General features: G+C 39.2%; 7 protein-coding genes across 15 annotated transcripts in view; 4 read left to right on the forward strand and 3 right to left on the reverse strand.

Moving 5' to 3' along the window:
• Positions 1-279: 279 nt before the first annotated feature.
• On the forward strand, positions 280-30,323 carry tulp4b (TUB like protein 4b). 3 transcript variants are annotated; one of them, XM_038299572.1, is made up of 16 exons: positions 280-403; positions 958-1,243; positions 5,458-5,730; positions 8,162-8,290; positions 8,409-8,570; positions 12,316-12,496; positions 12,596-12,703; positions 12,967-13,133; positions 13,588-13,812; positions 13,976-14,210; positions 15,694-15,817; positions 15,969-16,113; positions 25,087-25,180; positions 25,278-25,421; positions 25,532-28,824; positions 28,929-30,323. In XM_038299572.1, exons 2-16 carry the CDS (start codon positions 1,226-1,228, stop codon positions 29,043-29,045), a joined length of 5,415 nt encoding a protein of 1,804 aa, XP_038155500.1. In that variant the 5' UTR covers positions 280-403; positions 958-1,225; the 3' UTR covers positions 29,046-30,323. The 3 variants fall into 3 exon arrangements, with proteins under 3 accessions (XP_038155500.1, XP_038155502.1, XP_038155501.1); XM_038299574.1 differs by having other exon boundaries at positions 13,976-14,201; XM_038299573.1 differs by having other exon boundaries at positions 5,461-5,730.
• A 2,490-nt stretch (positions 30,324-32,813) lies between these two features.
• On the forward strand, positions 32,814-44,148 carry slc18b1 (solute carrier family 18 member B1). Its single transcript, XM_038299541.1, has 14 exons — positions 32,814-33,080; positions 33,254-33,396; positions 37,961-38,056; positions 38,145-38,218; positions 40,492-40,639; positions 41,371-41,527; positions 41,611-41,747; positions 41,833-41,934; positions 42,011-42,102; positions 42,902-42,997; positions 43,084-43,158; positions 43,231-43,324; positions 43,479-43,525; positions 43,634-44,148. The coding sequence occupies exons 1-14, from the start codon at positions 33,050-33,052 to the stop codon at positions 43,686-43,688; spliced, it is 1,347 nt and encodes a 448-aa protein (XP_038155469.1). The 5' UTR covers positions 32,814-33,049; the 3' UTR covers positions 43,689-44,148.
• A 157-nt stretch (positions 44,149-44,305) lies between these two features.
• On the reverse strand, positions 44,306-62,114 carry ahi1 (Abelson helper integration site 1). Its single transcript, XM_038299542.1, has 27 exons — positions 61,992-62,114; positions 61,623-61,662; positions 60,908-61,026; positions 58,661-59,148; positions 58,425-58,522; positions 56,689-56,866; positions 56,382-56,574; positions 56,224-56,307; positions 55,949-56,134; positions 55,700-55,852; positions 52,976-53,108; positions 52,717-52,840; positions 50,762-50,991; positions 49,950-50,059; positions 49,708-49,826; positions 49,453-49,583; positions 49,224-49,364; positions 48,282-48,475; positions 48,114-48,159; positions 47,930-47,982; positions 46,912-47,029; positions 46,373-46,431; positions 46,199-46,261; positions 45,963-46,125; positions 45,815-45,888; positions 44,832-44,920; positions 44,306-44,692 (listed from the first exon to the last, which is right to left on the reverse strand). The coding sequence occupies exons 2-27, from the start codon at positions 61,630-61,632 to the stop codon at positions 44,518-44,520; spliced, it is 3,531 nt and encodes a 1,176-aa protein (XP_038155470.1). The 5' UTR covers positions 61,633-61,662; positions 61,992-62,114; the 3' UTR covers positions 44,306-44,517.
• A 1,545-nt stretch (positions 62,115-63,659) lies between these two features.
• LOC119792767 (vacuolar protein 8-like) lies at positions 63,660-80,362 on the forward strand. The gene is made up of 14 exons (XM_038299540.1): positions 63,660-63,929; positions 64,410-64,529; positions 68,097-68,216; positions 68,375-68,494; positions 69,271-69,390; positions 72,348-72,556; positions 72,636-72,681; positions 72,765-72,898; positions 74,170-74,301; positions 74,387-74,501; positions 74,615-74,749; positions 74,839-74,964; positions 75,493-75,663; positions 80,010-80,362. The coding sequence occupies exons 1-13, from the start codon at positions 63,740-63,742 to the stop codon at positions 75,630-75,632; spliced, it is 1,707 nt and encodes a 568-aa protein (XP_038155468.1). The 5' UTR covers positions 63,660-63,739; the 3' UTR covers positions 75,633-75,663; positions 80,010-80,362.
• Positions 80,085-94,084, reverse strand: map7a (microtubule-associated protein 7a). 3 transcript variants are annotated; one of them, XM_038299538.1, is made up of 15 exons: positions 93,642-94,084; positions 93,105-93,209; positions 89,280-89,351; positions 89,021-89,184; positions 88,556-88,655; positions 88,270-88,386; positions 87,951-88,093; positions 86,081-86,220; positions 85,767-86,005; positions 85,536-85,686; positions 85,310-85,454; positions 85,097-85,201; positions 81,348-81,398; positions 81,004-81,217; positions 80,085-80,883 (listed from the first exon to the last, which is right to left on the reverse strand). In XM_038299538.1, the coding sequence occupies exons 1-15, from the start codon at positions 93,766-93,768 to the stop codon at positions 80,873-80,875; spliced, it is 1,884 nt and encodes a 627-aa protein (XP_038155466.1). In that variant the 5' UTR covers positions 93,769-94,084; the 3' UTR covers positions 80,085-80,872. The 3 variants fall into 3 exon arrangements, with proteins under 3 accessions (XP_038155466.1, XP_038155465.1, XP_038155467.1); XM_038299537.1 differs by having other exon boundaries at positions 87,951-88,117; XM_038299539.1 differs by lacking the exon at positions 88,270-88,386 and having other exon boundaries at positions 80,087-80,883; positions 93,642-94,082.
• Positions 94,085-101,702: 7,618 nt separating this feature from the next.
• LOC119792808 (otoferlin-like) lies at positions 101,703-131,308 on the forward strand. Of its 3 annotated transcripts, XM_038299611.1 has the most exons (43): positions 101,703-101,946; positions 103,322-103,392; positions 103,853-103,976; positions 104,059-104,113; positions 104,650-104,781; positions 104,878-104,940; positions 105,034-105,118; positions 106,283-106,442; positions 106,515-106,701; positions 106,786-106,972; positions 108,306-108,529; positions 108,727-108,835; positions 108,925-109,108; positions 110,646-110,766; positions 110,856-110,956; positions 111,037-111,127; positions 111,210-111,326; positions 111,417-111,569; positions 111,672-111,861; positions 112,637-112,761; positions 112,840-112,974; positions 114,118-114,135; positions 114,588-114,749; positions 114,835-114,954; positions 115,054-115,215; positions 115,435-115,597; positions 119,533-119,606; positions 119,726-119,752; positions 119,853-119,984; positions 120,070-120,142; positions 121,332-121,441; positions 121,541-121,678; positions 121,768-121,899; positions 122,022-122,149; positions 122,265-122,435; positions 122,556-122,716; positions 128,039-128,181; positions 128,294-128,382; positions 128,484-128,582; positions 128,697-128,938; positions 129,085-129,263; positions 130,546-130,646; positions 130,803-131,308. In XM_038299611.1, the coding sequence occupies exons 2-43, from the start codon at positions 103,347-103,349 to the stop codon at positions 130,981-130,983; spliced, it is 5,394 nt and encodes a 1,797-aa protein (XP_038155539.1). In that variant the 5' UTR covers positions 101,703-101,946; positions 103,322-103,346; the 3' UTR covers positions 130,984-131,308. The 3 variants fall into 3 exon arrangements, with proteins under 3 accessions (XP_038155539.1, XP_038155540.1, XP_038155541.1); XM_038299612.1 differs by lacking the exon at positions 114,118-114,135; XM_038299613.1 differs by lacking the exon at positions 114,118-114,135 and having other exon boundaries at positions 112,840-112,971.
• Positions 131,309-133,309: 2,001 nt separating this feature from the next.
• The window catches only part of mapre3a (microtubule-associated protein, RP/EB family, member 3a), a 19,020-nt gene continuing 9,867 nt past the window's right edge, over positions 133,310-142,462 (reverse strand). For all 3 annotated transcript variants that reach the window (XM_038299536.1, XM_038299533.1, XM_038299535.1), the window contains exons 6-7: positions 134,751-134,903; positions 133,310-134,611 (exon numbers count right to left, since the gene is read on the reverse strand). In XM_038299536.1, the coding sequence (XP_038155464.1) occupies positions 134,543-134,611; positions 134,751-134,903 (222 nt within the window). In that variant the 3' untranslated portion in view covers positions 133,310-134,542. The remainder of the gene's footprint in view (positions 134,612-134,750; positions 134,904-142,462) is intronic.

Consider the following 142,462-nt stretch of genomic DNA (forward strand, 5'->3'; position numbering starts at 1 on the left):
ATAAAAAATGCAGATTGTGCAGTTCTGCAAGAAAACAGCTGCAAACTGCGCGACAGGTACGTTGCACAGAGTGGATGCGCCATGAGGGGTTGCCATTAGTAAGGAAGGCCCCATTCGACTCAGCAGGAAACACCAGCAGGGTTCTAGCACACTGGTTAATCTCTTAGGAAAATTATGAAACATGATAATAAGCTATTTTTTAACTACTTAAAAGGTTAAAAGCAATTTGCGTTTAGGACATTTGCTAAATCCGCATTTAAAACTCTTGTTCAACCCTTTCTGCTTAATGGCAACCCCTGTTAAAGTCACACACACCAAGTGCATCACAGAAGAACCGCCTGGCAACACTATAGCGCTCTGCTTTATCTGAGGATCAATGTATGTCTTTTTACTTCGAGGTCAGGTACGAACAGCTATTAACTAACTGATATCTAAATATATGAGAGGCGCATATTTAATTTTCACAGCGCTTGTCTTGGTGTGACTCAGACTAGATGCGGTTACATATGAGGGGAATAAGAAAGCATCAGATGTAACCTGTCATTCTGGAAGATTTCTAAAAGAGATGCTGTGATTTCGAACCTTTATTCACTACAATGCTTTTACAACGTTTTAACAAAAGTTAAATTTTTTTTTTAACAGCTGATTGCTTTTCATATGATATCTCAGTTTAATTGCCTGCTTATACATTGAGGGTCTTATGCAATATTTGCACAGTAGGATGTGTGTGATTTGCTCCCTGGTAGCGGACAGACAGCATCAGTACCCATGGAGACTGCCAAAAGGCTCAGCTCTCCAATGCAGTATGTTCCCGCTGCATAGAGACAGACTATTGACGCTCTGAATGACACCGCTGTTTTCACATCACATCGCTTTACTTGTTAAAAAGCTGCCTTCTTCATGATTTTTTTCCCTTTTTTTAATGACGCCCCCTCTTTTTTTCCTTCACTGCAACAGGATTGCTCAACTGAGCGGGATGGGTGGCTATCATCTGAGGAGGCACGCATCTTCTAATGGATCACTCTGAAGCGCAGATTGGAAGGAGAGATTGGATGAATGCATACATGAATGAATCAGTTGCTGGAAACCCTCTGGCTGTATGATGCGTTTTGCCTCCCTGTTATAGGTTATTTTTACACGCGCCAACAGAAAAGCAACCCTAACCCTTCAGTGGATCATCTGGATGGAAATATGGACACCTTCAGAGCACTAATTTTGACTCAACATGCCCAGGAACTATGAGGTATTTCAAACTGCTGTCAAATTTATAATATAAATGAAGGTTTAGTCTTTTTTCTCCTCGTGACTTACATAACATAATGTCTTTCTTGGAGAGCAGATTAGGTTATTTGAAATATTTAACCTATACGCCTTCTAATGTCGTGCTCTATTATGAAGAAGGCTGTATTGCTGATTTAACCTGGAGACAAATCCTGGAATTGCTTCATGGACAGTGAATATTAGTAAAGCGAGTACATTATGATTAGCTGTAATTTTCACATTTAGTGATTCACTTGTACTTGTAGAAATCTACATTATGAGCCAACATTGGATAAAGTGGACATAAAAAAAAAAAAACAACACATTTTGGTTTTAGTTAATTGGTTTTCTGTGAGGCTTGCCTATTATCTTTTGGTGAATCTTCTTTAGTAGATTGTACAGTAGTAGCCATTCAGAAATTCCCTACTTTCCTTTATGAGCCCTTGGCTTGTCCCCTATAGTTCAGTTCCTTTTTAAACATTAATCTTTGTACTAAAATATTCTTTCTGTCATGATTTTTGGACATTAAGATCTAAAGAGAAGCGTCATCTCCTGCTCAGACCCTTTAATTCAGTGAAAAGTGGCACGCCGGTGTCTGGAAGTTGGATGGGATTTTGCTGGGAGTTGCAGGGAAGTAGGCTGTTGGCGTTTGACTGGGGACGGCCATTTTGAATGGCTGCTACTGTAAAAACATCCATACTCCTTTGACCTTTCCTCAGTTTTTTACATGTAATATTAAAGTTTTTTTTTTTTTTTTTTTATGTTTCACCCACAGAATGTTGAAAAACGTGGTGTTTTGTTGTTTTCGAGATCGCTTTACTCTGATACTCTTAAATACAATCTAGCACAACCATTTTATTTCAGAAACAATCTACAGGTGCTGGTCATAAAATTAGAATATCATGAAAAAGTAGATTGATTTCAGTAATTCCATTTAAAAAGTGAAACTTGTATATTATATTCATACATTACATACAAACTCATATATTTCAGATGTTTATTTTGTTTAATTTTGATGATTACAAATGACAACAAATGAAAATCTCAAATTCATCATATCAGAAAATTAGAATATTGTGAAAAGGTTCAAAATTGATGGCCCCTGGTGCCACACTCTAATCAGCTAATTAACTCAAACCACCTGCAAAAGCCTTTAAATGGTCTTTCAGTCTAGTTCTATAGGCTACACAATCATGGGGAAGACTGCTGACTTGACAGTTGTCCAAAAGACGACCATCGACACCTTGCACAAGGAGGGCAAGACACAAAAGGTCATCGCTAAAGAGGCTGGCTGTTCACAGAGCTCAGTGTCCAAGCACATTAATAGAGAGGCGAAGGGAAGGAAAAGATGTGGTCGAAAAAAGTGTACAAGCAAGAGAGATAACCGCACCCTGGAGAGGATTGTGAAACAAAACCCCTTCAAAAATGTGGGGGAGATTCACAAAGAGTGGACTGCAGCTGGAGTGAGTGCTTCAAGAACCACCACACACAGACGTATGAAAGACATGGGTTTCTGCTGTCGCATTCCTTGTGTCAAGCCACTCTTGAACCACAGACAGCGTCAGAAGCGTCTTGCCTGGGCTAAAGAGAAACAGGACTGGACTGCTGGTGAGTGGTCCAAAGTCATGTTCTCTGATGAAAGTAAATTTTGCATTTCCTTTGGAAATCAAGGTCCCAGAGTCTGGAGGAAAAGAAGAGAGGCACTTCATCCACGTTGCTTGAAGTCCAGTGTAAAGTTTCCACAGTCAGTGATGGTTTGGGGTGCCATGTCATCTGCTGGTGTTGGTCCATTGTGTTTTCTGAGGTCCAGGGTCAACGCAGCCACATACCAGGAAGTTTTAGAGCACTTCATGCTTCCTGCAGCTGACCAACTTTTTGGAGATGCAGATTTCATTTTCCAACAGGACTTGGCACCTGCACACAGTGCCAAAGCTACCAGTACCTGGTTGAAGGACCATGGTATCCCTGTTCTTAATTGGCCAGCAAACTCTCCTGACCTTAACCCCATAGAAAATCTATGGGGTATTGTGAAGAAGAAGATGCAATACACCAGACCCAACTATTCAGAAGAGCTAAAAGCCACTATTAGAGCAACCTGGGCTATCATAACACCTGAGCAGTGCCACAGACTGATCGACTCCATGCCACGCCGCATTGCTGCAGTAATACAGGCCAAAGGAGGCCCAACTAAATACTGAGTGCTGTACATGCTCATACTTTTCATGTTCATACTTTTCAGTTGGCCAACATTTCTATAAATCCTTTGTTTTTATTGGTCTTCAGTAATATTCTAATTTTCTGATATGATGAATTTGAGATTTTCATTAGTTGTCATTTGTAATCATCAAAATTAAACAAAACAAACATCTGAAATATATGAGTTTGTATGTAATGTATGAATATAATATACAAGTTTCACTTTTTAAATGGAATTACTGAAATCAATCTACTTTTTCATGATATTCTAATTTTATGACCAGCACCTGTAATCACTAAATGGGCCCTCCTGTTTTAGACTTAATTTGAGTCTATTTAGTTTTGTTTATTCGCTGTTATGTTTTTTGAACAAAAGCATCACAGTATTTGCTTTTGCAAATAAACAGCATCATAGACCTCTGCTAAATCTTTATTTCTTGTTTCAATTGTGTAGTTCAAGCTCAAAGATGCCAAACATTACTGAAGACAATGTTGAAGAATTCAGGCCATGGCGTTCCACATTAACTTATAGACTACAACTAAATGATTTAACTGTAAAAAGGAGGGATTATAAAACTATGTCCACTTTAATGTTACAGGATCAGATCAGACCAAAACTGATCATTATGGCGCCTGCACATTACATTACTCTGAACACAGAGTTGATAGGAGGCAGAGATGCAGCTCCATATTTGAAAATCCTGGAAAAGAAAACTGTAAAAGGTGGCAGAAGACCTGTCACCTTCAACTTCTAACATATCTACCTCTATATGTAGAGCCAAAACTAGAAAAGACTAGTTCAGTGTGTTAGAGCCCAAAGTATGGCAAGACCTCATTATATTTTATTTTACTTTAATTTATGTTGATCTACCAGTAAAATGCATGGCAGTTTAGGGTTGTAACAAACTGTAAAAACTAAGTATGAAAGCCTTTTCAAAACACTTTAATTAGGATGTTTTTGTTGTTTCTAGGTTTGTTTCATTTGAACTAGGGTTGTCAAAAGTATCGAAACTCAAAAAAGTATTGATACTGAAACATTGTATCCGGATACAATACTTATTTTGAAAAGTATCAATACAGCCATCTAAAGTGCAGAATAGTGGAAAATGCACTTTCTGAACACTGTGTGATTGAATAATTCTGTGCATTTTTCAGTTTCAGACTTTTTTGTAAGAGGTGCAGCTGCTGAGAATTATTTTTGTTTAACTGGTTTGGCTAGTGTCATTGTTATGTCTGCAAAACATAGCCAAGGAAGGAACACTTAATTTTAATTTTGTTTTTTATCAAGCTTGCTTAATATTGTGCACAGCATACAACCTCAAAAATTATTCTTATTGTTTTTTTATTTATTTCTTGTATTTGTTTTAGTAATGAAAATATTTCTGTTGAATTTTAGAGTCTTTGTTTTTATTCTTGTGGTATCGAAAAGGGTATCGAGTATCGAATATTTTACTAGTATCGGTATCGAGTTGAAAAGTTTAGTATCGTGACAACCCTAATGTGAACATCTTCACATCATGGCAGAATTGAAACTTTCTATTTATTGCATCTTCAGAATTTGATACAACAATCTCACCCCAAGGATCGTCTTAACTGAATTATTCTTGTGTGTGGATTTACCTTTGTCCATCCTGCCTCAAAGGGTGTAAATGTGTCTAGCTTACATGATACAATCATCAGTGAATTATAAAATAAATATCCGATCAGTATGAATTAGTGGAATTGAGGACTTGTTTTATCCAAACTTACTATGAAATTGCTCTGTCCGTGTTTCTCTGGTCAATAATTTTCCAACCAAACTTTTTAATCTTTTACTGCAGCCTCACTTCCCGCTGACCATGAAATAGCAACAGTGTACAAACCAAAATATACCCAGCTTCCCAGAAAAGGCTATTTTGAGTAAACATAGATCCACACTACAACACAAACTGAAAATGCCTCTAAGATTTATTACAAAGTCATGCTGGTGAATCTGGTGTCACTTTCTGTTTTCTTGCTCAGCAGCCTGGTCAGTCAGTAGGGATGTTGGCCGCCGTGGAACATGGTCCCATCCTGTGCAGCGACTCCAACATCCTCTGCCTCTCGTGGAAGGGCCGGGTCCCCAAGAGCGAGAAGGACAAGCCGGTGTGCCGGAGACGCTACTATGAGGAGGGCTGGCTCGCCACGGGGAATGGGAGAGGAGTTGTTGGGGTGACGTTTACATCGAGTCACTGCAGGAGGGATAGGAGTACACCGCAGAGAATCAATTTTAACTTGCGAGGACACAACAGTGAGGTGATTTGTTTAGTTGTGTATATTGTTAGCATTACTCCAGTTATTTTATGTTATTACCCCAGTAATATAATTCACATAATAATAAGAATATTTTTTACCTGAAATAAACATGCAGATTAGCATATCCATACTACTGATCTCCAACTGTCCAATGTCCAAAGGGTTTTTCATTAGCCCCTTTTGAAACCGTGCTGAGATAGGTCTGAGCATGGTACCCGAGATAACTGTTGAGTCTAAATGGCACGCAAACTGAGCCGGGCCGCGCCAGACACAACCGAACCGCGCTAAACTAGTACTTGTTCATCAGTAAGGCTCAGCGTGGTTCAGTTGAGGTTCAGCTCTCAGATAACAAAGAGAGCATGACCAGACCACGTCATCTCCTTACAGTCAGCCTCTGTAATCATGAAATATCAGACATTCATAAAAATGCAAGCTTTCCTACTGATGATTTCCTGATGATTCTGCTTAGCAGTTTGATGAACCTCAACGTCTGTCGTGGTTTCCTGCATCTATAAGCCCTGATTAGTTTATCGTATCCACTGACTCTCTGCAAACAACACAATATCATAATTATGTTATATATAATTATAACATAACTTCCTGAATGTTACGGGCAACAGCTTTTTAATTTGCTTAGGTTTTCAGTCATGGAGAGCAGTAGCACCGTAGATCGTCACTAGGAGGCCAGGAACCGTGCTAGCGTGATGTATAAACGGTCGTAAGGAACCGAGCTCGGCACGGTTTACTGATCCAAACTGGATCCAAACTCAGCGTGGATCGGTTTTAGAGGGGTAGTGTAAATGGGGAGGGGGGGGAGTAATTGCCATGTACAAGAGATAGATTAGATTCAAGCTATTAGATGCTGTGTATTATAAAGGGATGCACAGTATCATGGCTGTAGTGTTCATTTGTTACTAAGGGGTTCAGAGTGTTTTGGAAAAACATTTCCCACACTGTCAGAGCTCCACCAACAACCTGAACCATTGATGCAAAGCAGGATGGTTCCAAACTTTTTTCACTACTTTCTTTTTCACAGTTTTAGTCTAATCTGACCTGCACATGTTTTCCTGATGATAGTATAGCAGTTTCCTGTTCATTTTCCCAGCAGAGAGTCGCTGCACCCTGTGTAGACTTCTGCTACAATAGCCCCCATTCTCCATAGGACCTATAAGTGTGTATTTAGAGCTGATGCTCTGCAACCTTGGTTATAATGGCCAATCATTTGAGCTACTGTTGTAAGATGTATGCCCATTCTTCCCTGACATCATCAAGGTATTTTCACCCACATGATTTCTGTTTACTCTCTATAAAAACCATTGCAGACTAACAGTTTACCCCTGGCAACAACAGAAGTGTTAAGATTAAAGACTCAAATACAGCTTTTCCCCAAATTTTAATGCATTGCTTAATTCAGTGTTAGTCTTCTTCACCACATTTAAATTCTTAACTGCATTTAGTTCTTACCATGTGATGGACCAATGTGATTGAAAGGTATTTAGTTCAAATTAATCTTTTTGAGCCACACCTGTATTTTAAAGTTTACTGATAATAGAAGTATAACTTGAACACGGTGGAAAAGCTTAGATTTATTGTAAACGACATCGACCGAAGCTCTAAAGTCCCCACTAATATTTAAGTGTTTAGTTTTTCAAAAGATCATGGGATCATTCTTAAACAGTTGGTACCGGGTTCTAAGTGTGGAGGCCTCTTGTTGACTCACCAAAATATACCTCTTCCTACTTCAAACAGTTCAAATAGTGTCACTGAACTTTAAAAAAAAAAAAGCGTATCCAGGTGGGCAGCAGCAAATCAGACTGTATTTTAGCAGCCTTGTGTAAAACATGACTCATTGCATTGCTTTGTGTTCCCTGCTCTGTTATTGGAAACTTACCCAACTTGCTTTGACATTTTAGGGTCTAGTGGCTGATGCTTGAACTTTAATGTTTAAAAAAAAAAAAGATATTGATTACAAATGAGGCCCATAGAAGTGGTCACAAAGCCATAATAGCGGACTATTCCTTAAAACCGGTTTTGTCTTAGGAAACCAACTAATTTGAGACACATTCTTCCAGTTCTACTTTAAAATTAGGCCAAATCACCATCAAAGTGTTGTGACCCTAGAAAAAATATAAGAGTTAGAAACTAATAGTATTAACTTTTTGTTTAATATTGCTCTCTGTTCCTCAGTGGACAGTATTACATCCAGGATAATGCTATCCATCTGCTATTAGAACCTAGTTGTTGCTGATGTTATTTTTATCTTCCTGTGTGTTGAGTCTCCTTCCAACTGCATTGGCTCTTAAAAGCCTGTTCTGCCGCAAGTCTTTTTTTAGACTTGTGTTTATGCAGCATATTAGTCCAGAAACTTTCCCTGTGCTGAAAGCCACCTGTGCTTTTAGAAATAAGGACAGCTTGTTTGGTTTCTTTGCAGGTTGTTTTGGTACGCTGGAATGAACCCTTTCAGAAGCTGGCTACCTGTGATATGGAAGGAGGCATTTTTGTCTGGATCCAGTATGAAGGAAGATGGTCTGTGGAGTTAGTAAATGACAGAGGAGCCCAGGTGCACACATGTATTAATAAAATTTAATTAAAAAAAGTTATTTTTGCACACTGTGTCATTTGAATCTTTGATTACCCATGTGCGATACCCTAACAGAAAATGCTATCTTTCTCTATAGGTGAGTGACTTCACTTGGTCCCATGATGGCACCCAAGCGCTCATCGCATACAGGGATGGATTTGTGTTAGTCGGCTCGGTCAGTGGGCAAAGACACTGGTCCTCAGAGATCAACTTGGAGAGTCAAATTACCTGCGGTATCTGGACCCCGGATGATCAGCAGGTACTCGCAGCTAAGTTTATAACAAAATATCCTTGGTAATGAAAATATTTGAACAAGCACCAGAAAGGCATGTATGCAACAGAAGGTATTCCCACCCTTTGAACTCAAGGAAGGAGCAGCAATAATTTGCAGATAATGAAATAATCGCAGGAAGAAGGTTCTCAGACGGCGTATAGATGCCCATTCATATTCACAAAGTTATATTGGACTACTACAATTACACCTTCCGATCCATCACATACATCTACGACCTTATCCGTCCTCACATTACCATCATTACACAGATTTCTTTAACAGGTACTGTAACTGACAGAACTTGATATCGATGAAAGAACATTGTTGTGTGGTAGCAGCACTGAAAACAACTGTACAGCAAACAGCAATTTAGAATTTACAGTGTAATGGAAGACAGAATCAAAATAAGGAGGAACCCCATGAGATGATGCACAGGTCCAGCTGTTTGAACAATGTTTATATGCCTAATTTTAACCCTCTGTCAGGTGATTGTAGCTAAATAGATACATTGATCCACTATCATGCAAGCAGTAAACTAGTTTTTCCTCGTAATGTTATTATGACAGAAATGAAACTATGACAGACCATTTTGACATTTTTTAGTTTGTCTGAATATGTATTTCTGATATCAGACATATGTTTCTTCCTTGTTAAAATCAACATTTCAAATGAAATGTCATTCTTCATATTAAATTAACATTCTAGATGTCTAAAAATGTTTTTCAGGTCTCCATATTGCTATTGCAACTGGTCATATTTTTTTTTATTATTTTGACTGAGAAGAAATGTAATTCAGATATCAGAAATACATATCCAGTAAAACTGAAGAATATAAAAAAATCCCACTTAAAATGTGTTAACATTTCTAGTTTTATTAATCTTAATTCTTACTAATACAAATAAGTTTTTGACATTCTGAAATTCCGTTTCTGCTGCCAAAAATGTACTTTAGCAAATCTGTTATTACAGTTCTGACTAGGAATCTAATTTTGACCGGGAAGAATCCTATTTAATTGATCTATAAATAAAAAAACAGATAGACCAGATAAATGCCTTTAATAAGTGTGGAAAAAAGTCTTAACTTAAGCATTAACTTGCTGCAATCTTCTACAACGCAATCTTCCTCTCCTTGGCAGTTGTAGCGCTATTGCTCTTTATTTTAAACACATTCTCCAATAAACTTATTCTCCAATTTTGTTTTGATTCTGTATCCAAATCACTAGTTCAAGTAGTATGAAATGGTAACTTCCTGTTTCCTGTTGTCATGGTGATTAGTGATGATGGCTTTTCATAGTTGTTACGCATTTGTTCAACTTTGAGTGGACCTACTTTGAGTTAACCGAAACTCTGAGTTTTCAACCTGGGGTAGATCAATTCAGAACAAGGAATGGACTCTGAGTTTGTTAAAACTGCTATGTGAAACTCGACTCGTGAGACCATCCTGATCTCGCGAGCTTTCAAGGTTTCACTCGCAGATCAGTCTGGAGACTCTCCGTTAAAGAAAATTTGGAGCCGTTCACCAAACGAACGTCCAATCAGCGTTGGCTTTGAGGCGGGTTGAGGTGTGACGCAACGAGAAGCGTGACAGTTCAGTCTAAAGAACATGCCGGCTTCAGCCGATGAAACTAGCGTTAGCGTGGCTATAGAGCAAGTTTTATCGGAATTACAGAGTATTTCTTCACTGAAAGAAGAGCAAAACACTGCTCTGGAGGCAAAACACTGTTCTTGCTTTTCTCCCGACTGGTTTCAGCAAGAGTTTGATCTATCAATTGGCTCCTCTTCGTCGTCGCTCTGTTAGTATGTCATATGCTTCGTTGATCTGATTGGTTTATTTGGCCCGTCTATCACCAACATAGGCCAATCAGCTAACCAGCAGTGATGGGCAGTAGCGCCGCTACATGTAGCGAAGCTATTAGTTTAACTACATTTTCCAGTAGCTTGACCGTAGCGTCGCTGCTTTATTTATCAAGTAACTTTCCTGTAGCAACGTTATTGTTTTGATCAAGTAGCGACGTAGCGTCCACAAACGCTACAAAATCCAGGGCAAAACTTAGAAATGAAACCAGGTTTTCTATTTTGAAACAACAATCAGCCACAAGCTACTGTAAATAGCAGTTTCAGCTGACGCTCTTATAAGTGGCGTAGTAGCACAGGCACACTCAGTAGAGTTAAACAAGCGCACCCTTTCCGAGGCTGTCGTTCTATTGGCTGGAAAGGTGGCTAGGCAACGATCCAACTGCAGTCTGAGAGAGCAAAACAAATCCGCAAGCAGAGCCTACGGGTTTGCGAGCGTAACAGAGCGCGGTTTGTGCGCGAAGAGAAGGAGGCAAGCGAGAGGAGAAAATATCTGTGCAAGAAGCATTAAATCTGAGAGAAGAAACAAAGAGAGAAGAGAAAATATTTGAGAGAGAGCGCATGTTTTGAGTGTGAGCATTATAAGTTTTGAGAGCAAGAAGATGAAATTCTTTTCTCAAATTGAAATGATGTGCTCTTGCATTATGGCAGGATAATTCTCCCATATCTATGTGCCACTAAGATACTCTAATTAGAGAGCAGTAGTGAAACTTCAATATTGTGTTTTCATGGCCCAGGATGTTTACATAAATCTGTTTTTAGGCTTTGCACAGACAAGATGTTTTTATTTATATAGGAACAGCTCTACCGTATATAAAATAAATACATAAATAAATAAATGCTCAATAAATAAATAAATAAGCATTCAATTAATTGCCTCCAAAAATACAATGAATAAATATGTAGGTAGAAATTAAATTATACGGTGAGACATATATATATATGTATCTCTTAATTAGCTTCTTTATTTTTTCACCTTCTTTTGTAAACAGTTTTGTTTGTTACTTGAATCAACTGTTTAATTGAGGTCTTTTGTAGGGTTTTGTTTTCCCTAGAGATGTCCATTGAATGCAAACTCATAGCCATGTCTCGGTGTGTAGAACACTACACAGTACCTTTAATTTGGTTCTAATAGCAGCAGATTGTTTACTAGTTTGTCTACTAGTAATTACTTTAGTTTTTATTTTAATATGCTGATCATAAAGCAATGTTTACACTGTGATATGTCATTGGCTGATCTTTAATAAATATTTTAACTAGTGTGTCAGACTCATTTTGAATTGACATTAGGTTGGTACAACGTTAAGTAGCTTCTGATGTAGTTAAGCTACTTTTAACACATTAGTGTAACTTAGCTTGCTATAATTCTTTAGGTGGTAGCTTTTGTGTAGTGAAGCTTAATTTATTGTTGAGTAGCTGATAGCTTAGCTCACTACACTGGACAAGTAGCTTGCCCAACACTGCTAACCAGTATTTTCGCCCCTTCCCAAAATTACTTCAACGGAAGGTTAATGTGAGACGGACCTCAATAAAAACTAGAATAGAATGAGGAGGAAGGAGCATGATTTAATGTTTTCAAAATTTTCACAATAAAAATCTGAAATGTTTTGCATTTAGTCTACCTGAGTCAGCATGTTATATTTATTGTAAAGTCGATTTAATAATCAGGTGAGTGCTAAAGGTTATTGGCTGTTTTGGATTTCATTTGAATATTTTTAATTCATGTGCCATTATATAAAATCCCCACAGGTTTTAATAGTTACATGACAAAGAGGAGGAAATGTTGAACAGAAGGGAGCACTTGTAGAAGCGACTGTCCATTAAGTCAGCACTTGATTAACATATTTATGTTCATTACTGCACAACGCTCCCTTAGGTTTTGTTTGGAACAGCAGATGGGCAGGTAATAGTGATGGACTGCCACGGGCGGATGCTCGCTCACGTGCTTCTACATGAGTCTGACGGCATCGTCAGCATGTCGTGGAACTGCCCTGACTTCCTTGTTGAGGACAGCACAGAGAGCGACACAGACTCTGATGACAATATTCTGCCTTTAGGTAAAACCTTTTTTCTCTTTGCTCATGCAAGTCTGACAAAAATGAATGTGTCATCTAAAGAAAAAGCTTGTATGTTCACCCTTATTTATTTCTTTTTAGTAAGAAGAGTCAAGCCTTTGCTGACGGTCACCTTCTTATCAGGAGATATCAGTTTGATGAACAACTATGATGATCTCTCTCCAGCTATTATTCGTTCAGGACTGAAAGGTAGGATCCTCCCTTGTGAAATTTATATATACATTTTCAATTTATTTTGCAACAAACTATGTTCTTGTCCGTAAACAGTTATTGCATGTTTTGATTTGCAGACCTTTAAAAAGAAACCCTACTATTTCCACTCAAGGCAACATTTTCTTGACTCGGCCCCTATATCACTTATGTTACATGAGTTAATATTACAACAGGCATTTGTGCACACAGCTCTCTCATTGAATAATATAAAACCCAATTTCCCTCTTTTCCTGCTGCAGACGTAGAAGCTCAATGGTGCTCTCAGGGAGACCTCTTGGCTGTGGCTGGCATGGAGAAACACGGGCTTCCAGCTGACACAGCCTGTGCACCCATCACGAGGAATGCACTTGTTAAGTTCTATAATGTACAAGGAGAACACATATACACTCTAGAAACTCCTGCACAGGTTAGTATGTCTTTAAAGCGAGGCATGGAATATCTACAGATATCTGTTTTTGTTTTTAGTCTTAACATCTTTAGATTTATCATTATCAAGACTTTAAAAAAAAACTAGAAGAACAAAGATACTTTATTCCTTGTCTTTCCACTGTTTATTTAATAGCAAAGATGCACAAATCTACTGATGCTCTCCATCCATATTTTAGAGGATCTGAAAACAAATGACACAAATATTTAAGTCTTTTTTTTTTTTACTCAATTTTCTTTGCTCTTCTCAACATGATGGTCCAACAACAGAGTAAAATCCCAGTAAAATGCGCTTACGTTGATGGTTAAGAGGGTTGTGAAAACTCCAATGACTATCAATACTTTTCTAAGGCATCTGAGATAGTTGCGCAAAAACACAGAAGTTAATAAAAATAACTGCTCTAACAATAGAAATGCCTTGGTTACTGTTTCAGAGACCCATCACCACCATCTGCTGGGGTCACAGAGACTCCCGCCTGTTCCTTGCATGTGGTCCAGCACTCTACGTGGTACGAGTGGAGCACAGAGTGGCCAGCCTCCAGCTCTTGTGCCAACAGGGCATTGCGAGCGCCCTGCGTGAGGAGAAGGATGTCGGGAAGCTGAACATGCCCTCACTCCTTAGCTCTTATGTTACCTCGGCTTTTATACCAACCATCAAGGTATTAAGCCTTAATGTGGCTTTTTTGTATTCCACTGGTTTGTTTGGGTCACTTTGATGATGCTGGAGAAGCAAGCGGAAGTAATTATAAATCTATTTAAATTGACATATGGTTCACTGAAGCATCTTAAAACCCTAAATGCATTTTCCTTTCTCTATCCTAGCCTCCAATTCCTGACCCCAACAACATTCGTGACTTTGTTAGCTACCCAACGTCCGGGAATGAGCGGCTGCACTGCACCATGAAGCGAGCAGAAGATAGTCCTGAGGCAGGTGGCCCCTGCTACACACTGTATCTGGAATACGTAGGAGGGCTGGTGCCCATACTCAAAGGAAGGCGCATCAGTAAGCTCAGGCCTGAGTTTGTCATTATGGATCCTAAAACTGATGGTAAGCCAGGTAAGTTCAATCAACCTTTTTATTCTTCAAAAAATGGGTGCGTATATTCTTAGATGCAATGTGTCTAAGGCAGGGGTGACCAATAAAAGGAAATCATCAACCAGTAAAGATCCGGAGACATTTTTAATTACAGTGGGGAGAACAAGTATTTGTTGATTTTTCAGGTTTTCCCACTTGCAAAGCTTGTAGAAGACTGTAATTCTTATCATAGGTACTCTTCAACTGTGAGTGATGGAATCTAAAACAAAAATCCAGAAAAATACAATGTATGATTTTTAAATAATTAATTTCCATTTTATTGTGTGAAATAAGTATTTGAATATTTGGTACAGAAATCTTTGTTTGCAATTACAGAGATCAGACGTTTCCTGTAGTTCTTGACCAGGTTTGCACACACTGCAGCAGGGATTTTGGCCCACTCCTCCATACAGATCTCCTCCAGAGCCTTTTTTGGTTAAGTTCTAAGCACTTGCTGTTGCAACCCCTGAAGGGAGCAGCCGAAAGGACGGACATTTTTCAATCAGATGTAATCTTATGATTCTTATATGTTTTATATTATTTAAGGGTTCTAGCATATTTGTTTGTGTTCTGCCCTTCCTCTTAACTAGCCCTTTCTCAGCTTCTCTGCTCTCCTTTATTCCATGTTCTGTTGACACTTGAAGCTCTCTGGTTGCCCTTCCTACTAGTGGATTGTTCTGTGAGGCTGATGCTCTGTTTAATTGGCACATTCTTCGTTTATCTGTCTCTCAGCCCATGCTGTGTGTTTTTACCTGACATTTCTTCAGGTTTTCTTTTTTTTCACATTTAAGTATTCCACCAATTTCATTTGCACTTCTGTCATCAAACGAACAACCTTAAAAGACAATGATGAACATTACTTTCCCTGTTAACTGATTGCAATAAAACTTTAAAGTTTGACAATATTCAGTCTATAAAAATATCAACCAATAAAATATTTTTAAATGATTTGTGTTCTTTAAAAATGATATAACAGTAAAAGAGACCGTCTTTGAAAAAAAAAATAAAAATATTCTAACATTGTTTTTCTTTGGTTTTCCTTTTAAATCAAAAACCTACAGGATATCCATGTTTCTTTCATTTTACATGTTACTGTCTTCAATATAATCAATTACAGGTTTTTAGACTCAATATACATGAACTTTAATGTTGCTTTGGTGACGGGGTAAGGAATGAACCAGAGCAACCTTAAGGCAACAATGAGTAAGAAATAAAGGTTCTTAAAAATACTTTTATGCTTTTCCACTAAAAATATTTGTAGACTATTCAAACCATTTCTCACGATGAAGAAGAAAGGCAGCCTCTTTCCTGGTCTAGCATTTTTTTTTTTTGGCCTGATTTAGAAATCTCCTATGCTATGACCAGACTTTTGGGCTTTTAAAATCCTTTACGCAATGGAAATGTTTGTTTTAACACCACAAATACTGCATGTTTGCTTATTATTTCCTTGTGTTTTTAATTCCAGAGGAAGTGTGTGTGAACCCCATGATCTCCTACACAGACAGCTGTAACTGCTCTGACTCCAGTGACATTGACTTGAGTGACGAGTGGGTGGGGAAGAAGTCACCAAAGTTATCTCGTGGGAACAGGTAACCTAGTTACTAATAATCAGAAATCATATTGCCAAACTTTACTGGCCTTTTCACATTTATGATCCATTCATATTCTTTTATTATAATAGTGGATTCATGAACTGAAATGATGGAACAGAAAATAAAACTGAATACCTTATTTTTAAAGGTTAAATATGGATTCAAGAAAATCCCCCAAACTTTCACGTGCCAATCAGGAAGGCCAGCGGTCACCGCGGCTGCTGACTAAAAAGCCTCCTGTTCGGTCGCCCAGTCTGACCCGCCGGGAGTTTACAATGGATGGAATCACAGAGGTACTGTTCTATTAAAAATAAATAAAAGCTATTAAAACATGAACATAACATATTATACATAAGAGCACAAACATAACTGTATTTTGTTAGGATTTAATATAGCAGTCTGAGACCAATCTGTGCATAGTTGTGAAATTGAAGGGACATGTTTTAGGAGACAAAGTATGAAGTGGGGCATGTATCTTGTTGACCTCTAATATCTTGTAGGGCTGCAAGGTTTACAGAATATGTCTGTCATGCATTTGCATATAGAGGATAAACATTTGTGCTCCTTCTTTTTAAAATGGCTCAGTCATACTATGGGGAGGGCAGCTCTGGATAGCTCTTTGATTAGCAACCGTTCCATTCTAAAATGGTTGCTCTGTATATAGCTTCATCAAAACCTCTAATTAGCTACACAGCTTCTGACTGACTCATTAAAAAAACACACGGTGTGTTCAAGGTAATTCATTAATTTTCCATCACACTTATCCCAAGCGGGGTCGCAAGGGGTGCTGGTGCCTATCTCCAGCTGTGTACAAGAGGGCGAGAGGCGGGGTCCACCCTGGACCAGTCTATCACAGGGCAACACAGAGACAAAGCAACCATTCGCACCTACACTCGCACCTAAGGAGAATTTAGAGAGCCAATTAACCTAACAGTCATGTTTTTGGACTGTGGGAGGAAGCTGGAGTACCCAGAGAGAACATGCAAACTCCATGCAGAAAGATCCCAAGCCAGGAATCGAACCCAGAACTTTCTTGTAGCAAGGTGCTATCTACTGCGACATTGAGCAGCCCTCTCAATAAATCCATAGACATAAAATCAAATGGGCAAAGAAGACATCAAATAATAAATACATAAATTAAAGCAGTAACTGATTTTGTGCAATAAAAAAAAATCCTAAATATATTTTAATTAGCTTATCTATTTTTTCAACTTTATACTAATTACCTTATTTATCTAATGTCATTTTAATGTTCTGATTTACTGTTTAACTACATCTTTTTTGAATGTACCTATTTCTGTGTATACTTTTATTTTTAGTTCTTTTTCCGTCTCTTATTCGTCAGTCATTTTTCCATTTCTGTTTGTATTTCTGCCTCATTATGCAAATGAGAAGGGGCAATCTTAAGGGGAAAGCTACTGCCTGTTGGTTGGTTAGACTGTATAGAATCTAAATGCTACCAGACCAGCCAAAGTTAAAACAAAGATGTCTTCCTTCCATGAAGTTATCTGTTAGCTGAGCTGAGACATTTAGGAGCTTTATCTAAAAACAGGGAGGGAATTCCTGACGTAGTCGTGTGGATGCTCTGGCAGAACATGCGTTTCTGTTACCTGCATATTTGAACAACTTTGCTTGCATATTATCTTCAATCGTCCCCAACAGAAACTGCAGCCTCCTCTTCATTTGCATGATGAGACCTGCTGTACCCAAACATACTATTCTAAGATTATCACCTGAAATTATTATGTTTTTGTTACAAAGACTAAAAGATACTAGGAAAGTTTATTTCAGATTAACTTGAAAAAGAAAAATCTCATGCTGGTGACGATTCTCAGTCATCCAGGTTATAGTCATTCCAAAAAAGTAAAAAAAAGTTTAAAAAAACAAACCACTGGACTTTGTTTTCCAATTTTGTCAGATACAGTTTTTTGCAAAGAGGCCAGGCAGTTCAATTGTAGCCTGGGAAATGGTTTTGAAAGCTGGAATTAAACTCACAACTTTCCAATTTCTAGTCTTCCAAATTCTTTTTTTTCTAAGGCTCTACTAGCCTTTCATTTTGCTTTGTTTTTTTTAATGTTTTTCCATAGTAGGCAGACAGGAAATGAGAGAGAGAGTAAGAAGACTTTCAGCAAAGGTCACCAAATTCACACCTGAATTGACACCTTTATATAGAAGTGAGGAAATGCAATACAATAGTGTCCAAACAGACCATCTTTCTGGTGACAATCATAGAAAGGGACGATGACATTCACATAGTGCCTGTATTTGACAAACATTAGTTCAGGAAGCAGCCACAGTCTTAGTCATAGTGAAATTAAGCTCTAAATAGCTGTATTTACTCCTGCCAGCTTGTTCACCATCGCCCTGCTTGATCCAAATGACTGTAAACCAAGGTACTGTAGGCACATAATGATTTAATACAAGTCATACAGAGTCCTTAAAGAAACATTGAGGGATAATTACATTAACAATATAAGTGTAAACAAGATAGCAAGATGCCCTTTCAGGAGGGCATTGTTTTAAAAAATCAAGTTTCCCGCTTTAATATCGCTTAGGCTCTGTGGTGAAAAAAATTGTAGTTTATTTATAAGCACGCTGCCAAATGTAGGTTTAGGCATGGCTTTTAACATTTTATTCTAGTTAGATTAAGATTAAGGCAATCCCATTGCATTAGTCTGTACCATACATACATTTACCCCTCACACTTTGTGGAACATGCATCAGGCAGCTATGATCTTGGCTATATGGCCCTCCTCTCATGCATCCAAGACAATATGGTGTCATAAAGTTAAGGTGTTCTGGAATTATATTCCAGAATTGCCATCCTTCTTGCTACAGTAACTGCAGATTTTTATTTTTATTTTTTTTATCCCAGTTTGCTCCTGACTTTCAAATGTGCTACATATAGACACAGAAACTGGGCCCACAATTTGTTTTAGGTTTCATAAAATGCATTACGGATGGTGAGTAAATAAATCTGCAAATCGTCCTCTCAGTGTTTTGCCTTTACTGAACATAAAGACAAAAATGGTAAATATAACACCTATCTTGTATCTTATACCCCGTCCACACGAAGTCAAACCCTGGCCTAAACGCACAAATTTTTCACCAAACCAGCCTCTCATCCATACGAAGCCGGCGTTTCGGGGGTCTGTAAACGATCTTTTTTTTATTCAGCCTTCAGAGTGGGAAGATTTTGAAACGCCGTTTTCGCGTTTCCATCTTTAAGCTCTAACCGCATTTTTTTTTTACACGCATGCGTCATAGCGTCGCCTCTAAACACGCATGCGCGACACAGTATCACAACAACAATGGCGCCGTACTGTGTTGAATGGTTGCTGCTCATGCTACTCACCCTGCTGTCGGGCTTACAACAGAATCTTCTTCTTCTGGAATATCTCCAGGAAGAAAAGAGCAATATCGACGACATAGTTCAGCACCTGAATTTGACTGAACCACGAAAATGGGCCCGCAGGGCAACCTGTCATGATGGGTTCACTAAAAGCGGATCGGCTCGGCAGGTTAGCTCTTCCTGAGCTTCACAGAGGAGACACTGGTTTCCTGGAAGACAGAGACAACGGTTAGAATCCAGGCTGGATTCAAAGTCACAAAGTTACACTGAGGATCCAGGCTTAGGCGCTGACCAACTGGATCAACACTGCAGCGTTGAGGCAAGGTCTGAAGACAGCTTAAGTAGTGGATCCTCTGATGATCTTGATGGGCTGCAGCTGTGCAGGAAGCTCCCTCAGAAGGATCCACGGCGGACTCTGCTGGAGAAAGTTGGAACTTCTCCAGCTCCCAACAGTACCCCCCCTCAACGACCGCCCCTTGGCGGTCCGGAAGAGGTCGAAGGGCAGGAACGCTCGTACTTCTCGATAAGGGCAGGATCGAGGATGTACGAGCCCGGGACCCACTGACGATCCTCCGGTCCGTAGCCCTCCCAGTCGACGAGGTACTGCCATCCGCGACCTCGTCGACGGGAGTCCACGATGCGGCGAACTGTGAAGGCCGGATGACCATCGACCTCCAGGGCGGGTGGAGGGGAGTCGGAAGGTGGGCACAGAGGGCTCGAGGTGACAGGTTTGATTTGGGACACGTGGAAGGTGGGGTGGATTCGGAGGGACTGAGGTAGTTGGAGACGGACGGCTGAAGGATTGATGACTCGGGTGATTTTGTAGGGACCTATAAATCTTGGGGAGAGCTTTCGAGACATCCCCTTGAGGGGAATGTCTCGAGTGGACAGCCATACCTCCTGGCCCTCAGTGTACTCGGGGGCGGGACGTCTCCTGGAGTCGGCGAAGCGCTTGTTGGTCTCAGAAGATCGGTTGAGGGTGGCGATGGTTTCTCTCCAGAGTTTCTGACAGCGGCGGATGTGTTGGTTTACGGACCGGACCGAAATCTCTCTCTCGTCTGCGGGGAAAAGTGGAGGTTGATAACCGAGACTAACCTGGAAGGGAGATTGACCAGTGGAAGCAGATCTGAGGGAGTTGTGCGCGTATTCGATCCAAGGGAGAAATTGGCTCCAGTCCACGGGATTGTTTGAGGTGAGGCAACGAAGGGTTGATTCCAGCTGCTGATTCATCCTCTCTGTTTGTCCGTTTGATTGAAGATGGTAACCAGAGGTCAGAGAGGGTTTACAGCCGAGAGCTGAACAGAATGCCTTCCAAACCTGGGAAATGAACTGAGGACCCCGGTCCGAGAGGATCTCTTGGGGAATTCCGTGTAAACGGAAGACGTGCTTGATGAGGAGCTGGGCTGTCTGGAAGGCCGTGGGGAGTTTCCTAAGGGGAATGAGATGGCAGGCCTTCGAAAAACGGTCTACAATGGTGAAAATGGTGGACATACCTCGAGAGACGGGGAGGCCGGTGACAAAGTCAATGACGATATGGGACCAGGGACGCGAGGAAGCGTCCAGGAAGCGGCTGAAGCAGACCAGAAGGAGGTTGGTGTGAGGCTTTATTACGGGCACATGTGGAGCAAGCCAACACATACTCCTTGACGTCTCTATGGAGGGTGGGCCACCAGAAGCGTCTTGAGATCAGAGCGATTGTTCTGCTGACTCCTGGATGAGCAGAGAACTTGGCGGCATGCATCCATTGGATGAGACGAAACCTGACGGAAGATGGTACATAGGTTCGGTTAGTGGGACCGTTACCTGGATCGGGTTCTGTGGCCAGGGCGGAGTTGATAAGGTCGGAGATTTCCCAGTTTACCACTCCCACTGTGCAAGAAGCCGGAAGGACAGGTTCAGGCGTCTCGGGATGATCGACGGAGTAAAGACGAGAGAGAGAATCGGGTTTGACATTCTTGGATCCAGGTCTATAGGAGATGATGAGATTAAACCGAGAGAAGAAAATGGACCATCTGGATCGGCGGTGATTGGATTGCTTGGTTGACTGGATGTAAGCCAGGTTCTTGTGGTCAGTCCATACAAGAACCGGATGCTCAGCTCCCTCCAGCCAATGTCTCCATTCCTCCAACGCTAGCTTGATGGCCAACAGCTCTCGGTCTCCCACATCGTAATTCTGCTCAGCTGAAGAAAGTCTACGGGAGAAGAATGCACAAGGGTGGATCTTTTGATCCGTGTCAAGTCTCTGGGAAAGGACTGCTCCAACTCCTGAATCTGAAGCATCCACCTCGAGAATAAACTGTTTAGCTGGGTCAGGTTGCATTAGCACTGGTGCTCTGGAAAATAAAGATTTTAATTTATCAAATGCAGCCTGAGCCTCAGGAGTCCACTGAAAGGTGCGTTTGACAGAGGTCAGAGAAGTTAATGGAAGGGCGGTCTGGCTATAGTTTCTGATGAACCGACGATAAAAATTTGCAAAGCCTAGAAACCTCTGTAGCTGTTTGCGGTTCTCTGGAACTGGCCAGTCTAAAACTGCCTTTATCTTGTCCTCAGATGGTTTTACCTGGCCGCCCTCGAGCACAAACCCCAAAAAGGTGACTGAAGACTGGTGAAATTCGCACTTCTCGGCCTTTACGAACAGCTTGTTCTCCAGCAGTCTCTGTAAAACAAGGCGAACATGTTTCTTATGTTCATCGAGGTTCTTGGAGTAAATGAGTATGTCATCAATGTAAACGAAGACAAACACATTTAAAAAGTCTCTGAGTACATCATTCACGAGGGCCTGGAAGCAGGCTGGAGCGTTAGTTAGACCAAAAGGCATTACCAAGTACTCAAATTGGCCCAACGGAGTGTTGAAGGCTGTTTTCCATTCATCTCCTTCACGGATCCTAAGAAGATGATATGCGTTCCTTAAATCCAGTTTAGAGAAAACTGTGGCTCCCTGTACGGGTTCAAATGCAGAGGCGAGTAGAGGAAGTGGGTATTTGTTCTTTATGGTGATCTGGTTCAAACCTCGGTAATTAATACATGGTCTCAGGGAGCCATCTTTCTCTCCAACGAAAAAGAACCCGGCACCCAAAGGAGAGGAAGATGGGCGGATTATTCCTGCGGCTAATGATTCATTAATGTATCTTTCCATGGTTTCTCTTTCAGGCTTGGAAATATTATACAACCTGCTACTAGGTAGTGGTGCCCCAGGTAGAAGTTCAATGGCGCAATCATATGGTCTGTGTGGAGGTAGGGACGTCGCACTGACCTTACTGAAGACTGGGGCTAGATCATGGTACTCGGAAGGAACAGAAGAAAGGTCAGGAGAGTCCATCTCCCCCCCACCTCTAGGAGACCCCACCAAGGGGGCAGCTGAACGGAGGCATGTTTCATGGCATGAGATGGACCATGATTCCAGGTGACGCTCAGTCCAATTAATGTGAGGATTATGCTTCTCCAACCATTCGAAACCAAGCACCAGAGGGGAACATGCAGAGGGAAAAACAAAAAATGTTATTGTCTCTCGTGGTTACCTGACAGAAGTAACTCGAGGGGCTGAGTTTGATGGGTAACTTGGTGAAGTCTCTTCCCGTCAATAGCAGAAACACTAAGAGGCTGAGTCAGAGGAATGGTTTCAACTTGGAGTTGTTGGACGAGGTTAGAATCGATTAAGTTCCGTTCACAGCCTGAGTCGATGAATGCAGAAAAGGAGAGGCTTTGATTAGCACAAAACAACGTGGCAGGAAGTAACAGTCGAGGAGATTTCTTAGTGTTAATTTGGCCCGCCAGACTCCTCAGATCCTTTGGCGGGCCCAAGCTTTTGATTTAGCCGGGCAGGAAGCGATGAAGTGTCCACTCTCCCCACAGTAAATGCATAATTTGCTTAGAAAACGTCTTTGTCTCTCCTCTGGGGTTAGCCTCGTGTGTCCCACCTGCATGGGTTCGACATCTCTTTCGCCCGAATGAGAGGCCTGAATGGGCAGCGGTAGAGACTGGGACTTAGGTCTCTGAATGGGCAGCTGCTCTGTAGAGGAAGAACAAACAGTCACGTTATGTGAGGCGGAAGAAAGTGTTCCCTGTTTTTTAGAACTGTTTCTGGCACGGATTCTATTGTCCAATCTAATGGAAAGACGAATTAGATCTTCGAGGGTAGCTGGTTCGTCGAGGGTTGCAAGCTCATCTTTAATGTGCTCATTTAAAGCCATGAAGAGCGCTTTGGTTCCATCCGGAAGCTGCCGCTTTAACCCGGAAGTTGATGGAGAATTCAGCCACGGAAGAATTTCCCTGTTTTAAATTGAAAAGAGCTCGAGAGTCAATGGTTTGATCTGTCTCTTGGTTGAATACCTGAGTAAATTCAGAGAGGAAATCAGAGTAATCGCAATTTAGGCTATCGTCGGTGGAAAATCTTGCCTGAGCCCACTCCAAGGCTCTTCCTGTTAGCTGAGAGAGGATGAAGGTTATCTTTTTGTAATCCGTGGAGAAGCTGCCTGGGGAGTTCTGAAAAATCAAACGACACTGAAATAAAAATCCTTTGCAATCTTTCATGTTACCAGAAAATCTTTCTGGAAGACTTGGGCGGAACTCTGATGACGTCACTGCCGGTGACCTCGGAGGTGGAACTGGACCCGGAAATGGTTGAGGGGTCGGTGCAGCATTAGCGCTGTTCATGTAATTAGCATAGCTTTGGATAGCTGGATTTTGTCTTTCAATGTGGGTGTTTAACTCACATAGCGCCAGGCCGTGTCCATGGATCTGGGCCGCCTGTTCCTCCAATCGACGGATGAGGTGATCTGCTGGGCCTTGAGTTTGGCCGCAGTTTTCTGTCATGATGGGTTCACTAGAAGCGACCCAAGTATGCAGAACACCACTGACGGACACAGGAATAAAAGTTCAACAAGTTTATTTTGACACAAGCATACTGAAAGTACTGGTTCTGGTTCGGGCCTGGACACTGGTTCACCGGAGTCTGCGTGAGAGACAGTTCAGTTAGCGTTGCAAGCAGGAGCTTGATTTCCAGATGATTGCTGATTGTACCTTGAGGGTTCTTGAGGTTAGCTTTGGGAGAGTCACTGTTGGATCTGGAGAGGAGTAGTTCAGCAGAGTCTGCTTGCTGCTTCAGCGTCTCACATCTAAGAATGAACAGACCTTGGCTTTGGGTTTTCCAGCTCTTAGTCCAGAGCTGCATGGAAGTTCTCTATGATTCTTCAGGTTTGGCTCAGAGGGTCGGCTCGGCAGGTTAGCTCTTCCTGAGCTTCACAGAGGAGACACTGGTTTCCTGGAAGACAGAGACAACGGTTAGAATCCAGGCTGGATTCAAAGTCACAAAGTTACACTGAGGATCTAGGCTTAGGCGCTGACCAACTGGATCAACACTGCGGCGTTGAGGCAAGGTCTGAAGACAGCTTAAGTAGTGGATCCTCTGATGATCTTGATGGGCTGCAGCTGTGCAGGAAGCTCCCTCAGAAGGATCCACGGCGGACTCTGCTGGAGAAAGTTGGAACTTCTCCAGCTCCCAACACAAGCATGTATAAATATTAGTGCGCATGCCCAACATTTCTTTGCCTATTTTTGCTTGGGCACCACAGCGCCACTTACAGGCCTGGCATACATTTTGCAGCGTTTTCATGCATTCGTGTGGACGATCACATTTATTTTACGTCTCCGTCTTTACGACAAACGTTCTGGAAAATATTAGCGTTTCGTGTTCGTTTTGACTTCGTGTGGACGGGGCCTTAGAGTTAAAAACTCACTGTCAACCCGGTCATTTGATCAATTAGCGGCACACCTAATTTAGCATTTGTTTTTATACCCAACACAGCTTTACTAGATCTGGAGTGAAAAAGTCTAAAAAAAATAAATTAAATCTTGTTATTAAGAATGGGACATATACTTGTTTTAATATATGCTTTCCTTTTCTACTCTTCCACAGCACAATTATCTTGCACAAGTAACATCTAACATTTGGGGAACAAAGTTCAAAATTGTTGGACTTGCCTCCTTCCTCCCAGCCAATCTTGGTGCAGGTAAATTCTCCGAAAAATGGCAGATGCATGACTTTATTTACAGAACAGTTATTGATGCTTCTTTTCTCCTTTGTGTATTTACCTTATTTTCCTTCAGTGATCTATAAGACTAGTTTGCTTCATCTTCAGCCCAGGCAAATGACAATCTACCTTCCTGAAGTGCGAAAGATTTCTCATGACTTCATGAGTCTGCCTGTATTCAACCCTAATGTGTTCAGTGAGGATGAGGATGACTTACCCGGTACAAATGGCAGCACATAATTCATTACATATACAGAACATATACAACTATAAGCATGTGACATAATTTTAAAATCTTAGAGTTAATTTCTGCTCTGTGTTTTCTTTAAGTGATGGGGCCATCTGGAGTTGCAGGAGACAACCCACCCTGTACCGTCAATATTCCAATAGCTCCCATCCATAGTCCTGCTCAAGCCATGTCTCCAACTCAGAGTATTGGTCTGGTTCAGTCTCTCCTGGCCAATCAGAATATTCAGCTTGACGTATTAACCAATCCGACGGCCACAGCTGCAGCGGCTGCAGCCTCAGTCCCTGTTACAGAGCATAGTCAAGATGCTGTTGCTTCACCATACCCTGTGCCAAATAGATACTCAAATCCTAGCCAGGGGATTTTCAGTGGGTTAGAGATGAGTTCTCTTCTCCCTGGCACTTTGCCTCCCCCACCACCACCTCACCATCTCCCCCCACAGCCTCACACACAGAGGTCGCACTCCCAGCAACCTCGCCAGCCGCCATCCAAACAGTCCCATACAATGCAAACACAGCAGCAGCAGAAAATGCATCATTATCAACTGCAACAGCAGCAACACCACCATCAGTCACAATCGCAGCTGCAACAACATCAACAGCAGCAGCAGCAGCAGCTGCACCACCCCCATACTCTACATCAACAGCAGCAACATCATCAACATCAGGCTCAACAACACCAACAAATGCAACAGACCCAACAACGGGCGGCAAATCAGCTTCAACAGCAGCAGATCCAGCAGCAGCAGCAGCAGATGCAGGTACAGCATGAACAGATGCAGCAACAGCAGCAGCAGATGCAACAGCAGCAGCAGCAGATCCGACAACAGATTCAGGAGATGAGGCAACAGCAGCAGCAGCTGCAGCAGCAGCATCAGCAGATTCAACAGCAACATCAGCAAATGCAGAGACAACACCAACAAATGCAGCAGCAGCTGAAGATGCAAATGTCATTGCCACCAGCCCCTACTGGCTATCCGACCATATCCCTGCAACAGATCCATCTTCTTCCTTCAATCCCTACGCTCACAGCTGAGCCTGTGCTAGACAGGGTGGACTACACCCACACGCTGAAGCCAAGTCTTCCAAGGACTTTACCTCCATCCTTCAGTGACACAGATGGATCGGTGGAAATCCAGATGAGGAAGGTAAATCCCCCTCCACCATACCCAGGGACAGTAGTGTCTGCTGCAGCAGCAACAGCGGCTACTACTCCTCAGACATTCATTACAAACTGTGACAGTCCAAGTGTCCTGGCTCCTGACTCCTGCCTAAAGAAAGAGGAATTTTTGCTTCACCCTGTCACTCTACAATACCCAACACCTCTAGGATATGAAAGGATCACAACCTTTGATAGCAGTGGCAATGTGGAGGAAGTGTGTCGCCCACGTAGACGCCTCATTCGTAACCAGAATGCGTACTCTGTTCACGGCGTTGGAGGTTCAGCGACTCTCAAAGTGACCTCCACTGAGAATAAAAAAATTCAGCTTCCGTACAGCTCAGCAACATTAAGTCGCTTGTCTGTCCCTCGATATTCTATACCAAGTGGAGATCCTCCTCCTTATCCTGATCCAGCCAATCAGGTAACTGCTACTCTCCCACCTCCTCAAAGAATTGACAGCAGTCTAATTCATGCCACTTTACGTCGTGAGGGCAGGGATGTGGGACTCAAAGTGCCACAAATGATGGACAGCTCTAGAACGCTGCCCACTAAGGCTAAAATGAATACTGCTTTATCCCTTTCCTACCAGCAGAGGGTCCCGACTGCACTGTATACTTGCACACAGTGCAGCAGTAACAGCAGTAGTACCAGTGTCAGTGTAAGTGGAGGGGGAACTACAAGTAGCGGCATTGCAGGTGGCACGGTTGTCAGGCAGGACTTCCCACCAGGCAAAGGGGCTCATCACAGCACCATTATAGTGCACTCCAAAAGTGCCTCGCCGCTGGCATCTCAGCCGTCTTACAGTCTGCTGGGAGCTGTAGATAACAACCGGGACAGGACTGTATACGTGAACTCTGCCTTTACAGAAGACGAGACTTTAAATCAACAGTGTCAACTTGAAAAGTCTGTTCGTCAGTTGAATTTGGGGGATGGCAGTTTGACGGTCAAACGCCCTCCACCTTACCAGTGGGATACCACTACCACAGAGGACTTCTGGCTAACTCCAGAGCAGACAATGATAGCGCAACCATCAGGGAATCCTAAACCACCCCCTCTCATTATCAGTCAAGCTCAACACTTGGATGTGACTCGGCTTCCTTTTGTCCTCACAACAAAACCTCCAACTAGTCTGAACACAAGCACCCTTACCTTCCCATCAGGGTACCAGATATCCCTCTCCCCTTTCCCGCCAGGGGTGGCTCAAAGTGGACCCTCACTCCAGACCCTACAGAACCCTCCGCCACAGTGCTCCCCTAATGAGGTCGTCACTTCAGTATCATTTGCTCAACAGGATCCGAGTTTGGTCCTACCACCAGGCTATCCCCCAAACTTGGCTAATTTGGCTTGCTGTCCTCTCCCTCCACTGTACCCTGGTGCTAGCTCATGTGCTGGACTTCAGCTCCACCCTGTCAGTCTACATCCTTGGAACCCTTACCCTTGTCCACCACCGATGCAAGATCCTCCACCTCCTCCGCTGCCAACCAAAACTCATCAGATTTTAGAAAAACCACTACTCTCCCCCCCTCCACCTACAGCTCCACCTCCACCACCTCCACTACCACCTCCCCCCCCTCCCACTGAGTTACTCCCATCTAAAAGTTCCACAGAAGATCAAGCAGAGTCTGCAAACAATTTTCCAGAGCCATCATCTCTGAATGAAAGTCCGGTCCCTCAGGAATCCGAGCGTTTCGGTAAAAAAAGTCGCAAAAGACTTGACAGCAGAGCTGAGGAGGGTAACGTACCCACAGTCTCTGAGGGAAGATCGAGAAAAGAGGGGCGGGCACTCTCTGACTTCAACACTCTCATATCCAGTCCAAGGCACAGCAGCAGGGAGAAGAAGAAGCCAAAGGGACAGCGAGAGCAACTCAATAAGACGAAAAAAATGAACAGGACAACAAACGAGTTCCAGGACAGCTCAGAAAGTGAACCGGAGCTGTTTATTAGTGGTGATGAGCTCATGAACCAGAACCAGAGTAGTAAAAAGAGCTGGAAGAACAAGAGGAGCATGCGTTTGGCGAGTGAGCTGGAAGAGATCAAATGCCGCAAGGCAAACGAGAGAGAGGACCGTAGTTTAGGCAGCCAAGGGTTTGTCTACGTCATGGCCAATAAGCAGCCACTTTGGAATGAGGCTACCCAGGTTTATCAGCTTGACTTTGGAGGCCGAGTCACTCAAGAGTCAGCAAAAAATTTTCAGATAGAGCTGGATGGTAGACAGGTAAGAGGAAAAGCAATCACGCATAAGTTATATCGGTAACCAAATTGCATATGAGGCAATAGGAAATCACTTATGCCTTGTTTTGATTTTCTGCTTTGTTTAAGGTGATGCAGTTTGGGCGAATAGATGGGAACGCGTACATCCTGGACTTTCAGTACCCTTTCTCAGCCGTACAGGCTTTTGCTGTTGCCTTGGCCAACGTGACTCAAAGGCTCAAATGAAGAGTTGCTTTTCCTGGTGGTGAAGTTGTTCACTGGTCTTAAACACTGACGTGATGGACTGTGACATTTTCTTTCTAAATTGGGCTTTCGTTTTGCACTTATCATTGATTCACAGTCAGGATATCAAAGGAAACTATCAGTTATTCTAGAGCTTTCAATCCATATTGTAGTTCAATAATATTTAAATAACTATTTAGGTATTTTAGGTGATGTTAATTATGCATAAAAAACGTTTCTGAAGGTAGTTTGGCATTCAAAATTGAAAATATGTTGCCTCTAAGCCATATTTTAGGATATCTGAGAAAGAAATTGTACTTTTTTATTTGTTTTTTTCTTTTAAATCCAGATTATTTGTTGTTCTAAGAATATTTCTATAACTTTGCTGAATAAAGTCTCATTTCAAGCAAGAATACAGTGAAGCAGTTTATCTGCTATACACATAAAATTAGTCATTGCATCTGAAAAATCTGCAATATTTGCCATTGTATTTACGTTACTTCTATGAAGTAATATGTTAGTGTGAAAAATCATATTTTGGCCAATAAGTTACAAATTGATTTGTGGTAATATTTTATTTTACATACTTACATTTAACCATGAACACAGTTTCTGTTTACAGAAATGACATCTTTGCTGTTATAAAAAGTCTGAGTGCCATATGTGAGCTAATGTATTTGGTTAAAAAAGTAGTTTTATACAGCAAGCACTGAGGTTTTACTTTCTTTGGTTTGGTTTGTTTTTTTGCTTGATGTTTATGATGCTACTTGAATCCTGCATTTGAATGTGAATCGCTGTAGTTTTACTATTTAAAAAATCAGTGCTGCTTTTAATAGATAGAGCTTGTGTGCAATAATCCTAATTAATCCAATTTTGTAATTGCAAAATAAAAAGGTAGAGCTGCTTGCTGCACTGTGGATTTAACAAGTGACCTATGCTTAGATAGAAAGTGATTATATCTTGCTGACATCAGTCATTTTAGATTTGTTTCGGTACTTTGTTTTTTTCACATACCATATTTTTTTGTGATGTTATTTTGGTTGACAAAAAAAAGAATACAATTTTGCAAATGTATTTAACCTATGTATAAGATGTTGCAGTGAGCTATAGGAGTGAGATTCATGTAAATTTGGTGCTAATGTATAAAGAAGTTAAATGATGTTTGAATGTTGTTAAAAATGATTTAAGTGGGAGAGCTTTGGAGAGCAACTTGAAGTGCAATCCGATAGTTTCTTTTAACAGCGCTTCTAGATTTTATTCCTCAAATTCTGTGATTGAAATAAATAAAAATATATGTGGGTTTGTTAAAACCTATGGACTATCCAAGCTGTAATAAAATGTATTGATCTGCAGCTTTTGACGTTCTTAGTTTCAAATAGATGTCTTTTTCTTGTTGGTGTACTCTCTACTCTACGCCAATTTTTCATGTTTTTTGATGGATACATTTGTAGAATTCATTCTTAAATTTCTTGGAGCTACTAAATGCATACATTTCAGAAATCAATCACAGTAGCAGTGAAGTATATCAGTTTATCTATATCAAACTTTTGAAAACATTTTAAGCATAATGATTAGAAAATAAATAAGCATTTCTAGTTTGTTTGTCCATTTAAATTATATTTGGGCTTTTTTTTTTACTGAAAATTGCCTATCATTGTGTAGCTATTGCATAACTGAATGGAAAATATAATGGCAGAGAGTTATTCAAATATCTGCTGTGCATGTTTTTTTAATATTTGTTTATGTCTATGATATGCTCTGGTTAATCTTATATTTTATAGGTTAACTCTACTGCACAGGGTTTTTTTATATCAATAAAAGGATAGATATATAATATGTTATACAAGTATTCATAAATTGTCACATTAATAGATAATTTGAAATAAATTGGTGTAGGGGACAAGAATATTGAGAATAATGATCGGATGTGTATTTTACTCATTAGAATGAAAATGTATCTTTAGCATTTGGCTGCACTTCTACCTTATAAATAAATTTATTTAAGCCCTAATACATTTAGTGGCTAAAAGTGCTACAATTTAAAATAGTTATTGGGGATGGCCGATAACTCATAGTGCTCCCCTCATTGCTATGTGGGCCTCACATTGTTGTTAAGAAACAGTGGGGATGTCTCCAGTTTTTTTTTTTTTTTTTTCTTATTGATCTATTCCATAGTCCAGCTTTGTAACTTCTTTATTCAACCATCAGAATCTACTAATCAATATCAGTTGGCCAGGAAAAATATCTTTAAATGTAGGTGTTTGTTCTGCTTTTGAACTGCTGGTGTTATCAGCCAATCAGAAATTAGAAGATGTTACATGTGCTATACTGAAAGTTGCCATGATTATATGTAGCAAATGAAATATACTGATTTTGAAACACTTAAAAACAAGTACAAAATGAATTATCTAGATGTTTAATATTTTATTTGTGTAGTCAAGGAATTGGCTGTCATATTGTATCAACACTAACATAGCATTTTAGAAAAAAAAACATGTAATCAACAGTCTAAGTAGGTGGTGGTATTGCTATGGTTTGCTGGAAGAGTTACAAGAATTACGATAAAACTACTGCTGTGTTAGTTTTAATCATGAAGTCCGTACCAGAAAATCCTTTCATAAATGGTAAAAATAGATAAGACAAAATTAAGGTTGTCAACTAGCATAAACAAAATCTGGATTTAAATTGTAGTGAGATTATCTGGCATGATCCTAAACTACCTGTATAGGAAAACACTGAAATGTAGGTAAAATATGTGGAAAATGGGCTGTTGGTTCATTAAAACTTGAAGATGATTTACTTCCTATAATCAGAGACATTTTAATAAATGCATAATATCCTCTATCTTTTGGATTGCTTCTATTTTTCTTTTGGATTTGAATGCGTACTTACGGAAGAGGATTAGGGCCACTGGGAAAAAAAAAAAAAGTTAACTGATTTTTTAATTGTATTTCTGTATAATATGAGAAAAAAGTCAGAATTCTGACTTTTTTCTCAGAATTCTGACTTTTTTTCTCATATTTTTACTTTTTTCCTCCGAATTCTGACTTTTTTCTCAGAATTACGACTTTATTTCTGATATTCTTACTTTTTTTGCACAGAATTCTAACTTTAATCTCTGAATTCTGACTTTTTTCTCAGAATTCTGACTTTAATCTCAGAATCCTGACCTTAATTTCAGAATTATGACTTTTTTCTCAGAATTATGACTTTTTTCTCATATTCTTGCTTTTTTTCTCAGAAGTCTGACTTTAATTTCTCATATTCTTACTTTTTTCCTCAGAATTCTGACTTTTTGCTCATATTTTTACTTTTTTCCTCAGAACTCTGACTTTAATCTCTGAATTCTGATTTTTTTCTCAGAATTCTGACTTTTTTTCTGATATTCTTACTTTTTTTGCACAGGATTCTAACTTTAATCTCTGAATTCTGAATTTTTTCTCAGAATTCTGACTTTAATCTCAGAATTCTGACCTTAATTTCAGAATTATGACTTTTTTCTCAGAATTTTGACTTTTTTTTCATATTCTTACTTTTTTCCCCTCAGAATTCTTACTTTACTTTCCTTATTAAACTTAAATAATATTTAAAAATCAGTTAACTTTTTTTTTTTTTTTTTTTTCCAGTGGCCCTAATCCTCTTCCGTACGTACATGTGTTGCCACTGCCATGCGGGAATTTCGTAACTAGGCGGAGCTAGACATGCATCTGGCTGTTGTCAGCTTAAGGAATTTCGTCGCTCTGGGCCGATTATTTAGTGAGTTAACCGGAAGTGGACTTTTATTTTGAAAGCATTAAGTTTATTGACAGTCGTTTCGGAAGTTTCTCCAAGAACTCTGGAAAGGGTCGATCTTGGTGCCGCTTGGGCTCGTTTTTCACTCACCTGAGAGTCCGGAGACAAACGTCATCGCCTTTTAGAAGAACTTTTAAGAAATTTAATCGTCTCTCTGTGTTTTACTTCACTACCTAGAACTTCCGTGGCCGACAACAAGCCTTTAGAGTGAAAACATGGAGGCGCAGGTTGATTCCCAGCTGACAGGTGAGTGGGAACTTTGGATGTAGCGGATTTCCATCAAGGTTTCTGGCTGTAAACCAGCAGCAGAAAGATACTAGTGGATTCGGAGGGAACCTGTTCCTGACACAAAGCTTCTCATGCGGACAAAGTTCAAACTTGATCATCTCTGTTTCTGTTCCTTATTTTTTTTCTTCCAGCTGAAAACTCCATCCCCACCGAAACAACAGAACCAAACACAAGAATGACAAGAATACAGGCTCTCACCTTAATATCAATAGCGTCCGTTAATTTTAGTTCAATGATCTGTTACTCTATATTAGGCCCCTTTTTCCCAAATGAGGTAAGTTAAAGAAAAAAGAAATCTGTGTTTTTGTTCAATGTTGGATTTTTGCTGAAGTCAGAGCAAAACATTTAGCTGGAACAGCATGTCAAAAAAGGTGGGTTAATGTTTCTTGTGCGACGTGACAAATAGAAACGGTGAGGATCAATATTTGGAAAATATTTATTAAATTTCCAATTAACAGGGTAACACCTGTAGAATTTTAAGGGACACCTCCCATACTTTATGAGATTAAAAAACGTCCTTGGCAACAACCATGTATGTTCCCACTCAATATCTAAATAAAGATAGTTCCAAAAGAAGATTGATGCCGGTTTGCTAATACTGTAGTATTCCTCTGAATGATTTCTCTAATGAGTTTATTTCCAATTTTGATGCTATGGAAAAAGATCTGAACTACTAATAAAATCTGGAACTAGCAGAATCTGGTTGTAAGAAGGCAACTATTCTTTCGCCTTTTAATCAAAACGCCTGTTAAGAGCACAAGGGCTTCTGCAGACGTCCTAAAAAATTAACCAACTATTAGCTTTTTATACCATTGTCAATATCTGTCTTTTTCTGTTTCCGCCCAGGTTATCAAAAATTATGAGTGCATTTATTGCAAAGATTGAGAAAATAGTGCTAATATTCCCATTCTGAAAAAGAAAAAAAATGTTCATTAGTTCTGTAGTGTTTGCTTTAAGTGCAACCGAGTGTAGATAAGACGACAGTCACAAGGCTCCTTTAAGATCTTAATTGTGGCGTTATCTTTGAGTAGTCAATCAGTAATCTGTGCTTTGATGCTGGAGTAGTTACCTAAAGCAACTGAATGAGTAATCATGAGCTAAGTTGTGTAAAGCTTCCCCAAAGAGGAGACTCTAAGGTTTGTTTGCTGGCTGGAAAGGAAGTTCCTGAAGCACATGAAAAATTAGGCCGGCACAATAACCTCAAATGTAATAGAAAAAGCTGATGCATCATTGTTGCAAGGCTCTTAGATCCTGTGGCATCTAAAGTAGACCAAACCGTATTGCATCGCCTTAACCCTTTTTACCCCCTTGTATTTTTCTCAGTGCACCCAAGTAACTCAAGCCGCGTCTCATCTGACCTATAAACCCTTCCGCCCACAAAGGTTGTTAGCTTGTCCATGTGAATGGCTTCACATTTCTAGTCGAGCCTAAGGTGTTGATTCTGAAACGGGTGTGTTAATGTCAAGTTCACTGTGGAAAGTTCCTCTGGTGTAGCAGCACCTACCAGTTACTGATAGCCTAGGTCAGGGGTTTGGCAACTCCAGTTCTTGGGGGCCGGTATCCTGCGACTTTTAGATCCAGCCTTGGTCCAACACACCTGAATCAAGCGGCTGAGTTACTTCCTCAGTATGCAGTCAGTTCCTCCATTTCTCGCAATCATATAATTTAGGGATGCCCGATATAATCGGCCCCCTATCGGTATCAGCCTTAAAACTGAATATCGGACATCGGCCACCCCACCGATATTTAACCCGATATTTGATCAGCTTCTGAGTTTCTAAAGTCTAAGAAAAAAAAAATACTACTTCTTCTTCTTCCTCAAAAACTTCTTTTTTACAGACTTAAAAACTTCTAAAGACGAGGGAAAAAATATTGATACATTAAAATATCCCAATATCTTCATATGCTGATATATTGCCATTTAAAAACACCATATCAATCTCTTTTACTAATGAAATATTGCTATATGTCATCTTTATGCTACGAAGTCCCCTGAAAATTCACGAAATTTTGCCATATTTTTATATGTTGATATATTGACGCGGTATCGATCTATTTTACTAACAAAATCTCACAAGAATTAGCAAAATATCACGAGAGTTTGTAACAGAACGATGAAATTTCATGAGATTTTGAAAGTAAAATAGATCGTTACCGCGTTTTTAAAAATCTATTTGATATCAGCATATGAAAATATACTTGAGTATATTATTTTTCAAAGTGTCAGAAATGGATAACAAAACTGCTATTTTCAATGACTACTTATTTTTGTCCAGCTTTAACATCAATATCGATATCGGTTATCGGCCAGATGAGTTTTAAAATATCGGCATATCGGATATCGGCCAAAAATCCAATATCGTGCATCCCTAATATAATTGCTTGATTCAGATGTGTTGATCTCAAATTTGCATGATACTGACTAGGAGTGGAACGGTTCACAAAATCCACGGTTCGGTTCGGTTCACGGTTTCGTGGTCATGGTTTTCGGTTCGGTATATGTAGACTGTTAGCCTGACATGTTGGTCGTGTTGCTGTTAGCGTAAACAAAACGTGTTGCACAATGCTTGCACACTGTTGCACTTTTATCCACAACTTTCTTCCCGCCGTCATCGTAGGTCACTCTAAAGTCAAAGTGGTCCCATACAGCAGACCTATAAAGTGCTGCTGGCGCGTCTTCCAACTCCTGTTCTTTCCCACTCGCCATACCCACACAATTCTCCACAACTGATTTTTTTCTGCTACACCCGGGTACGCTGCTTCGCTTCTTCTTCTTCTTGTTTACTACTGGTGGTTGGCTTTGGTCGCAGTACCGCCACCTTCTGCTCTGGAGTGTACACGCTTCGCCTATGAGAAAAAGGAGCAGCGCATGAACCAAACGCAACACACGCGAACCGAACCGAGACAGTCGAACCGAACGGTTCGGACGGTTTTCATAAACCGTTCCATCCCTAATACTGACCCTCAGGTACTGGAATTGCCCACCCCTGACCTAGGTGGTTACTGAGTTGTTCCTCAACCCTTTCATCTGAGGGTTAGATTGTTTAAACTTGGACACAATTAGTTGTTTCAGCAGCTCAATATGCCCCTCAAAAAAAACCACTTAACTGTTTTCGAATGGAATTACACAGGCTAATGTAACCAAATTCCTCTGACTGATTAGGAGTGGGTATGGCATGACAGGAAATATTGGGTCAGATCTCTGTTCATAGAGATTGTTTGTGGCCACACACGTCTTTAGAAAGGAGCTACTATCTCATTTAGCTACGTAGAGATGTGACAATGTGTCCCTTTCCAATCAGATGTGCTTTTCTGTTGAGTTATAGTTGATGAGTCATTGGTTCATTGTTACGGTAATCCATCTAGCCTTGCATGGCCTGTAGACCAAGAGATCTGGTGAGTGCGTCCTGTTAGGGCAAACTAACCACTTTTTTCATTCATTGTGTCTTTTAGTGCCACTGCTATATTTTTTACTGTCATAATTGTTGACTTGCTTGACACTTGAGACACAAAAGGGACATTTTAGAACAGGCCATTGACTGAACAAGATAATTTAAGCATTCCTCTGTTTTATCAGGCTGTAGTCATGAGGAAGGACATCTGCTGCACAAGAAGTAATTCCTCTATCAGGTTATTTCGCATCATAAATAAGGCTATATTAAATAGTTTTTAAACAGAACCCATTTATTGTTCATCCATGATAAGACATGGACCATAAAATGAAGACGGATGTAGGATTATTAATGGTTACTTTGTCACCCAGTTGAAGCGGGACGGAAATTTCGTTTTGGTACATCCCGTTCAAGAAAAGACAAAACGCAGACATTAAACATGGGGGATCACAATGTCCTTGCATTATATTTCCCCCTTATCTTTAGCAGGATAAAGTCTGAGATTGCAAACAAACCCGAGCACAAAGAAGCAACACAGATACAAAACAACGTCTTGTGGGGGGAACGCTGAAGCAGGTTGAGGGTTGCGTATGTTTGGGATTATTATGGGAGGCAATGTTCTAGAACCCATAAATATATTAATCTGTGCTATAATACCACAGATTAAGAATTGGATTCCATCATGTCCAGCAATGACTAGAGATACTTAGATTGGATATCTGGATTAGGGCTGCAACTAATGATTATTTTGCAAAACAGTTAATCTCTTGATTATTTTCTCGGTTGATTGATGAATAATCGGATAGAAAAAGGTTCCTCAAAGAAGGTTTTTACTGAATTAAACCAGGTGGAACTAAAACTTGTTTTACTTGGCAATAATTTCAATAATCCTGATTAATCCGATAGTTTCATGAACTTGATCTAGCATTCTAATCCTGTCATTTCTTTTTGTTTGGTTGATATCATACACAGCGATACCATTAAAACAATCTTTTCACTGTAAATGTCTGTTTGCGGTGTAACTTTACATAGAAGTATTTATTTTTCCCTACTAATTTAAACATTTTTTGTTAATGGTATTAAGTTTACTTATTTCGGTGCTTATTTCTTACCTTTTTGTTTAATAATGTTAATGTTAAGCCTGATGCCTTTGCTCACATTACAGTATGTATGGTCTGTTCATTTGGCATTAGTATCGGGTATCTGCTGATAAGTTTAGCCCAGGTGTCGCTATAGGATGTGATCTGGAAAAAACTGGATTGGTGCATCGCTAATGATGACTCCTAAAGCTATTTATTTTCAAAACACAGTAAATTTAGAGAATTAGATCAATTCTTCTTGTTTAATGCTACACTTTTCCTGTTAGTCACTTTTATACCTCATTACATCACATTAAATCCAACTTACATGTTGTTTTTGACCCTCTTGATTAATCTTCCCCTACAGGCGGTTAAAAAAGGAGCCAGTCAGACGGTAGTTGGTCTTATATTTGGATGCTATGCTGTCTGCAATTTAATTGGTTCTATGGTTATGGGAAAATATGTAAGTATATGATAGTATTTTATCAGTACTTGTTATGTAAGGTGTGATTTTCCGCTCCCTCCTAACCAGGTGTCGCTTTGTTTTCTAGATTGTCCAAATCGGTGCAAAATTTATGCTAATTGCAGGACTCTTTGTATCGTCGGTGTGCACCATTCTGTTTGGGTAAGCAACCTCATTATATTTACAATGTTGGCATCAGATGTACAGCTGCAGTGAATTAGAATACTAAACTCATTTATGACAATAATTCATTTGAAAATAATGAAACCATATAGATTCATAATGACTTTTTTTCCCAGCTAATTCGTTTTCTAAAAAACATACTTGGTTGGGACTCTTTGAGGCATTAGCCTGTTGCTCTGCTCGGGTACAATAGGGCAGACGGAATCAAATCTGCAAATGCTAATGATATAATAATTTAGTGGCGCAGTTTTTCAAAATATGCCAGGAAATAGTGACTATGGCATAACATGTAATGAACTTGTTTTTAGTATTTCTATTCGCTGAATCCAAATAACTTCTGAGGTATGTGGATTATGGGGGTGGAGCTGACTGACATCTACGTACAACAGCAGCTCCTTAACAACGCTGAGGAATGAGCTGAGAAATGGAAGAAGCTTCCTTTGCTTAATACTAAGAAAAGCCATAAGACTTCCATACCAGTATGACGACTATGATGACCTTTTTACCACTGTGAAACAAAGCTGTGGCCGGATGCCTGCACACCGGTAGCATCAACAAGGTTCCTGAAAACGTCTGACCTTAAACCAACCCTTCTGCGGTGAGTCATTAACCTGACTCCGCCAGATGGATTTGCTCCGCATATCCATCTGGAAACCTTCCGTTGAAGTAATTTTGGGAAGGGGCGAAAATACTGGTTAGCTGATTGGCCTATGTTGGTGATAGACGGGCCAAATAAACCAATCAGATCAACGAAGCATATGACGTACTAACAGAGCGAAGACGAAGACACAACCACAAGCCAGGCTACTCTTGCCGAAACCAGTCAGGAGAAGAGCAAAAACATCTTTTCCTCTGAGAAAAGCCTCCAGAGCAGTGTTTTGCTCTTCTTTCAGTGAAGAAATACTCTGTAATTCCGATAAAACTTGCTCGATAGCCACGCTAACGCTAGTTTCATCGGCTGAAGCCGCCATGTTCTTTAGGCTGAACTGTCGCGCTTCTCGTTGCGTCACACCTCAACCCGCCTCAAAGCCAACGCTGATTGGACGTTCGTTTGGTTAACGGCTCAAAATTTTCTTCAACGGAGAGTCTCCAGACTGATTAGCGAGTGAAATCTTGAAAGCACGAGATCAGGATGGTCTCACGAGATCAGGATGGTCATAGCTTACCACCAGGGGTGGTAAGCTATGACCTAAACTTGTGTAACCTAAACTTTCCAAAAGGCTGTAGTCTTAATTAGACAAGCATTGTTCACGTGCGTTTCTGTCATGTAATGACTCTGTAAGGCTGCATGAAACTAGCACCACAGTCTGGAGTTCCTTTCTCTCTTATCCTTGATAGTGCTTTTCTTCATGATGCTGCAGAAGGAGAAAGAACAGGAGACAGGAACTACAGTTTGAGCGAAATGTTGCAGTAACCTGTTAATTACTCACTTCTATAATTCAGGTGTGTGGCTGCAAGGAGAAACCCAAAACACGTAGGGAAAGTCATGAAGTGCTTTTTATAGTGATACTTTATTGTTTCCCATTACTGCTTAAGTTAAATAAGCCTCGATTTCTTTCATTGTGACCTTGGGTCGTCTACAGCATTGGTTCTGGTGTCTCTTCTCTTCCTCTTGAATCAGGTCAAGTATCTGATACTATGATCACTAAACCAGGTAATTCACCTTAAAAGAGCCAAAAGTACCAATAACTTGTGGCACAATTTTTTAAACCAAATCAACTTTTTGTTAAAATGTTACACATGGTACAGCTGGTTTCTAGCTATTACTTTTTATGGCCCACCCTACGTGCGACTACAGGTCTGTTATTCCTCTTTTTTTTTTTATAGTAATGTAGGACAACCAGCCAAGGTGAAAAAACGCTGACTGGTAAAGATAAAAGAAAAAAAGAAAAAATAAACACCATTCAATCCTAACACCAGGAATGCAACAATCATATACTACTTTTATATGCTACTAAGGACAAAACCTGACATTTCTAATATAAAATCCTGTTCCATTAGTGTTTTGTAATTGTCCTTTGTTGTTTGTTAGAGTCTGAATCCTGGGTTTCACTTTTTAAAATAAATTATCCTTTAGAAATTAGCTGAAACATCACTAAAACAAACTGTAAGGTACTAAAAGAGATGTTGATCATTAGATGTGAAGCAGAAGAGTAAGAATTGTTTAGTTTAATAAAAGAAAATCACATAATTCTTTCCTTTAAGATCCCTGGTTTGTGATGCAAGTCTTCCTCTCCTTTCTTTCTTTGCAGATTACTCGATCGCGCTCCTTCAGGGGCCCCCTTCATTACCCTGTGCTTTATAGTGAGGTCTATGGATGCTGTTGGATTTGCCGCTGCCATGACCTCAACTTTTGCCATGACGGCAAAAATCTTCCCAAACAATGTTGCAACTGTTTTGGTGAGAGCAGACCTCCTTTGTCTGTCTGGTATGCAGCTGAGACGTTAGGATCTTGAGAAAACAGGGAGGCACAATGGTCTGAGCTGGTATGCGCTGCGCTCTATATCCCAGTTCCATGAGGAAAACTCCCCAGTTCAAATTCTGTCATTGACTATAAAGTCAATATATATTTAATTTGCTAGAAATGGTTTATTTAATCCTTTTGATGCTTAGCTGCATATCAAGTTTTGTCCTGTTTTTGTCCTGGTAGGACATCAAACTTTTATGTTCTAGTGGGATTTTATGTTAAGAGCTGAACTACCACAGTAAAACCAGTGAGAGGATGCTCTGCATTCCCACAGTAAAGCATGGTGTTGGCAGCATCCGTCAACACATACTGTAGCAGTGCTGCAGAAACCTGTTAGGAGCCGCAGAAGACTTGAGACTGAAGTTTGGGTTTTTTTTGCTGATGGAGGGCAAATATAAACATGTTTTGATCAACCGAGATTAAAAAATCTAATTGAAAGGACTTGGAAAAAATGCAGATCACATATTTTACAAAAAATAACGGGTGTGGCATTTCAGTCTTTAGTCCTGTAAAGCTGGTGGAGTTTGTTCACTTTATGTCGTCCTACCACATAAAATCCCAATAAACAGACTAAAATGTGCGTTTTAGAATGTGGCACCATGTGAAAGGCAAACTTATTCAAACCCCTGCATGTTTGTTGCTAATCCATGCATTTGTTATTCAGGGAAGTTTGGAGGTTTTCGCCGGGCTCGGCCTCATTCTGGGACCACCGATTGGAGGATGGTTCTACCAGTCTTTTGGATACGAAGTCCCCTTTCTGCTCCTTGGATGTGTGCTTCTGATCATGGTTCCTTTCAACATATATGTGCTGCCTTCCATTGGTAGTAGTTTGAATATTCGAAACATCGTTTGATCAGCTTTTTTTTTTTTTTTTTTACCTTTTATGTTTTGATTTCCAACACAGAGGCTGAACCATCGAAAGACTCGTTTGTTCGTCTCCTCACCAATGGAAAAGTAGTCCTGATTTGTTTTGTTCTGGTTACAATAAGTTCCGGGCTGGGCTTCATTGATGCCACTTTGTCGTTATTTGCAATGAAAACGGTACTATGCTTATTTAATATAAAATCAGTTCAACCTTCTGTTGCTTGTGCTTAATGTTATGTTTTTTCCTCCTCGTTCTGCTCAGTTTGGCCTCTCATCTGGATACGTGGGACTACTTTTGATCGGTCTGTCTTTACCGTATTGCCTGGCGTCCCCTCTGATTGGTTATTTCACAGATAAATATCCTGTAAGTGTTGAAGCGTTCACGCGTGATCAAAGAGGTATGGTAAGCTGTCATTTTAACTATAATCAATGCTCACCAGGTCACAAGGACAGGATTCACAGTGACGGGAGCAGTCATCACCGCTGTTTGTTTCTTTCTACTCGGTCCAGCACCTTTCCTTCACATCCAAAGGTGATGGTTTGTTTAACTAACTCCTGTTTGTTTAGGCAATCCCTACTTTCACATAAGTTTGTGTTTTTTTTATACCTAGGGTTGATTCGAAGAGGTTTTAATATTTAAATGTGAAGAAAAGCAACAGAATTTAGTTTTTTTTAGGGAACACTGATGGTCGATGTGGCTGGACCATTAGAAAATATTTAACTAACTGATTAAAATCTGTTAAAAAAATAAAGATATTAGGTAAAACTTGGTAAGTCTTGTTTTTTTATGTACCAGTTTTCCTTTTTTATTTATTTTATAGTAATAGGAACAAAAAAAACCCCCTGAATTCTAAATCGAACGCAGACCTGAATGCATTTATAAATAGCTAAAGTGTTTTTTTAAGACAGTGACTCATATCTTGTCCTGGTTTCTGAGAAAAGACGGAAACTATTTTGTAGACCAGAAACTATGGAATCCAAATATACGGTAATTGAAAAACAAAAAACATGCAAGATGCTTCATATGTGTTGGATTTTTACAATTTACTCCTGTTCTAGAAAAAAAATTTACTTATTTTTCATTTATTAATTTTACTGATGAGGTTATGGTTTGTATTTTTCAATTAAAGAAACAGAAATGTTCTTTTTTTGGCTAGCGAGGACTTTCAATTTGATTATTAACATCCGTATGGCAACAAGGTTCAGGAATTTTACAAAAAAGGAGTAAATTCTGCAGTTAAAATAAATTTACTAATGCATAAAGCTCATAAATATGATTAAACTGACCCAAGATGTTCAAACCAGCTCTTTTATTTTTCCTGCATGTGAAGTCAGCTGTGGCTGATGGTCCTCATGCTCAGCCTAATTGGATTTTCTCTTGGCATGACTGCAATCCCCACTTTCCCTGAGATCATCTCATGTGCACAGTGAGGACCTCCATACGTTGTTGCACATATGACACTTGTCTTTTCAAAAACACGACGAGGTTAAACAATTCCTCTTAATTTTGCAGTGAACAGGGATTTGAAGAAGGACTCAGCACCCTGGGAATGGTGTCGGGTTTATTTGGTGCCTTCTGGTCCACAGGGTGAGTCCGGAAGCAGCTCAGTCGATCATCTTTGTTCCAGTTTAGATGTTAATGGGAATGTTTGTGTTGAAGGATGTTTTACGGGCCTATATTAGGCGGCCTTATCACTCAGCGCCTGAACTTTGAATGGGCTGCAACTGTTCAGGGTGCCATGGGACTTTTATCTGTAAGTACTGCTCATTGTCTTAAAAGATCCAATTGTTTTAACTTTAAAGTTGGTATTTTTAAAGCACAAAAGAGATTTAACATTCAGTATGCGTAAAATATGATGCAATAAAGTCACACTAAAAGTTAAATGTGTTAATCTTTGATGTGGGCAGGCCTTACTTCTTCTGGCTTACTCTCTCTTTAAGAGAAGACAACAAAGGTAATGGGACTCATTTTATAAGATAAAGATCTGACTTTTTTATGTTAAACACATTGTCTGTAAATGCTGCCTGAGAATGCTGTAACTTTCCTTTTATTTTGATTGTAGGCTGAGAGTAAATGATCAACAAGCTGATGAAAATACCCCTCTGCTAAACGACTGATGGTCTCCTCTACCCACTGAAGGGAATAGCAGTGGTTTTATTCGACACAAGGGAAACATTTTGTTGCCTTTTGTCTTGCAACAGAATTGTAACGTTCTCTATGAGGGTTTTAATCGGGTTTTGCTGCATACAGACAACACGTTACGCGTGTGCGCTTCCCAGGTGCTGAGTCATAGAGTGGAGTTATGATTACATAGAGAAACAGCCAAACCGAAGCATCTCCTCTTAGTGCCGAGGCTCGTTGCTGTTAACAGTCATGGCTTTCTGCAGCACATGACTTGGATTTCATGCTGAAGTAAAGCTTTTAAGGCTCTATTAACACATTCCTGTGAATATTAAGGCAAGAAAATACTATAAGAGAAAAGATTGATTACACTAGTTTAACGTTCATAGACTGAAAAATGTTGCCATAAAACGGATCTCTGTTGTTTTTGTCTGATTAAATATCGTCATGGTTACCCATCCTGGCTATTTATTTTACACGACTCACTAATTTACTTGAATTATTGTTCCAAATGGGGTTTATATTTCAGTTCAAATGAACTTCAAAGTTTAGCAAAGGTTTTATCGGTACATTCTTATTCTTTAATAAATGCATTTTATCTCCATAGTGCACTATTTTTCAAGTTCAAATTAAGACTCAATTCAAATTCTTACAAAATGTACTTTTTTATTGTATTTACAGCGCTGGTATTGCATTTCTGAATTTATACAAAAGCGACAAAAATACAATTCTGAACAATGCATATGCTTTCAAAATAAAATGAATAAACAGTCCAAACCACCTGCTGTAATTAAGTGGGGTAGGGATAAACTGTTTTTAAATAGTTCATAAATCAGGCTGAAAAGCGCCGTTAGCCTGGCCTGCGGGCCTCTTTGGTAGCGGTCTGCGGGCTGGTTTGGCTCTTCTCCTGCTTCTAGCCGAACCTGAAGCGTCCACATCTGAGAAGGTCGACTGAGTCAAACCTGCTTCTGGCTTTTTCACTTTCTTTTTTCTTCTAGTTCTGAAAGTAAACCATATTAAAATTACAAATCAGACTTAACTTTTTTATGTTGCATCTCAGCAACACTTATACCCCTATGCAATATACAGAAACAACGCTTAATGAATTTAGAAAAACTTAAGCAAATGAAGCCTCTTACTTGGCATCAGTTAGCTCTGGATCGGTGTCTGAAAATGTTGTCTCAGAGAGAAACCTGAGTTCCCCAGAAGAACTGACTGCAGCACATACCTTGGAAATGTTAGTAGGAAAACAAGTAACCAAGAGGGAAGGATGCAGAAACACCAGTTAGTTAAAAGATTCCCAACAGATATATCTCCATCATGCATTAAACTCTTGCAATAATCCAAATAAATTACTAGAGTGAGCTGCTCACTGTAATTTCTTATACAGTACAGATCAAGGTTGCAATAAAGTGGCAGGAAGCTGTAAACCCTCATTTTTACACCATCAGTCTATTCTGCTTTGATACCAAACAAATCTGATATGAACTCCAGGTTGGAATAATTCAATTCAGTTTATTTCTATAGCGCCTATTCACAACACAAGTCATCTCAAGGCACTTTACAGTTCAACCAGATCATCCAGTTAAATTGATACAAAGTTTTCTATCTAAGGAAAACCAGCTGATTGCATCGACTCATTGACTCAAATACAATCCTTCACACTAAGCATGCTTGTAGCAACAGTGGAGAGGAAAAACTCCCTTTTAACAGGAAGAAACCTCCAGCAGAACCAGACTCGGTGTGAGCGGCCATCTGCAAAAGCAGCCGTAAAAGGCGGCCCCATCCAGGAAACACACAGCCAGGAATAACCAAGGCTAAAGTCTGTGGAGATAATAATCCTTAAGGACGGTAAATGAAGCTTGAATGATAAAATAGTGAATAAGAGAATAGACAGCCTTAGTCCTTGGTGAATTCTAAGACCTGTTCCAACAAAACCCAATGAACTGAATTGTATTAGGGATCAGAATGCCATTTAAACATGTAAACCACAAAAAAAAAACATCTAGCAATGGGTTGTTTAATTTGGATAAAAGCATTTAAAAGAAAAATGAATAGAATCCTATTCTTTACTCATAAAACATAACTAATGTAGATCATTTCTGTTATCCTGGCGTCTTACCCTTGTGGGTGTTGACCTCTCTGCCTTTTCCATTGAAGCTAGCTCTCGCTCTGCGGAATCTTCACTAAACTCACCTGCGAAAATAATTAAAAAAGGTTTGCAAACAATATCAGTATAATAATTCTGACTCAAACTGTTGGCCTCTTACTTTGATCTACCACATAAGAAGCAAGGAAATATCCCTGCAGTCCGTTGAGCAGGGATCCAAACCACCAGGTGTCATTGTCTTTGTACAGAACTTGGATCACGTCACCGCGCCGAATGGTCAGTTCATCAGATCGGTTCGCTCTGTAGTCATAGAGAGAAACGACCTGGAAAAGAAACAGGAAACAGTGTCTGGAACCAGTAGAAGGATGGAAGCTCAGTGATACAGTGGAAACTTACTGTTTGTTGAACAGGGGCAGAATCTGGGTCATAAAAACCTGAAGAGGTTTGGTCTGGGACAGTCTATTGTAGAAAGAGAACATTACATTAAACCTATGATTGTATTTTTTAAACTGTAGACCATTTTGCAAAGAGTACTTGACTGAAAAAGGACAAGAAGCTCATAAAACGTACTGCGTGTAGTTTTAAAGATGAGGCTCCTTTTAGCCTCCGACTGATCGGACTGAAGCTTCCTAGAAACAAAACGAAGGTCAGTGAAAAGAGAAGAGAATATCTGCCCACTAATACTTGTCAGGTTTCTCTCTTCTCTATAGTTCATCCTCCTTCAGGGCCATTAATTCAGGTATCATCACATCAGCATTTATCTTTTTTTTTGCGCAATTCTGGCATATAGAAAGTCTATGACAGGACTTTTCTTCCAGACTGAAGGTCCATTTTGAATTTGAGATTTACTCAAAAAAAACAACTCAAAACTTCCTTGAGGCAACCAGGGTATGTGCAATTTGGAGATGTGTCACGTCTCCAAATCGAGAGCTCTATATTTTATCTTTGAACTCAGCTCATACCTATGTCTGGTTATTGCTGATTAATAATATGATAGCACTTAGAGAGTCCTCTGTGAAAACGACCTCAGTTGGCAACTTAAGCTTGAAATAAAAAGTTGCTTTTGAAGAAAACAATTAGCTAGGTAGTGAACTGCACAATACACTCACGGCTTTGTGCGTTTAGAGCTGCTTGCGGGATTAGCTGGTCTGCCAAGGAACCAGAGAGCTGCAGCTTGGAGTGGGGTGAGAGCAGAGACGGAGGAAGTAGTGAGGCATTTAGTCCTGTCTGGGGCAAACATAAAAGTTATTTGCAATGAAAATCCACTATGCAAGGTACTGACCTGGAAGTATATTAGTACAGCTCATTTAAAAAGTATTTCTTACTAATTTAAAAAGGAAAATTATTTTTTACATGTATAACACATACATTATTTGGTATGACTGAAATATTTCTTGCAACAGCCATATAAATTTAGTAGACTGAAAAAGTATATTAGGAAAAGGTTCAGTAGCATGGTTTTGAATGCGATGTCATCTACTCCTTTTGGTCCAGTGTGTTTTCTGAAGATCACAGTCAACCATCTATCAGCAAATTTTAGGGCACTTCGTATTTCACTGTATTTTTCCACACTGTCACGTCGACTGAAAGCTGCTTTAAAGACTACAGTGTTTCTGTGTTTCTCTGAGCAGCAAACCTCCCTTAATGTTATTCATGCAAAATGAGCCCCAACCAAGAAACAGACATAATTTTTTAGAACCATACTTTGTCTTATAATATTCTTCCTCATTGATGTTATGTCAAATTGTATTTATTTATTTTTTTTATTTCTGAAAGTTGTAATTATCAAATTTAAAATAAAAGGTTGGAATATTTCACTAACAAGTCTACATAATCCTTTTTCACTTTCTGAGGTAAATGGCAAAAATACAGAACCTTTTAATGACATTATTTTTTTATCCATTCTACACATATAAAATAACTCACATAAAGCTGGAATTCTCCCATATCTCTTAGGTTGAATATAAAAAAAAGATGATCAATTTGAAGAAGCAAAGACTTTAATGATTAATTATTAAAATTTTGATTAATATTAATTCATTTGTTTCCCCAGAATTCAAAATAAAAGCTAATGGCAGCTAAAATGTGACAGAATAAAGGTTAATAGTATACTGCTATTAGACTCACTGTGCCAACGTCAGATGTAAAGCTCCTGCTTGTTTGACTCATGGCCACTTTGTCTGCAAACAAAAGTCAGTGTACATGTATATATTTATGTTTTTATTAAAAACAAAACAGAAAACCATAGATGGAGCTACAAATTCTGTTAGATACTATATACAACCTTTGTTTTTCCAGATTAGCAACATACCTTGATCAAAGCTGAGTCCACTAGCTGAAGCTCTTCGATGTGGTTCCTGCATATAAGAGAGAATAGATCTGTTCCTTAAGTGATTATAATAGAGAGCAATAACTGATATTTAGAACATTAAATGAAATAAAAATCAAATCTGGGTTATAAAAAGAGTGTCTCTCTTACAAGAACTGAATCCAACCGTTCTTTAACAGACTGCATTTTCAAGGCAAGCCTAGCTGTGTGGGCAAACTGATCCATGGCTGAAGGAGTCGGCGTATCCTGCAGCATCACCGAGTCAGGAGTGTTTCGCACGGTTTTGGTGTCTAGAGATGCCGATCGGCTCAATGCCTTCAGGTTCTGCATCTCCAGCTGTGAAACTGTAGAACAAGGTAAAAACACATTAATTTGATGAATAATCCTTCCAAGCTCAGTGAAGCAGCTAATTTTAATAATTCAAAGTCTCACAGTACTACATATCATTTTTTTTTTTTTTACATATTAATTTTTTAATTTTTCTTAGTTAATGTGAAAAAAATACAATGGAATCAGCTGCCTTAAGAAATGTCCTAATTAGTAGACATTTTTATAAACAAAGGAATAAAAGACTTTTAGCCTGACACAACCCCAGCTGACAAAACAGAGCGAAACATCCCTGACAGCTGGAATAGACCAACCAGCAGGTGGTGCTGTTGTCTCATTTAGCAGGTGGATCTATCATGTCTCTATTTTAGCTATAAAACTGACTAGACAGGAAAAAAAACAAACCAAATGACGATGCTGTTCCTGCATCCCCTCTTGTAATGCCTTGAGTCTGCCCCACTATTGGAGGAAAAACGCACATCGCCACCAAGAAGAAAGTATCCCTCCCTGAAGTACCCCTTCAGTCTAGTTCTGACTGAAGGGGGCTTAGAAACCAAAGCACATAGACTTTTTTTAGATTTATATTTGAAAAACATCTCAAGTTTGGAAACACAGTCCATCACCTTTCTTTATAATCATTCGCTTCCCTGCAGAAGTCTGTCCCATAAAATCCCAATAAAATGAACTGCATTTAATGGTCATAACAAAATAGAAAGGAGGTTATATAAAGGAAAACATTGTAGATTATTTGTTAGAGACACGCACCTTTGCGATCGTACAGGTACACATGGACAGGCTGGCTTTCACCGAAAGCACAGAAAGCTACCATGTTCTCATGGGGATGGAAGGAGACGCCATGGAGAGCAGTGCGGTAACAAAGCTCTGAGTACACAGCGAGCTGGTCTCCTGGGAAAGCAAATAAAAAATCAAACTATTTTAGTTAGAAAGCGGTTCACCTTATATTTCTGGGGTTTTTTTTTGTTTTTACTGTAACCTGTGTCGGTATTCCAGACGTATGCCATCCCATCCTCACTACCAGAGAAGATGAAATTTCCACACGGTGTGAAAGTGCTGTATATTCTCTCTCTGTAGTTTGTCGCACCCGTGTACTTCTTGATGGCCAAACTAAAATAAGGCCCATTTAATTCAGGGAATTATTCAAAAATCCCAAAAATATAAAAAACATCAAATGTTACTTTTGAAAACCCTGTTGAAACGAATTGATAAATGTCTTGTGTGATTCACTTACATCCTTAAATCCATCATCCTGAGGACGCTGTCTTTGGCGTTGATGAGCAGACACCGCCCATTTGGATGGAGCTGCAGCATGTTGATAGGGATACCACTAAGGTCGCGCTCATCTATTTTCTGTCATTAGCCAAAAACAGAAGAAAAAAACATCTTTGTTTCTTTGTAAATAACATCTCCCATTTTGGTTTAACAAATCTTTATCATATTACATAATCTTTTAAAGAAATATCAAACTGGTACCATTTCTATGGACCAGTTATGGCATGGATGCTGATGTTGTTTGCTGGGATTTATGGAGGTTTTCCACACAATGATGATCCCGCTGTTGTCTGCAGAAAACATTCTTCTCCCTGTTGACATCACATAAATATTTTTATACTAAAAAATACAGATATAATCATAAACAAAAAAAAAAAAAACACCCTAAAAACTTTAAAATAATTTGGAATAATTAATAAGGCATAAGGAATAGTTGCGTTTGCAGCCCATTTATTGTTCCCCTCAGTCTCTTCAAATAATAAGCGAACCATTATTTTGTTTAAGTGGATCCCAGTTTCCAAGACTTTTAAGCAGCGGTCAGTGACTTCCTGAATATGACATCACATCATTACATTGCGATGATCAGGATGGTCATTATTTTAGCTATTTATTTTAAATCGAACTAAAGCAATGATGCAACAAATAGTGGCGATGTGGCTTCTTCTCGTCTCTAAAACAATCATTTTAAAAGCCTGTTGGGCAATAAGTGATTAACAGGTTATTAAATGTATTCAATAAATGTTAAATATTCTAGCTAAGGAACTTTTATTTACTCCCTTGGCAGATTTTTTCTTAAAACATGAATAATATGATCAAATTTAAGACCTTATTTCAAAAGGCAGCTTTATTTTTTTTTACAAACCACTCATTGCTGCTCCCATCAGTAAAGGTTGACATTACAAACTGTGCCATGATTTCTTTGTCTAATAACCAAATAATCCTCAACATCTGCTGCATTAAAAGACGCGTCAAACATTAGCATTTGTCTGCTTTGCTTGCGAGTTCAGACGTACCTTCAGAGTCAAAGCAAATGGTGTTGATGAAGCTGCTGTGAGCCTCGAACTCCTGCAGCATCTGTCCGTTCACATCTTCCACATCAAGTCTCCACACTCGGATGAGGCGGTCATAGCTGCCAGTCACCGCAAGGTTCTGGGCGCTGGGATGGTACCGAGCACAGTATACGAAGGATGGGTGAGGCAGCACCTTCTGGGCACTTTCTAGAAGCCTTTCTACATTCCACTCTCTAAGAAAGAAGAGAATGTAAGCGACAAAAGCACTAATAGTAGTATCTATACACTCCTGATCAAAATCTTAAGACCAGTCAAAAAATTGCAAGAATTTGCGTTTTGCAGTATTGGATCTAAAGAAGGTTCTAAGTAGAGCTTCACGATGTTAAAAGAAGAAATCAGCGTAAGAGACAGAAACTTTTGAGCAGGGAATTAATTGAAAACTGCATTTATGCTCAAACATGATTTTTCATGATTTTTTTTCTCATCAGAGAAGACAACTTTCTTCCACCTTTCAATGTCCCATGTTTGGTGCACCCTTGCAAAGTCCAAACGGGCAATTTTGTGGCGTTGAAGAAGACGTGGCCTTTGAAGAGGTTTTTTGTTTCTGAAGCCCTTCTCTCGCAGATGTCTGATGGTTATTGGGCTGCAGTCAGCACCAGTAATGGCCTTAATTTGGGTAGAGGATCGTCCTGTGTCTTCACGGACAGCCAGTCGGATCCTGCGGCTCAGAGCTGGTGAAATTTGTTTGGGTCTACCACTTGACTTTTTTGTTCCATAACCCTCAGGATCATTTAAAAAATGCAAAATGACTGTCTTACTGCGTCCAACCTCAGCAGCAGGCCTTGCTTATGCAGCTCAACAATCCTACCACGTTCAAAGTCAGTCAGCTTTTTTGCTTTTGCCATCAGGAGGTCTTGACAGTGTAAAGACTTGACAGAAAATGACATGGAATCCAGTTTTTTGCACAGCTTCTGGCTTTTAAAGACTATGGTCTTAAACTTTTGATCAGCTGAATAAATAATGTCTGAGCATAAATGCAGTTTTCAGAAAATTCCCTGCTCAAAAGTTCTTCTCACTTGCACTGATTTTTTTCTAGGGATGCACGATATTGGGATTTTGGCCGATATCCGATATGCCGATATTTTAAAACTCATGTAGCCGATAACCGATATCGATACCCATGTTAAAGCTGGACAAAAATAAGTAGTCATTGAAAATAGCAGTTTTGTTTTCCATTTCTGACACTTTGAAAAATAATATACTCAAATATATTTTCATATGCTGATATCAAATTGAGTTTTAAAAACGCGGTATCGATCTATTTTACTTTCAAAATCTGGTGAAATTTCATCGTTCTGTTACAAACTCTCGTGATATTTTGCAAATTCTTGTGAGATTTTGTTAGTAAAATAGATCGATACCGCGTCAATATATCAACCTATAAAAATATGGAAAAATTTTGTGAATTTTCTGGGGGTTCTGTAGCATAACGATGTCATATAGCAATATTTCATTAGTAAAAGAGATTGATATGGTGTTTTTAAATGGCAATATATCAGCATATGAAGATATTGGGATATTTTAATGTATCAATATTTTTCCCTCGTCTTTAGAAGTTTTTAAGTCTGTAAAAAATAAGTTTTTGAGGAAGAAGAAGAAGTAGTATTTTTTTTTTTTAGACTTTAGAAACTCAGAAGCTGATCAAATATCGGGTTAAATATCGGTGGGGTGGCCGATGTCCGATATTCAGTTTTAAGGCCGATACCGATAGGGGGCCGATTATATCGTGCATCCCTAATTTTTTCCTTTAAAATTGTGAAGCTCTACTTTGAACCTTCTTAAGATCCAATAGTGCAAAATGCAAATTCTTGCAATTTTTTGACTGATCTTCAGATTTTGATCAGGATTGTAAATGTCCTGTTTTTCCCTTTTATTTACATGAGGGAACCTAGACTCACCTGACAGTTCCATCTGAGGAGGCAGACAACAGGCTTTTATCATCTATGGACCAGCAGAGATCATACACGATTTTCAGATGTCCGTTGAAAGCAAACAGAACTTTACCAGACGGGATCTCATACACTGAAAAAATAGGAGGGTGCACCAAAGTTGGAGACGATTGTTTCTCAGAACGGTAAAAAGACCAAGCTGAGAAATGAAGGCGGGACTGAAAGCAGCTACAGTAGCTTTGTACAAAGGAGCATCAGCATCGCTCACCAATAACAGGGAAGGCATCTCTGTCAGCACAGGCAGCAGCCAGCATGGTTCCAGCAGGAGAAAACAGCACCGTGAAACAGCCCATCTTACCACCGCGGAAGGATAAAATGTGCTTGTTAGGAATCCGACAGACCTAGAACAGAAAAACCTTTGTAAGTTGGATTTCATGAAAATCTGGCTATTTATGATGCAAAATGTAATGGTTTTCTTTGTTTGTTTGCTTTTTTCATCTGATATCATATAACAAAACATCACTAAAGTTTTCACCTATTTACAACCACAACCTTCAATGTATTTTATTTTCCATTTTGAGCGACAGCTGTATTACATATAGGGCTGAACCAATTAACCATATTCATACTGATTAATCCATTTATGAAATAATTGTCATTTAATTTAATAATTGATTAATTGTTAACTGGAATATAGACACTCTAAAACATCCTTTTAGCTACTAGAGCTGTAATCACATCAACATTATAAAAAAAAATATAAAGGTATAGGGGTATAAAGGTATATCCCTATACCTTTAAGATAAAAAAAATTAATAAAATTGTCTGTCAATATGCTCTATACAGAACTCCATAAGTGGAAAAGTTTGAGTTTCACCAGTTTTAGCTTCATAGAAAGTATTCTTTAAAGAATCTTTGGCTATCCAATCAATCGATCAATCGAAAAAATATCGACAGATTAATCGATTTGCAAAATAATCATTAGTTGCAGCACTAAGTATACAGGTGCTGGTCATAAAATTAGAATATCATGAAAAAGTAGATTGATTTCAGTAATTCCATTTAAAAAGTGAAACTTGTATATTATATTCATACATTACATACAAACTCATATATTTCAGATGTTTATTTTGTTTAATTTTGATGATTACAAATGACAACAAATGAAAATCTCAAATTCATCATATCAGAAAATTAGAATATTGTGAAAAGGTTCAAAATTGATGGCCCCTGGTGCCACACTCTAATCAGCTAATTAACTCAAACCACCTGCAAAAGCCTTTAAATGGTCTTTCAGTCTAGTTCTATAGGCTACACAATCATGGGGAAGACTGCTGACTTGACAGTTGTCCAAAAGACGACCATCGACACCTTGCACAAGGAGGGCAAGACACAAAAGGTCATCGCTAAAGAGGCTGGCTGTTCACAGAGCTCAGTGTCCAAGCACATTAATAGAGAGGCGAAGGGAAGGAAAAGATGTGGTCGAAAAAAGTGTACAAGCAAGAGAGATAACCGCACCCTGGAGAGGATTGTGAAACAAAACCCCTTCAAAAATGTGGGGGAGATTCACAAAGAGTGGACTGCAGCTGGAGTGAGTGCTTCAAGAACCACCACACACAGACGTATGAAAGACATGGGTTTCTGCTGTCGCATTCCTTGTGTCAAGCCACTCTTGAACCACAGACAGCGTCAGAAGCGTCTTGCCTGGGCTAAAGAGAAACAGGACTGGACTGCTGGTGAGTGGTCCAAAGTCATGTTCTCTGATGAAAGTAAATTTTGCATTTCCTTTGGAAATCAAGGTCCCAGAGTCTGGAGGAAAAGAAGAGAGGCACTTCATCCACGTTGCTTGAAGTCCAGTGTAAAGTTTCCACAGTCAGTGATGGTTTGGGGTGCCATGTCATCTGCTGGTGTTGGTCCATTGTGTTTTCTGAGGTCCAGGGTCAACGCAGCCACATACCAGGAAGTTTTAGAGCACTTCATGCTTCCTGCAGCTGACCAACTTTTTGGAGATGCAGATTTCATTTTCCAACAGGACTTGGCACCTGCACACAGTGCCAAAGCTACCAGTACCTGGTTGAAGGACCATGGTATCCCTGTTCTTAATTGGCCAGCAAACTCTCCTGACCTTAACCCCATAGAAAATCTATGGGGTATTGTGAAGAAGAAGATGCAATACACCAGACCCAACAATTCAGAAGAGCTAAAAGCCACTATTAGAGCAACCTGGGCTATCATAACACCTGAGCAGTGCCACAGACTGATCGACTCCATGCCACGCCGCATTGCTGCAGTAATACAGGCCAAAGGAGGCCCAACTAAATACTGAGTGCTGTACATGCTCATACTTTTCATGTTCATACTTTTCAGTTGGCCAACATTTCTATAAATCCTTTGTTTTTATTGGTCTTCAGTAATATTCTAATTTTCTGATATGATGAATTTGAGATTTTCATTTGTTGTCATTTGTAATCATCAGAATTAAACAAAATAAACATCTGAAATATATCAGTTTGTATGTAATGTATGAATATAATATACAAGTTTCACTTTTTAAATGGAATTACTGAAATCAATCTACTTTTTCATGATATTCTAATTTTATGACCAGCACCTGTATAACTGGCAAGTGGAAATAGAACACTGGACATCCACCTCAACACAGTCAAACCTGGTGACGGCAGCATCATGCTACGGGCTTTCTGTTTTTGGATCGTGTAGAAGAGAAATGCATGGAGGTAAACACAGCTGCTAAAGGCTTGAGCTTGGAACAGAGATTCAGGGAAGAACCACTCTAGAAATAACAGCAGGACTACCCTGTTGTAGCCCAGTCCATGTCTTAGGATGGCCCATTAAAAACACACAACCCGTTTCATTAAGAATTTGTAGTAAGAATTGAAGATTAACGCTCGGAAAGGTTCTCCATCCGATCCGAGTGAAATGTTTGGTAAACAAAAATGTTTTTATACAAGGACGAATGTTATCATGCAACTACCTGACCAGGCAGTCGGCTCCATCTCAAGATGGGCTGCTTGTTTTCAGTGGCGTGTGTCAGGCTTCTCCTGGTGATTTCGTTTTGCAGTTCACTATAGGAGGTGCTGCCTCTCTCCTCCTGTAACGCCATCATAGACCGGATTCCAGGGTCCACCTAAAGAAAAGAAAAAGAATGATCAATGATCAAAATCAAATACAGAAAAGAGGAAAAAACTAAATTAAGTTAAAAACGACATAAGAACAAACTTACATGCTCTGGAGGTTTGATTCCTTTCACAGTGACATAGAGCGTGGACGCATATTTGGTTCTCGGATACTTCCTCCACCACTCAAACACCTCGATTGTTTTCGGTTGTCTTTTTGCCCGATGTGGAGGACAGAAAAGCTGAAGGCGGAGTTTGCTCTCAATGTTCAGAATCCCGTTTGCGCCAACGAGCTGAGGGTTGGAGGAAAACTCAAAGAAGCCCTGAAAAATGCCAGATTACGACTTGTTTTTTGCTAATTTTTAATGAATAAAAATCTTACCTTAAGAAACGCCCAAGCAATCTTTCGAAACCCTCGCTCATCGTTTTTGGCTTTTGCTTCCTTCATAGTCATAAAATCAAGGATCTTAAAAAAATAAAACCATATTACCAGAAAAATATCCTCATAGGAGGTAAGTTTGGGATAAAAGTGTGACTTACTTCAAAGAAGAGGATTATTCTTGGGGCTGCATCTGATTGCTGAACAAAGAAACCGAACCGTTCGTTGAATATGATCTGCTCCTGCCACTCAGGGATAATGGACTTGTTCTTCTTGAAGTCAAACGGCTGCGTCATGATTGGCAGGATATGGTCCACATTTTCTCTTTCATAAAATGAAGAGACATTACGATGGCTTTGAAAACAAAGGAAGAGTTTTACTGTACAGCGTTAGAATAAACAGAAACAGGCTAACATTAACACTAAAGCGAGCTAAAGTCCTGTAAAGTCTTAGGATGTTGGTTCTCACCAGTCCTCTTTCTTCACATATTGCCCTGTGTTTTCATCAACAATATGGATCTTCACCATGGGGTGTGAGATCAGTAAGTCTGTCATGAGGCGATCAGTTCTGTGAATAAACACTCCCAGAACAAGACTGTCATCAAAGGTCTGTTTTTCGGAGTCTCCCGGATCTGCCTCACTCTCCTCTCTGACGTCTGAAAGATTGGGGGGAAAAAAATCAGGCAGGAGTTTCATCAGAACATATATATTTTAGGTTTGATTACAATCAGTGTTGGGCAAGCTACTTGTCCAGTGTAGTGAGCTAAGCTATCAGCTACTCAACAATAAATTAAGCTTCACTACACAAAAGCTACCACCTAAAGAATTATAGCAAGCTAAGTTACACTAATGTGTTAAAAGTAGCTTAACTACATCAGAAGCTACTTAACGTTGTACCAACCTAATGTCAATTCAAAATGAGTCTGACACACTAGTTAAAATATTTATTAAAGATCAGCCAATGACATAACACAGTGTAAACATTGCTTTATGATCAGCATATTAAAATAAAAACTAAAGTAATTACTAGTAGACAAACTAGTAAACAATCTGCTGCTATTAGAACCAAATTAAAGGTACTGTGTAGTGTTCTACACACCGAGACATGGCTATGAGTTTGCATTCAATGGACATCTCTAGGGAAAACAAAACCCTACAAAAGACCTCAATTAAACAGTTGATTCAAGTAACAAACAAAACTGTTTACAAAAGAAGGTGAAAAAATAAAGAAGCTAATTAAGAGATACATATATATATATATATGTCTCACCGTATAATTTAATTTCTACCTACATATTTATTCATTGTATTTTTGGAGGCAATTAATTGAATGCTTATTTATTTATTTATTGAGCATTTATTTTATATACGGTAGAGCTGTTCCTCCATAAATAAAAACATCTTGTCTATGCAAAGCCTAAAAACAGATTTATGTAAACATCCTGTCAGGTAAACTAGGCCATGAAAACACAATATTGAAGTTTCACTACTGCTCTCTAATTAGAGTATCTTAGTGGCACATAGATATGGGAGAATTATCCTGCCATAATGCAAGAGCACATCATTTCAATTTGAGAAAAGAATTTCATCTTCTTGCTCTCAAAACTTATAATGCTCACACTCAAAACATGCGCTCTCTCTCAAATATTTTCTCTTCTCTCTTTGTTTCTTCTCTCAGATTTAATGCTTCTTGCACAGATATTTTCTCCTCTCGCTTGCCTCCTTCTCTTCGCACACAAACCGCGCTCTGTTACGCTCGCAAACCCGTAGGCTCTGCTTGCGGATTTGTTTTGCTCTCTCTCAGACTGCAGTTGGATCGTTGCCTAGCAACCTTTCCAGCCAATAGAACGACAGCCTCGGAAAGGGTGCGCTTGTTTAACTCTACTGAGTGTGCCTGTGCTACTACGCCACTTATAAGAGCGTCAGCTGAAACTGCTATTTACAGTAGCTTGTGGCTGATTGTTGTTTCAAAATAGAAAACCTGGTTTCATTTCTAAGTTTTGCCCTGGATTTTGTAGCGTTTGTGGACCCTACGTCGCTACTTGATCAAAACAATAACGTCGCTACAGGAAAGTTACTTGATAAATAAAGCAGCGACGCTACGGTCAAGCTACTGGAAAATGTAGTTAAACTAATAGCTTCGCTACATGTAGCGGCGCTACTGCCCATCACTGATTACAATTTTGTACAAACAAACAATCCAACCTGAATCAATATGCTTTTTCTTCTTCTTTTTCTTCCTTCCCTTTAATTCAGGTTCATTTTCAGCATCAGCCTCTCGCGCCACGTCTTCACTTTCATCTCTAACAGTGAAAAAATGATGACTAATTTTAAAATGATTACAGGACTTTAAAACTGGTAATTTTAAAATGCTGCTTAAGCTGAGATATTTTGCTCTTTTATATTTGAGAAAACCACATAATAAAAACCATAAGACCCACCCTTTATCTGATTCAGCAGTAGGTTTGAGCTTCTTCTTGTTCTTTTTCGTGGTCCTCTCTTCTTCCTGTGCTATCTGCTGCTGGTATTCATTTAGAAGTTCATCTTCCACATCCTCCACCCTGTTCTCTGCTGGAACCTTTGTGTCGTCTTTGCTTTTTCCTTTCTTACTCTTCCGTTTAGGTACTTTTCCACCACGAGCATCTTCTGACTCTAAAGAATGTTCTGGGTTAGGAGCATCTCCGTCCTCTTCTTTTTTATGTGCGGTGTTTTTATGTACAGGCAGGGGAGGAAGGTCCCTCCTGCTTTTCCTCGTTGCTTTAGATGTTACACCCTCCTCTTTGCTTTTGCTGGTGTTGACATCAACCTTTTCTGCGTCTTTATTCTTTTTGTAACGTGGGCTATCCTCTTTCGAATCGTGTGAGTTTTGCAGAACCGTCTCATCATCTTCTGCCTCGTTTTCCACTATTTTTTCTTTCAGACTCTTAAGCTAACAAACAGAATGAAAACAACAAAATTATTAGAATCTTTGTTTTTCTGTTAAAGGAATAGTACACCCAAAACATGATTAGCCTTCATTTTCTACTCACCCCCATGCTGAACAACACTCTGGAGTACTTTTTTGATATCTCAAATGCATCTGGAGATCTGGGAGGCTTCTTGCTGTCTGCTGACATTCAAATAATGGAGGTCTATGGCGCCCGAGGCAGAAAGGTCCATAAAAGTCCACAAAAAACGTGTCAATATTCCTCCATACTGCTCGTCCAATGTATTCCAAGTGTCCTGAGTGGGTAGCGTCCATAATTTACTCGAAACGAAGTCATTTAGAATGTTTTTAGAGCATAAACAGTAGTGTATAGGATTTCCTGAAAGCGCGCGCCTGCACGTTCACGACGCTTCGGAAGCCGGCAGACCAAACCAGATGAAAGTGCGCATTCAGCGTCTGCTCTGCCGATAATGCAAGCGTAGAAGAAGAAATGTGCTGTTTACCTGTGCAAAGAAAGAAACAACGAAAGAAAAATGTCTGAGGACTTCAGTGTTGAGGAAGAGCATGAGTTCTTTGCCGAGCTGAATGCGCACTTTCATCTGGTTTGGTCTGCCGGGGTTTCCGTAGCGTCGTGAACGAGCTTTTGGGAAATCCTATACACTACTGTTTATGCTCTAAAAACATTCTAAATGACTTCGTTTCGAGTAAATTCTGGATGCTACCCACTCAGGACACTTGGAATACATTGGACGAGCAGTATGGAGGAATATTGACACGTTTTTTGTGGACTTTTATGGACCTTTCTGTCTCGGGCGCCATAGACCTCCATTATTTGAATGTCAGCAGACAGCAAGAAGCTTCCCAGATCTCCAGATGCATTTGAGATATCAAAAAAGTACTCCAGAGTGTTGTTCAGCATGGGGGTGAGTAGAAAATGAAGGCTAATCATGTTTTGGGTGTACTATTCCTTTAATGAAAATTATGTCCATTTAACTGCTTTGCCTAAAAGAGGTTAAACCATGTCTTCCTCTGAATTCAGGCAAACAGCTTTGTCTTTCTCTTGTCAACTCAGGGGCAAAGTTATATTTATTAGATCAAATGTCAATAAGAAAGTTACATCATAAATGCATGATTTTCATAGACACTAATACAGGTGTAATTTTACTAAAATATTCTAAAAACTAAACTTTCATCTTAATAAATAGAAACAATTTAAAAAAGGTGAAGATAGCAAAAGATAAATGCTGACTAAGCAGCTACTAAACAAGAAAAAAGATTCAAGCTTAACTAAAATGTGAAGCATCCTATTTGAAAAAGCCAAATTAATTTGAAAGAAAGGTTTGATTGTCAAACTGGAAAAGATAAAGCTATTAAGCCATAATGACAGAAGCAATGTTTGGACCCACTATGTGGAAAGGATTCCTAAAACATCTAAAGCATCTAGCATAGTGGTTGTAATACTGCTGAGCTTCACTATTTAGGAAAAGAAGAATTACAAAAATATCACAACAGGGAACATTAGATGGTTACACAGGCTCTTTGTATATATTTCATAGTGCATCTAAAATTCTGTCTGTGTGATTTAGAGATGTATAACCCTGCTGTATGTTACACAGTGATATAAGTTAATGTGTGAAATTGTCTGTTTTTTATGCCATTATGTGTGCTCTTCTAATATTTCTGTGCAAAAAAAATAATTCTTTGTAATGAATGATGTGCTGAATCAAAGCACTAAAGAAAATGCATGTAACAAAAGACGTACCACAGTAGTTTCCTTGGCTTCAGTCTTCTCCTTCTTGGACTTTTTCTTGTTTGATTCCGTATATTTCTTGAAAACTTCATTAAATCTTTGCCGTGTGTTTGCCCGCTCTTCACCCACACCTAGAAGAATTTACATTGTCTTTAACAGGAGTTATCTACGCCTTCTCCTACAAAATAACAGTGAACAGATAAAACTAAAATACTCAACACGATTTCTGAATGGGGGAAGGGGAGAGGCGCCATAATAGTTAGGGCATAGAGCTTGGAATCCTGAGGTTTTGAGTTCGAAACCCACTCCCACAGACTGGAACTCTATCTCTGAGCAAGACACTTAACCCCACACTGCTCCCTGGATGCCCCACTGTGGCAGCCCACTGCTCCCCTAAAGGGAGCAATGCAGATTTAAATGTATCCAATGTGAGATCAATAAAGTTCAATTAATTATTTATCTGCAGTTCTAATTTAAATTCACTTTTATTTTAGAATAAAACGTTATGATAACATTTTAATGTAACATGTAATGTAGCAACTTTGTATTCCAGTAACGTGATAAATATATTAAATAAAAATCACTTTTATGGTTCAAATAGACAACACAGGTGGACCCATTAATAATAAAAATTCACTAAAATAAGTTTCATAGTTGGTCCAGCTATAATCATTAAACTTCTATTTAAATATTTTGATGTGAAAACAGTAACAGAAAAGCAACTTACCTCCTGGCATTGTTATACAGTGTGATGTTTCTTAATCTTTCTGCAAAAATAAAACAATAAAAAAGAAAGTCTTCCATCACAACACATAAACACCGATGTGTTAATTTTTGCGTTTCATTGACAAAGCAATCAAACACAAAAAACAGGGAAAAAAGGTTTACATTTCATTTGTTAAATGTTAGACTAAGTCAAACTGAATTAAACAAAAAAGCAAAACCAAGTTACCGGTTGGCTAATTAACGGCTAGTTTTCCAAGTGGAAGCTCGCCTTGCTAATCTGACACAGCAACATTTACATTCGAAAACAAACACCTGAGCCTCAATATAAACAAAACGCAAATAAATTAATTTAAAAAGGCGTGGGAATTACCTACAACAGTACAAGTATGTAAATCTGGAGCACATTGTACTCCAACTTCCACAACGACGCTACTTTGGTTTCCTAGCCAACAAGGAAGGTGAGGGCGGAGTCAAAGTATAAACAAAGCAGAACCAACCAATCACGTCTAAGGAGATAAAATACGTAGCTACGCATTAAGTGTAACATTGAAATTGCTCCGGCTACGGACATATTTTCAAGGCCCCCTTGTTCTTTGTACTCACCAGCACCAGTTTAGCCACTTTGCTGTTTGTGAATAATTTTCCCACTTTCCTTTTTTAACTATCAGCATTTACTTTACAAGTCATTCGAATACATGTCTGTGTAGCGCACATATTCGATAGCCGGAAGAAACTAGGGACGGTTTGTCCTTTGCGCATGCGCAATTTGGAAAACTCAGGTTGATATGAACTTCCGACTGAGATGTGCTCAGATTTTTTTTTTAATAGCAAAAATATTTAATAGCTATTGCTTATATTGAAAGTTAAAAACCAACGATCATAAGACAGGGTATAAAAGTAGAAAATGAAGCCGTGACAATGTTAAACACCACGATGCTGGAACGACTGAAGATCAAAGAGAAGAAAAAATAACTTTTATGAAATATATCAATGAAAAAAAAATTAAATAGACATCACATTAAATATATAAAAAAATTAACAACCTCGTATAATAATAATAATAATAATAAACAGTTTTGTTGAGGTTTAGTTACTGCTCATAATTTATAGCTTTCAGTAATGCATCACATGAAAAAGTTGGAGTGATCTATTACGAGTAAAATACTGAAAAAAGTCAAACATTGTTGCTGTTCATTCAATATGTTTTTTGTTTATTTTTTTGGAGCCAGCTTCAGCAAAGAAATGAAACTGTCCTGTTTAATGTAAACAATACAGATGGAGAATTGGTCCCACAACAGTTCAGTAACTTTTCTTCTTGACTTGTAAAATATTACTACACAGAAAGATAGGTTCAGTCAATCTTCCATATTTTCAGCATGTAGATTCAAGTAACGCCATTCTTAATTAAACATAATTTCTAGCTTCTCTAACCATGTTTCTATTTTCTATATAACAATCCTGCACCTTCCTGCCCAAAATGATTGAACAAAAAATAAACTGATTGAAAACCCAACATAAATAAAATACGATAAAGAAACATAAATACATGTTTTGTTGCACTGTTGCCTAGCAGCAAGACCCGGTTTTATCCACGTCCCTCTTTCTGCATGGAGTTTTAATGTTCTCTCTGAGCATGCGTGGGTTTTCTCCGGGTACTCGTTTTCCCTCCACAGTCCCAAAAAAAACTGTTAGGTTAACTGGCATCTCTGAATGGTCTCTGTGTTGTCAAACTGTCCAGGCAGTAAGTAAACAGCAGGTGGACAGGGGCCTCACTGCGACCCTGACGTAATAAGAACATAGTAAATCAATGAAATTTGCAAAATAAATTTTTTTGTCAATGTTTTGTAATTTGCAACTTTTCAATAAAGTTTTGGATTGAAAAAAAAAATTTCAAAATACTACCAGCCTGTAAAATACCCTGACATTTCTAAAATGTGAGGTATCACAGAGAAGAAAAGAAAAACAAAACATTGTTTTGATTAACGGAATATGAGAGTTGTGTGGAAAAAAAAAAAAAAAGTTCAGTGATAGGCGTCAGAGTCACGTGACTTGTCGAAAGGCGTGTCCTCCTGCAGGTTCTTGATTTGGACCTGTGTCATTACCTTTTGTTGTGCAGTCATGGCATCGGTGTTTTGTGAAAGGTGTTCCCGATTGCTCCAATGCTTCACCGAACGTCTGAGGAAAGTTTGGACAGAATTCGAGCTCAAAATCCAGGAATTCTTTAGGGAAATTGCCCATTGCACCTGCTTTGGAGATGCACCTGAGAGGAGAAGGGCTCAGGATTTATCATCATTACAGCTCATACACGGTAGGACTCAGAACTGTTCAGTTTAAGATATGACCATCAGTACCTATGCTTCAAGTTTGATGATGATTACTTTTTCCACACAGTCAGAATCAATTAAACAAACATATTTAAAAACATCAGTGTTTGTGGAAACTGAACTCAATGAATAGTTACAGTATACAATTTCAAAAATACAACTTAAAAAAATGTTTTTGAAAGTATTTGATTATATTTGTTTTACAGCTTTATCAGAAACTTCATTTTTTTCTAAATAATTTTTCACAAAAGGTAATTTCTTTAAAAATCGAATTGCTCACTGATTTCTAAAGTTTAGTTTAAATGTTTAGAATTCTGTTTTGTTGTTTCTTGAGCTGTGAGCCATATGTAATATAGCCTTTTGTAAAATGTTTTTTTTTTTTGTTAAAATTTTATGATTAAAAATGTTTGTCAATAACTCTAATTTATTGAGATATAATTATACGAATTCTTCTTTTTTTTCAGGTGATGAAATTCAGATATTCAATCAAAGAAGCCTCCAAGCGCTGGACCGACTTTCAGTTTCTCAAAATGCTGATCTGCAAATGACTGCTGCCATATATTACCTTTACATCAGCCATAACTGTAAGGACTTTTGTTTTATTTAGAAATCCTTATTATAGCATTGATCTTCAGGTGAAGGATGTTTAAAATGTGACTGCAGTTTGCACTTTCCCCTCTCAGGAGATAACAGAAAAGACCAGTATGCAAATGTTCAACTGTATTTTTGATGGCCATCATGTGGTTCATTTCACTTAGGAGAAAAAAAAACAACAAGGTTTTCCTTTGAAAAAATAATATTCTGGAATCACTGGAAATTAAAATGCTTTGAAGGTTTTATGGAATATTTTTAATGTGTTTTTTATTGTTTTGTTTTGTTGGAATCTTGACCAACACTTAAAATACACATTAAATGGTCGTGTATACAAATATTTGGATACACTTTTGCCATAGTTATGGTTAAAGAAGTTTTTATTGGCTTTTAATTGTTGAAAAGAAATGATAAGAAATGTTAGACCTGCCTGATTGATAGGAGTTATGGAAGCCCTAGAGGGAAAAAAAGAGCAACAACAACTTTTGTTTCCAAAGGTGCTGCTATTCAGTGGATTAATTTCCTATCTGCATGTGTGATCGCCTCTCTAAAATATGCTGCTGTTTAAGACTTTTACTGATCTGGAACTAAAAGGGTAGGATTAAATAAAGTTAAGGAGGAAATTATAAGAAAATAGGTCACACAAGTAATCCCTGCGCATTAATTTAGTAAAAGATATTGTATCATCTCAAACAAATGTGCTGTACGTGCACTATGTGTGTGCAATACTCTGAGAGTTTAAAATACACCAGATTGGTCTTAATAAACCTCCGTCTGTGTGATTCTAATTGTGACATAACGATTGCACAATTGGAAACACACTGAACAAGTGTGATATATCTGGGACGACAGCCAGGAGAAAGCAGGTGAAGAATAATGTAGCAGAACAACAAAGTTTTTGCACATTTGGCTCTGAAGGAAACAACTCTTTTAGAATAATCGCCTTAGGACAGACGGGATCATGGTGGAGAAGGACCTTGTATGGAGGAAATACTTTACAGCAGATTAAAAAAAAAATGGTCTCATAACTTATTATGCATGGTGGAGGATGGGTGATGATTTGGATGTGTTATGTACCAGCAGGACCAGGGCCGCTTTTAGATTTTGAGTTAAAGGTATAGTGGAGGATTTTCACAAATTCCTGAAAAGACCAGGCCTCTCCACATGAGAAAAAAAAAAAATGCACATGCACAACCCTGTACCTGCTCCCAAGGGAATACTTATGGAGCGCGTGCGAGAGCATGCACAAATTCATTACTCCTCATGCACGCTCTGTTTAAAAGTTGCTGTTTGCATAGTTCATACAACCTTACATTCCTTAAGAAGATTTGCAATTTTTCCACTATGTCAGACTCACCAGCGGTAAGTGAAAATGGGGACGAGTATGTAGGACGGCCTTATCTAAACATATCACCAGAATGATTGACAATTAGGAGGACCACTTATTTTGATGATATATGTAGAAATATTCTTGTTAACTGTGAGGTAATCTGTTTTACTGTTATGGATTTTCTTGGAATTGAGTAATCAAAACTGCAAATTTAGAAAAACTATAAAATGTCACTGTAGTTCTGAACATACTTTTGTATAATTAGCTAGCTATGACCCCCATATACATTGGGACTGCAGTTTATAGATCTGTTTTTTTTTTTTTTTTTTTTTTTTTTTTTTTGGCACTGGTACCTTTCACTGATACATTGGCATCCTTAAAAAATCTTCACATCACTACTACTGACCTCACATGACATGAACCAGATGGCGTAAATATCAGTAAGCAGAGTATTCAGTTGCTTAGGGCCCCTGACCTCTTAGGGGCCCCGTCAATGACACCTGGTTGGGCCCCTACACAGTTGTGGACGAGGACGTCTCTTTGCAGATGTAATAGTGCAAAAAATTCCTCATAAACCCACCTGATACTACGTTCACTGACCGGACCGTATTTTTTACCTCAACACATCCGGTTGACGGTTGGTAAAATACACTCATATAATATGTTTTAAACCGCAATAAAGAGCTTAAAAGAACAATGTATTTGAGTACTTGTCGTACAACAATACGACTTGGAATTATGGAAAAGTGTAGATTAAAACCATAACCGTTACCTACAATGTGTTAGTGACCATGGATACCAAAAAGAGGTACTTAAGCAGATTCCAGAAAAGAAAAAACAAAGAAGAGCTGCTGGAAGAACAGAAAAAAACTTCCCAAAAAATAATGTTGCTTACGGGCTTATTGTTGTGAGGTTGTGCCATTGCATGAACTGTTGTACTAAAAGTCATTGTGCTGTAAAACGGTCAGATTTGGTTCAAGGTTGACCTCCCAGGCTCATGCCCCCAATAGCTAAGACTTGAATTATTACAGCATTGCTGAACTACCTAATAGACCAAATAAGAAGCATGACATGCCTAAATACTACATAATGACTCGTTTTGTAGTTTGTTCTAATATACAATCTTCTTCTGTCCATCACACTGAAAAAACAATCTAAAAATGAGAAAAAATGTCTTAAATTAAGTGTATTTACCATTAATTTGAGTAGGTAAATAAGATAATTTGCCATGAGTGATTGAGTCATTTTTGTCTTAAAACAAGATACATAGATAATATGCACTTAAAATAAGACAATGCAATTGTGTTTTTTTTATTTTAAATGTAAATTATCTTGTTCCATTGGCAAAGTTTCTCAATTACCTCCTCAATTCAAGAAAAAACGCACTTATTGCCAGAAAAAATGACTTATTTAGATTTCAATTTTTTGCAGTGCAACTGTCTAGTTTTCCTTGAGATTTGAGGCTTTCTGCTTAAAATGTACCTAAAGAGCTCCACTTCTGTAACCCTACTGTATAAATTTATGTGAATAGCTTATACTTGTAATATGTAAATGAGGGATGCAGAAACTGAGAGTTTTTTTTATTTTAGAGGTTTTTTTTTCTTTTACAATTTTCAGTGAGTTTTTTTTTTTTATATCAGCTGTGCTGCTGCCATCAACGCCTTAGTTTATGGATGTTGGAGTTTGGCCTGGTTTTCCAGTGTAGTCCTGTTTCTCTGACCGTGACTGGCTGGATGTGCTCTCTTCATCCTCTGGCATGGGAGCTGGCTCTGAGCTCGTCTGCCTGGCTGTGTGTTTCCTGGACGGGGCCACCTTCTACAGCTGCTTTTTGTATCTCTGCTTCTGTCTCCTTGAACCCCAGTCGGCCTCAGCAGATGGCCGCTCACACTGAGCCTGGTTCTGCTGGAGGTTTCTTCCTGTTAAAAGGGAGTTTTTCCTCTCCACTGTCGCTACAAGCATGCTTAGTGTGAGAGACTGCCTTCCAGAGGAGAAATATTGAGTCAATGCAATCAACTGGTTTTCCTCAGATAGAAAACTTTGAATCAATTTGACTAAATGATCTAGTGAATTGTAAAGTACCTTGAGATGATGTGTTGTGAATTAGCGCTATAGAAATATACTGAATTGAATATAGTCCTGATTTTATTTTTACTCTCTAAGTCTTAGGCATGAAAAAGATTCCCCTTTGCTTCTGGAACTTTCTTCTACTTTCTTCCATTGTTTGTTTCAGTGAAATCCCCCTTACCAGATGCCTTCATAGAACCCATCATGGCTCTTCTTTTATCCCCTCATCTGGACGTTCAGAAGACAACTTACTTTGCCCTGGTCTACCTCTTAGTGAAAAATAATGGTAAGACTAATGTTTTATCAAATGTTTTAAAATATCAAGATATATAATAATAAACATCTATCTTTAAAAATGTAAGTATTGAACGCAGCCTAGCTAGTGTTTTGGTGAATAAGCTTGATGGAATGGCTGCTATTTCTGTGAATGAAATATGATTTCAGTGTGTAAAGCATCAGTGATCGAGACGGGGATGTTGGTGCCGCTGTTGGAGTTGTTCCAGTCTGGTGATCCCACTGCTCTTTGCCACTCCTGTGCCTGTGTAACCCTGCTGGCCTCCTCAGGTCTGCAGACACACGTTTAATTTGACCTCTTTATGAAAGTAAATACTTTCTAATAAATACTAAATACTACTTTATACTAGGGTTGTCAAAAGTATCGATACTCAAAAAAGTATCGATACTAAAACGTTGTATCCGGATACAATACTCATTTTCAAAAGTATCGATACAGCCATCTAAAGTGCAGAATAGTGGAAAATGCACTTTCTGAACACTGTGTGATTAAATAATTCTGTGCATTTTTCAGTTTCAGACTTTTTTGTAAGAGGTGCAGCTGCTGAGAATTATTTTTGTTTAACTGGTTTGGCTAGTGTCATTGTTATGTGTGCAAAGCATAGCAAAGGAAGGAAAACTTTATTTTAATTTTGTAATTTTTTTCATCAAGCTTGCTTAATATTGTGCACAGCAAACAACCTCAAAATATTGTTCTTATTCTTTATTGTATTTATTTATTGTATTTTTATTATTAATGAAAATTTCTGTTGAATTTTGGAGTCTTTGTTTTTAATCCTTGTGGTATCGAAAATGGTATCGAGTATCGAATATTTTCCTTAGTACCGGTATCGAGTTGAAAAGTTTAGTATCGTGACAACCCTACTTTATACTCATTGAAATCTTCCTGATTCAGGTATATACTCCATGTAGATATGTGTCAGCAGTGTTAATAATAATCCTGCACTTTTCCTCAGTAACTCTACTGCTAAAAAAGGGGGGAAGTAAGAGGCTTTTTTTTTTTTGGCGAGGGCAGCATCAACATTTTGTTTTTACTTTTGGTCTAGACTCAAACCGAGACGCCATATTGGTGGATGGAATCATACCTTTATTAGCTTTGGCTAAATCCTATGATCCAGCGGTACAGGAGAACGCAGCATGGGCTCTGTTGCAACTCACCCAGTCAGGTTATTATTATTTTTTTTTATTCTTCATTTTATTCATGTCCTCATACAGTGCCCTGTAAATGTATTTGTTTATCTGGAATTTCTCATGTTTGTCATTTTTCGGTTAGTATGTATGGCACATTAGAGAAGCTATGGGCAAAAGTATTCAATACAAAATCCTTAATAGATATTATACTCTTTCTACACTTTACAAAATGGGTATTGGCAGAAATGATCATTGTTGGAAATGCCAAATTGGTAAAGATACTTTCATGCATGCCTTTGGGAATGTCTAGTGATTGTGGAACAGTGTTTTAGGTTACATGCAGGGTTGGTTATAGTGTAATCTGCCCAAATCATCTGAACTTTGTTTACTTGGAGACAAAAGAGAGATGCCAATATTAGATAAACACTCGTTTAGAGTGTTAAATAGTGCATTCTGGAAGACCTCTCAACTCTCCCGACACTTAGAATGTGAAAAGAAAGAATGACTGAAAATGTGGTGTGCGAAAAATTACTGGGAAGACTCCTATGAATTAAACCATGAAGGAACTATGGGACAATTTCTGCATCTAGATGTCTACAATGTAACATTGACATCAGTTGTTTTTCCAGATCTAAACTGAACCCCACTGTTTTATATTTATTTTTAGTTATTTAATGTTGTTATAAAATACTAAAACTAAATAAATTATTATTATTATTATTATTATTATTAAATATAAATAATTTTAAAATAAAATGGTATGTATGGCTTAAAGCTAACAACACAAAACTGTATGAAGCAGAGTAGTGGAGGCATCATGCTGTGGGTATAGTTTTCTGTAGTAGGAGGTCAAGAGTTGATTTTCAAGATGGATATTTTCATAATAAATAATAATTCATTTAATTTATACTGCACTTTTCACCAAAAAGGCCTCAATGTGCTACAAAAAAGCATTTAGAAAAAGCATTAAAAAAGAAATACATAGAAAAAAAATAAATAAAAAAATAAAAATAAAATAAAATAATAAAAGCTGTTTTAAAAGAGAAAAAAAAGAACCATCTAAGGGGGACCAAAAGTTTTACTAAAAAGAAATGTTTTAAGGCCTTTTTTAAAACACTCAGTGGACTGAGGTGCCCTCAAGGTGTCAGGGAGGGAACTCCACAGACGTGAGGCAGCAGCACAAAATGCTCCATCTCCCATTGTCCTGAGTCTGGTTCTGGGAATGTGGAGCAGGTTTGAGTGAGTGGAGCGAAGGGAACGGGACGTGTTCTGTGGCTTGATAAGTTCTTTGAGGTGGGGGGGGGGGCATGTCCATGGATGCATTGATGTGTGAGGAGGGAGACCTTGTATTCTATCCTGGTGGGGATGGGAAGCCAGTGTAGTGAATGGAGAACGGGGGTAATGTGCTCATGTTTCCGCACTCTCATCAGGATCCTAGCTGCAGAGTTTTGAAAGTACTGAAGCCTCTGCAGACTCTTTTTAGGGATCCCAATGAGAAGTGCGTTTCAATTAGGGATGCACGATATAATCGGCCCCCTATCAGTATCGGCCTTAAAACTGAATATCAGACATCGGCCACCCCACCGATATTCAACCCGATATTTGATCAGCTTCTGAGTTTCTACAGTCTAAAAAAAATAAAATACTACTTCTTCTTCCTCAAAAACTTCTTTTTTACAGACTTAAAAACTTCTAAAGACGAGGGAAAAAATATCGATACATTAAAATATCACAATATCTTCTTATGCTGATATATTGCCATTTAAAAACACCATATCAATCTCTTTTACTAATGAAATATTGCTATATGTCAACGTTATGCTACGAAAATTCACGAAATTTTGCTAACAAAATCTCACAAGAATTTGCCAAATATCACGAGAGTTTGTAACAGAACGATGAAATTTCCAGGATTTTGAAAGTTAAATAGATCGATACCGCGTTTTTAAAAATCTATTTGATATCAGCATATGAAAATATATTTGAGTATATTATTTTTCAAAGTGTCAGAAATGGATAACAAAACTGCTATTTTCAATGACTACTTATTTTTGTCCAGCTTTAACATCGGTATCGATATCGGTTATCGGCTACATGAGTTTTAAAATATCGGCATATCGGATATCGGCCAAAATCCCAATATCGTGCATCCCTAGTTGCAATAGTCCAGTCTGGAGGAGACAAAGGCATGGACCAGCTTCTCGGCATCTGGGAGGGAGAGAATGGGACGGAGTTTGGAGATGTTACGGAGGTGAGAAGTCTTGCATAATTGATTTATGTGGGCTTCAAAAGTGAGTTGTGAGTCCATTCTTACACCAAGATTACTAACGGTTGATGAAAGCGGAATGTTATTACCGGAAAAAGTTATGCTGGTTATGGTTAATGATTTAGTTTGATGAGGAGTTCCAACCAGGATGGATTTGACTTAGACTTAAACTTAGAATTTGAAAGACGTTATTGTCATTTTGTACACACAGTGTATACAAAAAAATTGTTCAGTACAGCTCTCAAGAGATTTTCATTTTTAAAGTGCAGCAGTAATAAAATGTAAATATAACACTGGTATATGATTTGCGGTTTCCAACATTCAGTGCTTTTTTCTTTTTTTAAACCCCATTTTATGCAACATTCAGCAGCCTAATGGCAGTTGAGTAGAACATAGATCAGAATCAAGTTTATTGCCAAGTAGGTTTGCACTTACAAGGAATTTGTCTTGGTGTATATATACTGTACATATACTGAGTCTCATATATAGAAATGACGGAATGGCCTAATCAAAGTAAGGGCGAAAATAAAAAAAAGAAACAAATCCACTCATTTCCTGTATCTTTACATTTAGGCACAACTTTGTGATGATATATCAGATAAAATCTCAATTGTGTGGTTTTTAGTGAGTGGATTATGTAATGACAAGGTGTCAAGGTTAAAGGGTTTGAACCCTGTTGGTACTTTATTCTCAAGTTGTTTCCTTTGATTTTATTCCTTCCTCCAGATTGGTCCACAAGGATTCTTTGTCATGCAGGTGCCATCCCTGTCTTGGTTCTTCTGCTGCAGTCCTCCAATTCAGAAGTTCAGTTTTACAGCTGCACAGCTCTATGCAACATTGCTGCTATCCAAGAGCATCACCCAAAGTTGCTAAACATCGGAGGTCATTATTTGTCCAAGTCACTTCTGACACTCATGTCTTCCTCGGTACAAAAGGTGATTGGGAACTTCACTCAGGGGGGGAAATGTTGACTTTGATTCTGTTTTACATTGTCGATATTGTGTGTTTTTTCAGAATTCTGCCCAAGCATGCAGATGCCTTCTAACCCTTTTAAAGAATGGTAAATGTAGCATTCCATTTATTCAGTACTTTCAAAACACCTTCTGCAGGTTCTGATTGTGATTTTTTTTTTTTTGTGTCCAGTTTGGGTCCAGGAACAGATCATGGAACTTAACTGTGTGTTTCCTCTGAAGGCTCTGCTCAGAAGTCTGAATTCTGCATGGATAGATTCTGCCTTAGCACTGCTGTGTCAACTGTCTGCACACCAACCAAACTGTGTATGCACCCCCCATTCCTAAAGTATATCAATCAATGACCTGTTTGTGGTATATATTGCAATTATGGGATTTAAAAAATTTTTTTATGTAATTCTTTTTATTTTTTTTGTTCCAAGAAAAAATTGCCTAATATAAAAAAACAAAACTTTTTTTAAATATTCTACACAGCTCCTTGCAAAACTCTTTATATCCCCATTGAAAAATGTTAACATTTTCCGTAAGCCACAAGATTTTATTCATTGTATTTGGATTTTCTATGAAATAGAAGGAAGTGATTACTTAGTTTTCAAACCTTTTTTATGAATAAATATCTAAAGTGCACTAATGATGTTATAATAATAATAAATATAATAATGTTTTATTTAACCGCAATGAGTCATTCCACTTTTCAATGCACATCCTAAAAATGAATCTTCCCTCGTTTTACTTTCCAAATAGCTGGAGCCAATCATACTGGATGGAGAGTGAAATTTTTTAATTGTTTTATTTTGTAAGCTTTTTGTGTTTTCTCATATTTGAATCTGGACTTTATTTGATTGAGGTTTTCTAACAAAGCAGCAATACCTTAACATAAAACGTAACAAAAACAATTAGATTGTAGTCATGGGCCTACGGGCTGCTTCTCCTATTAATACCCATTCTGTCATTTTAGCTCTATATTCATGTCCTTATGGGTTTTGCACTGATTATTTTAACTTTTAAAATACATTTTTTTTTTTATTATTGATATCGACTTATAGGAGGTGAATATAAATACATGTTGTACCTCACAGCTTTGAAGCCTCGCAATTAAGTGCCACAATTATGTTGGTCTATTACAAAGAATACTTATAAAACACAATCAGGTTTGCAGCTATAATTTAAAAGTATAGTGGAGGATCTTCGAGAATTTTTGCACAACCCTGTACCTTCGTACCGTTAGGGGACGTCTATTAAACACATGCAAGAGCGTGCACGAGCTCATTTCTCCTCGTGCATGCTCTGTTTAAAAGTTGCTGTTTGCATCGCTCATACAAGCTTACTTTCCAAAAAAAGATTTGCTATTTTTCCACTATGTCAGACTCACCACTGGTAAGAGAAAATGGGGACCAGCATGAAGGACGGCCTTACGTAAACATATCACCAGAATGATTGAGAATTAGGAGGACCACTTATTTTCACGATCCACTGGGAAAAAGAACATCCTCCGCTATACTTTTAAGAATGTAAAAGTGTGAGGACATGAATACTTTTGGAGGCACAGTGTGGACTTTCCTGTATTCTGATTTCAGGTTATCCTGATGGGTGAAGGGCTGTTGAGGGAATTTGGTGATCTGCTTCATCATCCAAGATCAAACTCTTTTCAGATCTCACAAAGTTGCAAGATCATTACCGACCTGTGCAGTGCCTGCTTGGATGAGCAGGTACACCACTTATTTATGACATGTCTGATTTATCTTTTGGCCTTAAACTCTGAAGGTTAGCCTGAATCCCCATAATGTTATCCAGGCTGTGGCGGAAAGCCGGTGTTTATCTGGTTTGCTCCGAGTACTTCTGTCTCCATCGCTGTCAGATGAGGCGCTGCTAAATATTATGATGTGTCTACATCGCCTGATGACCTGGGGAGATGATCCAAAGTTTTATAGTATCTTTTTCAAACTTTCTCTTAATATTTTCCATGAATAAATTTCATGTATCCATTGTCTGCTAGAATATTTATGAAATCTCTCTCTGCAGAAGGGCTGAGGTCCAAAATGTCGACATCTGTAATGCCACAGCAGGTTTGGAAACTGGTAGAGCTTTCTGGACAAACAAGAAATACCCGGTTGTCCTACCACTCTGCAGCCGTCCTCCACATGTTTGAACTGACGGGTAAAGTAGTGTACATGCCTAAAACAACAGCTTTATTCTTTATATGGTTATATTTCTAATGTCGCTTTTTTTCTTCTTCTCCCACACAGACAATTTCCTTCAGCTGCTAAGGCCTCATTACAGTGCAGTGTCTAAATATCTGTTGCTGTTTCTCAAACAGAAAGATGTTAAATTCCAGCAGCTTGGTGTTGCTACCATAGCCAAACTCAAACAGGGTTTGTTTTCAATTTCATATTTCTGTATGGCAAAAAAAAAAAAGAAGAGCAGCTTTACCCTAAAAGTATTTATACTCTTTATTTTTCATGTTGCAAATAATAACTTTTTAAATAACTAATTATTAGATTTTATGTGATTTACTTCAACAAAGCAGTACATGAGAACTTAAAAAAAATTGTGTCTACTTAGTATGTCGCTTTGGATAAAAACATCTGCTAAATGCTTAAACATAAATATGGCTAAAGGCAAGTTTTCAAAATTGTGATGCAAACCAAACAGAAATAAAATCCTTTTGCAGCCAGTAACGGAATTTTAATATTTAAAAAAAAAACGTTAGTGAACAAGTAGTATCTTTTTATCAGATTTTTAGCTTCATCCACATGGCATTATTTCACCACGTGGAATCTGAATAAAATAAATTGTAATGGAACAAAATGAGTAAAATTAAAAGTGTATAAACACTTTTTAAAGAGATCAAAAAAAGATTGAATCTGCCTTTCAGCAGTTTAAAACCTGTTCCTCTGCAGATGGAGAGTTTTTAACTATGGAGACTGATGGTGAGCTGCAGGCTCAGCTCTGGAACCTTCATGCACAGACGGAGGAGATGCGACAGCTGCTGCAAATGATTCAGCCTCCCTCTCCATCACCTGGGTCACCTTTCCCTTGACCTGCTCTGTACATCGTACAGAAAGTACGAGGCACTGCATGAAAAGTGAGATTTTCGTCCCCGTAAACCCCCGTAAACTCCCGCAGATCTGCCTGATTTTCGTCAGTTTCCGACAATTTGCAACCCGTGCTTGTCCGCGTTTGTCGTGCCACAAATTGTCGGAAACGGACAGTGACGTATGTGGATAGCGATCAGCTGTACTAATGGCCCTAATTAGCATATGAATGCAGCAAACCCGCGCGGCTGGCCAGGTCTGGCTTGAATAACCTTCTCAGTATTGGCTGAAACCACTATTCTCAAACAAATGAAATCGCTCGTGATTGGCAGCAAAACCACACGTGGCCACGCCAGGCTTTAATTTTCTTACTGAGTATTGGACGGAACCACTTCTTTTTAAACAAGTGAAGTCGCTCGTGATTGGTTGGCATATATATATATTTACATATATATATTTATTCATATATATATATATTTATTCATTCATATATATATATATTCATATATTTATTTCGTTCATATGCTGTGTATTTATGTTATCCTACACTACTACACAATTATTATGCTACCATCAAGGACATGAATGAATTTATACAGGAAATGAACATTTGCCAGGAAGCTGTTTATGCAAAGAAAGAGCTTTATTAAAACACACACAACTATATACAACGCGTATCCAAACACATGCGTATCTAAAAATTACAACTCCGTGAACGGTCCGTTTGCTTCCTCGGGGTTGGAGGTAACTGGCAGCATTCCCTCCGAGGCAGGTCCGATGTGCAGACGCATACTGTGCGTGGCCTTGTACTTCGACATCGCTTCTAACCGGGACTGCAGCTTAACACAGAGTTCAGTGAGATCCGGCCTACGAAATGGCGGCGACCGTACAATCCATCCAGAGACACCGCCGACGACGCCATCTTCTTCGTCGGACATGAGGTCGACGGTGGCGGACTTACAGAGTTCCACTTCCTCATCTGCCAGCACACTCTGCCTCGCCTTCAGCAGCTGAAAAAAAAAAAAACATGAATCAGCGCACTGCATATTGACACAACACATCTATCAATGCACCTGAAAAATAGTCACCAAATAAAGTCTTACCCTCTTTCGTCTGGCCCGACTCCGAGCAGATAGCCTGGCGGCCTCCGCACGCAGCGTGCTGGCTAGCAACGTGTATCTGAAGCTCCTGCATACCGTCTCATAATACGTCTTACAGGCAGCTGGAAAACAATTAAATGAGAGTGGTATGAATAAAAAAATCAAAAAAATCAAACGCAAGTCACAGTAACAAGGAAGGAGAAAACATTAAAACAAGTCACTTACACACAATGTCGTCTTTATCAACATCGTGCAAATCCAAACAAATAGGAGGTCACCGCCTCATTGTGAGGCGACTGTAGTCTGTGAAAGAAAAAAAAAAGTACAGCTATGGTCGGTATCCATCCGTATCCATGTCCTTTTACCGCAGAATGAAAGCATATTCTTTAAACCTTACCCCTGCCGGTTCATAGCGCCTGCAATTAGTCTCCGAGTTGTTAAGACGGCATAATGCTTCCTGTGAATCACAAAAAATACACTTTAGTAAAGCTTTAGGCTAGGCTGCTTTTAGCTTACCTAGCTAGGCTAGGTTGTCTTTAGCTTGCCTAGCTAAGCTAGGCTGCTTTTAGCATAGCTACCAGTAATCGAACATATTTACCGCTAGCGTGGCGTTGTGCACCCGTCTTCTCTTCCTCGAGTTCGTATATATCCCGCAAAGTTGCTCGACTGCAGATAGGGTGGCCAGATGTCCGGCTTTAGGGCGGACAGTCCGGATTTTCATTGCACTGTCCGGCGTCCGGCGCTGCACCCAGCCGGACGTGTATTTGTCCTCCTTTACCCCCAGATTCCACATACTCCGTCAGCGCTCCGCCCCGCTCACGTACGGAGTACTTGTCTGTCTTCTTCTTCTTCTTGTCGAGTTTTATGGCGGTTGGCAACAAACTGTTAGTAGCATTACCGCCACTTACTGGTATGGAGTGTGGTTCGTGATGGTTTAAATATTGATCCTGATACATTCTACCCTAACTTCTTCTAAACATACATTCAAACATTCACACTTAAAAATATAAACATATTTGTGCACAGCTTTGTATATCATTCCTTCACTCACAAACACACTTACTATAATTAAATTCTATGGAATAATTTCGTTTTCTTTAGAAATCGAATAATTATTTGTATGTGTTTACTCCCTAAATTTTTCCTCAGTATATCTAATAAATTAACCTTCTCCTTAATGTCTTCAAACTCTCTTCTCATATATCTTCTCTCTTTTTCATATTTATGACATTCTAATATAACATGTTCTATGGTTTCATATTTATCACAGAAATCACATTTGCCCGTTTTATGTTTTTGTATTTTAAAAAGTGTATGATTAAGTCCTGTATGACCAAATCTTAACCTTGTTATCACTCTTTCATCCTTTCTATTTCTTCTTCCATTTCTTCTTTCTCCTACCATCTTCTGAATTTTATAAAACCATCTTCCTGTTTTATCTTCATCCCACCTTTTTTGCCAAATTTCCATAAGTTTCTCTTTAATAATACTCTTTCCTTCTGATTTACTTATTTTAACTATAAAACTAATAGAATGTTTAATTGCCCTTTCTGCCATTTTATCTGCCCTCTCGTTTCCTTCCGCCCCAATATGTGCTGGAACCCACACAAATGTAACTATCAGCCCCATGTTTCGTATTCTGAACAGTGTATGATTTATTTCTAATAAAATGTCCATCCTACTATCTGTATTACTTGTCTGTCATGTAAATCAATGAGAGCTGTTCCACATCCTCCGCTCGTCACCGCCCACGTACGTCTTCTCCGTCCTTCACCGTCAAAATACGGAGCTGAGCTATTTTTTGCTCCCCTCCGGTCCGTCCAGATCAAGACCCGCTATTGCAATCGCACCAAACAGAAAAAAGAATGTAGAGAAGACCCGGTTTGTCAAATTAAATTATAGTAAAAACAGATCGGTATCTAGAAATTAGAGCATAGTTTGTATATATTCCCAAAAACTAAAACAATAAATTTAGATTTTATTTCCTGGCAAAACATTCAATTCGGTTTATCTATTAAAGAAAAAAAAATTTGGAATTTTTAATCAATATTCTAATAATTGTAACAAAGTATTATATCCATAAATGTCGCTATGCAAAATGCTCCCTCCCAATCTCTGCTCTCAAAAATGAACTTTCCCTTTTCAAAAGATGTCTGAGAAAGATGCAGAATTTAAATGCAATTAAATTGTTTGAGTTAATTGAAGAATTTCAGTTGGTAGTCCCCACTGATTAATTTACTTTAACTACTATTATTATTTTATTTATTTTATTTTATTTTATACTTTGTTCCAGCCTGTGCATTTAATTTTATTTTTCAAAAGCAGGAGTTGTGATATTTCTTCTTGTATTGAAATATTTGTTATTGACTTGTTATTTGAGATTGTTATTGTTTTCTTATATATTCAATAACAAAAAAAAAAAGTGGAAATCTAAAAAAAAAAATTAACCATTACAGCCAACTGATTCTGATTAAAACTAATTTTTGAAGTAAATTATTTTGTGTATTTTTTTTTACATAACATTTGCATACACAGTAATCTAGCGTACTTTAATTAAATAAATCAATTCAAGCTAAAATGTAAGAGTCTATAATTAGGCTATACTGAGCCTGATCTATTTCTACCATCTATTTGGGGGATATTTATTGCCACACTTTGGGCCACTTAAAACCAATTTAGCATGCTGACCTATGACCTTATGACCACAGTGTACCAATCTTCTGATGGCTACCTCCAACAGGATAATGCGCCATGTTATAAAGTGAATCATCTCAGAATCATTTCTTGAAACTTTTCCACTTAAGTAATTGTGAATTGAGCATATTGACAGACAACATTTTATTTTTTATCTTAAATGCAAATTAAAAAAAAAATAATTACTGCTCTAAATGTATTGCTCTGTCAGCTAAAGATCTGTTTTGGTCTCTATACTTTAATTAAATAAATCAATTCAAGCTAAAATGTAAGAGGCTATACCTGATCTCTTTGTATCAGAGATTTTCTTACCCAGGGTTGCAGGGGGGGGGTAAAACCCCCCCTGCAACCCTGGTTTGCATTTGTTTAGCTCACAGCATGTTCATTTACATGTTAAAGCCTCCCCTAGAATTCCATGGGGGGGAGGCATGGGGGGAACACTGCCTAAGAAATTCCACGTCAATTTCTGACAATTTACGGGAGTTTTCGTCGAAGCCTGCAAATTGTCGTAAACTGCCGCTAACCTGAAGTTCCACGACAATCTACAGTGCCGTATATTGACGAAAATCCCACTTTTCATGCAGTGAGGTGTTTACTTTTATGCAATGTTTTGAAAAACCTATTTTTATTCAGCTTTTTTTTAAAAACAAGAACAATTTTATATTTTATGTTTTTTTTACTTAAGCAGAAAAGGACAAGGGTGTGGCATCAGCTTTAATCATATACATACCATACAGTTTAACATTTTATAAAGCTAACAGTATTGGATCAAGTTTAAGTTACACATTTTATGCATTTTTACTGTTTTAAGACCCATTCTAAAGCTATAAGCTTTTTCTCTGCAATTGCACACTATTGAAGCAACTGTGACTGCAAACAAGGCATTTCTCATTTTTACCTCTAAAACCAGAATTAAAGCCTATCTTTGGAACCCATGTCTGTTGTTGCGGCTTTTATATACGATTGCTCTATTTTACAAAAGTTCAAGGTAAAGATTGTAACGCAGCAAGTTCTAGTTTAGCAGCACATTTAGCGCACACTGCATCTTCATTTATTCAAGTTCCACTGAGAAAAAACTAGTTAAGGAAAAGTGCTGAGTAAGCAGGTTAAAGCTAAAAATAACTGGACAAGCTCTTATTGATAAAATGGCTATTCTCTCAGATTCATTATATCCACTAACAAACTACTGTAGAAGCACAAAGTAAAGCTAAACCCCATTTTGAGTGTATTGGATTTAAACCCTGCTGCAAAGAGACGTCTTTGCCATAACTGTGCTGAACAGCTGTGCTGCTGGCTATTGCAGACATCCTCACAGAGAGGCTAAGCTGTAACGTTACATGTTTTGTAAAAGCGCCGAAAGGTAGCAGAATGGCTGTGCTGATTTAGTAGCTTTGCAGACAAATCGCAGCTCTTTGATGACTTCCCTGGATAGCAGAGGCCTCAGGAGGAGCTCAGATGACTTCTAAAAGACGCCGGGGAGAGAAAACATTCAGAAACATTATTATCAAAGACTTGAATCCTGATTGAAATAATCAGGTTCAATCAAATGGACAGTTTTTTTTTGTCTTTTGTTTGTCCTCACCTGCTCTCTGTTTGGTTTGGATTTCCTCCAGACCAGAAAGCGCTCTGAGGGATCTCCGTTCCTTGAAGGCCACGACGGGCACCACGTCGTCCTCTTTGCCTAACCCCAGCTGTGTGCTTTTAGTCCCCGACGGCGTCTTGTTGGGGTCCTCTATCCTTCCGTTATGTGGAGGCTCCGTGTTTTCATTCGGTAGGGTCGTCGGCGAGGCAGAATTCTGTGATTAATACGTTATTCAACCTTTTATTCAAGGCTAAAACGCTTTTAATGAGCCGACAGTGAATGTGAGTCACAAGAGACCCGAGGCTGTGTTCTGTTCTGAGAAGCTAAGATTCAGTAAAACGCACCATATCTGGGGAATCTGTCCTCCTGGTTCTCCGCATGATCTCCTCAAGTCGCTGGAAAAGACAACATTGAATCAAAACAGCAGAAATTTCTGATTTTGATGTTTATCTTTTCATTGCTTACAAATGCTTTGCAAAAGAAATCACGCTCCCTGAACATGTTTTTGCAGTCTTATGTTCAATGGGTTTTTTTTATAAGATAGAAGAAACACAAAGTAGTTCATAATTGTGAGGTTTAAGGACAGTGGGGTTTTTATTTTTATGTTTTTTTTTCCAACAAGCAAAACTCTGAAAATCGTGTCTGGCACTTTCATCTTCAGCCCAACTTGCTCAGCAGTTTAGAGAATTACTTTAGGCTTGCACCAAAATTTAACTTAGCTACATTTAAAGCTTCAATGTCTTTTGGAATTCGTTAAACAAATTTATTTTGCCGCTTTAATTTATTTTTACATTTCCAGGATAGCCTCAAATTTATCTACAGGTGCTGGTCATAAAATTAGAATATCATGAAAAAGTAGATTGATTTCAGTAATTCCATTTAAAAAGTGAAACTTGTATATTATATTCATACATTACATACAAACTCATATATTTCAGATGTTTATTTTGTTTAATTTTGATGATTACAAATGACAACAAATGAAAATCTCAAATTCATCATATCAGAAAATTAGAATATTACTGAAGACCAATAAAAACAAAGGATTTATAGAAATGTTGGCCAACTGAAAAGTATGAACATGAAAAGTATGAGCATGTACAGCACTCAGTATTTAGTTGGGCCTCCTTTGGCCTGTATTACTGCAGCAATGCGGCGTGGCATGGAGTCGATCAGTCTGTGGCACTGCTCAGGTGTTATGATAGCCCAGGTTGCTCTAATAGTGGCTTTTAGCTCTTCTGAATTGTTGGGTCTGGTGTATTGCATCTTCTTCTTCACAATACCCCATAGATTTTCTATGGGGTTAAGGTCAGGAGAGTTTGCTGGCCAATTAAGAACAGGGATACCATGGTCCTTCAACCAGGTACTGGTAGCTTTGGCACTGTGTGCAGGTGCCAAGTCCTGTTGGAAAATGAAATCTGCATCTCCAAAAAGTTGGTCAGCTGCAGGAAGCATGAAGTGCTCTAAAACTTCCTGGTATGTGGCTGCGTTGACCCTGGACCTCAGAAAACACAATGGACCAACACCAGCAGATGACATGGCACCCCAAACCATCACTGACTGTGGAAACTTTACACTGGACTTCAAGCAACGTGGATGAAGTGCCTCTCTTCTTTTCCTCCAGACTCTGGGACCTTGATTTCCAAAGGAAATGCAAAATTTACTTTCATCAGAGAACATGACTTTGGACCACTCACCAGCAGTCCAGTCCTGTTTCTCTTTAGCCCAGGCAAGACGCTTCTGACGCTGTCTGTGGTTCAAGAGTGGCTTGACACAAGGAATGCGACAGCAGAAACCCATGTCTTTCATACGTCTGTGTGTGGTGGTTCTTGAAGCACTCACTCCAGCTGCAGTCCACTCTTTGTGAATCTCCCCCACATTTTTGAAGGGGTTTTGTTTCACAATCCTCTCCAGGGTGCGGTTATCTCTCTTGCTTGTACACTTTTTTCGACCACATCTTTTCCTTCCCTTCGCCTCTCTATTAATGTGCTTGGACACTGAGCTCTGTGAACAGCCAGCCTCTTTAGCGATGACCTTTTGTGTCTTGCCCTCCTTGTGCAAGGTGTCAATGGTCGTCTTTTGGACTACTGTCAAGTCAGCAGTCTTCCCCATGATTGTGTAGCCTATAGAACTAGACTGAAAGACCATTTAAAGGCTTTTGCAGGTGGTTTGAGTTAATTAGCTGATTAGAGTGTGGCACCAGGGGCCATCAATTTTGAACCTTTTCACAATATTCTAATTTTCTGATATGATGAATTTGAGATTTTCATTTGTTGTCATTTGTAATCATCAAAATTAAACAAAATAAACATCTGAAATATATGAGTTTGTATGTAATGTATGAATATAATATACAAGTTTCACTTTTTAAATGGAATTACTGAAATCAATCTACTTTTTCATGATATTCTAATTTTATGACCAGCACCTGTATACCCATCTTTCATATCCCTGCTTTGACAGGAGCTCTTGTTCGAGCTCAGTGTTAGAAAACATTGAGCATCAGAAACATTGTCATCACAATGTTAGTTGTAGTAAACTCACTTTGAACCTTACTTTGCTGTCTTTCATTTTTGTATTAAAATACTTCCCAGCAGTCATTGAGACATTCAGTGTCCTTGATTTGGTCAAGTCTGTGAGGTTTGGCCTTTCGCTGCAGGGAGACAGACTCGGTAAATTAACATGTATTCCTGACAGGGTGCTTTGTCATGTTTAAAGGAATAGTACACCCAAAACATGATTTGCCTTCATTTTCTACTCACCCCCATGCTGAACAACACTCTGGAGTACTTTTTTGATATCTCAAAAGCATCTGGAGATCTGGGAGGCTTCTTGCTGTCTGCTGACATTCAAATAATGGAGGTCTATGGCGCCCGAGGCAGAAAGGTCCATAAAAGTCCACAAAAAACGTGTCAATATTCCTCCATACTGCTCGTCCAATGTATTCCAAGTGTCCTGAGTGGGTAGCGTCCAGAATTTACTCGAAACAAATTCATTTAGAATGTTTTTAGAGCATAAACAGTAGTGTATAGGATTTCCTGAAAGCGCGTGCCTGCGCGTTCACGACGCTACGGAAACCGCGGCAGACCAAACCAGATGAAAGTGCGCATTCAGCGTCTGCTCTGCCGATAATGCAAGCGTAGAAGAAGAAATGTGCTGTTTACCTGTGCAAAGAAAGAAACAACGAAAGAAAAATGTCTGAGGACTTCAGTGTTGAGGAAGAGCATGAGTTCTTTGCCGAGCTGAATGCGCACTTTCATCTGGTTTGGTCTGCCGCGGTTTCCGTAGCGTCGTGAACTCGCAGGCGCGCGCTTTTAGGAAATCCTATACACTACTGTTTATGCTCTAAAAACATTCTAAATGACTTCGTTTCGAGTAAATTCTGGACGCTACCCACTCAGGACACTTGGAATACATTGGACGAGCAGTATGGAGGAATATTGACACGTTTTTTTGTGGACTTTTATGGACCTTTCTGCCTCGGGCACCATAGACCTCCATTATTTGAATGTCAGCAGACAGCAAGAAGCCTCCCAGATCTCCAGATGCATTTGAGATATCAAAAAAGTACTCCAGAGTGTTGTTCAGCATGGGGGTGAGTAGAAAATGAAGGCTAATCATGTTTTGGGTGTACTATTCCTTTAAACTGAACAGTCATATGTCAATTAGATTAGAAATGTGCAATTATGATAATTGTGCAGCTCAATAGCTTTGATACAGTGATTGCATTTCTTCCGGCTCTTCAGTCTAAGAACAGCTCTCCTGCAACAAATTCTCCCACCTGAGCAGTGGATCTCTACAGCTCTTCCAGAGTGACTGTCAGCTTGTTTGGAGTGATGCCTCACTCTGCGTTTTCAGAGTATGCACTGAACACAATTCCCTTAATCCCAAATGACTTGGGGAGTTTCTCCAGAACTTAATGGACTGTGTGCTCCATGGATTACTTCCTCATCCATTTCAGTTGGATCTTATAGGATCCAACTGAAATTGCTTTCTTTGTTATTCTTAATGCATAAAAATGTGTAAAGGTTCACAGAATAAATACTTTATATAGGCACTGAATATTTTCAACCCAGTTTCTGAAGAAGCAGACCTTTTTCCTGACTTGGCGCTCCGCCTCCTCTTTCTGTGCCGCCATCTCTCTCTCTTGCTTCATTTGTTCAACTCGTGCTCTCTCTTTAGCTGCTTCCTCCTCTCTCTGTGTAAAATGCAGATAGGCATTATTACATGGTTAACATGGTTACAAAATAACCGAACAGTTCATGCATTAGAGGAGTGATTCTCCTGAAGTGTTTTTTTCTGGTACCTGTTTCTGAAGAAGGGCAGCCTCTCTTTTAGCCTGAGCTCGCTCCTCTTCAGCTCTTCTCTGCTCCTCTTCCTCCCTTCTTCTCTTCTCCTCTACCAGACGCTTGGCCTCGGCCTCCTGTCGAGCCTGCTCTTCATGATTCCGCCTGAACAGAAGTTATAAACCGTCACACTGGTCGCTTTGCCTCCTATAGTATTTCTGTAAGATATTAAGTTTTTTTTTTTGCCTTTCAGCTTCCTCTCTCTGCAAACGCTCCTGCGCCTCTTTCTCCCGTTGTCTTCTGGCCTCTCTCCTCTTTTCAGCCAGAAGTCTCGAGGCCTCTTTAGGGTCAGTGGTACCGGCTGAAAGGCGGATCATGACCTCCGGGGGCTGGGGAGCTTAAAGGGTGTAAAGAAAATCATAATAATTACTGGGATCTAGTTTTAAAAAATGTAGCTGTAAGAATTTCTCAGCTTACTTCCTTCTGCTGCTATTCTGGGCGAGATGTCTCTCTGTTTCCCAGAAGGCTTTAAAGGCTCCGTTTTTGGGAGTTTTTCTTTTTTCTGTGTCTGTTTTGGACATTTATCCGGTGCACTGATGGGCCCTGAATTACCGACAGAGACTGACGAGCCACAGACGTTAGCATCTTCCTCAGGAACAGCTGGGAGCTCTAAATGTATTGGGGTGGAGTGTCTGCTGATTGGTCTACTGGGGCTCCTTAAGAATCAAACCGGAGAGAGGATTATTAGTTTACTTATGCAACATAATCATGAAGCTGAGATATTTACCTACCTGTCGGGTGACGGGGAGGCTGCTCTGCTTTGAGTAGGGGTAGCTGGCTTCACGCCGTTACTGGCAGAAACATTTGATCTTTTCGCTCCGCCATTGTTCGGGATTTTCTTCATGATTTCCTGTTGTCTTACTATTTTAATCTAAAACCGGAAAAAAAACAAGAAGTTAGATTCTCAATTATCCAGTATTAAAGGAATAGTACACCCAAAACATGATTAGCCTTCATTTTCTACTCACCCCCATGCTGAACAACACTCTGGAGTACTTTTTTGATATCTCAAATGCATCTGGAGATCTGGGAGGCTTCTTGCTGTCTGCTGACATTCAAATAATGGAGGTCTATGGTGCCCGAGGCAGAAAGGTCCATAAAAGTCCACAAAAACGTGTCAATATTCCTCCATACTGCTCGTCCAATGTATTCCAAGTGTCCTGAGTGGGTAGCGTCCATAATTTACTCGAAACGAAGTCATTTAGAATGTTTTTAGAGCATAAACAGTAGTGTATAAGATTTCCTAAAAGCGCGTTCACGAGTCTACGGAAACCGCGGCAGACCAAACCAGATGAAAGTGCGCATTCAGCTCGGCAAAGAACTCCTGCTCTTCCTCAACACTGAAATCCTCAGACATTTTTCTTTCGTTGTTTCTTTTCTTTGCACAGGTAAACAGCACATTTCTTCTTCTACGCTTGCATTATCGGCAGAGCAGACGCTGAATGCGCACTTTCATCTGGTTTGGTCTGCCGGCTTCCGTAGCGTCCTGAACGCGCAGGCGCGCGCTTTCAGGACATCATATACAATACTGTTTATGCTCTAAAAACATTCTAAATGACTTCGTTTCGAGTAAATTATGGACGCTACCCACTCAGGACACTTGGAATACATTGAACGAGCAGTATGGAGGAATATTGACACGTTTTTTGTGGACTTTTATGGACCTTTCTGCCTCGGGCACCATAGACCTCCATTATTTGAATGTCAGCAGACAGCAAGAAGCCTCCCAGATCTCCAGATGCATTTGAGATATCAAAAAAGTACTCCAGAGTGTTGTTCAGCATGGGGGTGAGTAGAAAATGAAGGCTAATCATGTTTTGGGTATACTATTCCTTTAACTAAAATGTAAAGACACAGATGCTCCATTTTTAAGTAATACCCTAAAAATGAGCTAATATAGTGCCTACATATTCACACTTTATTCCCCGTTTTGTTATGTTACAACCAAAAACTTCACACATTGCATTTGAAATTTACGTGGTAGACCAACAATAAGGTAAAGTGTCTTACAGATTAAAAAATAAAAAGTGTGTTTTTTTTCTAATCATGACCCCAAACAATTCACCAACCTCTGACCGCAGTGAGAGCCCTTTGGGTTGTTTCTATGGATCTTGCATATCTAGAAATGGAATATTTGCCCATTTTTCTTATCTGAATATTCAGTTTCGAAGCAAATTCTCATTTGGATTTAGATCTTTGTTAAGGCTGTTCTAATATAAGTATGCCTGGATATTAACCATTGCATGCTCATTTCCGTTTGCATGGATTTAGCTCCATTTGCTCCCATCAACTCTAACCAGTTTCACTACTCCTGCAACTTAAAGGGCGTCCCAACCACGTCTTGATCCCACCACCACTTAGACAACTCTATGCCGGTTTTTATTCAGGGAGTAGAGTTGACTTGGCTGGATAAAAATACACGTTTCACTTTAAAAAATCTTTGTTTAAACTTTCACTGCCTATTAAACCTTTTTCTCTCCACCTTACAGAACTACTTTGTGTTGGTTTATCAACATTAAGGTTTGTGGTTGTACTCGTCGTACCTAAAAGGGGAAGAAAATAAAAAGAATGTGGCAGGAATAATTTGGTGGGTAGAATTACCTGTGCAGGGCTGATGTTTCTTTGCTGTCTGTTATTGGAACAGGGTGATGGAGGCGGCCTGCGGGGGACTGAAAGTGACTGATGTCGGAGTTTGGGTGTGATGATGTTAGGGGAAGGGATGGCATTCGATGGGTGGCATGAAACTGCACGGCGACAAACATGGACAACTGAGCCAGTGTTAAGAAATGTGGAGAAACATAATGTGTTGAAAAATGATGACACACATGAAGGAAAACAGCAGCGTCAGTGAGCTCAGAAAGTTTCTCATAGCAGTGAAAGGGTTAAAGCAGTGAGGACTTCCTTGAAAGGAGGGGTATACCTTCTTCTCCAGACCTACAAGCTGCACTCTTGCTCCTAGCCAGATAAGAACATGTGGGGGTGAGAAGGCGACTGACCAGATTCCTCTCCCATGTTGTCAGAGGCAAGCGACGTGGAGCTGGTGTATTGATCAGTGTAGAGTTTTTAGTAGGGCAAAAGCAACAGATAAGACATTCCTAGAGCCATTGCCTTTTGCAACACTTTTTAATCAGCACATATTAAATGTGGGTTGTGCAGACAAGCTGTTAAAAGAAGCTGAGAGGAGAGGGCACATGTATCTCTCATACCATTCTTATTGGGCTTCCTGCCTCTTGAACTTTGACTGAGGTGCTGCTGGGCCTTTTGGCTCCTCTCTATTGTCTTGCGCACTGTAGTTTCATGCCGCTCCTTCATTTAGACAAAATAAAAATCTAAGCCTTGTTTTTAGTTGTTGAATGCACACTGCAAAAAAACCATCTAGAAATAAGTAAAAAATGTCTTAAATTAAGTGTATTTACCCTTATTTTGAGCAGGTAAATAAGATGATCTGTATTTTTACTCCTAAAATAAGATAATTAGATAATATACACTTGAAATAAGAGAAAGCAATATTTTTTTTCTTATTTTAAATGTAAATTTTCTTGTTCCATTGGCAAAGTGTCTCACTTACCTCCTCAATTCAAGAAAAAATGCACTTAATTTGAGCAAAAATGACTTATTTAGATTTCAATTTTTTGCAGTGCAAACAGAAAATGCTGAAAATAAAAGCTCACTTTTTCCTCTCTCATCCTCTGCTTTCGTTTCTCCTCCACAGCTGCACGCCTCCTCTCCTCTTTGAGCCTCTGCTCCAGGAGTTTTTTCCTTCGCTCCTGTAACTGTTGTTCATAGTAACGTCTGGCTCGCTGTTCCCGCTCCAGTCGGCTCAGCTCCCGAGAGACTGACAGGGAATTAAGCGGTAGGAATAGTTTTATAGTATATGTGTGTAGATTTTTTTTTTTTTTTGTGAGGGGTCGTTGTGGCGGTGATGCATACCCAGCAACTTCTGCTGCTCTTCTCTTCTTTCTCGAGCTGCTCTGAGTCTTTCGTCAACATTCAGTCCATTACCTGCAGGCAGTAAAAGGGTTTTACAGTTAAAAGTCATGAAAAAGCAACTGGAAAAAAGTACAGGGGAGATTTCTGTGACGGCGTTTGAAACAAACATGCTGTTGTTAGAGTCCTGCAGTGTCAACTCAAGGTTGTCTAAGGGCCCAAGCATAATCTGCTATGGTGGGCTGACTAGCACAGGAACAGTTTTCGTTTGTGTATGTTTTACAACTAAAAAGTGGCCTTAGCTATGAATGATGTAAATGTAAATCCCTTTATTGTCCCACAGTGAGGAAATTCTTCTCTGCATTTGACCCATCCCTGGTCTGCCATTGTGTGGCGCCTAGGGAGCAGTGTGGAGTTAAGGGTCTTGCTCCGGAACCCAGAGTGGGGGCTGTGGGGATCGAACCGGGAACTTGCAATCTTCTCGAGCACAAGCGCACTGCTATAACCACCAACACTCCCAATAAAAATTGACACTTCAACTAGTTGTTTACAACATAAAATGCACTTGAGATATCCATCCATCCATCCATCTTCTGTCATATTTATCCTAACTGGGGTTGCGAGGGGTGCTGGTACCTAACTCCAGCTATCTACGGGAGAGAGGCGGGTTCTATCCTGGATAGGTCACCAGTTCATCGCAGGCACACAACTATTGCAATTGAGATATAATTACTTGCAAAAACTGATCTGTAGGGCTTACAAGGACGGACAATAATATATAATTTAATTTATTTATTTATTTGACAGGGACAGTGTACATTAAAAAGCGTTCCTGCAAATGCACCAGAATTAGCGAAAAGGCTATTTTTCATATGTTGTCCCTGGACAGATTGTCTTCCTAAAAAAACCCAACAGTAAGCATGCTACAATGTAAAATACAAATGATTATTGCTGAAAATTATCTTCAAAATGTTTTTATCAATGAGACACAAGCATCAGAAATTAGAACTTCAACTAGCAATATCAACTTTTAGTTACTGGGCATGCTACACCTGTAACTTCCAGGTTTAGGGCCCCTGGAGGAAACTAGCATCACCTGAGTGTTGCAAAATGAAACAGTGTCCCTCTGTGGAGGCTGTGAGCACTGTGGACCAGCAGATTAAGATGTCATAGAGACCACATCCATAAAGGCAACATTCACCCCTCCAGATCAAATCCTAGAGCAGAGATGCTAATTATGTCATGTCTGTTTAGTTGCCTAGCAACATTTTTTTTTAGCAAAGTTAGCTCTGATGTTTTAGGGGAGCTCTGACTGCCTCTGGGTCACACGACCCATTCAATGAAGGATCTGACCCTTTCAAGTTACACTGGCGAGTTTTTGAGATCACTGCCACAGACCAACAATACACGCCATCTGCTGTATATTGACCTTAAAAATAATTTAACATATCTCAAACTAAGATAATATTTGGGTCAAAAGTTTCTTTAAAATATAAAATTGGTGATTAAAAGATGTATTTTTTGTTGAAACCACATTCTCACTTTTTAATGTATTCAATTATATCACTTTATAATGTAGAATGCAAAGCAAATGTATAAGGTATCTTATTTTGGCTAAACTTGACTATTCATTTCCTCCATTTGCACTATCATTTTTAATCAGTAAAGGAAATATTTCATACCCTAAAAGTACTTAAATCATCACGCAAATATTCATTGTCTACCTAGTTATGTTGTTGTCAATAATTATGGAGATAAGCCTTTTTTATTTCCACAATTCAATCCCACATAAAGTATATACATCTTAGATATCTCAGAGTAAATTTAATTCTGTTTATTTATATAGCGCCAATTCACAACACATGTCATCTTAAGGCATTTTACAGTTCACCAAATTGATTTTCTAAGGAAAACCAGTTTATTGCATTGACTCGTTGACTCGGATGCAGTCCCTTATACTAAGCATGCTTGTGGCGAAAGTAGAGAGGAAAAACCTCCTTTAACAGGAAGACTCCGGCAGAACCAGGGTCAGTGTGAGCGGACATCTGCAGAGGCTGACTGGGGTTCAAGGAGACAGAGGTACAAAAGGCAGCTGTAAACCAGCTCCGAGCCAGCTCCCATGTCAGAGGATGAAGAGAGCACATCCAGTTAGTCACAGTCAGAGAAACAGGTCAGAGATCAGATTCCTATCTTCATCAGAATTTATATGATTGTAATCTGTTTTCATTAGTTTAAGTTCTTGGACCCATTTTGACTGGATTGCTTATAACATATGAGAAATACAGACTTCTTAATCAAATTCCTTAAACCAGGAGTTCATAAACAGCCTCAGCTTCTGACTGGGAAGCACCCGCAGTTTGCACTTATAAAAAATATAACGTTTATTTAGCATAAGGATATCAACTAAAATGTTCTTTTCACTGTATTTTATTATTATCCGATAACAAAAGGTTTAAACAAACTGTTAAATGGTAAATGGCATGCACTTATATAGCGCCTTTTTTCAAGTCAGGTAACTTGACCAAAGCACTTTACACTACATTCATTCACGCACACACTGATGGTGGCAAGCTACATTGTAGCCACAGCTGCCCTGGGGCTCACTGACAGAAGTGAGCCACAGACAATGAGCCCTGAGTTTATCATCTCAATAGAAAAAATATATATATCAAGCTCTATTTCATGATAATTTACAAAAAGGGTTAACACATTTTTAATAATAAGAAAAATGACATTTATTTTTTGTTTTTGTATATGTTTATCTTATTGTCCTTTTTCAGGGCGCCCCTTGGTGGCCCTCATTTTGGAAAAACTGTCCTACAAAAGTACTGACAGGAGCTGATTTTGGAAAGTTGGGGCCCAGGCAGAGGCAGACATTGGATATTTTAATAGAATAGACATACATTATTTGTTCTACCTTTTTCTCCCTCTCTTCTTTTCCTTTTCTTTTTTTTTTTTGGCAATGTGCTCATTGGATATTTCATGTTGTCTCAAAAGAAATGAAGGATTTCTCCAATCACTACTTAGCTGATTGCTTCTTCCTGTGTTTCCAAAAAGGGGACAGCAAAAGTAAATAAGACAGTTGTTCTTTTCTCTGTTGACAAGCCATGGTCTGCTTATCTGTTCTCCATTTTTACATTTAAATTAAATAATAGCTGCATGAATCATGACAGCAGGCAAGATAGAGGAGAATCTTCTTGCTCTGGGGAGCAGAGTTCTATGCTTTTATATATTGTCACCAAAGTCACCAGTAACAGAATAAAGTCACCAGATTTGGTACTAGATGCTTTAAAAAATGAAAGTGCTAGAGGGGTCTGAAAGGTTGCTCAATATAGTGACAAAAGAGATAAGTTTGCAACACTGCTGTTTGCACCATTTGTTTTCAAATGGTTTGCTGCTGTCTGTTTGGAGCTTTCTGCACATGCGCATCAAGTGGACTGATCCAATGTGGTGGACACTGAATGCATTATGATAGCATTCTACAAAAAGGATTTTTATCAAAAGCATAATAAAAGTGCACAGATAAGTGCATTAACCATACATTTAAATGGAGTTTCATTAGCAACTGGGCAACTGCCTAGTTTTGCCTAAAGGTAAATTCCGCCCTGCCTGTATCTAAACATTATTTAGTATAGTCATAATAAATCTCTCTACAACAGACAGTGTAGGTTAAATTATTTATAATTGTATACAATTTCTGAAATGTGTGAGGTAAATATGCACTGAGTGTGTGACAGTTTAAGGATTTGTATGACGCCGCCTGCTGGCCTGGAGGTCCTAAAACAGGCCGTTCTTCTCTTATCCTTCAGGCTGGCTTTCCAAACTAACCTGCAAAGAGCCGTGGGCTAACATTGCCGCAGATTTGGATGGACTTGATGGCAGGACAGGTTGTTTTCTTTGTTTGAGAGCTTGGTTTGATATAAGATCCATTCCCTGTGAAAAAGAAATCACTTGTTTACATATTTTAATGCCCATTTTTACCCTCCTATTCTCATCAGCCTTCAGCTGTAAACAGAAATGTTCTAGTTCAGCATGTGATGTCATGGATGTAGAAGCCTTGAAAAAAATCAGCTTGAACAAGCAGCCCAGATAGAAGCTGTTAAACATGCTGGCCTTCAGGTCAGATCTAAATAAAAGAGCCATTATTAACAGGCTGTGTAAAATAGGCCAGCACCTGACAAATAACCATTTATATAATAAACAAAAAAAAGAGTGCATGAGAGTTAAATCATCCAACTGTTAGATCTGGTTATGGCTGACTATTACACTATGATATTGTGCCTGTGTTTTCCTCATTTGGGTTTGAAATAATGTTCTTAATCTGAATCTACAACATTGTTTCAGAATAAGCATAGAGACACTAACCTCCTGTTCCTTCAGACCTGCTTCCAGCCCTTTGGCTCTCAATGGTACATGTAGAAAGTGGTCCCTGCGATGGAGGGATTTCACTCTGCTTCTTCTGTACAGCCATGCTACGTATTGAGCTTTGCATAGCAGTACTCTCTCTAGTCCCCCCTCTCCCTCTCTCTCCCTTCTGTCCTCCTCCTCCTTTGAATTTCTATTTCAAGATGCCTTCAGGTCCTTGCATGAGTGCGCAGAGAGGAAAACTGTCTTCTGCATCAGCTGCTTGTCCATCTGTGCCTCACAAAGGAACTGAGTGCAAAGCAAGAGAACAAAAACATCCAGTCAGACCCCTGCGTAATGATTTTTTTCTGTATCTTATCTCTACGGTAAAATTTTCCTCTCGGTTGATAAAGGTCTGGAAAGATCCTAAAGCTCAGTTGTCTGCTAATGGGTTACTCCCCCTTTAAAGATCTCACTCTTGTGAGCTGCTCTGATTTGCTTCCACATTGTTCAATTGCTGTGTCACTTTAATTCCCCCACCACACTGCCTGCATGCTGGAAACAGGCAGGGAGATCCAGCATTTCCTGGAAACAGGAAAGGAAAAAGGAAATGATGCATAGAGTATGTCCATGTGAATAATTATCAGAGCAACAGTCGTATAATGTTAAGTGACATGCAATATTTGGTTAGGTAGGGCATCAGTGTTTTTTTTTTTACCCATAATTCCACCATTATGAAGTATAACCCTTTGAACACTAGATGGAGATCTAGTTGTGCATGTAATAGGTTTAGGCTAGTGAGCTGCAGAACATTCCTTAGATGATATATGCAGGAGTCCAAATTAGCCTGAGAATATAACTCGCCAATTAACCTAACAGTCATGTTTTTGGACTGTGGGAGCAAGTCGGGGTACCCGGAGAGAACCCACACACAGGGAGAATATGCAAACTCCATGCAGAAAGACCCCAGGCTGGGAATCAAACCCGTATTCTTCTTGCTGCAGGGCTGAGCAGCCTTCTCAATACATCCATAGACATAAAATCAAGCTTTTCTGTTTAAAGCTACAGTGTGTAACTTTTAGCGACATCTAGCGGTCAGACTGCAGACTGCAGCAACATGAACATCTCCCCCCCACCGCTTCTCCCCCCCAACAGTACGGCGAGCGTTACGGGACAAAATGTCTTCCAACACGTCCGCATCACCTACCTTCTGAAGTGATGAGGTTTGTTTACATAGATAATTTTACAGATAGTATTTCATTAGTCTGTGTAGGGTATAGATTTTATGTAGACTTAAGATAATAAATATACCCGTTATTTTTTCTACATCGTTGTGACATTTTGGCGATCTCGCAATCGCTAGTTTGTTGGCTCTGCGCTGCCGTAGCGCAAAGATGTCTGCCTCCATGGCTGCGAGACCCGCTCCTATGTAAATATAAATAATGAATTCTAAGGCAACGCAAATATTAAGGTTAAGAGGCTGAGCTCGTAGATGATGATAAAATAACATAGTTATGTATAATATATTACATTTCTGAATGTATATCCCTGTAATTATTACACACTGTAGCTTTAAGTACTTACCGTATGTTTTGTATGTGTTTATTTCTGTGTATGCCTTTTATTTTTTGTCCTTTTTTTTCCCCTTACTCCATGTCTTACTCGTCAGTCATTTTTCCACTTCTGTTTGTATTTCTGCCTCATTATGCAAATGAGAAAGGGCAATCTTAATGGGAAAGCTACTGCCTGTTGGTTGGTTGGACTGTATAGAATCTAAATGCTACCAGGCCAGCCACAGTTAAAACAAAGATGTCTACCCCCCCATGAGGTTATCTGTTAGCTGAGCTGAGACATATAGGAGCTTTATCTAAAAACAGGAAGCGAATTCCTGACGTAGTCGTGTGGATGCTCTGGAAGAACATGCGTTTCTGTTACCTGAACATTTGGACAACTTTACTTGCATATTATCTTCAATCGTCCCCAACAGAAACTGCAGCGTCCTCCTCATTTGCATAATGAGACCTGCTCTACCCAAGCATACAGTACTATTCTGAGATTATCACCTGACTTTATTTTGTTTTGGTTGCAAAAAGTGACTTGAAAATTTGAAAAGCAACGGAAATAATGTTAATTATTTTAACCGTGAAATGTTATACGAGCTAACGATTAAAATTGGTAACAAATACCTGAGCCCTACACGTCAGAAAAGCTATTATAACATTATTATTACTCTACAGCACATGTGTCAGACTACACTGACGACACTCGGCGTCCTACCATCTCAACTGTATCACATAAGTAGGTCAATAGCAGGACAACTATCAACAAGTTCACGAGGAGGTAACTCAGCCTTTCAATTCAGGTGTTGGAGTTTGTCAGCCTTTAAGGACTTGAGTTTGACACAACGCTCTGTTCTTACAAACTTTTAAATGTTTTATGACCAAACCTTAAAATGAAAGAATTATGATCCAAACCAAAGAGTGAGTTTAAAGCTTTTAGAATTTTTATTTTTTTAATTCAATACCTGAAAAATTATTAGAAAAGGGGGGAAAAGGAGGAGGAAATTCTGTGGGTCTCTTCTGTTAGGCTTCATCATCTTGTCACATCCTCTTTAACAGAAGAAACTTCATCATTATAGAGTGATTATCTAATATGATATTAGAATACAGTCCATGCCAGGGCAGGGCTAAGACTGAATCAGAGGACACCAGGTGAATTAGGACTGAATCAACATGGATGGAGGCAAATTGTAATGATAAATACTATTTGATGTAGTTTTTTTTAAAAGGCGCTTGTGGACGTTGACCTGCTTTTTCAGACATGCATCAGAAATGTTTGAATTTGCATTAAAATGTATGTTTATATAACTTTTAAAAATCATTGTTCCTTGCTATTAGAACACCTACCCTGCTCTAGCTAGTTGATTGCTCACTGGAAACAATGAAGATTTCAGGTGTAAACTGTTAACGTGCATTTCTCTCTAGTTGTGTCCCCCAAAGACAGTAGTGTCCAATCGCTCTGTCTGGGTGTATAACTTTTTTATTTGAATTAATTTCATAAAAAGCTTGTACTTATAATAATTAGTTGTCTTACCATAAAAGAATGACAAACCCCCAGTGTATTTTGCACTTCAAACTAGAATCTATTGCTACATATTCTTTTTCAATCTAGAGTCACTTTTATGTGAAAAATGAGGTCAGAAGTGAGTTTAGCCTATTTTAAGACCTGGAACATTTATCACAAATTGATGTTGATTATTATCTAATTTTCCACCTGGTGAATGGGACTCGATTGTGTTAGGAATCCAGTTTGTGGGGGTTGTTTGTGTGTTTCCTCTCTTTCCACCACCAGGTGGTGCCCTGTCCTCGTTGGGCCTCCCTGCACACCTGCGGCTCTGTGGTTCATCACTGGAGGAGTATTTGAGCTGTGGGCTGTCACTACCTTAACGCCAGAGTGTTTGCAAGTTTTGGGTACTCTAGCCAAGCTGAGATTAGCAGAGTCTAACCTAGCTTTGTTTCTCTGAGTCTTATGTGTTTTTTGTCTTTGCTCTTTGGCAGGAAGCCTTCCTGTGAAAACTGGATACCTGGACCTTCTCCCTCTGGAAGAAATTACTGAGTTTACACGGAGCAGGGGAAAACCTCCACATGATCCGTTCAAGTCCCCATCGAAAATCCAAGTGACAGTCCGCTCCATTACTCCTCCTGGTCCTACGTATGTCTACCTGTCCGCTCTGCAACGAGTTCCCTCTTCTCTGGATAATCCCAAACAGACTGGATTCAAGGATTGACAAGAGTCCCCTCACACGTGAGTCCCTCTCCAACATAATCCAAGCCGCAGTCTCATTTCCCATGGTCCCTGAACTTATCTCTGTGATCCTTCCTTTAGACTTTCCAGTTCCTGTTATATTTTTTCATATTTTAAATTTAAATCATCTTAGTCATTTGTAATATTCTCTAACTTACCTGTTCAAATCAAGGGAAAATAAACTTATTTCAAGAAAAAATGTAGTTAATTATATTTAATTTTTTGTTGTGCACATTTTCAGCTGGGGGCCCTAACAGGGCCCTAAGCAAGACCAGTTCAATGGGGGCGCTGGCCCCTGTTGGCTCCTGTTTAGAAACACCCATGCTCATAACATTTCCTGCCATCCTTGTACAACTCCCAATCTGTGCCTGTCTCAAAAATGCTTGATAAAATGATGAAGTAAATATTTTTTTAGGCTTATGCTCAAATGCTTATTTTTCTAGTTATTTTTAACAGTGAAACAACCTATTCAGGTTGATTGCAGCATTCGTCTATTTACTTTAACCTCTTTTTAGGTTCTGGTGCTATTTAGGTTCACAGCCGTCTGGGCCTTATATAGTAATCCTCCCTCTGATACATCAGCAACAATGCCCTTCAAACCCACGCTCTAAGCTGTGCAATAAGGACACACTACACCGCAGTCAGGTGGTGTGCCCACAGAGTCACTGAAGCACAAATAAGATGTTGATAACCGGCCTACAACCAATAGAAAAAAGGAATTGTGGACGCTGGACCGACATGGGATAAGATTGCATGCTTAGTATCAAGTCCTTCTGTGGGTCATCTCACGCGCTATTACCAAAGGTGTCAGATTTAGGTAGTGGGTGCTTTCTCATGCATATTCAGACATTCAAATGCACTGTTTTATCAAAGTATGGAAATATATATATTTTTTAATCTATTTCTGTTGGGTTCTGTTTAAATGTGCTTTATACTGATCACCTGCAATATTTGTTTATTCTTATTATAAATTAGGGTTGAGATGGATATGGCCTGGAGGCTGATGTCAGCCTGAGTGTTTAAACTTCAACATGATGACACGACCCATCAGAGGGTGAAGCATGTATATTACACAGTGAAGGAACTGGTAACTTTGCACGGTTGGTGACATGGTTACCAGCTGTCCCAGAGGAACTGGAACACCTCTTTAACCCCCCTGAGCTGCTAAGAATATGTGTAATTAAAAGCAGATCCCCTCAACGCAGCAGCTTCTGTTGGTTAATAATAATCAAATTGGGTTCCACCAAGAAAACATTTATCTTTGACTCTAATTTATCAAAAAAGGCCTATGTTTTGTTCAAAAAGCAGCTTTACTACATTTATAGGATTTAGCTTTTCTTTCATAAATATCTCTAACATGTTCCTTTTTTATTTTAGCCAGTTATGTGTCCTGTTTTAAAAGAATATTTTATATCTTTTGTTGTGAACACCAATACCTTCTCATAAAGAGGATGCCACATGCAACACTGACCGGGCGGCATCAATAATTCACCACCTTGTCTCATTGGACACCCGCAACTTTAGACTTGGATGTATGGCTTACAGCATGGCCGTATGTGTAATTGATGAGATGAGCTGTTCCTCTGCGTTCTGCAGAAGATGTGTGGAACAGAAGTTACAACAGCATGCTTACCTTGACAAAGTTATCCAAATTATCTGCAGATGCAATTTTTGCAGAATCTTTTGCACACTTTGCTATTTTTCTAATGCAAAATCTCATTTCTTTGATTTGGATTTTATTTAATACTCAAACACAAATTGGAAGTTCAGGTAAAAGGATGCAGAGCTTTCATATCTTAAAAGTGAGTCATGCATTTGCCCATAGCGACACTCAGTAATTAACATTATAGAACCAGTAAATCTTTGTGGGTGAAGGATTTTGCACATCTAGAAGCCTTTCTAGAAATACTTCGCAGCTCTCCTTTGCACACATCAGTCAAATGGAGTGGACATTATATTTTAAATCCTGCAAAAGATTCCCGGTTAGATTTAGTGCTAGACTAGAGCCATTCTACTACATGCACATACTTAAATTTGACCAATTTTGTTCTTTTAGCGGCTGCATGCAGTTTTCTGCTAGAAGGTGAACATCTGCCACAGTTCTAGGGCCTTTGCAGCCACTAACATGTTGTTCCTTGTGTTTCCTGTTATTCAGCTCCATACAGCTTTTACCTTTGCCAGTGATTAGCATCTCCAGAGCATGATGCTGCCACCACTTTTTGTTAATCAAAAGGATGGTGTGTTCAGGGTTGTGTTTATTAGTATATTTCCATCACGCATAGCCTGTTGCATGTTGGTTGAAAAGTTCAGATTTGGACTTGATTTTAACCTGACTGAATACTTTCAGTACGATGGATATCAATGTAGTTCAAAACAGACTTAACTGAGAGCTTCTAGTATTGCCACAGACTCCAAGATGTCCATAAGCCTTCGATTAAAGCTTGTTGAAACTTTTATTACCTTGATGACTGGGAATCTACACAGACGTCTTCCTGAAGTTGTTGTTTCTGAAGATTGTCTTGTGGTGACTTTTAAATTAGACTTTTCATGGCCTCCTTTTAGCACAGATCTTCCTCTAAAGATTCTTCTATAAAGATACATGAATAATAGTAAAATAATTAGCAGATATTTCGCCCTCAGCTGTGGATATCTCCAGCTCAAACAAAGCTAGTTTGGGCCTCTTGAATGTTTCTTTAAAATACCAGTCTTTAACATCCTGCCCAATCTCTGTAAATTCACAAAAAATGTGTTTCTTTTTTTTTTTTTTACAGTGTCCTGTCTGGCAATGTGGCAATAAGAATAATTGTCTTGATGCCAAAAAGAGCCCAACAGATTTTACTTTCACAAGTGGAGTGGTACGGCAATTGCCATCTTGCTCCACTTGTTTCATGCATAGAAATTGCTTTATTATAATTATGCAGTGAGTTTTACAGTTTATTTGTACACTGCAATGTAAATAGAGCAGAAAAACAGAAGAAGAAAAGGAAAAAAGAGAAAAGATGAAAGAAAGAAGAGATAGAAAGGAGATAATGACAAAACATTTTCAGTCTGTTCAAAAAACATATTAAATGATGAAAACCAAGTCAAATCCGTTCAAATCTGTAATGAAAGTATGTGAATGTTTCTGATTTCATGCCTGTGTCCTTATTTGACCCTAAATTTTTAAATGAATACTTTTATACACATTTGGGTAAAACTCTCATGAGTCAAAATGTGGCTCATTTTAAGAATTGTTGTGTTCCAAGCTGAGTAATTTGAAGCATCACAAATAGGATTTGACATAATTCCCACTCGCATCAATAACAAAGGACAGTGTTGCTGTCTCAAGACCTAATTTGGAGCTGCGGCTCATTAATGATTAAAGGAAAGCATTCTTCCAACTAGCCTTGGCTGCCATTTTACTTCAGTGTAACCCTATCTCTGATGACACGGCGATATTGATTACTTAACTATGTAATTATCACACATATTGATCCTTTCTTTTAAAAGCAGATCGATTTTAATGCGTTTTACACTAAGGCATGCAGCAGTAAACTTTCTTTGAGAATCTTAAACATGATGTGTTGTTTAGTTCATTTTTTTTAATAGTTATGTGTTACAACATAGATGAGTCAACATATGACAAAAAGATACCAGATTAATGGATTAGGGCAGAGGTCTTCAACAGGGGGTCCGCAACCCCTAGGGGGTCCACGGTGGTACTGCATGGGGGTCGCAAAAGTTGTGGTTGATTAGACATTTTTTTTTATAATTTTGTAATTTTTTCGACTTATTGAAATGTCTTTAAATCCGCATTAACATGAATTCAACTCACTGTAGTAAACAGATAAATGGAGGCAGAAGATGTCTTTCAGTCATCAATGCTCACATTCAGTGACACACAGGAGCTCTTTCAAGCTGGGCACCGTTTCATTCACAACACCTGTCCCATCAACCAGGAATCAGAAATACTTTAATAATCCCAGGAAGGAAATACTTTAGTTACATTACTCCATCTGTAATAGAGTGACTGTAGGACTAGTTTGATAGAACATCATTTCATACTATTTATATAATTAGGAGGTCCCCACTTCAGCTCGCCATCAGTTGGGGGTCCTTTGGCTGGAAAACGTTGAAGACCCCTGGATTAGGGAAGAGAAGTCCTTACAGATTCCTGTGCTGTGCCTTAAAACCTCTTTGGATTGGAAGATTCTGCTCACAGTGACGTCTCTCAGCAGCAACTATTATAGTTACCAGTCTCAGGTTCAACTCTCATGCACTATTCATCGGTGTATCGCAACACTCCTACCAGACCTCAGACCTGCAGAAACACATTTCCTTTCTGCTCCCAACATAACTTTGTGGCTTTATTCTCGGGGCTCTGTAAAATGCTGATATAGCGGCTCTTATATTTTCATTCCAAGAAAAAAAAAAAAAAAAAGTCAGGCTCTGAGTTTTTTTGTTGCCGTTTTTTTTTTTTTTTCAAAACCAGATTTCTTGGAACTACATAAACGACGGAACCAAGACTCATTTCTGGTATATGGTACGTATTGTCAGAGCTTTCAAAGCTACACAATGCTACATAAAATATCTAATGTCCCACAGAAACTGTGGCTTTAAGTTTCTGTGACGATGAACTTTTCAATGTCAGCTAATTTGTTTCTTAAAAGGTTCAAACTTTGATTTTTGTTTTTTTTACCCAATTTATACATAATCACATACTATTTGATCATGTTATGCATGCACATCATCCTTATTATTTGCCAAACAGGTATGATTTTCTGTTTTTGCTTTCTTTTAAACCAAACAAAGTCTTATATTAAAATAAACTCTTATAATAAGTGATCCTATCAAATTAAGTTTTCCAACCTTTCTAGACAGACTGTATGAGAGATGGAGCACTTTGTTGATTAATTTCTGCAGAATAAATAGACTAATGGTATTATTTTCACAATGCATGTGAAATGTATCCCCTTCAATTGAAGTATTAGGGTCAGATGATTTGAATAATTTAAAGGCCCGTCTGAAGGCCATGCCAAGGTGTGGCAGCACGCTGAAATTATAGACAAAAACTATGACCTTAAACTTTATATCATTGCTTTTGGGATGGAAGAAGTTTTCTTAACCTTTGTTTTGTAGTTGTTCCTTGGCCTTTCGTGGATAAGCTGATTTGCACAAGGTTACAAGGTTGTTTGTTTGGTAGGTATTTCAAAAACAGTCACGATAAAATGGATATTATAAACTTTTGTTGTGTTAATAGCTAAAAAAAACAGTTTAACTAATGCAAAACACTGGAAAAAATTGAAATCTAGATAAGTTATTTTTTTCTTAAAATAAATGCATTTGTTCTTGGATTGAGGAAGTAAAAGAAAACTTTTGACAATTGAACAAGACAATTTACACTTAAAATAAGAAAACACAATTGCATTGTCTTATTTCAACTCCATTTTATCTAATTATCTTATTTTAAGATTCAAAATACTCATTCCATTGGCAAACTATCTCAATTACCCACTCAAATTAAGGGTAACTACACTTAATTTAAGAAATATTAACTTATTTCTCGATCTTTTTTCAGTGAAGGAACACTAAATACTGATAGTTTCTGTGTGTGAAAGTGTGAAAAAGTGTGAAATCTAAAGTGTAATGGATGCCATGATGATGCAAAGACACTGATGTACTTTTAGAGTAATATTTATTTTATAATAAATTAAATTTCCTAATTGACATAAAAACCACATTGTCTAAAGGCAGAATTTAATTATCAGACAATTGGCAAGTAGCTGGTGAAAACCTGCATTAATTTCTGTTCAGGGTCTCAAACAAACATGAATCAGCTCTTTTAAAATGTTTTTTCTCCGTTCCTATAGACACTATATATGTGCTTAACTGTCCATTTGATCATTTGTGTTTTGCAGAGTGTTCAGAGAATATCACTGAACCATGAAGCGCAGTAAGCATCGTGGACAAAAGGAGGACAAAGGCGGAGGTATCACCTTAGCTGGCTCATTAGAATCATTTCAACAAAGTCAGACAGTCTAGTTTATTATTACACAGACTCAAGCTGTTTACCTTATATGTAAAACATTTTGACGGCATCGATAGAAAGCTCTCAGTGCAAAAACGATCTGGAAACGAGTAAAAATGTCTTAAAATTAGTGTATTTAGCATAATTCAAGCAAGTAAATAATAAGATTTGCCAATGGAATGAGTATTTTTACTCTTAAAATGAGATAATTAGATAATATCCACTTGGAATAAGACAATGCAATTGTTTTTTCTTATTTTAGATGTAAATTGCCTTATTCCATTGGCAAAGTGTATCACTTAACTGCTTAATTCAAGAAAGAAATGCTTTTTTTAAAGAAAAATAAACTTACTCAGATTTCAATTTTTTGCAGTGCTCCCATTTTATTTTTCTATAAATTTGTCTTTTGTATGATCTATAGATGAACCAGCAATATTAGAGACACAGAACATGGATCGTAATGGGATGCTAATGGGAGGTCCAGACCCGGACACCGTCTCTTTGGCCTCAGTCACAGCTGTCACAACCAATGTATCGAACAAAAGGCAAGCTAGTGAAGTTTTCACCCATATAGAGATCATTTTTATTATTGATTATCAATAAAAAAAAATCTAAATTTTTGAATAGATCAAAGCCGGACATCAAGATGGAGCCCAGTTCTGGACGACCAATGGACTACCAGGTAGGATAAAGTCATTACAGAGAGTTCAGACAGAGACATTTTGACTTAATATAATACTGCAACCAAAAAACATTTGTGTGCATTATCTTGTGTGGCATGCAGATTTATTCAGTTTTGTGAAATAAACAAACTTTTCTGGGCAAGTCTTGGAGTGTATTGCTCTTCACGCAACATATCTTGTGTGAAACATGTTAGTGGCAGCATCATACTGTGGGGATGACACATTTATAATGACTGGAGATAATTTGAAGGATGAAGGGAGAATCCTGGAAAAAAAAAGAAACACAAACTAATAAAGTTGTATAAAAAACTTGAGATTAGGCTGGAAGTTAATGTCCTATAGCACAGTGCTCGTAAACATAAACACTGAGCTACAGAGGAACATTATAAGATGAAACCAATGTGTTAATGCCCTAAATTATTAATATCATTAGCTCATAGCAGCACAACCCAAAGGTACTAATCAATATTATTATCAATTTACCAGGGTACTTTATGTAAAAGTGGTTTAACAATATGAATGTGTGTAATTACAGGTCAGTGTGACAGTGATTGAAGCCAGGCAGCTGGTTGGCCTTAACATGGACCCAATGGTCTGTGTGGAGATTGGGGAAGAAAAAAAGTACACCTCTATGAAGGAGTCAACTAACTGCCCTTACTACAATGAAGTAAGTCAACCATTATGATGTGATGTTAAGAAATTCCCTCTTAGATTCTACATTTATTTACAACAAAACGCCGTTCCCAACTGTTCTCTCCTCCAGTATTTTGTGTTTGACTTCCACGTCCCTCCAGATGTCATGTTCGACAAAATTCTCAAAGTGTCTGTAAGTCATTCCTTTCTTTGAACCGACTCACAGGAATTCCTCAGTTGAGATGGATCTTTTTTTTTATGTTTGTGCTTTTCATTCTACCTGTAGGTCATTCACTCCAAAAACCTTCTGCGAAGTGGAACGCTGGTTGGGTCTTTCAAAATGGATGTTGGCACAATCTACTCCCAGCCAGGTCAGGAACCAACAGCTTTGACAGCTGAAAGCTCCCATCAAGCTCTCCAATACACAATTATGGTCAAACGCTTATATATACACATTAGCAGCATTCATGCCTCACTAAATGTGACCTTTTAAAGTTTTATTTATTTGTTTGTGGAAGGGTGACAATGCAACATGCAACTTTTATAAATACACATAACATGTTTGTTTTAAATAATCTCTTAATCACAATAGATTGAAATTATACAGACATGCTTAAAATACACAGACAATTTAAATTACAAGCTGCAAAAAATCTATAGCATGTACATTTTCTGATGAAACCACAGCTGAATATTTTACTCCTCTTATCAGACGAAGGTTATTTAAATTGTTTGCTTTTATGCACAGTCAACGCTTACATAATAGTTTTAAAGTTTGCTGCAGCCCAGAAGCTTATTGTTGGTGCCTACTGCACTGTACATCCGTTTCCATTGACCTTTACAGTTATTATGCTATCATAAGCAGTGGTCCTATTTCAAGATTCAACCATCTAATTCTCAGACAGTAATTGTTTATATCAACACACTCCCACAGCATGATGCTGCCACTCTGTGCTGTAACCTTAGAGACAAAGACAAAGCTAAATTCACTGTGGACAGAAATACAAGTTTTGCTCATCTAGTTTATAATAGGTTTGAGGCTTAAAGTCCTTTAGATGTTTCTGATCTATCCTCTAAATAATTTCCTTTCATCTGGGGCTAGCAGCTTGGGTCGCTTGGATACAGCGGGGTGTTCCAGCATTACCTGGATTACCATTCTGCAAAGAGTACTGCTAAAATAATCAGTCAGAATTTTGTCAGAGCCTCGTTGTTGATCACTAAAAGGGTGCGCTTTGTCTGCAACTTACTGAAAAAACTAATATCAAGGGGGAGGGACACATTTCTTTGCACTTTATGAACAATATTTAAAGCCCAGGTGGACTCAGGAAAATCTATAATAAAGCTGAACTTGTGCTCTTTAAACATTTTTTTCTAAAGTGTTTATATATTTTCATTCATTTTTAAATCATTATTTCAAAACCAAAAAATAAATAAATAAAAAGAGTTAAAATACAGCTGAAAAACCTCAGAATGTAAATAATATTTAAGTGTTTTTTCAGCCAACTGGCCCAATTTTTTATCTTTTTATCTTACAGAACATCAGTTTTACCACAAATGGGCACTGTTATCTGATCCGGATGACATTACAGCAGGCTGTAAAGGCTACGTTAAATGTGACATTGCAGTCGTGGCTAAAGGAGACACCATCAAAACTCCACACAAGGCCAACGAGTCTGATGATGATGACATAGATGGGTAAACGAAACCTTTAAAATGAGAATAACACAATCTGATCAGTTCTAAACATATAAACACTCTCTGAGACAGAAACCTGCTGCTGCCTGAGGGTGTTCCTGCAGAGCGACAGTGGGCTCGCTATTACTTGAAGATCTACAGAGCAGAGGGACTTCCAAGGATGAACACCAGCCTCATGGCCAACGTCAAAAAGGCTTTCATTGGAGAAAATAAAGACCTGGTTGATCCGTATGTTCAAGTACTCTTTGCAGGGCAGAAGGTCAGTTCAAAAAATGGTTGATCCCTGGTCTTTTTTCCTTTTTTGTGTATCTGACGAATTAACTGACTTGTTGTGTGGTTGCAGGGGAAAACATCAGTACAAAAGAGCTGCTATGAGCCCATCTGGAATGAGCAAGTTGTTTTTACAGAAATGTTCCCTCCTCTGTGCAAACGCATGAAGATCCAGATCCGGGACTCAGATAAAGTGAATGATGTGGCTATTGGAACACACTTCTTAGATTTGAAGAAAATTTCCAATGATGGAGACAAAGGTGATTGATTGTTAATTGCAAAAAAAAAAAACAACAAAAAACTGCTAAACAGTATGATTTAAAAAGTGAATGGAGCTGATTTCTGATATTTACAACATGGCTTTCTGCCCAGAGTGGCATGGCCTGATGAGTGCAACAACATTCACAGAAAACTGCTTCTTTTAAACTGTGATAAAACATATTTTTGCATACATGCAAGTCCAATAAAAGGCAATGGTGCCCTCCTGTGGAGTGCACACAGCATGACAATAGTGCCATTATTAGGCTTGGCTGATAAACACTGTAGTTGGTGTCTATGTATGTATATATATATATATATATATATATATATATATATATATATATATATATATATATATATATATATATATATATATATATATATTGCCTTTATGCTCTTTGATTTTCATCTTCACCTCAAAAAGCTCTAGTAATAAGTACAAATGTCTTAAATTAAGTGTATTTACCTAAAATTTTTGTAGTTAAATAAGATAATTTGCCAATAGAATTAGTATTTTAAAATAAGTGGAATACATAATATTCAATTTAAATAAGAGAATGCAATTTTTTTTTTATTAAAAAAAAATAATAAATGTAATGTGTCTTGTTCCATTGGCAGAGTGTCTCATTTGCTTCTTCAATTCAAGAAAAAAATGCACTTATTTTAAGAATAATTATTTATATTTAATTGTTTGCAGTCTTTAAAAGATGAAATTGTTGATTCAAAACAGAACAGCAGCAAAACAGCAGCTACCCGTATGTCCTCCTGCGCTGCCAGGATTATTTTGGTGCAGCTTTGCTGCCTTAAACATTATACTGCAACATCATTGGCCGACCTGTTTTGGGTCGGACTTGATGGTTTATGCTGGAGTGGTGCAAATGGTTTCCCGTTTGTTTGGGAATTCATAAATACAGCAAGAATTTAGCTTGCAGGAAGGGTCAAGTCAGAACTCAAATGAGTCTTTGCACTGAACAAACATTATTGAAAAACATTTGACATTTGCATAACATTTCCTCTATTTGACAAAAGAAAACTTGCATATTTTGCAATGATTTCCTGGTAAAAAAGTAGCAGCTTTGTAAAAAGAAGCACCTAATATTTAAATACATTGAATTTAGATTTTGGACACTATAAAACAGTTTGCAGCTCATAGAGCTCTGTGCTTAAAGAGGACTCTTGTCTCAAACTGGTGTTGAAATCAGTCTGCTTTTCCGTCTAGGTCAGCCTTTATCAAACCAATGTTTTTACCCATTTGTTTTAGCACTTTCATGATGCAGCTTTCAGTTATTTTCCAAGTTATCAACAACACATCTTTTACACACTGTTTCTCAGGCTTCCTTCCCACAATGGGACCTGCCTGGGTGAACATGTACGGCTCCACCCGCACCTACACCCTGATGGATGAGTACCAGGAGCTTAATGAAGGACTTGGGGAAGGTGTGTCCTTCAGGGCGCGTTTGCTCATTAGTCTGGGCGTGGAGATCCTGGACCCCTCCTCACCTGACATCACCAGCTCCACAGAGGTTCAGGTGGAGGGAGTGCCTAACATCTCTGAGGTGGGTCTCTGCTCTGGATGAGCAGCCATGCGAGGCAAGCATATCGTACCTGCTGCTGACAGCTCATTGTGCTATAATTAATGTCAATTATTAATAGCTCTAATTCAGCTCATCTCATGTAAAATTAATAGTAGTTTGCACTGATGAGGCTCTGTCTACTCATGTTTAAACACTCATAGTTGTGTTTTGTTCCACAGACTGCTACCGGGAAGGTTGAGGATTTCTTCCTCTTTGGGTCTTTCCTGGAGGCTACAATGATTGATAGAAAAATCGGTGATAAGCCAATCACCTTTGAGGTCACAATAGGTATTCTGATTATGTCTTTGTCATAGTGACTGAATATGGTGAGAAATGAAGCAAAGTAAAATCCATATTCATAAAGCTTTCTTTTCCAGGTTACTATGGAAGTGAGAATGATGGAGTCATCCAACCTAAAACAAAGGAGAAGAAGGGTGGCAGAGATGGTGCTGAAGAGGAAACAGAACTGATACACAACTCCAGCGACGAGGAGATCGATGATGAGGGAGACCTGACTTTGGTGTCATCTACTCCACCTATGAAACCTGTTATCACTGACCGGTTAGTGCTGTTATGTTACGATAAGTTCAACCAGTAAAACAAGGAGCAAAACTGTGATTAGAAAGGGAGTGACATTACATTTTTAGATGATTTATTTTGTTTTACAAATTAAAAGTCATCATCTTTTCCTCAACTCTAACCAAATTCCCTATCCCTTCTGCAAGGAAACATCCCTAGAGATTTTGTGTTTAAAACCATGCATCCCTTTCCTTAAACCTAATAATTATATGCCAGTTTTTTTCTTTTTATCACATAAAATCCAAATAAAACACATTGCTTGTGTTTTTAGTGTGAAAAAGAGAACTCGGCATGAATTATTATTTTTTTAATAGTATCATGATGCAGAACAGAGGACCTAGTATTCAGGCCAGGTCAGACAGTGGAAGAACTAAAAGAAAAGCTTTTATTTAAAGCTACAGCGTGTAATAATTACAGGGATATACAGTCAGAAATGTAATATATTAGACATAACTATGTTATTTATCATCATCTACGAGCTCAGCCTCTTGACCTTAATATTTGCGTTGCCTTAGAATTCGTTATTTATAATTACATAGGAGCGGGTCTCGCAGCCATGGAGGCAGACATCTTTGCGCTACGGCAAGCGCAGAGGCAACAAACTAGTGATTGCGAGATCGCCAAAACGTCACAACGATGTAGAAAAAATAACGGGTATATTTATTATCTTAAATCTACATGAAATCTATACCCTACACAGACTAATGAAATACTATCTGTAAAAGTATCTATGTAAACAAACCTCATCACTTGAGAAGGTAGGTGATGCGGACGTCGTGGAAGACATTTTGTCCCGTAACGCTCGCCGTACTGTTGGCGGGGAGAAGCGGTGGGGGGGAGATGTTCATGTTGCTGCGGTCTGCAGTCTGACCGCTAGATGTCGCTGAAAGTTACACACTGTAGCTTTAAAAACACAGATCTGCGTAGCAGCGGCTAGGGTATCAGAGGCTGAAAACTCTGGTTTACTAGTTCACTCCATAGCCAGAGAATGAGGTAGGATCCAGCTGGTTTGCTGCCAACAAGATGCAGCGGGCGCCACCCTGAGTGTCCCAGATGCCGCAGCCCCAGAGAACAAGCAGGAGTCCAAAGCCAGGTCAGGCAAACAGATCAGAACAGGAAGGCTCAGTGGTTGAGAGGCAGATTAAGATCAGTTAATCAAAAATACTAAAATGCTAAAAAACAGTCTCACCACTTAGATCAGATGAGAACAGGCATGCTCAGTGGTAGAGAGGCTGAACAGGTCAGGATCAGAAATTCAGAAACACCAAGGAACTCTCAAAACACTCTCCCCACTGGCTAGAGAGAACATGATGATCTGGCCCTGATAACTGGACACAAGCACCTTAAACAGAAGCAGGAGCAGGTGGCTTAGATAAGCAGTGATTAGAATTACAGGTGAATGGAATTAATAATAGTGTCAGTCATCAGCTCCAAAATCATGACAATTAGTCTATTTTAGATTTATTTTTTATTTTTTATGGATTGATTAGTACACTTTGGTTCTTGTTTTGTTCCACAGGAACTATTTCCATCTGCCCTATTTTGAGAGGAAGCCATGCATTTTCATCAAAAGTTGGTGGCAGGATCAGCGAAGAAGGCTGTACAACGCCAACATCATTGATAACATTGCACACAAACTGGCAAGTGGATACCTTCTAAGACAGCAAAGCGATAGTCTAAATGACAGCCGCCAACATGGCTGAGTCTGACGTTCTACTGTTATTTGCAGGAGGATGGACTGAACGATGTGCACGAGATCATCAAAACAGAGAAAGCCTATCCTGAACGTAGACTGAGAGGTGTTCTTGAGGAACTCAGCCAAGGATGCAGGTCTGTGTGCTTCCAAACATCAAACATCCAGTCCGATTTAATACATTCAACCCACCCTGACAAAGCTCATGTTCTTTCAGTCAGTTTCTTTCTCTGGCAAACAAGGATCACAATCAGTCTGGCAGAACCAAACTCGACAGAGAGAGGCTGAAACTGTGCTTGTCAGAAGTGGTAAGTAACCTGAAGATATTTTTCTGCTTCTTGTCAAACACACGTTTCCTTGTTTTGCTAATTTATTTATGTTTTTCTCTAGGAGGCCATTGGTCAACAAGCTAAGTCCATGAGGACACAGGTGAAAAAGAGCACAGTCAGGGATAAACTCAAGCTAGCTCAAAACTTCCTTACAAAGCTTCGCTTTCTGGCTGATGAAGTAAGGCGTCCTCCTAATGAATCAATTTAGAAATTACTAATTTGTGAAACTGTGAGTTATATAAAAAAAAAAATCTAATTTTTGTTGCAGCCTCAGCACAGTGTTCCTGATGTCTTCATTTGGATGATAAGTAACGGGAAGCGCATTGCTTATGCACGTGTTCCTTCCAAGGACATCCTTTATTCCAGTATAGATGAGGAAAGAGGGAAAGATTGTGGTAAAGTCAAAACCATCTTCCTCAGGGTGAGTTTGATGCAATACACTTTTATTTATTTACTATTATTTATTGTATTCACACTGGTTCAATTTCAGAGGCAAAGATACATTTTATTTTGTCTTTTAAAGATTCCTGGTAAAAAAGGTTTCGGACCTGCTGGCTGGACAGTGCAGTCCAAATTAGAGATCTATCTCTGGCTGGGTCTGAACAGGCAGCGCAAAGACTACCTGAACGGGCTGCCCAACGGGTTTGAGGAAAATAAGTTGTCCAAGGGGCCCGGCCTGCCTTCCTCGCCACCCATCAGCCTAACCTACATGAGTAAGACCATCCGCTGGTTCAATTAATAAAATTAGGCTTACTAAAAACCAGAGGCCTTTTATGAAAACAAAACTTTTAGATATCAACAGAAGATACTTTCTGGAGATTTACAGGTAGTTCTTTGGAATATTAAAGTAACTTAAAAAGGTGTGTTTCTGGAACTCACAAGGTACTCACTGGAACTTAACAGTTATCTTAATGCCTTGATGGAACGTCATTTTTATTTTCCAAGTGCCTAACTGTTTCAGCTAACTTACTTGGATGTTTCCTATAACTGTCCAGTCATCTACAGGTTACTTTTTGTTAACTTTTCAGGTACTTTCTGGAAACTGACTGGTTGCTTTTCCAACGACACCAAATATTTGCCTCGAACTTTCTTGTAACTTTCTGTTATTATTTCTAAGAACAACAGGTTACCTACTTGAAACACTCTGTACATTTGGGATAGAGGATATATTAAAAAGTGGTGTAAGGATGTACATAACAAGGAACAGGAACTTACTTGTACTTTTAGGATCTAGACCATATTTTGTGAAGATTAAGAAAGTACCTGTTAAATTCTGGAAAGCATCCTTCAAGTTCTAGGAAGGGAACCTTTAGGGAAAGAATGAACAGAATTACTTAGTTCTACTAGATATTTCAAAATTAAGAACACTTTTTTCAGCAAAACATGTATTGTGTTGATTTCTGAAATTAGTGACAGATATCTAAGATATGTCACTTTGAAGTGGATTTAAATTTAACACATAAAATAAAATCAATGTTTTTATTTCAGTGAAACAAATCTTCCAGCTGAGGGTTCATATGTACCAGGCTCGCAGCCTGTTTGCTGCTGACAGCACAGGTCTTTCTGATCCCTTTGCAAGAGTTTTCTTCTCAACCCAAAGCCAAGTTACTGAGGTGAGTATTAAAAAAGCCTTCCTTAAATCCAGCTGTAGCAAAAAATGGAGAGGAAATAATTACTGAACGACCTTACAGGTGCTGGCTGAGACACTCTGCCCCACATGGGACCAGCTGCTGGTGTTTGAGAATGTGGAGCTGTTTGGTGAAGCCTGTGAACTGAGAGATGATCCACCAATTATCGTCATTGAGCTCTATGATCAGGACACAGTGGTGAGAACATTTTTGTAACGTTGAAATGTCTCAAGGTCTCCAGTTTTATTAATGGAAGCAGACATTCTTCCTTTGAATTGTACAAAATGTCATAGTTTCTGTCTCATCATGCTTCTTTGTTTAAATAAAGTTTATAATTAGGGATGTCCTGATCATTTGTATATATATTTAATATTTTTTATTTAGTGAGAGAACACCTTCCTTTGTTACTCTTATTCACAAACCAATAGCATTTTGAAGATGCAGTCCCCTCTATTCTTCCTAACACTACCAGATATTTTGCATAAAAAACATAATCCTGCTCCAACACAAGGTTAAAACCTGCATGACAGTTCTATTTACAGTAGAACAAAACTAATTCATTTTCATTTCAGTTTTTTAAAGCACCAATTCACAACACATGTTCAAAACTCCATCAAATCATACAGACAGATTGGTTAAATGTTCCCTAAATAAGGAAACTTAGTTGATTGAATTGAGTCGTTGACTGCAGAATTCCTTCCTCCTGGATCAGACAGTAGATCATAGACATTCATTTGCCATGTGTTCTTGACTTTCCACCATCCCTCATACAATGCATGCATACAGTGACAGTTGAGAGGAAAAAAATCCTATAACAGAAGGATTTCTCCAGCAGAACCAAGCTCAGTGTGAGCTGCCTTCTGCTAAGGCTGACAGGGGGTTCAGTAAGACAGAAGCAGACACAATAGGAGGAGCGCAGAGGCACTGATCCATAAATAATTATTATATCATAATAAGCTGGGTTCATAGGGGGCTATGAACAGGAAAAAATCAGCTAAACAGTTAAGCTTTAATTCAGTTTTCAAGTCAAGAGAATAAAAGAGAGCACATACAGCTAGTCGCAGTAAAAGCTGAGCCCGAATTACATCTAGGAGATAAAAAGGACTTTATTATTAAAAAGGCAACATAGAGGAATGTGGTACTTTAGTATACTGCTCTTTTTAAAACCCTTAGATCAGGATATTCCTTCTTACAATTTTTTATTAGATTAAATGTGATCTTTTGTTCATGTTCACCTCTGCTCAACGTGATTCATATTCGAAGGAATGTTTTCTGACTGATCATTTTATATTTGCTCCTGACATTAACACCAATGTTTTGGATGACCCTTTGGATAAGTAGAGTGTGGATTGCCTTGATGTACGGTAGCAGATTTTTAAAGTGTTCAGAGTAGATTGTATTCAAAGGCATGCAAGAGGAATAAGATAGGTCCACAACGATAAATCAATTGACCCTTCATGATAGTTTTATCCCTGTTGCATTCCTTTTAGTGAAATTTTGTGCTTTTGTATGTGGCCATTGAAGTATTTGAGTTCTTATAACCACTAACTGCAAGAAAGATTTAGTTTCACAGTTCTCAGAGGCATCAGAAGACACATCTATTTTGCAGTTTACTGGTTATTTCCAGGGGATCTTTATTTTATTTTTGGTTTCCTTGTATTTGTAGAAATATTTATTCTTGAAACATGTGCAATTCAAGTCATGTTTCTTGTGTTTTCTCTTAGTCAAATCAACAAATGCTGACACTGCAACTATCTTATTTTGACATATTTTTAATGCAAGCATTGTAATTCAGAATTTATGTTTAAAAGGGTAAAGCCGACTTCATGGGCAGGACGTTTGCTAAGCCTGTGGTCAAGATGGCAGATGAGCATTACGGGCCGCCGCGTTTTCCACCCCAGCTGGAGTACTACCAGATCTACCGTGGGAACTGTGCTGCTGGGGAAATGCTTGCAGCCTTTGAGCTTCTTCAGGTTAATTGAAAGAAGTTTGGAAACCGATGCTGTCACCTTGTAAGCGTTGAGCTTCCCATGGTTTTAAAGAGCTATTTTCTCATAGATCGGCCCCAATGGAAAAGCAGACCTTCCTCCCATAGATGGGCCTACAGATATGGACCGTGGTCCAATCCTCCCAGTGCCTCTGGGGATTAGACCAGTGCTCAGCAAGTACAGAATTGAGGTATAAACTTCACAATTACTCAGAAAACCTCAGTGATTTTTAAAGGTGTGTTTGTAGAAATTGCAAAAAAATAGAATATATGAACTCTGCTTCTTCTAGGTTTTGTTCTGGGGCTTGAGAGACTTGAAGAGGGTGAACCTCGCCCAGGTGGATCGGCCTCGTGTGGATATTGAGTGTGCCGGAAAGGGAGTTCAGTCGGCCCTTATTCCCAACTACAAAAAGAACCCTAACTTCAGCACCCTTGTCAAGTGGTTCGAAGTGGTACTGTTTCATTTCCTTTTTGTTTTTCAAATGCAAAAAACTCAGATCCATATCAGAATTAAAAAATGCACTTTTAAGAGTTTAAATAGCAATGCTTTAACAACCACACGAAGCATTTCCTTGGCTATGTAGAGATAATAATGAAAAGTAGTTCATGTAGTCAGATCGGAAGTTTAAAGACACAACATGTGAAAAATAATATTTTATTGTGTATGTTAGGATTTACCAGAGAACGAACTTCTTCACCCTCCGCTGAACATCCGTGTAGTGGACTGCAGAGCCTTTGGGCGCTACACATTGGTTGGCTCCAACGCTGTCACCAGTCTGCGCAAGTTCATCTATAGGGGTTCAGACAGGCAGGCCAACAACTGGTCCACTACAGGTATAACAGAAACCCTTGGGACATACAGTACCCCACAAAAGTATTCATAGCCTTTTGACTTTTAACATTTTAACCTGCAGTTTATTTAGATTTACATATATCAGCAGTTGCTATGTTAATTGTACAGGTTTTGAACTAACTACAATGTTCTAATGTTTGTATTGTACCGATATTTTAGTACTGTATTTTAGAAATACCCAACTTTCTTTTCCTCAATGGCAAGAGATTAAACTACCGTAGACTTCCCCTTTTCTTGACTTACTGTAGGTCATTTAGTACTATCAAAATTATTTCCACTTACAACATGCCAGAATAACTACAGAGAGAATATTTAATTAATTTCTTTAAATTCCTTAATTTTATACAAACCCCTTTTTTTATCCCTTTAAAACAATTTAGATAAACCAATTTAGCTCCCAACAGGTTACGATCAACATTTGAGTAAAACTCAGGTAACCTCTCAAGGACACCACTTCATTGTTTGACATTAGAAAAATGTTTTATGGGGAGATTTCTGTAAGAATGACTGGTGCAGTTTACTAAATAGGGCTTGGTCGTCATGACGTAAGCACTTTGCGTCGCCGCCATATTGACGGCCTCTTTTACCGCGGCTCAGACTACTGCCTATGACTACCGCATACTGTACTCCTTCTCAGCCTGATTAATTTCACCTTAACTTGATTTCAACCATGGTAAACCGTTGCTGTATTGTGGGCTGTAACAGCGCAACACATGATCGCCATGTGAAAAACATAGAAAATGGGTTAACTTTCCACCGCTTTCCTGCCTGGAGGCGTAACCATGGAGACCAAGCGTCAGAGATAAATAGTCGTCGGCTAGCTTGGATCGCGGCTGTAAGACGACCGAACATAATTTTCCACAGTATCCCGATGTCATTGAGAGTGTGTTCCCTGCATTTTCATTCTGGTGAGTTAAAGATGCACGGTTTTATTTTATAGCCTACTTTGTTTCTTTCCTTCAAAGTTGGGATCTTTTACGAGAAAATAAAAAAAACGGCAGCGGGAAAAGGCTCAAATACGTGAGAAACCCGGAGGGTTGGCAGTTAACGTTACTAACTACACCTTTGAAACACATAGCAGCTAGTTAAAAGTACATTACATGCGTGAGTGGTTGTTAGCATTAGCGGTTAGCAGTTGCTAAACTAGCAGGTTCCAGAGCCCGTCTGATCACAGCTTACCTTCGTACGGATTACTGTGTTCCCACTGTTTGCTGGCTTTATGATCTGCAGCTCCTGAACCCATCCATTCATGAACTGCACATGAGACTCCAAGGACTTGTATCTTCGGAACTGTTTTGAAGTATAGGCGCTCACTCATCGGTGCTCCACTCATTGTTTGGAACTTCATATGGATCCAAATTATTAATAATGCTGATTTTGTCAACATACCGGTCCGTGGCTTCTCTATTTAATGTGTCCCGGTAAATTCCAGATCTTTTTCGGGATTTTAACATCTTTTTTCTCTCTACTTCTACGTCTCTTCTTTCAACAACAACGTTGTATCAGAGCTATGTTTACGTTTGCGTAGCCGTCAATATGAATGCGACGTCCCACAATGCAACGTGGATCCCGAGCCCTATATATGGCTTCACAAGGAAGCTAAAGCTACCTCTTAAAGGGATATTGTGTCAGAATTGCTGCCATCTAGAGATGAAAAGCGGGTATTTCCTTGAAGCAAAAACTATCCCATATTACATCGCTGCCTCAAACACATATTGGGGGAACAGTAGCTGCTGTGTGTCAAACGCAGATGTAACACAGATGTAACTATGTCATCCAAAGTGAAATCTTTACAAGCTGGTACTTACAAAAAGCCAACATTCACCGCAGCTTTGAAAGCCACTAAACCCACATAAACCTACAATTCTGTACTAACAAGATTGGTTTATGTTTACAGGATCTACTGTTATGCTTTCTATGGTAACGAGCCACACGGTCTAATTGATCCGAATGGAAAAATTTTCTGTTTACTCACATTTTTTATTAGTACAGTTCACTTACTTGTCAAGGAGAAACATGGTAACTTCAGCATCCCTTTTGAAATTGTTCTCCTTTATTAGCGCCTTCCACCTGGAGAAGGCTTACCTGATGATGATCCTCATTTTTTATTGTCTCCCTTCTTGCGGATGCTGAAATCGTTTCTTGTGCTGCTGCTGCAGATGCGGTCCTGCACTGAGCTGCAGACTCTCAGTTGTTGGTTTAGCGTCTCCAAATGATCTTTACCGCTGCCTCTAAATCACACTGCACTGCCAGCAATGGAGAAACGTGTAGTTATTCCTGTTATGTGTTGCTAGTAATATTTATCCATCAGCATCTGTACTTTTAAGACGACAGACTGTCATGTCATTTTGCAAATGCGTAACCAGCCTTTTATATGAACTAATACAATATTTGTTACATATGAAACTGTATCTGATTAATAGTGGAGGTTTTAAAACATAAAAATAACACATATTTAAATTACAGACATCAATTTAAGACAATCAGCCAAGAAACTGAACTGTGGACACAAATAGGTCTTCTAAACAGACTATGGTCCTAACCGAATTGCAAAATATGCCGCAAAGGGACTGATAGACAACAAGGTCAATGGTTTTTAGGCCATCAAAAGTCCTTGAGCTCAGACTGAGCTTTGGTCACTTTGCTCAGTGGTAAAAAGATGTACGCTAGTAGCCTTAAAGGAATAGTACACCCAAAACATGATTAGCCTTCATTTTCTACTCACCCCCATGCTGAACAACACTCTGGAGTACTTTTTTGATATCTCAAATGCATCTGGAGATCTGGGAGGCTTCTTGCTGTCTGCTGACATCCAAATAATGGAGGTCTATGGCGCCCGAGGCAGAAAGGTCCATAAAATTCCACAAAAAACGTGTCAATATTCCTCCATACTGCTCGTCCAATGTATTCCAAGTGTCTTGAGTGGGTAGCATCCAGAATTTACTCGAAACGAAGTCATTTAGAATGTTTTTAGAGCATAAACAGTAGTGTATAGGATTTCCTGAAAGCGAGTTCACGACGCTACGGAAGCCGGCAGACCAAACCAGATGAAAGTGCGCATTCAGCGTCTGCTCTGACGATAATGCAAGCGTAGAAGAAGAAATGTGCTGTTTACCTGTGCAAAGAAAGAAACAACGAAAGAAAAATGTCTGAGGACTTCAGTGTTGAGGAAGAGCATGAGTTCTTTGCCGAGCTGAATGCGCACTTTCGTCTGGTTTGGTCTGCCGCGGTTTCCGTAGCGTCATGAACGCGCCGGCGCGCGCTTTCAGGAATTCCTATACACTACTGTTTATGCTCTAAAAACATTCTAAATGACTTCGTTTCGAGTAAATTCTGGATGCTACCCACTCAGGACACTTGGAATACATTGGACGAGCAGTATGGAGGAATATTGACACGTTTTTTGTGGACTTTTATGGACCTTTCTGTCTCGGGCGCCATAGACCTCCATTATTTGAATGTCAGCAGACAGCAAGAAGCCTCCCAGATCTCCAGATGCATTTGAGATATCAAAAAAGTACTCCAGAGTGTTGTTCAGCATGGGTGTGAGTAGAAAATGAAGGCTAATCATGTTTTGGGTGTACTATTCCTTTAAAACTCCCCTCAGGTATACCAGTTCTGTCAGGAAAAATGGGCCAAAATCCTGCAAAATATTGTCGAAGATCTAACAAATTTAACCAAAGGCATACAGTTATGATTTGCCATTCTTTCCAACACTAAGGAAATGTATGTTGCCTCCTGCATTTAAAGACAGTAACCAAAATAAACTCTTCAAAATTCTGCTATTTATCATTTACAAATAATTGTCATCCTATTTGAGGTGAAACAGGAAAAGTTTGGTTTAATTTAATGTCAGGTCATTTTTTTTCAAGGTATATAAATGATTGATTTAAATCATATGATGTTTGTCTTTCAGAGGAAATTATTGTGGTGAGCATGGAAACTGAGCCTGCCTTTAAGAAGATGGATACAGTGGTAAAACTGGACTCTGTAAGTTTATACTTATTAGCCTCGATTTAATGATGCAGACCGGGGCCAAATACCTCATATAATTTCAAATAAACATGGTCTGCATTTTATGTTAGTAAAATCTGCTGTTCTCTCACCAGTGCTCCGAGGCTGTGGTCAAAGTCGAGGTGAGCAAAGCTCAAAATACAGTACTGTCTAATTCAAATAAAAATATGTTTCTCATTTATTCTAACACCTGACAATATGCATGGTACGCACTGAAAAAAGGATGACGAAAAAGATGAGAAGGGCAAAAAGAAGAAGAGGAAGAAGGGGGAGGAGCCTGAGGAGGAGGAGCTTGATGAGAGCATGTTGGACTGGTGGTCCAAATATTTTGCCTCGATTGAAACCCTAACTGAGGTGAGTTACAGTTTTTCAGATATAAATACACTAGAAAAAAATAAATAAATAAGAAGAGTTCAAATAAAACCTACCACTGTTTTAGGCTCTCAAGGCTCAAGAGGCAGCGCTGTCAGATTCAGAAGAAAAGGAAGACATGGACATTGCTGATGGTGGAGGTAAAAAAAAAAAGAGACATTGAAAATGTTACTCCTACCCATCCTTTTTTTTTTTTTTTTTACTGTGTCCTGTCTGGCGATGTGGCAATAAGAATGATTGTCTTGATGCCAAAAAGAGCCCAAAGATTTTACTTTCACAAGTGGAGCAGTAGGGCTATCGCCATAGTGTTCCACTTGATTTATGCATATAAATTGCTTTATTATAATTATGCAGGGAGTTTTACAGATTATATGGACAGTGCGATGTAAGTAGTACAGGAAAGGAAAAACAGAAAAAAGGAAAAAAGATGAAAGAAAGAGGAGATAAAAGGGAGATAATGATAAAACATTTTCAGTCTGCTTCATCACCTGCAAAGAGATGTAAAAAGAACAGCACAACCAACCTACTCCTTCCCATTCTGATGTTTAATATGGCTGTTTCATTGTTTTCAAAGACTCTAAGCCAACCAAGTTGCTATAATCAATTATTTATAGTTGGTTTCATTTGTTGGATGCATACAAGATCAACGTTTACAAGCTAATTTTCTCCTATTCAATTCTCCTTTCAATATTTAAAGGCCTAAAATGATATTGCTAAAATCACTACACTTAAATAGTTCAATGCTCAATAAATAAAAAAAATTAAATTACACTAACAATTATTCTGTAGAAATATCAGAGGTGGAGTGCCTCAAGGATTCCTCTTGGGGCCCATATTTTTTGCTTTTTAAAAAGGCTGCATGATTTCAGGAAGATCTTTGATTCCAATACAGATAAAAAAAAAAATATTGATAAACATTACCCCTTGTTTTTCAGACTCTCTCTTTGTTATTCATCGGCCATCATATGAGCTCTAGAATCTTATTCACTATTTGTACTATTATGTTAAAGTTATACAACCCTTTATTAGCTTCATAAGCTTGTGTACCATTTAGGTTTGATAACCGGTTGAAATATGGTAAAAAGTTGTGTTTTACAAATATTTCTAAGCTGTTATTTCTAGGTATACTGTACATGTATACAAATTTAACACTTAAATATATAGAATATTAAATATACAGGTCAAAAAAGTTTGTTTTCAGTTCAGAGGTGTCTAATACAATGAAATACTTGCTGTGCTTAAAAGCTAATGGGGTTAAATTCAAGCCTGAGTGCTATGCTCCAATATTCCTTTTCTGAATATATATATATTTTCTATCTGTGTGGCAAGCTGAAGACTCTCTAGTGAAAAGCCCCAAGAAAGGAAAAGGAAAGAAAGACAAGAAGAGACCAGCTGTGGATCCGTTTGAGAAGAAAAAGCCAAAGTTGGATGAGCTTAAGGTGGAGAATGAGTCAATATGATGTTATGTTTCTAAAATCATCATGGTGGATGTCTATTAGCAAGGTCATACAATACTGTATGTTCTCTTCACAAACAAGGTGTATCCAAAGGAACTGGAAAGTGAATTTGACAACTTTGAGGACTGGCTCCACACCTTTTCCCTGTTTAGAGGAAAGGGGGGTGACGATGACGACCAAAATGTCACAGATGAGGACAGGATTGTTGGAAAGTTCAAGGTGAGAAACGGATCTGTATGCAAAATCAAAACAATCATCAGTAATTTGTTATTTTGTTCCATTTATTTCCTTTAACTGTTCTGTTTAAGGGTTCGCTGTGCATGTACAAAATGTCAGATGAAACACAGAGAGACATGAACTTTGACTCCAATTTAGGAATGTTTCAGAACATTCCTAACAATGATCCGATAAATGTCCTTGTCCGCATTTATGTAGTCAGGGTAAGTCCAAGCGCTCTGAAGCTCAATGCAAATTAATGTAATTACTCTTTCAGCTAAAACCAAGTCATATTTACAAGGACTTTAATTGTTGTGACACTGAAATGTTGATGTTTTATCAATAGGCGACAGATCTGCATCCAGCAGATATCAATGGGAAAGCTGACCCCTACATCGCAATTAAGCTGGGAAAAACAGAAATCAAAGATAAGGAAAACTACATTTCCAAACAGCTGAACCCCTTGTTTGGCAAGTAAGTGTTTGGATATAGAAACAGGATTTCTGGAGAGATTTTATTTTAACGGCATCTTTTCAAATTTTTACTGTATTCTTAGATTTGATTGAAAGCACATTTCTTGTGGTCTTAGATCCTTTGATGTGGAAGTGACGTTCCCCATGGATTCCACTCTAACAGTGTCAATCTATGACTGGGATCTGGTGGGAACAGATGATCTGATTGGAGAAACAAAGTTGGATCTGGAGAATCGTTTCTACAGCAAACACAGAGCCACATGTGGGATTTCATCCAGCTATGCAATGTAAGGATCTGAGCATAAAGTAAATTTACTTTTTCTCAAGTTAGTGAAGGTACAGCTTTCATAGCTTTTATTTTAGAATAACTTCACAAATAAATGTACTTTATCATGTTTGCTATGCAGTCATGGTTACAATGTGTGGCGAGACCCAATGAAACCCACTCAAATCCTGGCTAAGCTGTGCAAGGATGGAAAACTGGACGGCCCTCACTACGGCCCCGAAGGAAGAGTGAAGGTGGAGAACCGTGTCTTCATGGCGCCAACTGAGATCGAGGATGAAAACGGTTGGTTTCTACCACAAGGAATATTAGGAAAACTATCAAAATGGTTACCATTGTGTCAAATATGTCCAAAACTTGAACTCATATCATTAGTTTATTTCTTTTGAAATGTGGAGTTGAGGTCAAACTTGCCATCATGGATTGATGAAAGTCATTAGATAATCAAGTCTTACAAGTCTCACATGGAGTTAAGGGGTAAAACAAGCTAAAATTAGAGCTTGGCTTGGTACTATGAGGCTTTGCCTTGATATTGAGAAACAGCATTGTGTTGAAATGATAAAAATAAATGAATGTATACATGAAAGGAGTCATAAGGCTGATGATGGTCCAAGGCTTGTACAGAAATCTGACTTTATGTTTTAAAATAACAGTGGTTTTCATTCTTTATTGGTTGGGTAGACAAACAGCGTCATGATTACCAAAGTGAGGACCAGACAGGATTAAACATAGTCGTAAATTCCGTGTAGTTTTCTCACAGCCACCATGTTGAAGTAGGTGTTCTGGTCAGAAAAGACTAAAATTGAAATTTGCCCCCCGAAAAAATAATGCAATCGTTTTTAGCTTTTATTTAATCATATTTACTTATTTTAACACAATTGTTACATGTTAACAGGGTAGGACATAAAACAATTGTGTTAAAGTGACAAAATATGATTAAATAAATGCCAAAAGTGGTTGCATTATTTTTCTTTTGCAGATGCTGAACAGGGGAAAATCCCCAGAATTAGCTGGAAGGTAAATTAAACTCAATTAAGGGGAATTATAGAAAAAAAAATGACTAAAGGGCCAGTGTCCTGTAACTTTTAGATGTGTCTCTTGCCGTACACGCCTGAACCAACTGGCTAAGCTATCTCACTAGCAGCTGTCAAGCTTAGCTCTGCTAATGAGCGCATAATGAAGTAACGTGTGTTACACCTTAGAGGCTGTAAACGACCTATAACTGGAGTGGAGGTTCCCCTTACAAACAGAAAACTGGAACACATTTACTGCAAAGATTACGTCGCTTCATTTAGTTAAATTCAAGTCCAGTGGATAATAGCACTAGACACACCCAGCCAACTTCCACATCTAATTTCTAATGTTAAGTAATTGCTGGTCACAGGTGCCTGCAACACTTGTTACATGTTACAGTGAAAGGTGGTTCTACGTAGTATTGACTGAATACAAGCACATGTTACACTTTTTATATTCTTACTGAAAACCATTTCTTCAGAAATTGTATCATTATGCTCCCTTCATGCTCATATGCTACTTTTTGCTGATTTGTCCAAATAAGGAGCACATGATTGCTGCAGCAAAAAACAAGAAAAAACCCCAAAATATTTTCACTAAGTGGATGTTTCTAACATGCTAAGTATAGAAGTAAAAACTGTGTTTACAATTCAATTCAATTTAATTCAGTTTATTTGTATAGTGCCAATTCACAACACAAGTCATCTCAAGGCACTTTACAGTTCAACCAGATCATCCAGTCAGATTGATTCAAAATTTTCTATCTAAGGAAAACCAGTTGATTGCATCGACTCATTGACTTGAATAAAGTCCCTCACACTAAGCATGCTTGTAGCCAGGGGCGGATCTAGAAAAATATTTATGGGGTGGCAAGAGGGGGGCAGGAATCTTTTAGGGGTGGCAACATATGGCATTTGTTTACACTGAATTTAATCACAGTTTGGTGAGAATAGTATGTACAGTACTAGTGTTTCATGTGAAACAGTTCATATTAGAAATACATCGTACAATGAGATCTCACTTAATAGGAGATAGAAGAATGATAACACTACTTCTAGAGGGGCCTTATGACAGGCAAGGTATTAAGGTAAGACACAGGTGCTGAGTCGCAGATGTGTGAGATTGACTGTCAGAGAGGCAGCTTTGCAGCATTTGCACAAGAAGAAACGATAGAAAGAAAAAGTTTCCTATCAGAGATCTATGGACTGAGCTGTACTAAAGTGAGCAGAACTACACAGTAGAAATAAATGGGTCAAGGCACCCAAACAAGGTACTGGACATCCATGTAATGTTTACTCTGAACACACATTTACCCCATTTGTTCCTCAGTAACTTGACATACAGCAATTAAGGCAAAATGAAAGGGACATTTCATGCATGTAAATATGCTGTAGATAGAGCTGCATATGGAGGACCAACTCTGCCATATTTAAAAATAAATACAGAAATAAATAAATGCTCAATAAATAAATAAGCATACAATTATTTGCCACCAAAAATACAATCAACAAATAAATGTAATTAGAAATTATATTATAATGGCAGGCAGAAATGTTAAAAGGGCAGGCAGACAGAAATAGCGGCGAAGAAATAACTAGGGTAAAAAAATACAAAGGAAGAATTAAACAGACAAAAATATGATAACATGCACATAAATAAATACTTAAAAATATAAGTAATGAAAAAATGAAGTTGAAGATAATAAATGACAAAAAAATAAATAAGGTAAATATTAAAAAGGCAAAGAAATAAAGAAACCAATTAAAAGAGTTATATACCTTTATGACTAGCTGTATAATTTAATTTCTACTTACATTTATTTGTTGTTTGTATTTTTGGTGGCAATCAATTGTATGCTTATTTACTTATTAAGCATTTATTTATTTCTGTATTTATTTTTAAATATGGCAGAGTTGGTCCTCCATACTGCTGTATCAACAAATCAACAAAAAGGCGGGTTCTGTATGTTACATCAAAATCTCCACAAATCTGAAAAGAAGCAACATAAAAATACATTTTGCTTGTGAGTAGGTTCATACGGGTCATTTCTGGATAGTTTCATATTATATATACAAAAAAAGAAACAACACTGCTTCATATTGAGCAGGATTTACACCAGTATCACATTTTTAACTTTTAACACTTTTGGTTTTATTAAAGGAAATATCAGATTTTCTCAGGTGCCAAAACAAAATGTAACAGCTCTGTAAAGGCTCACCAGAGAGCAGAACATAAAGTTACCATGACTATAACAGCTGAATGCAGCGATTTCCATGTTGCTCAGCAAAACGCTTCACAACTTTATTTAGATCCAATCCCTTTGTGCGTTTTGATTTAAGTACAACCAAACTATATAGTCTCTTTTCTGTCATAGTTGACCGCAAATATGTCTTTATGAGGCTGAGACGTCAGGCCTAACTAACATCATAGATAGAGAAATAACGTTCTGCAACCTGATTTTTATCATCTGTAAATCAGCATTGCAGCTATGCTAGCAACATTGTGCTTTCATTATGATTTCATTTCTCGATAGATAGTTAATCAGTTTCTACCTATTTCATCCCGTGTCTCCTCTCCCCATCACCCCTGGCTCCCTCGCTTTGCCCCATTCGGTTTTCAAAACAATCAGTCTCAGTCGCTCTCGCGTCATCTTGTGCTGCATTCACTGCAGTCCGACATTGGAAATTAGCGGCCGTAATTCTCAAATGATCCATAATTTATAAGCCTCGCCACCCCTACCGCCAACTGGGGTGGCAGCTGGGGTGGCAAGGCAGTCATTTAGGGTGGCAGTTGCCACCCTATGCCACCCCAGTAGATCCGCCTATGCTTGTAGCGACAGTGGAGAGGAAAAACTCCCTTTTAACAGGAAGAAACCTCCAGCAGAACCAGGCTCAGTGTGAGCGGCCATCTGCTGAGGCCCACTGGGGTTCAAGGAAACAGAAGCAGAGATAGAAAAAGCTGTAGAAGGTGACCCCGTCCAGAAAACACACAGCCAAACACACAGCCCATATCAGAGGATGAAGAGAGCACATCCAGTTAGTCACGGTCAGAGAAACAGGACACTGGAAAAACAGGCCGATCTCCAGCATCTGTTAATAAAGGTATTGATGGCAGCAGCACAGCTGATATTTCTCTCCAGGATGGAGTCACAGCCAAACAGGAACAGACCAGATGAAGCTACTATGAGAAAAAGCAGAGAGAGCAGAACGTTAGAGATTGAACTAACAGATTCTGCAGAGTGGGAGAATAGAGATAGAATGAAGCAGAATGATGAAAAAGGGCTCCCTATGTCCTCCAGCAGTCTAAGCCTATAGCAGCATAACTATAGAGATAGCTCAGGATAACCTGAGCCACCCTAACTAGAAGCTTAATCAAAAAGGAAAGATTTAAGCCTAGCCTTAAAAGTAGACAGGGTGTCTGCCTCACGGACTAAAACTGGTAGTTGGTTCCACAGGAGAGGAGCCTGAGAACTAAAAGATCTGCCTCCCATTCTACTTCTAGAAATTCTAGGAACCACTAGTAAACCTGCAGATTGAGAGCGAAGTGCTCTGTTAGGAACATAAGGAACAATCAGATCTCTGATATAAGATGGAGCTTGGCCATTTAAGGCTTTACATGTGAGAAGGAGGATTTTAACTTACGTTACGTAGTTTCAGATTGGGCACATTTTTTGGTCAGTGGTAAGCATTTTGTCATGATGGGTTCACTAATAGCGACCCAAGTATGCAGAACACCACTGACGAACACAGGAATAAAAGTTCAACAAGTTTATTTTGAAACGAGCACACTGAAAGTACTGGTTCTGGTTCGGGCCTGGATACTGGTTCACCGGAGTCTGCGTGAGAGACAGTTCAGTTAGCGTTGCAAGCAGGAGCTTGATTTCTAGATGATAACGGATTGTACCTTGAGGGTTCTTGAGGTTAGCTTTGGGAGAGTCACTGTTGGATCTGGAGAGGAGTTGATCAGCAGAGTCCGCTTGCTGCTTCAGCGTCTCACGTCTAATAATGAACAGACCTTGGCGTTGGGTTTTCCAGCTCTTAGTCCTGAGCTGCATGGAGGTTCTCTATGAATCTTCAGGTTTGGCTCAGAGGGTCGGCTCGGCAGGTTAGCTCTTCCTGAGCTTCACAGAGGAGACACTGGTTTCCTGGAAGACAGAGACAAGGGTTAGAATCCAGGCTGGATTCAAAGTCACAAAGTTACACTGAGGATCTAGGCTTAGGCGCTGACCAACTGGAACAACACTGCGGCGTTGAGGCAAGGTCTGAAGACAGCTTATATAGTGGATCCTCTGATGATCTTGATGAGCTGCAGCTGTGCAGGAGGCTCACTCAGAAGGATCCACGGCGGACTCTGCTGGAGAAAGGTGGAACTTCTCCAGCTCCCAACACATTTACATCTTAAGCAATATTTTGGTAATAAGGATATGGTCTACATTCTGCATACATTTTATACACAGACATATATGAAGATCCACTTTGCACACCCTATTCAGTTTGCATGATTTTACACACGCAAAACCTTTTGAAGATATGTTGAAAAAATGTAAGAAAGTTAAGAGTTTTGCAAAATTACATGTCAAATAATATATTTCAGGTTTGAAGAAGAAGACGGATGAACACCTGGCTCTCTCTGTGCTGAGGCACTGGGAGGAAATTCCTAAAGCCGGCTGCAAACTGGTCCCAGAGCATGTAGAAACCAGACCGCTCCTGCATCCGGATAAACCAGGAATCGAACAAGTATGTTAACGACGCGTAAAGCTAAAGCAAGTTAGAATTTCTGTTATTCTTGTTTTGTTTTTTTTTCTCCTGAAAGGCAACTTTTATCATTCATTTATTTAACTGTGTACAGGGAAGAATAGAGATGTGGGTGGATATGTTCCCCAAGGATAAGACTGCACCAGGTCCTGCTCTTGACATTTCACCACGAAAACCAAAGAAGTATGAATCAAAGCTTTTGGGAGAAGAACATAAAGGGATCAGTTTCCAAATCACTGCTGATAAATTCAACCACATCTCATAATTACCTTTTTCTTATGCAGGTTTGAACTGAGGGTCATCATCTGGAACACAGATGAGGTTGTTTTAGAGGATGATGACATCTTCACTGGCGAGAAATCAAGCGACATCTTTGTACGAGGGTAAACATGTTGATGTTTTCCTTTTTTTCAAAGATTTTAATCACACAACAAAAAATATTTCGAAGGGATAAACCTTTAATTTTCTATTTGTTTTCCCCTGATTCATGACAACAGATGGCTGAAAGGACAGCAGGAGGACAAACAGGACACTGACGTCCATTACCACTCCATCACTGGAGAGGGCAACTTCAACTGGCGCTTTATTTACCCGTTCGACTACCTGGTGGCTGAGGAGAAGATAGTCATCTCCAAAAAGGAGTCAATGTTTGCCTGGGATGAGACAGAGTATAAGATCCCTCCTCGACTTAATCTCCAAGTGTGGGACGCTGACCACTTCTCTGCTGATGATTTTCTGGGTATTTTTTTATCAAATGTTTATTTTTACATTGTCAAACACATACATTACTTATCCAGATGTATTTAATTAATGAAATACATAATAAATGTGTTATGTTTTGAATGCACTATCATAAGGATTAGTAAAATCAAAGTGTCTCCATAGGTGCGATTGAGCTGGACCTAAACCGTTTCCCTCGTGGTGCAAAGACAGCCAAACAGTGCACCATCGAAATGGTGACAAACGAAGCCGAGATGCCTCTGGTCTCCATCTTCAAGCAGAAGAGGATTAAAGGCTGGTGGCCATTTGTCGCCAGAAACGAAGAAGATGAATTTGAACTTACTGTGAGTTATTCTTAATCAAAGAGCTGTAAGACTATTTCTGTCATATCAACAGAGGTTCTGACGTCAAGTTTAGATCAATAACTTTGGATTCTGGGTCATTCCAAAGTAATTTTAATATAATGAGATAAATGTCTTGTTGGAATGCCAAACTGTTCCCAATAAACAGAGATGTATAATCCAGGTCCTGAAAGTAAACAACTTCCAGAGTTTTAACTTTCTGGACCTGGATTATCCACTTCTGGCAATAATGTCTTCAATTTGTACCTGGAAGACAGAATTTCCAACCTCTGGGTAGGAAATTTCAACTCCAGCTCCTCAAAAGCTGGAATTCATAGTTCGAAATTTGGGACAACAGATCCATGCCCAGCTCTCATAATCATTGCGGCTGATTCAACAGGAGAAAAACTTTTTAACTTAATTGTTTCTATCAGTTCGTTAAAATATATGTGACATTTAGTCAGTCCTTCATGTACTGAATACTACTTTTAACTGTTGAATGCTTTTTATATAAGCATTTAAACACTCAATATATTTAAATGTTTTGTTTTTATCGTATCACAACTCCTTTTGTAAAATGTGCTTACATTTATTAATTATATCATATCAATAAAAGAAGCATAAAACTAGCGATAACTTACCTGTTAGTATGTTGAAAAGCCATCAAACTCTCAGCACACATAAAGCAACTCATCCCGGTTATTCTTCAACACTTACTTTGATAAAGTGTGTCACAGATATTACAAAATAATTTTCGTTTCGTTTTTGCTTGTTATGGCTCTGTTAAGTTACACGGACTTGTCTTCATTTTTTTAGTCGTTGCTTTGATGTTTATCACCTCCGACAAGGCAGGATAACTTGAAAAGTTATTTGCAGGTTTTAGTTCATCACCTTCTGGATCAAGGATTTGTTTTTAAAGATTCTGTGAATACAGGTATTAACTTGAGGTGGAAGTCACAATATGTGGGGGAAATGGGCTACACTGCAGAGGTATTTGCTCTCAGAGTGCTCCTCTGGTTTTCTTTTGATTTAAAAGCACTCATCAGTCTTCTGCCGGTGAAGATTCTCAGTCATCCAGGTCATAGTCATTCCAAAAAAGAAAAAACAATCAACTGGATTTTGTTTCGCTTCCCATCCAGGAAGCTTTTTCAATTGAAAATGTCACCAATAATATGGAGTTTGAGGTTTTATCATCAGTCTTCTCTTTGAGTGTAGAAAGGTTATTGTTGTGATTCATGAATTCAGTTTAAGTCAAGTTGCCAAACTAAACTGGTTATGTCTTCAGGGTAAAGTCGAAGCTGAGCTGCACCTTCTCACAGGGGAGGAAGCAGAGAAAAGCCCAGCTGGAGAGGGACGCAATGAGCCTGAACCTCTGGAGAAACCCAAGTAAGGAAGATCTTCTTCTCCCAGCTCTGGTTCTCTCTGTAACGCTCTCCATGATTGTTTTTGTATCCCTATATCATCCTTGCTATCTGCAAATGTGATAACACAGAAGACACAGCTTTGATCAGACCTGCTGTTCTTCTCTCTGTGCCCGAACAGCCGCCCAGATGTCGCCCTCCTCTGGTTCCTCATCCCACTCAAAGCAGCAAAGCACCTGGTGTGCGACCAGTACAGGTGGCTGACCATAAAGATCGTCACGGCGCTCCTGCTGTTGGCCATCTTGGCCCTCTTCCTCTACAATATGCCAGGATACATGGTCAAGAAAATGCTTGGAGCTTGAAAAGGAATTAGGACAAAGTTTTCCCTTTTTTTCCAAATAGTGTGCCCTAACACAGGAAACAGGTAATCTGATATTGGCTTGAGTTGCTGTTATCAATGTGTAAAAAATATAATTTTGTTACTGTTGTTCTCATATTAAGGCTTTTTTTGGGGGATTTTTAGCTTTTGCCTTATATTTTTTTGTTGTTGTTGTTCACATTCAATTATAAAATATAAGATCCACATTTAAGTGTGAGTGTTTTGTTTTCTTGTGTTAAGTTTTTCAGGAATATTTGTGTTTGCTTTTCTGCATTGTTTCAAATTTTAAATAAAACTCCCCCTTCACACCTCTGATTATGTTATTTAAATGTATTGATGTGAAGTATTTACAATTCCTTTTCAAATGATTGAATAATTGTTGGCTCATAACATCTGATTTAATGTTTAAAATTATATAAAGAGTTACGTGTAGATTTTGATATTTTTAAAGTAATAGAGCAAGATAAAAGAATATAGATAAAGTGATGACCAAATCAGACGTTTAAGCAGAATAAAATTTTCATGTAAACTGACAGAAGAAATCCTAACAGTAGGTTATGAATACTTGTCAGGAACAGATAAAGAAATTTCATCTACTACAGTATATCTACTTTCAGCTGATCTCCAAATAGATAAAGTTACTTGTGGAAGGTACAGAATAATATTATTACAGGAATATTATCTAATTAAAGTTTAAAGATATGGTTAAGTACAACTAGCTCAAAAAGTTAATGTGACAGACTAAATGTAACTAGTTACATACCTCTGGTAGTCTTAGAGCATGATGCTGCCACCACCGTGTTTAAATGTGTCAATGATGTGCTTAAGGTAATGTGGACCTTTTGTGTTTCAAAACCTGCTGTTTTTTTTTTTTTTTTTGCAATACGCAACAAAACAAAATGTTATTCCTGTTCAAACACATCATTACCGTGCCAATTATATGGAGCATGACAAAATATAAAATAGGAGTAATTTGGCTGTCTTTGAACAATAGTTCTCTTCTTGCTACTTTTTTTTTTTAGCAAGAATTAGTGCAAAATTATATAGACATCTTGGAAAAATGTAGAGAGGTCTATGGGAAATAGTGCTGTGAGGACATCTGTAGGGCACTACTGTATATGGAAAAATAATGAAGTAAAAAATTAATGGTTTACAATGAAATATCTTAGGAAAAGTGAGGACCATGTCTTTACAGTAGATCAAAGATAGTATTTTTGTGTTCTATTATAAAGAAAATCCTTAGATACTTATAGCTGTAGTATATTTTGTTTAGCATCTTTTATTGTCCTATTTTTACAGAAGAGGATTAGGGCTAATGGGGAAAAAAAAGTTAACTGATTTTTAAATTTTATTTCAGTTTAGTATGGGAAAAAAGTCAGAATTCTGACTTTTTTTATTGTCAGAATTCAGTGAGAATTCTGAGGAAAAAAAGTCAGAATTCTGAGAACAAAGTCAGAATTCTGACTTTTTTCCCATACTAAACTGAAATAAAATTAAAAAATCAGTTAAATTTTTTTTTCTTCCAGTGGCCCTTATCCTCTTCCGTATATTTTTGTACGAGTTTTTTATTTTTTTATTTAGTTACTTAGAAGATAATTTTATGATGCAACCTTTATGACAACGATAAGTAGCTTTTTTAAGATCTGGTGTCCTCTGCTGGGTCTAAGTAGAAATTACACAATATCTCAGCAAATGAGAACTATTTTAGGAAGCAAAAGCAGTGTTTTTATCTTTAGACAACCTAATCTTTGTAAAATAGCATAAAAATACAGCTGAAGTTGCTATAAATGTGAATTAACTGTCTTATATTTGAAGTAGGCCTACTACGCAGGACTCTATATATTAGGTAAAGGTAAGAAAAAAAGGCATACAAGTTTTCCCTGATGAGATTGGGGATATTGAAAATAAACACGCTGTAAATAAAATGAGTTTCAAAACCAAAGAATAAGACTTACCACTTGCATGATACTGAATCTTAATTTTAAAAGCCAAGTAAGCCAAACCAGCCAATTGGTGAACGCCTCATATTTCTCTGGACCAATCACATCTTTTGGGATTACTTTAGCGTTACTTTGGAAGGTTCACTTTTCTTGGTCCTATTTAAACTCCCAGAGTAATTTGAAAAGCTGTCAAACAATTATCTGTATTATTTATGCGAACCACACATGCAAACATATGCCTTTTTTGACAGCTAAATGTTAAATGCAACACCCCTATATAAACAAGCAGGTAAACATTTCGAGTAGCATGAAAGTTTTAAAAACACACAAAGACTGTTTGGATATTTCCACATAACACAAAACAAAAGACATTGTTCAACAACTTTGTATTTAATGAAAACTCAAAAGATTATTGTTCAATGGACATGGTCAAAGAGATGCATGTTCCAGTGAGCTAATGACAGCCAGTTTGCAAATGAAAATAGCTCAGGAAAGAAAAGGAGGTGTCGTAGTTTACTGGATGGTACTGATTGCCAGTCATCGGATCACAGGTTTCAACTTTCCTTCAAACGGCAGCTAAAGCTCTGGTAAACTTTTCAGCAAATGAAAAATAAAACACACAACTTTTAGCAGGAAAAGAGAAAACTGTCATGTAAAAATGTCTTTACTGATTGATGTACTGCTACATAACCATATTTTCAGTCTGCAGGTTAAGCTAAAAGGATAATGTATTGTCAGCCAATAGGATACTGTAGGGATAAAACCAGAATCTTGAGACAACTTACAAAATTTTCACACAAAGCACATTTACAAAATATCACTCATTCACAGTCACTGTATAACATTCTCATGCTCGGATATGTTGCTCATAAATAAGGAATATTTGCAGAGCATTGATCACATTTCTGAAGTTGTTGCACTGAACAACTTTCTTTAGCATTTCACATGCTTTAAAACCTGCCTCAACATAAACACCAAAGCTTAACGCCGACCCAAGAGCAGACCGCCGCACAAGTGGCCTCGGCTTTTATTTTACATACAGTAGGATTGCAACAGTTTTGCTACAGAAATTCAGCTGGAACAAAATATAAGTTAAATAAATACGAAATAAAGTTACTTAAAAGTCACTTTTGTTACAGGTTTAGTGGCTCAAGGAGTGTCATGATGGCACTTTAGAGCATTGTGGATCTGTGCTCTTACGGTAGCATTTAACAGCACGCATAAAGGCAAATAAACACTCAAGAAAAAAAGTTATATTCATTTATAAATCAATGTTGTTAATCTTTACAAACAGAAACTCTGCTTCATTATAATTCCTCTCGTTCCAGTTCTGTTTTATGCATTGCTCATGCTAAAATCACTGGGATATTGTTGTACATTACTATTACAGTGTAAGTGGAGGCAAGGAGGAACAGGAAATAATTAGATGGAGCAGTTGTGGAAAGACAGAGGGTGGAGATTTTGGTTAGCAAATGATTTAAACATGATTAAGAAAGAAAACAATAAAGATCAGGTATAAAGAGGAGCATTTCTAGAAAGCGTGCAGAGTAGAAAAATGAGGGAAAAAAGAAAAAAAAAAGGGGTGGTGAAGGTGGTAGGAGATCAGTATTCATCCTGGTCCAGGTGACCTTGTTCATCAAGGTCGTCTTCATCTGGAGGGGCGAAGCCTTCCTGTAATACAAATAAAAAATACATCCTTCAGATTCTTTTTCGCTTTTAACTGAAATGACAAAGAAAAAAATGCGAGAAGATTTCCGAAAGAAAAGTGAGGAAAAAAATCAACATAACATCAGTCCTAATGGACGGGTACCTCTGTTGCGTAGAGAATATCAATTATCCTGCTGAGCACAGGGTTGTTTTCACTCTCATGTTCTTGGCAGATGAGCTCAATGTCCCGTAGTTTGCTGAAGTAGAAGTCTCTCTCTTTCTCCAGACCATCAACTGTCAGTTTTAACTCCATCAACTGCCGCAGTAAAAACACAAGCAAATAACTTAAATGATCTATTTATTCTCTATCCATATAAGTAGGCCAGGTGCTAATTGGTTAGCCTTTTATGGACCATCATTATAAAACTCTTTAAAAGCAGACAAATATGCTGGTGACATCAGTTAATCTCAGTGCCGTTTGATCTCTGCAAAAAACATGGATATCGAAGATATTATGATGCAACAGTTTGTCCAATCCTGTTATGGCTTGTTAGCCTGAACGACTTAAGATTGTCGGTAGTTTAGTGCTTGTTTTGTGAAAACTATACAGGATTTTGGTGTGAAAAGTCTCAACTTGCTGATAGCTGATTAGCTTGATCTATTTGTTTTTAGATGGAAATCAGATTTGGCCATTTTACAGCTTCACTGATTTAACCTGTAATGTGTCGATCGGAAACTGAAGATTGTTTGCAACCATGGGTGTCGAGGGTCAAATATCACCACTTTCACAATTTAATAAAATAAACCATCAATGCTGTACAAATATGAACTGTAACAAGCGCAGGTATAACGGAGAGGAAGATTAGTGTGAGGTTGAATGCAGAGATCAATTATGCAAGATGTGCAGTTAAAACAGTGGTAAACCTCTACTCTATAACCGCAGCTCTACCACATTTACATCATAAGCAGCCATTCAGAATCAATATGCATCAAATTACCAGATAAAACAAAGCATGAAGTTTAAAAATAACATATAACACACTCAAACAAAATCCATCCTTATCTCTGCATTTAGTATCAGCCACTGAGGCCAGAAAAACTTTTAACAAAAGTGACTTAAATATGCAGACTGTCACTAGTTTAACTTGGCTGTAAACATTTCGCTTTAACTGACAAATCAGAAGACAGAAAGTGGTTTGGGTGGGCCCCGCTAGCTGGCCCTGTGGGGCAACTCTGAAATCTTACTGGTTGTGTATTTAAATTGTTTTTTTGTTTTTTGTTTTGAGTTCCTCTTTGGTCAAAATCTATCAATGAGATCGCACCAAACAGGAAGTTAAATGCACAAAGGATCCGGTAGATTTCCAAATAAAACACATCCGATCTTAACCCATGATCCTTTTTTTAAACTAGTTTAATTAGTTTCTCCCGTATGCCACGAGGTAATGCATTGATCTGAAAATCAACCTCAGACGCAACGCACGCAGTGGCGAGGGTTTGATCCGTCAGATGGAGTTAAATCACAAAGAATTCAATGTTGAATCGGGGCGGCAGCTAAAATGCTAGGCGATGGGTAGCAGCCAAAACGTTGCAATTTCACATAATCCTGACGAGATCCGAAAACCCGTAGCAAAAACTAGCAAGCGGGTGATTATGTATGTTCACTAAGTAAATATTATGTAAATAAACCCTACACTTCTCGCTATAAATGTAATCAAAACCCATTTAAATGCAGAAACTGATTGAAATTTTTGATTTTCCCACTAAAAGTTAGAGAAATCTCAGCCATGTTTATACGTATTCCAAAACGTTTCAGTTTCACAATATCTTGAAAAATCTTTGCAAGAAACGAACAAGCAAGTGAATATGTACATTCCCTGTGTAAATATTCTGGCAACAAACGTTGGGTTACTTAACGTAATCCCTGGTTCTTTGATAACAGAGTGAGGTGTTTCACTATGGGAATCGCCTTGGCGTGACCAACTACGGAAGCTCCAATGACATCACGTCTGTCTGAGACAGACAGGTTGAGCCGTGTCCGTGGCTCCACCCACCAGCTAGATCACGGCCAACCTACCCGTCTCAACTCATTCTAGGCAGGTTTCTTTCCGTGCCCATGCAAGAAGGGATGTTTTGGTGAAACACCTCACTCTGTTATCAAAGAACCAGGGATTACGTTAAGTAACCCAACGTTCTTTTTCTAACTTCGCTCGGTGTTTCACTATGGGAGATATAGCCCACTCCCGGATTGCATGATGACCCCGAAGCCATATATGATAGGAATCACAACCCAGGTCTCAGTTGGACCCTAACATCCCTACACCAAGCACTGAGTGTGCTAGCGATGGCCGGGCCACATCCAGCCTGTAAAACCTCACAAATGTGTGCGGCGTAGCCCAACTGGCTGCAGCACAGATGTCCTGAACTGACACACCACGGAACAAAGCCCAAGAGGTGGCCATGCTTCTGGTAGAATGGGCCCTCACCCCTTTAGGGGGCTCTGATCCTGCGCACCTATATGCCAGAGATATAGCCTCCACAACCCAGTGTGCTAATCTTTGGCGGGAGACAGGTTTGCCCTTATGAGCAGTAGCCCAGGATACAAACAGAGGGTCAGCTCTTCTAAAACAGGCTGTCCTGTCCACATAAGCTCTTAAAGCTCTCACTGGACATAAGCAATGAAGCTTCTGCTCATCTGCTGAAGAGAAAGGGGGTGGATGGAATGCCAGCAATTCCACCATCGAACACCTATATGCTGAATCCAACACCTTCGGCACAAAAGCCGGGTTGGGTCTCAAGCACACCTTAGAGAGCCCGGGTGCCCACTGTAAACAGGCCGGACTGACTGAAAGTGCATGCAACTCACTCACCCTCTTAGCCGTAGCCAACGCTAAGAGCAGGGCAGTTTTCAATGAAAGGAACTTTAAGCCAACACCCTCCAAAGGTTCAAATGGGTGATGACAGAGGGCATCCAACACCAGAGAGAGATCCCATAATGGCACCAGAGGCTTAGAAACTGGTAACTTACGTCGGGCCCCTCTCATAAAACGACACACTAAGGGGTGCTTCCCCACAGGTTTATCACCAAACCCTACATGACAAGCAGAGATTGCGGCTAAATAAACCTTAATTGTTGAAAAAGCCTTACCCTTCTCCAACAAGCTCTGCAGAAAGCAAAGCACGTCCCCCACTGAACACTGAAAAGGAATGGTCTGTTTTTCCTCACACCATTCCTCAAACACTCGCCATTTACCACTGTAAAGATAGCGAGTAGAAGAAGCCCTAGCATTCTGTATGGTGTCGATCACCTCTGGGGGGAGGCCTGTTGCATTTAAATTCCACCTTTCACGGGCCAGGCCCAGAGAGCCAGGTGATCTGGGTGTGGATGATAAATCTCCCCTTGAGCCTGAGACAGCAGGTCCCTTCGAACGGGGAGGGGCCATGGTTCGGCTGACAGGACTTGGATTATCTCCGCCACCCAGGGCTTCGATGGCCACCAGGGAGCCACCAGAATCAAAGACCGCCCCTGTTCCCTCACTCTGACTAGAGTTGGGGATATCAGGCTGAGAGGAAGGAAAGCATAAAGCAACGCGTCTGGCCATGGGTGCGCCAGCGCGTCCATACCCAGTGGAGCGTCTGGGTCTGACAGGGAGAAAAACAGCGGGCAATGAGTGTTTTCCCATGAGGCGAAGAGATCTACGGCAGCACGTCCGTATCTCTGCCAGATCTGCTCCACCACCTGTGGATGCAGCTTCCATTCCCCATAGAGAGGGTTCCCTCTGGATAAAAGATCGGCCCCTCTGTTCAGAATTCCCGCTACGTGCGTTGCTCTGAGCGACAGAACTCTGGTGCTGCTCCACATAATTATGTCCCTGGCCAGTCTGTGTAACTGCAGGGACCTGGTGCCGCCCTGACGGTTGATATAAGCCACCACAGTGGAGTTGTCGGTCTTTACCAAGACGTGGCGACCCATCACATATGGCATGAAGTGCTTCAGAGATAGGAACACTGCGTGCAGTTCCAGCATGTTGATGTGAAGCCGCCTCATTCTCGACAACCATATGCCATTCACCGCTCTGCCCATCATAGTTGCGCCCCAACCTGTCAGGGAAGCATCGGTCGTCATGGTAACCCTGGATGCTACGGTCCCCAGCGGGACGCCCGACGTGAGAACCGTCGGGTCTCTCCAGGGCTGAAGAGCCGCCATGCATGTCTGTGTCACTTTTACTCTGCGGCACAGATGACGGCGGGGACAGAGTCGCAACGAGGCGACCCACCGCTGAAAGTCCCTCATCATCAGAAGCCCCAGATGGACCACTGAAATCACGGATGCCATAAGACAGAGGAGCCGCAGGCACAGTCTGAATGTAACGACGTTTCCCAACTGAAAACGCGTCATGCACTGGGTGAATGACAGGATTCTCCCCTCTGATAGTGTGACACGATAAGAGAGGGAGTTTATTTTGAGACCCAAATACTCTGTGCATTGCACGGGAGTCAGGCGACTTTTGGCTTGATTTATCCTGAACCCGAGGTTGATGAGGTGGTTGATCACTGCCAGGGAGTCGCTGACTGCCTGCTCGCTTGACCGAGAGCAGATTAGATAATCGTCTATGTACGAAAATATTCTGATCCCGCGCATCCTCAGAGGGGACAGCGTCGCCTCCACACACTTGCTGAACACCCTCGGGGCTAATGACAGCCCGAACGGGATGGTCTGAAACTCGTAGGCTGCGCTCTGATAAGCGAACCTGAGAAACTTTCTGTGTGGGGGGTAAATGGAGATGTGAAAATAGGCGTCCGCGAGGTCGATGGTTACAAACCAATCCCCCGGACGGATGGAATGGCACAGTGCTTTGTGTGTGAGCATCCTGAATGTATATCTGCGTAAGTGTCTGTTTAACACACGCAGGTCCAGAATGGGGCGTAGTGATACGCCGTCTTTCTTTGGAATGAGAAAATAGCGCGAGTAGAAGCCCTAAAGAACCTCCTCGTCCGGTACAACTCTGATCGCTTTTTTCTCTAACAGGGATGCTATTTCGTCTTTCAGGACGTGAGCTGAATCCCCGGTGGCAACCGAGGAGAGCACTCCGTTGAATCTCGGAGGTCTCGTGGCAAACTGCAGTCTGTAACCCTTGGAGATTGTATGCAAAACCCATGGAGAGACAGCGCATGCGCGCCACTGATCTGCCCGAGCAGAGAGAGGAGAAGCGTCGCTGCTGAGTGACGTCATCCCCTCTGCATTGCTGCGCTCGGCTCTCTTGTAAAGAGCGCGAGCTCCCTCTGCTGGGCGCAGAGGGGAGTGGCAGAGAGCCATTTGTGTTAATTTTTTTCTTTTTTGTGGGGGGCTTTCTGCCCTTGGCAACATGCCTGGCTGCAGAAAAGCTGTGTTTATTTTCTCTAATTCCCCCTGAACAACACTTTGTAACATGGGGCACAGCTGAGTGCTTGGTGACACTGATAACGTGCTGTGGAGTGTTTTGTGACACTGTGTCCTCCACCCCAAAATGTCTTCTCTCTGAACGTGAGAGGGAGAATTTAACATGCCTCCTGGTGAACTGGGAACTACAGGAGCATCTGAATCCTGGACAGAGAAGTTTGCCCTGGTGCCTGGAAACCTTCTCTTCAGAGGGGAGATGGTTAACAGTGGGGTTAGGTTGCCCGCTTTTTCTTGCTCTCCCCAGGGTGGGATGGACGATTTTTTGCAGCGGCCGCTGCAAAAGAGTGCTTCCCCCATGGTCTTGGGTTCTCCGCTTTGCTTTGCTGGGTGGATTGTGTGGCAGGTCTCCTTGAAGGCTTGGCTCCACCTTGCCGTACTCTCACTGCAGCAGCCGCAAACCCAGGTCTGGGTCCCTGTGGGGGGGTTTGGCTGGGCTTACGAGGCAAACAAAGGTTAAAAGCCTCTCCCTCCTGTTTTCTGAGGGTACTCGTCTCCCTCATCTTCTCCAAGGAGGGGCCAAATAGACCTTTTGTCGGGTCATAGGGCGCATCCATGATCTCGGCCTTCTGGGAGTCACTCAGGCCTGACAGGTTTAACCATAGGCCTCTTTCCCCTGAGACCGCCAGACCCATGACCCGACCACAACCTTGAACAGCACCTCTAGAGGAGCGCAAGATGAGATCGTTCACCACACAGATCTCATCCCATAGACTGGAGTTAGGTGTCCCCGAGTCCAGTTGACGCCCCATCTCCTCCAGGATTTCACCTTGGTACGCAGACAGCAGTGTAACCGCGTTAAGTGAGCACACTGACTGACCCGCATATCTGTACATCCTTTGGTAAATGGAGGCTGTGAGGCGGTCCATTTTACCTGGGAGCGAGATGTTTGAGGATGCTGAAACCGATCTGCGGTTAGGGTGGAGGTGGTAAGCCACTGAAGGCTCTACAGCTGGGGGTTCGGCCAGCCCCAGCTCACCCATGCCCTGTATCTCAAGCTTAGAGAAGCCCTTGGTGGGAAGCTTACTCTTAAATGGGCTGGACCAGAAACGGCTCATTTCTCTCATGCACGCAGGGACGGCTGGTAAAAGTTGCTTTGCTGGTGGTAAAGCTGGTGGAAGCCTTTTACCGTCGTACAGGTCCCGTTCTGCTCCTTCTGAATCCTGCGCTGCAGGCCAGGGGATGTTCAGCTTTAAAGCCGCCCGTCTGCACACATCATACAGATCACTATCCCCCGGGGAGGTGACTTCTGCCCCGCTTGGAGGCCTGGAGTGATGACCCGGGAAGGTCGAGTCCTCCTCCTCCTCCTCCATGTCCTCCAGTTCCAGGAGGTCGGAGTTAGCGTCACCCTCCGTTTCGTCGATGTCTGCATCGAGTTTCCCGCTGTCCATAAGGCCCTCAAACAGAGGAGGCATGGACGGGTACTCCTCTTCCATCACGTCCGCCCAGCTCTTAGAGGCTAGCGGCGGATGGTTTTCACCCGCCGCCGCAACGGCTGCAGGTGAGGAGAAGCAAGGGTCCTGGCTGTTAGCGACAGCCACCCTCAGCCGCCTCTCCAGGATCTTTTCCGGCATCGACGCGCAGTGCTGGCATCCCTGAGGGTCCGCCAGCGATGCCTGAGCGTGCTTAGCGCCCATACATGCTATACACATCGGATGAGGGTCCCGCCCAGAGATAGATGCCCCGCATGACGCTGGACACGGGCGGGATACAACCTCTTTAGCCTTCGGTTCCGAACCTTTGGCAGGGGTAGGAGCCGCAGACATGACTGTAGATAAAACACGGAGCTCGTCGCTACACGTTAGCTCTTTACTGATATAAAGTCCGTTCGCCACAACACGTTAACCGGACTCTTATGCTAGCGATACCCTGCTAGCCAAAAACCAAGCCCACCTTTACGTGTTAGCTTGGCTGACACAAGCGCACTCTATTCCGTTAATTAAAACGGAGTAGATACAGGGACAGCTCGCCTTTACGCGGTCACCGCTCCCAGCGTTTGTGTTCCAAAAAGTGCTTCTGCCGAAGCGCTTACTCAGCACGGTACAGGCCTGTCCTGGTCCTGCGTTCAGCGACGTTTTCCTTTACGGAACGCCTGCGAACAGTTAAACAGGTCCAAGCTAGCCTGAGCGCGCTGAGGGAGCTTAGTTGTAGTCTTCACACGGGAAGAAAGCGAGAATGAGTTGAGGCGGGTAGGTTGGCCGTGATCTAGCAGGTGGGTGGAGCCACGGACACGGCTCAACCTGTCTGTCTCAGACAGACGTGATGTCATTGGAGCTTCCGTAGTTGGTCACGCCAAGGCGATTCCCATAGTGAAACACCGAGCGAAGTTAGAAAAAGAACTATACATTTCTCACTAGAAGTGTAATCAAAACTCATTTTAATGCAAAAACAAACTCAAGTCATTAATCTTTCCACAAAAAAATGAGCGAATGTCGGCCATC

Source organism: Cyprinodon tularosa, unplaced genomic scaffold (assembly GCF_016077235.1).
Source record: "Cyprinodon tularosa strain WSP-4 unplaced genomic scaffold, ASM1607723v1 ctg430, whole genome shotgun sequence".
NCBI classification, from domain to species: Eukaryota; Metazoa; Chordata; class Actinopteri; order Cyprinodontiformes; family Cyprinodontidae; genus Cyprinodon; species Cyprinodon tularosa.

Excerpts from the sequence above, each read along its gene's own strand:
- tulp4b (XM_038299572.1), top strand. Across the intron at positions 16,114-25,086 it reads CAATGGATGGAATCACAGAG|CACAATTATCTTGCACAAGT; the intron begins GTACTGTTCTAT and ends ACTCTTCCACAG. Across the intron at positions 28,825-28,928 it reads TAGAGCTGGATGGTAGACAG|GTGATGCAGTTTGGGCGAAT; the intron begins GTAAGAGGAAAA and ends GCTTTGTTTAAG.
- LOC119792767 (XM_038299540.1), top strand. The coding sequence starts at position 63,740 with ATGGCATCGGTGTTTTGTGAAAGGTGTTCCCGATTGCTCCAATGCTTC. Across the intron at positions 64,530-68,096 it reads CCTTTACATCAGCCATAACT|TGAAATCCCCCTTACCAGAT; the intron begins GTAAGGACTTTT and ends TGTTTGTTTCAG. Across the intron at positions 72,557-72,635 it reads TGTCTTCCTCGGTACAAAAG|AATTCTGCCCAAGCATGCAG; the intron begins GTGATTGGGAAC and ends GTGTTTTTTCAG.
- LOC119792808 (XM_038299611.1), top strand. The coding sequence starts at position 103,347 with ATGAAGCGCAGTAAGCATCGTGGACAAAAGGAGGACAAAGGCGGAG. Across the intron at positions 104,941-105,033 it reads ACAAAATTCTCAAAGTGTCT|GTCATTCACTCCAAAAACCT; the intron begins GTAAGTCATTCC and ends TTCTACCTGTAG. Across the intron at positions 121,900-122,021 it reads TCCGCATTTATGTAGTCAGG|GCGACAGATCTGCATCCAGC; the intron begins GTAAGTCCAAGC and ends TTTTATCAATAG.
- ahi1 (XM_038299542.1), bottom strand. Across the intron at positions 52,841-52,975 it reads AGATGCCTTCCCTGTTATTG|TGTATGAGATCCCGTCTGGT; the intron begins GTGAGCGATGCT and ends CTATTTTTTCAG. Across the intron at positions 50,992-52,716 it reads TCCTCAGATGGAACTGTCAG|AGAGTGGAATGTAGAAAGGC; the intron begins GTGAGTCTAGGT and ends CTTCTTTCTTAG.
- slc18b1 (XM_038299541.1), top strand. The coding sequence starts at position 33,050 with ATGGAGGCGCAGGTTGATTCCCAGCTGACAG. Across the intron at positions 38,057-38,144 it reads CTATGGTTATGGGAAAATAT|ATTGTCCAAATCGGTGCAAA; the intron begins GTAAGTATATGA and ends TTTGTTTTCTAG. Across the intron at positions 41,748-41,832 it reads CGTTATTTGCAATGAAAACG|TTTGGCCTCTCATCTGGATA; the intron begins GTACTATGCTTA and ends CGTTCTGCTCAG.
- map7a (XM_038299537.1), bottom strand. The coding sequence starts at position 93,768 with ATGCAAAGCTCAATACGTAGCATGGCTGTACAGAAGAAGCAGAGTGAA. Across the intron at positions 86,221-87,950 it reads GAAACATCAGCCCTGCACAG|ATTAAAATAGTAAGACAACA; the intron begins GTAATTCTACCC and ends TTCCGGTTTTAG. Across the intron at positions 85,687-85,766 it reads CAGAATAGCAGCAGAAGGAA|CTCCCCAGCCCCCGGAGGTC; the intron begins GTAAGCTGAGAA and ends ACACCCTTTAAG.